Below are 144,179 nucleotides of genomic sequence, written 5' to 3'. Positions count from 1 at the left end.
TAAGTGATTTCTTGATTGCGAACAGGTGTGGCAGTAATCAGGCCTGGGTGTGGCTAGAGAAACTGAACTCAGGTATGATAAACCACAGTTATGTTTTAACTGGGGGGGGGGGGTTGTTTTCCCTTCATAAAAAAAAAGCCCTTCATTTAAAACTGCATGTAGTGTTTACTTGTGTTATCGTTGATTAACATTTAAATTTGTTTGATGATCTGAAACAATAAAGTCTGACAAACATGCAATAAAATAAAAAATCAGGAAGGGGGCCAACAATGTTTCACACCACTGTATAAGTAGAGAAAGGTCAATATGAAAATGACAATATAAGAATAGAGTGCAAAGTGCAAACTTATTCACATATGACCTCTCAATAAAAGTCTTTCAGTCAGCCAAAATCAATAATTACTGATTATTTCACAGACATAACTAAAGCACAAAGATGAACGTCCTTGATGACTTTGTTCACCATCTTTTTAAAAAGAGATTCAATGCATTGAAATAAAAACTTAAATCCAACAACTAGTACTTCCTCAGAAGCCATCAATGTAGACTGGTAATTTAAAACAATACTGAAAAACGTGGGCGCCCTGAATCCCAGAAGCATTGGAACATATGATTTTTGCCAGCTTGACAGCTCTTTTGTGATCTTGTAAACAGATTTACATTTGGGACTTCAACTAGTGCATAAATATTCATTATAATGCCAACATTTTTGTGTCAAATAAACCACTGAATGGTTGATTTAGATGTAGATGGGTTTGTCTCTTCATTGGAACAGATTTGGCCAAATTTAACATTCCATCACTTGCTCACAAATGGATCCTCTGCAGTGAATGTGTGCCATCACAATGAGAGTCCAAACAGCTGATAAAAACATCACAATGATACACAAATAATCCAGTCCATCAACTTGTGAAGTGAAAATCTGTGTCTTTGTAATAAACAAATCCATCAAGATTTAAGTACTTAACTTTAAACTGTTACTTCTGGCCAAAATATGAGCCCATAATCCATATTAACACTTCCTCCAGTGAAAAAATCCATCCTCTGTTGTCCTCGCACATCAAAATCCACCGACATATTAGATTAGAGCTGTTTTTACTTGTAAGCGGTGCTTGATCTGTGCATATTTCTCTCCTGATTCAAATGAATTAAACATATTTTATCCAGAAGCAATGACGGATTTGATTTTCACTTTACAAGACGTTAAAGGGGTCATATGATGCGATTTCAAGTTTTCCTTTCTCTTTGGAGTGTTACAAGCTGTTTGTGCATAGATAAGATCCCTGAAGTTGCAAAGACTAAAGTCTCAAAACCAAAGAGATATTCTTTATCAAAGTTAAGACTCTGCCACGCCAACCTAAAATGGCTCATTCAAACACGCCTCCACATCTTGACGTCAAGATGTGGAAATATTTGCATAATGCAGCCCAAATGTTCACGCAAAGAAAGAAGGCATGGTTTCTGTAACCGCAGTAGTGTATTGTGCCATGTCGGGGAGACGCTGTGTGTTTCTAGGTGAAAGCAAAAGCACTTTATTTGGCCTTCCGAAAGTAGATGCATTCAGGAATCATTAAGATTACTTACAACAGAACAGCAACGCATTTTATGGACGACTGTTTTGTGAACCTAGGAGAGGAGATAATTCTGACCTTGCTATGACAATCTGGCGCTTCTGAATCAGCGACTGTGTGTTTTGTTATTAGTTTATGGCCCGATTTCACAGACAGGGCTTAGACTAAGTCAGGATTAGGCCATAGTTCAATTAGGATATTTAAGTCATTTTTATAAACGTGCTTAGAAAAAAACATTACCGGGGTGCATCTTAAGGCAAAACAAAGGCACTGATATATTTTAACATCAGTCAGTGAAAGTTTCTTTCAGCTGAAACAGCTCAGACTTACATTTTAGTCTAGGACTAGGCTTAAGTCTTGTCTGTGTAACCGGGGGTTTGTTTGCTATTGACTGTTTAAATGTGGAATTTTGCGCGTTGTGTGTGAGAGAGAGAGTCACAGCGCAGCGTCGTTTGTGTGTGTGTGTGTGGGCTCCCGTGTGTGCGAGAGGGAGAAACGGTCACACAATCGCGGCTTGTGTGCAAACACATACAAGCTTCATCACTGTGTATATCACGCAACTCTTTTTCTCTCTCGGGCTTGAACTTATGGGAAAACTAAGGACATTATTTACTGTCTTTCTTTGCTATAATTTTGAAGCTCGCGATTATGGAAAGGGGCTTTACATTTCCGACGCGGCTTGTGGTGTTCGGCCAATCACAATGCACTGTGTCAGCTGCCCAATCAGAGCAGACTGTACTTGTCAGAAGGAGGGACTTTGTAGAAATCGAAAGCGTTTGACAGAGGCGGGGCATAGATGACCTCCAATAATGTACAGTATTTGAAAAATAATGTGTTTTTTGAACAATAAAACATGTCAACATATTCTGTTACACGAAATATACAAAATAAGGATCTTTAAAAAAGCATCATATGACCCCTTTAACTGATGTACTGGAGTTGTGTGGATTACTTGTGGATTATTGTGATGTTTTTAGCAGCTGTTTGGACTGTCATTCTGACGGCACCCATTCACTGCAGAGGATCCATTGGTGAGCAAGTGATGTAATGCTAAATTTCTCCAAACTTGTTGCGATGAAGAAACAAATTACCTACATCTTGGCCTGAGGGTGATACATTTTCAGTAAACTTTCACGTTTGGATATACCATTTCTTCAAATGATACAGAATTTTTTAACAGATTTAAAAAAAAAACTGAACTTGCTCTTACTTGCTTTTTGCAAATAAATTATTTAAAATCACTGCAATATTCACCATGTAGCATAATTTTATACATCCTAACCAAAATCAATCTAAATATATTGTGAATATTCAATAAATCACTCAGGCCTTGCAGTGCAATATGAACATTGTAAATCATTAAATAGTTTTGATTTAACTGTGACGAGTGTTTTTATACTAGATCTGCTCTCAGGACCAGTTTAGGTCCTGTAGCTTATTAAAGCTTAAAATCAAAGTTTGATTTACTCAAACACACCTCCAGCAAGGGCATAGGTGGAGTAATAATGGGGTCCAGGCGGCGGTCTGGTCCATAGCTGACGGAAGTCTTTTCTTCTTTGGTCATATTGAGTCGGGGTCCCTGGATCTCCAGATTCTGCTGTCCCCGAACACACATTAGATCCCCAGCCAGCGAGCCTGCAGCACAAAGATCACATCTACAGTTAGTCTTACATCAGATAAATAACTTCTAACTGTTGGTTTCAGTTTTCACAAAACATCAAAGAATGAGTGTTTGTGATACACCTTCACTGTCGTCCACTTCTCCAGTGCCCAGATTGTACACCACACCGAGAACATTCAACTCTCCAGTCTTATGAGGAAGCAACTTCAAACGGGCCTGAGAAAGCGAGACCAGAACAAACACAAGAACACAAAGCCAATTCAGGTAAAGCAGTGGGGAGAGAGAGAACGTAGAAGAGGAGAGATAAGAGGAAAACGGTGTACGAACCACTTTGGTCTCCTCTGGACTTATGGTGAACTCTGGAATGACTTGCGTCTCAATGATGTCATTGAGGGCCGTGGTCTGGAATAGATTCAAATGTAGAGGTTAATCAAACTGATGAGAAACTCAAAGCTGGACACCTCAGGCACGATGAACCGAGAGACGATTAACGGACTCACTTCTTTCAAAGATGCTGCCTCTTTCTCATTGGTGAAGGTTTCTCCGGCTGTGCTGCCCTGAGGGACAGAGAAGTCTTTCAGAGTAAACTTCCACAGCAGAGACAGAGCCGACAGAGCCAGAGGAATCTTCAGGGGGTTACGGAAAACCACCTCCACAATGATGGGCTCTGTGATGCAAAAACAAGTATTAACAGCAAACGATGAGAAACAGGAACAATACATGACTCAGATCTGAGGATGTACCAGTTGAGCTGCTACAGTAAAACTACAAAGGCTCAATAAATCCTGACGTATCGATACTGAAAAACTACAAGGTTACAACTTAGCATGCAGGCAGGCACCCTATAACTATGCACCATTAGAAAATTACTTGATCCCACACAAAAACTCTTGAATCATTTTGTTGAGCAACAGAAACATTTTATTTGATGTGCTATGCTGCTAAAATATTTGCTAAAAAGGAATAATTACAAGTAGGAACATGGCAGCAACACTAAAGGGTGTTTACAGGTTCTTCCTGTTCCTCTTTACTCTTCCCCCCTTGCTGTGAGGTGTTAACAGGTGAATGTTCGGCCATTATGATAACTAATTCATTTCTATGATCAATACTTGTCTTACTTGCAACACTATATACATCACTGATGAGGCAGGTCGAATACAGGTAAGGCCGTTATGCTTCACTAGTTCTCTCTTAGATTTCATAAAAAAAAAAAGAAAAAAAAAAAAAAAGAGGAAAGCAATTGGTGAATAATTCATCTCAGTCCAATTAAAAATACACTAACAAACCAAAAACGCAGCACCGCAAGACATCAAACGCAATAACGAAGACCCTAAAGTGCATCAAAACCTCCACAGAAACCAAGAGTTTGTGTCAATGAAGCAGTCGAGGCAATACAGATGTGTTCAAATCAAACATTAGAAGACCAGATATAAAGCACAAACAAAACGCTTAAAAACTAGGTGTTGTAGAAGGGAAAACGCACCCTCCACTACGGCGAGGGGGTATCTGAGGTTGTCCGTCTGACTGTTCAGACAGCATTGGGAGGGTTGGAAGGTGTTGGGCACCGTCCCTCTATTCGCCACAGCGACGGCCTGTTCCTCCAACTCCCTCCACAGCTGGGAAAGATCCCGGTCAAACTCCTGGTCCAAAGAGACATGCGTTGCGGCTTGTTTCTCGCCTGTGGAAAATCAAGTAAGAGTTTAGAAAAAGCAACTGGTACTGTACATACCAGTCAGTCAGATCAGCAATCACATACAGATGAGACAAAATAACATGTAAATCAAGGCAGAAGAAAGGGAATATTATGGAAATGAAGAATATATAAACTCAAGAGAGTTGGCTTATTTCCAAACAGCCAGTGTCTCAGAAGATATTTGGGATTCAGAGACTCGCATTGGAAGAGACAACAGGTTCATCCATTCATCACACACCACTAAAGCCTCCCTCCCTTTCAGTGTGAGATCCGGGCAAAGACTTTAATTAAAAAGGCTTTCACACCTCCTCAGGCCTGTTCTCTTCACTCCATCATTTACTCACCATTTTTTAACACACATCTGAGTTCTGTGATATTCCTGAAATGAGCCTTTTTTGTTTGCGTCTCTTTTAATTGAAGTGAAGTTCGTTGCAGATATCAAATGTGGTAGTCCATGTTCTTTCTCTTATTTTAAATGTAATTTATTCTGTGATGTGAGCAGCCCCTCAGCACTACTACTACTTTTAAACTCTCATTTGAAATTCTCGCTGGAAATTAAGTTTTTTATCTGAGTATATAAAAGGTGCTGTTCATTTCACTGTGGGCATGATGGGGAAAAGGCCATCGCAACTTAATGTGGATGTTAAAATATGTCAGCTGAATTTATCATCATCATTACGCCAGTCTTCAGTGTCACATGATCCTTCAGAAATCCTTCTAATATGCTGATTTGCTGCTCAAGAAGCTTTGTATTATTACCAGTGTTGAAAACCAGTTGTGCTGCTTAATATTTATGTGTAAACTGTTACACTTTTTTTTTTTTTTTCAGGATTCTTTGATGAAAAGAAAGTTCAAAATAACAGCATTTATTTGAAATAAATGAAAATAAAATGTCAAAATGTCTTTACTGCCACTTTGAATTAGTTTAATGTATCATTGCTGGAAAAAAAAATAATACTTTAAAAATGTATGGACTAGTTTTATGGCATTTTGTCATATTTTGGGGGGATTTTACCAACCCTAACCTCTGTTCACTTTCATTGTGTGCATGAGAGCAGCATGAATATTTAGCTAAATATCTCCTTATGTGTTCCACAGAAAACAGTTTGGAACAAAATGAGAATGACTAAACGACAGGCTTTTTCATCATGTTCGTGTGACCTATCACTTTCTTGTGTACATGAATGTGTGAGACAGACAGAGGGTGCTTACCTTCGGCGAGTCTGCGCTCATGGCCGAAGAACACGCGTGTTTGTGAGCTGTGCAGGCAGGGCAGAGGCAGCTGCGGGAGGGAGCTGTCACCGGTCACCTGACTCATGCTCTGAGGGCAAAAGGTCAAAGTGTCATAAACATCGCTTGAAGAAATGGCACTTCTTTTCACCTACAAGTTGTACTCAGGCATTCACTAAGACAACAAAGCTCATGTGATCACGCAGTGCTTCTGCACAGAAAAAAATATGACAATAAATGATTAGTGTTCTTGCTGACACCAAGAACTATGAGTATAAAGATAACTATAGCAATTTTTTAACAACGTTGAAATAAAATAAACTATACATATTACATTAAACAATTAAAACAGTAAAAAATTTGGCAAAAGCACAAAACAGCTCAAATTAAAATAATGAAAAAAAAAAGTTCAAAATGTAAATAAATACTACAACCGTATATAAATAGTGCCGTCAAATGATTAATCGCATCCAAAATAAGTTTGTGTTTACATAATAAATGTGTGTACTGTGTATATTTATTATGTATATATGTGACCCTGGAGCACAAAACCAGTCATAAGTCGCTGGGGTATATTTGTAGCAGTAGCCAAAAATACATTGTATGGGTCAAAATTATTGATTTTTCTTTTATGCCAAAAATCATTAGGATATTAAGTAAAGATCATGTTCCATGAAGATATTTTGAACATTGCTAAGAACTTCAGTTGAACAACTTTAAATGTCATTCAAAATTTGGGGGTAGGTAAGATTTTTAATGTGTTTTTGAAAGAAGTTTCCTATTCACACCAAGGCTGCATTTATTGAATCAAAAATAGTGTAAAACGCTAATATTGTGAAATATTATTACAATTTAAAATAACTTTTTTTGTTGTTGTTTTTTTCACTTGAATAAAATTAAAATGAAGAAACCATTTTTTCCCCCAGAAATCCTTAATGAATAGAAAGTTCAATATCGTACAAATATCATGAATTAATAATTCAGAAATATCAATGGTTGCACTAGGGGACTTTGATTTGCTAGACAAAATATTTACTATATTATTACAATAATACATATTTTAAAAAGCAAACGTTTATCAGATTAAAGTAAATTTTGATTTCATGTTTGTCTTCACACAAAGTAGATAATTATAATGTTTTAATAACCACTATAATTCTGTGAAAATAGGGAAGTTCACTCCACAGCTATAACGATAACGACACAAAAGTACAACAACATTATCCAGTTGATATCCAGCTGATGAACAATAATAACTGGCCGGAGCGCAAGCATTTAAAGTGGCAGATGGCATAACTGCAGCGCTCTCTTAAACGTTACGTTATCGTCTGTTAGTGTGGACACTAGTATAGTTATCGTTCTTGATGTGAATGAGCCTTAAGTTGAACACAATGTGATGCCCGTGTGTGTTTCTAACCTTGTACACATAGAGGTATTCCCTGAGGAAAGCAGCCTGCTGTACAGCCGACTGTTTGCTGTCGTTGATGAGAATGTGCCGGAAGGCGGCCACTGCGTTCTCTGGCTGCCGCAGAGTGAAGGACTGCCTACCGATGGTGAAGTTGATGTGATCTTCAGCCAGTGTCCAACCTTTACCTTTATACACCTGCAAAGCCTGGCAGTAGCACCTCAATGCATGTCTCTTCTGTAACAGAAGGAGAGAGAGTGTGAACTGACTGACACATTAAAAGAATGCGTCTGCGTCCATGAGAGCGCTTCATGTTACTGCAACATCAATAACTTTCACAGTTGTTAAAGCAGCGTCAGCTTCCAGGTGAAAATTGACAGCCTGACCTCATCTGACTCTGTAAACACAGCTTTTTCTTAAGAGCCAGTGCCTTTTCAGAAGTCTTGTAAGCTTTTGATTTATTCAGGGCAGTAAGCAGCAAACTTAGATGAGTCAATCAAGCTTTATCTGTTACAGCGAGATATCAGCATTATGAGGCCTGCCGTAATGATCACACGACAGAGCAAGAGTATGTGGGTGATATGATCAAAATCTCCTATATTGATATAAGTCATTTTATTTCACGGTAACACATACATACATATATATTATATAAAACGAGCGACCGCAAAAATAATGAGTGTTGTCGTCACGTGCGCTCTCGCCTCTCTGGCAGCACAGAAGAAACAGTCTAGCTGACAGCACGTGAATATAGCCAAATTAGTTCTCTTTCACTGCTGATTGCATTTTAATGGCTTAAAATAATTTATTTTTAAACAGCAATGCTTAAAAATGTGTGCAAACAATAAGTTTTCATGACGTTTAATGTATTGCATATCAACCTTTTTTTACATCAAGGCCCTGCACTGTCAAAGACAAAATCTGAAAACCCCTGAATACCTGTTTTATTACGTATTACTAATGCTGACAATGACAGATGTGTACATTTTAGGAAAGTGTTTCTTGTGTCTGCTGTCATACCTGTCCAGCTTTGCTGAAACGATGACCAGCGAGTATCATGTGGAAGGCAAACTTCCTCACCATGGGGCTGCGCATATTAATGAAGCAGTGAGCTGCCTGCTCCAATAGGAGTGCGCTCCGCAGGTCAGAGTCCTATCAGAGAGGGAAAGAGGAAGTGATGTGAATTGGCAATTGGCCTAGCCAAAAATAGGAGTTTAAAGTGGGAGCACCTGTTTGAAATGACATGCTTTAAAACATTTTGGCTGCATCCGAAAACTTTTTTTGCGTTTTTGCACGAAGGCACCTCATGAAACTGATTTCGGAAAGGCTTCTGAGGCAGCGTAACTGTTTTATTATCTACAACAAAATAGAACGAGTTTTGCTGATAACTAAACAAATATTTAGCTACTATAATACTAATTTCTCACTAGGAATAAGTGCAAAAAGTTAATCAGAAATATACATTTTTACACAAACTAAACACAAAACGCAACTTTCAAGGCCTTTCCACACGGAGCGCAATGCGAAAAGGTGAGGCGAATTCGTTTCGTTTTTTTGCGCTCAGTGTGGAAAGGCCTTCAGACACCATTTTTATTTTGTAGCTCAACCGTCATGAAATAGAACGCACAGGATTGTGGGAAACCAAAGGCAGTAAAGGATACATCTATGTTGCCTTCTAAAATCGATCAAATGAAGGCATCTCATGAGAGAGGAAGTGAAGCGTGTCTTGATGCCTTCCTACCTTGGAATGTGTCCTCCGAAGGCAGCATTTTTCAGTTTTCGGATGCAGCCTTGGTTTAGTTTTAGTAATTTAGATGCGATTCAGAAACGCTATCAGCTGGGACTTGAGCTCACCTCACTGGTCATCTTGATCAGAAGTGTGGCAGCATCTGAGTATTTGGTCTGACTCTTCAAAATCTCAGCACTTAAAAGACAACACCGCTCAGCCAATAGCATGTTTCTGTGACACAAACATAAAAAACAATGTCTTACACACATTATATGCATGCAGGTTTCTAACAAAATCTGAAAGGTCCTTCCATCAAAACCTTACGCATTTAAGCAACATAAACTGATGTCTGACCTAAAAGCAGAAGCAACGACTAAAATTCATTTTATTTAAAGAACTAATAAAATCAATACAGAATCTAATTTAAAGTAATTAAAGTCACAAAAAATGAAGCAATGCCTAAAAAAAAAAAATGAAGCAAGAATGAAAATGTTATGTTATTGAGTTAAATTATTAGTAAAAAAAAAAAAAATTTAAAACTAATTTCCATAAAATACTAATAAAAACTGTAAAGTACTAAACTTATTTTTGAAATTCAGTATGAAACACTGAAGCAAAAATTCTAAATAAATAATTTATTAATTTTAAAAGAATTAAGAATTAATAATTTCTTAATTTGAAAAGAATTACATTTACTTCATTTTGTTTTTAAACATTTTACATTTAAAATACTAAAAACATTATAATATTTGATCAAATAGCATATAAATGGGGGTGGGCGGAAAATAATTCCATATGAATCAACGAAGCAGTAACACGCTACAAAACCAAATGCAAGTGAATGCATGTTCTTACTTGCAAACGTCTCTGTAAGTCTGAATGGCCGTGTCCATGTAGTGTGCTGGGTATGGCCTGGGTGCCCCACTCTGCAGAAAGGCAGCGACAGCAGCCATCTCCTGTAGAGACAGAGACAGCAGGCAAGTTCAGACAGTATTACTCTGATAACCCATAGAAACAGAGCTAGAGTCCCTATCTGTGGAGCTAATTTCAAGCTGCAGCTGCGCTATGACTGTGGTGTGCGTCTCACCAGCGCTCCAGCAGCATACAGCATGGCCTGGTCAGAGAGGAAGTCCTTCTTGGCAGTGTGGTAGCAGTTGTAGGCCAACTCATAGTGCTGAACGAGGAAGCAGAGGTCGGCCATCTTCCTGATCTGAAGCTCTGGGGCCTCTGAGGGATAGCTGATATCACAGGGGACAAAAGTCAGATAAGAACAACAAAAACTATTTTATTTGTACTTCAAGTCACTTACAGCAGTCCTGCAGTGTTCTTTAGTTCAGCAATACTCTTCTCTGGGACTTTCCCTCCACCAAACAACTTCTTAGTGGCGGAAAAAAGAGATCGGCTCAGACCTTTTCTTGAGACAAGCTAGAATGAGAGATAAATAAAGATGAAGAAAATGACAGAAAAGAGAAATTCAAAAGCTGTGCAGAACAAGTCGGCCATCATCGCGCTTCTGATGTGAATGCTGAACACGCGCTGCTCACACTAACAACTCCACTAACGCCTGTTTCACATCATAAGCGTCTTAAAGACATCTGCAGTCATGCTGCTGCTGATCCAGAAAGAGCAACACAAACTGTCTTTTCAACCACACATCATTATTTCTGTGTTACAGACATTTAAATAACAGAACTAGGCCTACTGGGATAAAAGCTTATAGTTTGGTATAAACACTTATTGTCTACAGTAGCGATCAAAACAAAAGTATCTTAACACTTGTATTGTAATATTTATCTTCCGCAAGGAGGTGGCGACAACCCGTTTAAAAAATGTATTTGACACTGAATCATTCATTCAGGAGATTCCAACAGTGAAACCAGTTTTATTAACTGAGACACTGACTCCATTGAATTTTTATTTTATTTTGTTCAAATTAATGTATATTTTTAAAAGACTTAAGCAATGAACATTTTGTCAGAACCACTAGTAAATTACATTATTTTGTTTAGTTATCTAATATATATATTATTTTTTTCAGAATCACGATCTGCAATTTATTTTTAAAAATTGTGATTCTCAATTTATCCAGATTCTTGCAGCTCCAGTTTACATGTAGTTTATTACTGCATATAATTCATTAAAATAGAAGTTTAATTTCATAAAGTACAGGTTGATTTCAAAATGCACCTACATTTTTTTTGTATTTTGTGTTTTTCAGTTAAATAACAGACTATTTTTCCCTATATATTTCATCGTTGAGGATAAAAAAAAAAAAAAAAAAGTCTAAAAATCTTGTCTCGTCTTGTTCTCGTGAACCCAGTCTCCTGTCTCGTCTCGTGGGATACGCGTCTCATCACACCCCTAAATAAATAAATAAATAAATAAATAAATATATATATATATATATATATATATATATATATATATATATATATATATATATATATATATATATATATATATATATATATAAAATTAAATAAAAAATACATTAAATAAATTAAATTAAATGTATATTATCTGTTATATAAAAAATATTTTTTATATAACATAATATGCATTTAATTTATATTTTTATATATATATATATATATATATATATATATATATATATATATATATATATATATATATATATATGTTAATAATAATTCAATATATAAAGTACATAATATTCTTGAGATGTTGATACTTTTATTCAGCAAGTGTGCATTAAAACTGAAAAAAGTGACTGTAGGGATAATGTTAAAAAATAATGTTCTAGTTGTTCTGTTCTTTACATTTATCAAAGACCCTGGTAAAAAATGTTTTACAAAAAATATGAAGCAAATGTTTTTAACATTGATTAGAAGAAAGGTGACACTAAAGACTGGAGTAATGATGCTGAAAATGCAGCTTTGCATCACATGAATAAATAAAATTACATTTACAAAAATATATTAAAATGGAAAAAAGTGATTTTAAGTTGTAATATTTCAAAATATTACTGTTTTTTTATTAAATAAATGCAGCCTGGCTGAGAACACAAAACTTCTTTCAAAAATGTAACAAAAAATCAGCCCTCAAACTTGGCATTATCTCAAAATCCATAACAAATAAAATACACAACTACTAGGAAAAGCGAAGAAAGAGTCAATCAATGCAGAGACTTGAAGTGAATTCGATGAAATACATGGCTGGTTTGCGTTTATGTACCTGGTCGTTTAGCTGCCGTATGTTCTTCTCGATGTGCGGCAGTAATCCTCTGAAGGTGAACTCCTGGATAAACTGCCGGATGTGGTCGTGGTCGTTCAAGGTCAAGCAGGTTCCTCGAGGGGTCGGGGTGGTGTGAGAGGTAACGCTGGCCTGTTTTTGAGGCCTCATCGCATCCACATTGTTTACAGACTGACTGGCGTTGTTGCTAGGGTAACCGGCATCAGTGGGCTGGTCCAGCTGCAGAGGATGAGCCTCTGAGACGCCGTCTGTAAACACAAGAGGAACATCTAATTAACATTAGACAATCATTCAATCAATCTCATCAATATGAGGCTTATAACCAAAATCCCTGATAATGGGGTTCAACCGTGCTGGTCTAACCTCTATTGGATGGATCAAGACCATCTTCCTCAGCGCCGATGTTGTTTTCAACCGCATTACTCACTGCAGATTCTTCATATAGCTCCTATAAAACAACACCAGGGATGAGGAACATTTCATTTAGCTGACCCAATTCAATTTTCCAAATTCAGAGAAATCTAACAGTGGTACAACGGAGTAATTCCATAAGGCCAATACATGTTGAAAGAAACTGGCATAAGATAATGTAAGTCTCTAACTTCAATAATGTAAAAACAATTAACACAGCAATCAAAACTATTTTAGTTTTACAAATTCACATTCATTATAAAAAATTATGACCTGAAATTGTTACCTTAAAAAAGTTATTTTATACCTGATTTAACCTTTAGAATTTAGTTTTGTTGGTATACATTATGTTGATTCAGCGATATCAAATCTTTTTTTACTTGAGTAAAAATGTTACTATTTTTCCGTTAACAGTTTTCAGTGCTGTTTTGCGATAACAGTGAAAATAAAGACTGAAAAAACATGGAAATTTTTGCAAAAAAGGTATTAGAGCAGTTTTAGATTATCACCTTTGTGATTTGACAAAAATCTAATTATCATAAATTAAAATAAAAATAAGTTTAAAATAAAAACTGTTTACCTGCATTTCATGTGACCATTAAGCATTGTCAGACAGCCGTGAACAATCATATAATTAATTTGTTATATTATTGATACATTAGCATATTAACAACATTTAAATATTAAAATCTCAGGGGGCACTTCAAGGAAATATTTTAGATTAAATGGGTTCAGCTGACAAAAGTTTGAGAATAATATTTTATAAATTAACTCATTTTATTGACCACAGTGAAAGAACACTATAAAATGTATATTATAATGTGTAATATTATTTTAGAATTATAATAAAATAGTTGTGATTTCTTCCGCCATGGTCTACAAATTAAATTTATTAAAAATAAAATATTGCATTACACTTGTTGCATTACACACCCTGGATTTGCAAAGTTTACGTTATAAAAACTCAATTTTGGCCACAATAAGCTGCTATGTGGACCAGACCTTAGTTTATGAGTTGTATGTTTAGAGCCTGAAGTGAAGTTGTGGCACTCACAGGGTTGTGTATGCTGGTCTTATGCAAGTACTGACTCCAGGGGTCCGGCATCTGTTCGTCCGCGCCAGTGCTACCACTCCTGGAGTTTATCTTCAGCAGATAGCAGCCCTGAGTACCATACCGCTGTTTCATATCCTCGTACACAGATTCCGCTCTGAGAGACACAGAGACAGACATCAATACTTGTTCTATACCATCATAAATATATAGGACAGCCTAATCTTTCTCCCCACAGTCAGCTTATCTTTAATTCATCAGACCTTGAGGCTGCAGGCAGCACACGATTACCGGAACTGGCAACTTATCTAAATGCAGAGAACTCTCTGAGGAGGAAGTGGAAAGGAAAGCAAGCATTCCTGTCAGTCAGATGACGTCAGAAATTAATATTCATAAAAAAAATAAAACGCTTTGCAAATGCAGTTCATGTTGCTTTTAAGATTCATTTTTATTCTACTCATAATGCTTTCTCTAATTAAATGTACACAATTACAAGGGAGAAGCAGAAATGTTTTCTCCTGGCATCATCACTTAAATTTGAATCCCTGAGGCAGTGTTGGGTACATGTTTCCAGTGTTAATCAACTCTGCTCGTTTAATTGCAGAATCAGAACAAGCAGTAGGAATATCAAAAGCTTTGAACTGCATTCAAAGCATTTATGATTCACTAGGAGCTGGACATTTATTCCAGACATCAGCGACATTCTAAAAGCGGTTTAATTAATAATAATTTTCCAGTGAAACTAACGATGATGAATCGTGAGAGAACACATGCTCACGTACACGTAGCAGCTCATGCAAATGAACACAAAATCACAAAAGTAATTAAATAACAAAAAGTTATAAAAAGTTAAAGTCCATCCCCTGTTGTCCTCTCACATAAACATTTTATGGTTAAAGGACTCATAAAGCTAGAAGCAATGGTTTAAAAAGAAAAAAATGTGTTAATTATGGATTTGTTTCAAAGTTGTGTGAATTGTGGATTATGCTGTTGTTTTTATCAACTGTTTGGACTCTCATTCTGACGGCACCCATTCACAGCAGACCATCCATATTGGTGAGCAAGTGATGCAATGCTAAATTTCCAGAATTTTCTTAAGAAATAAAAAAGTTAATGATTTCCCAAGCGTTGCACTTCTTACAAACTTCTTAAACTTTATCTACTTTTCAGTGTTTAGTGTCTGTAGTGTTTAAGTTTTTAGTGACGCATCCACCCAAATTTGTTTTTCAAATGAACTCACTGGAGGGGAAGATTTTGGGTGAATAATGACTTCAAATTCAGACTCAGAATACAGTTCTATGGACTATTTTTATGGAACCAACCTTTCTAACTATAAACTGATGTTGCAGGTTTGGAATGACGTGAGGCTGATTAAATAATGACAGCATTCACATTTTTGGGTGAACTATTTATTCAACCCTTTTACCATCATGTGAGGCATGTGTGACTGTTGACTGTGTAAAAGTTTGATAAAGTTTGAAAACATAACCAAGGAAACAAGCAACACAGGTATAAGAGAACACTTAAGACACACACACCTCGTCTCGTCTCCTTCACTGATATCGTGGAGCAGGACGTAATATTTGAGCGTGTTGGGGATGAACCATTTGGGATGAGTGTATTCCCCACTGTGCTGGATTCGGTGCTGTTCCTGTGACAGCTTGAGAAACTGCTCTGTCGGCACCGTCTCATGAGACGACACCACCAACATACCTGCAGCCGAGTTCAGGAGATCTCACAGAATACAGATGAACAAAACTGAGACTGACAGAAAAGGGTGCTAAACTGTGCTGTACATCTTTTTTTAAAACCAATTAAATAAAAAATCTGGCCAGACTGGGTAAAAAAGTTTGGATTTTTCTTACTGTTACCAAGCGTGATAAACTACCCTTCTATAGTTTGGGGTAAGTAATCATATTAGAACGATGCGAAATGTAATAATGCTTCACGGTATTATTTTTATTGTAGTTTTGATCAAATAAATGCAGAGTTGGTCATCAATAGACAGTGCAGATTATAATTTATAATTGCTATTTTATTAAATCATTTACTACAAACTATACTTCATGACATTTTATAGCAGTCTTAGCTAAACGTTATATATGGTTCAAATTTCAATGCATCCCTCGTGGCAAAGAAAGAGGAAAAATACAAGCATAAAAAGAAATGAGGTAGTTATTAGCAAAGAATCTGGAAGGATACAGGCCAGGTAGTGGTTGAGGAACTCGTGCTCTGATGCTGGCATGGACTGCAGGAAGTTCTCCCGGTAAGTCTCAAACCATGGTGTTGTTGCTGTAAGATAAACACAAAGAAATATTGTCTTGTTCAGAAACAAGATTATTACAGGCCGCGTGACCAGCCCTCCAGGCGGAAGAGGAGAGAAGCACATTATGAAAGCCAAGACAGAAAAAACCACCCAGAAATGCGATATTCACTGGAAGAGATTATAACAGATCAAATTTTTACAGCAATATAACAGACACCAAATTAAAGAACGTTTAAATCCAACAATCTAATACTTTCCCAGTCATTTATTTAAATGTAAATACAGTTCTTCAAAAAAAAAAAAAAAAAAAAAAAAAAGTGGCACATAAAAGCTCTTCCTTATTCTGCAAATATAAAGCATAAAGATCAAGGTCACATGAGTGAAATATTGTGGCCAAAAAAGTGTATTGTCAATTGTTTACAGTGTAGTGATGTACCGCTCACAGCAGCTTCCTGTTGGTTTACGAAGCAACCTGAACCGGTTGCAAAATCTTTTGGAGAAATTCTTATTGAAATGACTTGATTTGTCCCACAGAAATTCACACCTTAAATCACTTTGAACACTTAATGACCTAATTAGCATTCAACCCCCTTTTTTTAAGAGAAACAGGATGTTCAAAACAAGTTGAAACATTAGTATTCATGATCAGTTTTCCCCTTTTAACTCGATCCAGCAATGAGAGGGAGATGAGGATGCACTGATGTTTATGCTCCAGCTTCATTAGCTGAGTTCCTTGACATTTCGTCTCAATGGATGGCTCCCTCAGAATCATTCATGACAATAAGCACACGGTATGATGCACTTCACTCTGGCAGCCACAGAGAGGGTAGAGCTTGTACACCGTATCTACACTACAAAACAACAAAACCATACCACTTTCATTCAAATCAATGAAGCGCACCACTTGCTTGCAGTGGCTCTGATGATTACAACTGCAACATTCCAGTGAGAAGTTATAGGCTGATTTATATACTTTTTCTTTTACTTTTATTTTCTTTAACTTTTATATGGTCCTAAAAAGGTCCAAAATCTGGCCTATGACGACAAGTGTACCATATTAATGCTTTATATAGACTTCATTCAGATACTTTGCAAAGATGATTTTATTTAAAACAAGCATAATTTTTCAGAAACTTGTACACTGCACTTAATATGTTTTATGTAAGAGGGACAAAGAAATATTTAGTTGAACTTTACCTGTTAATACTATTTTTGGATAATGAACACTGCAATTAGCATACCCCCTGCAGTAATGATGTTAAAGCTGCTAATTATTTTTAATCATAATTACAATTATTAATTTGAAGTAGCCTCTATAATTCACAAAATGATTAAGTATATCTAAAAAAAAGTGTCTGATTGATGCCTCAAGAACATAAACTTAAAACCAAATATTTACATATGAACAAAAAAGTAAAGAAAAAAATCTAAACATTTAAATATTCACCTATTTTTTTACTCAGAGCATTAATGTACCAATACAGAGTTAAAAAAAGAGTGTAAATGTAAAAAAGTGTAATGTTTTAATTGGTTATTTGGTTTAATACTGCATTATACATCACTTCACTCTAAAATACAGACACATTTCTGGTTTTTGGAAGTAAAAACTTTGAATTACCATAAACTTTATGTTGAAAACAGCAAAAGGTCATTACCAGAAGTCACTGGATGACAAAAAACATATGAATGTATTGTATTTTAATAATTTTGCTTATTTTTATTGTCATATTGTCCTCTTCTCGTTTGGCTCTGTTCGAAGGCGGTCGCATTTTTCTTCCCTCCCTCCCTATCCTGAACTTCCCTGCTTGCTCTCTAGTATTGTCCTGTCCTTCTTAAGAGACTCTCGCTGCACTATTTACAAAACCGAAATTATGGATCTGATCAACTGGTCTCTTAACGCAATTGACACCATCTTCTCGACTAGAAGAGCGGGATCTGGAGAACCGGAATGTCCCGCTGGGACGTTTGCTGCTGGCTACACGATGGACGCATGGGAGAGATGGCGGGTCGTGTGTCTGGCGGCTCTCTCCGTGGAGGACATTGAAGACATCTTCTTATTCGGAACAATGATAACTGGGTTTCTGCTATGTGGATTAGGCGTTGCCCTAAACTATCGGAAAATTAAGGAGACGGGACTGGCTATGCAAAACCTCTCAAGGCTGCCCGTCATGATTGAGGCTGTAGGCAGAGCGGTCGCCTCTGAAACAGAGACGATTAACCGCAATATGGATTCGATCACGGCTAAGCTCTCGGCTTTGGAAAGGAAAATTGATGGACAAGGAGATCAGAATGGACAATGAGAATAGCTGTGAAACTGGAAGACAGCTCTTCGCCCAAAGACAAAACAATCTTATCTCTTTCCGGCTTCCCACAACAGAACGGCTTGGCAAGGCCGCTCTGGTATCAACTCTCCTGTGAATACTGCAGGGAGACGCTCTTTCCTCCCTCCCCCATCAAACACCTTGTTATTGTCGGGCGCTTGTGCTCTGTCCAAGGTCGTTTCCATGGCAATTGCTATGTCGCATCACAACCTGCGAACTGAGTCGACTGGTTTGGAGTGCTGGCGAAACGGATTTCAAGGCATACGAACTCACACGAACTTACACATACACACACTCATACACCTCCCTACCCCCATCCCACGCCTTCGTCGCTTCATCTTGTCAGTTGATAACGGGTCTGTGTGTTCGCGCTGTAATGGCTGCTGGCCGGATGGCTGTTTCGTCTGAACTAGGATTACTATGCAAGTTATGTTCCTGTGTTGACTGTGCTCCATGCTGAGGTTTTTGTCTGTTCTCACACTACACTCTCGTTCAGGAGCGTAGTGTGAGGAAAATTTTTTTCTCCTCTCTTTCCTCATGTTATGCTGTATTTCTTCTTCTTTATTGCATTTCGTTGCCTTGTACCTACATGTGCAATGACAATAAATTGAATCCAATCCAATCAGTAATATGCATCAGGATGTTGTGTGTTATATTTTATGTTATTTAGTTAATGTTTATAGCATTATTTGTGTTTATGACCCTGTGCACATCTATGAGTACTGGCCTCGTACAGGCACAAATATGCCAACCATAATATTGGAAACATTGTTACAGTATTTTTCAGAATTTCTGGCTACCATAGTTGTCTTTAACTGTAAATTTAACAGAAAGAAACCAATATTTCACATTAAATCAAACTGATGAACTGTGTTAAAATATATTCTGCTTGAATTCAGAAAAAGTGCATGTAAAGTCAATCTCTACTTCACAGCAAAAGGAATGATGGATCTACAGAAGAAAAGAAACTAGACTATAAAGTGACACACACTCTGACTGAATGGGTAGAATGACTCATTGGACTAAAATCTCACAAATAAACTGAACCCAAACATTTCTGAAACTAAAAAATTACAGTCAAAACTGATTGTCAATTGGAAAACGAACTATTTGGATGTACAGTAACTGAAGAGACCGCCAATCCATGAGGAATCCAATCCTCCTTGACAAAGCTATGAACACGTCTATTGAGAGTTTCAGCACAATGAGTCTCAAACACACACAAAGCTAAAGAACCACCAACATCCTGAGAAAGAGGAGGAAGCTGGATTGGAAAGAGGAAAGGAGATTTAGTGACAGTTCTGCTACGGAGCGAGCCGGGCCGGGAAATGACGTGGAAAAGGCGTCTCACGCACTCCCAGCAGGGGAAGGAAGGGAATACCTGTGTAGTACTTGGACGAGCTCAGCTGGGTGAGTGTTTCTTTCCAGTCAGAGTACCAGGGAACGCTCGCTTTGACCGTGCGGTCTGAGAGGAGAAGAGACAGGCATTCTGGTTAAAGCTTACTGACAGGAATCACAGAAGCGTAACGCATCCAAAACCAAAACACAAACAGCAAAAGAGCATTGTTCTAAAATCCAGTGTCTCCCGCTTTGTGAAAAGGCTATCTACTAAATGTAGGATAATGAAATAGACTCAGAAATTACATATAAATATATATAATTTGTAACATACTTCGCCCTTGAGACATACATAAAACACAAACTACTGGTACCAGTTCTAGCAGTAATCAAAAAGTAGTAGTAATCTAAAATTAATCAGAGCCCTGAAAGAGAGTTTGCAGATTGTGGATGGGATGATAATTTTGTTTAAGGAATCAGGCTTTATTTAAGTCTCTACCTGCTGAGAACTGGAATAATAGCTTAGATATGGAGGCTAAAGGTCAAGTTCACTTTCAAAAGCATACATTGAAAAAGGTGTTCTCATATTCAGGTGCAATATGTTCATTCAGTTAAAAGAAGGATGCTGCTGGTGTAGAGAGGTGTGTTAGTGTTTAAATTTCGGGGCTTTGTTGTTAGGCCCACCCAAGTGAAAGGTGCAACAAAGGGACCACGTGGGGGACGGGCTCTACTGGGAGCCTACGTTCTGAGAAAGGACCAAACACTTCACGCCCATTATTCAAAGGGTTAACAGCACAGCATAGCACACGTGTGTGACCTGACACACACCAGAGGAAAACATGTGTATGAGGGTCAGAGCTCTTACCAAAAATTCATCCACAGGAGAAGTTGGAGAATGGGGGAGAAGAAAAATTTAATTATAAAAAAAAAAAAAAAAAAGATCAGAAATGATAAAACATAAATGTGTAATGCAAACCAAACCCTTTAATTTCATGGACAATTACAACATTTAATTCTCATTTTTCCCCTCAAGGGCTCTGCTGCCCACATCAGGTGCTGACATTAGAAACTACTATGAAATGAGTCTCATTCAAAAAAAAGAAAGAAAGAAAGGTTGATATTAATAATTTATTAAAAACTTTCAAAAAATGTTTACAAGCCCCCTGCAGAACCTATAATTGTCTTCTTTCTTTGACAGTGTGATCATAATATTTTCTGTCAAGAAGCAACACATTTTTTTTAATTTTCATATTCCTTTTCTAAAATGTTTACATACCCCCAGCAGAAACTATAACTATTATATTTTTTTAATAATAGATAAGTGTTTTGCATTTAAAAAAGAATAAAACACCAAAGTATGTATTATTTATTCATTCATTCAGCTGTTTAACTGCAGACCTTAAATCCTATAAAATTTGTATTAATAGTATAAAATCCAAATTTATCCCATTTTCTAGAGGTCTACCATTACTTTGGAAAATAGAACTATTATTTTTCTGTGCATTATATCAATTTCATATCAGTATACTATATTGTGATATATATTGCTACCATAATGAAGAATACTGTGGTTGCTTATATTGCCCACCCATTGGTAGCATACATCTAAATCCATAGACAAAACAGCTGACTAATGGCGCTTTTCCACTGCATAGTACGGCACGGTACAGTTCAGTACGGCAGTTTTGGGGGGTTTTCCACTGGGTACAGTACCTGGTACTTTTTTTAGTACCACCTCGGCCGAGGTTCCAAGCAAGCCGTACCGTTACCAAAACATGGCGTGTAAACTCTGCTGATCACTGATTGGCCGGAGAGTACCGTCTCTGCCTGCGTCATTGAACTTGCGGCACGAGACACAACAGACCCGCTAGATTTAAATCAGCACAGCCAGAGAAGGATCGAACTGTTTTGAATGGGAGCACCTTTTTTAACAACCAAAAATGGCTGTTTCGTTGGCTGTTGAGGAAGTACAGATGTTCCTCTCGTTGATAGCCGAGGAGCGGATCCAGCGAGAGCTTGATGGAGCGACGAGGAATTAAAAAGTTTTTCAGGAGTCACGTCAGTAGAGGCGGCGCAACTATAACGATGCGTGAATAATCCCGCCCACACTAAAAGCGGTACTAAACTGCAGTGGAAACACAAAACGAGCCGAACTGAGCCGTGCCATGCCGTTCTGAACCGAGCCGAGTCGTACCACGCAGTGGAAATGCGCCATAATAGTCACATACTTCATGAAAATGATCAACATTTCAGAGATTCTGCAAGGGCTACGTAAACATATGCTGCATAAGGAAACAACCTCTCAGTTCCCATTTTTGTTCACTTCAGGCCCATTTCCTACTTTAAAAATGTGGCAGTAATTTAATCTACGGATTTCCACTGGTGAAGTAAAAGTGAACAGAAAAGTCTTTGCAAGCATTTACCGCTAATGTTGAGGTCGTAGTCTCCAGCCGTGATGATGTTGGCGGGCGACCCTTCAGGAGGCTGGCAGACAGAGACCGCCTGGCTGAGGAGTCTCTGCATATCTGGGGTCTGTGGAGGCCGTGTGTTGATTCCAGTCACGCTGATCCGGAGGCCCTTCACCACAACCACCTGGTTATTTGGGTCACGCAGGTGACCTAAAGTACGGTAACAGGAACAAAAAGACGGTTGGTGTCAAATTAATAATGGTGCTGCTAATTCTTCTGAAGCTTTTTTCTAGGATCAGGTTCTAGATTTAAAGGGATAGTTCACTCAAAAATGAAAATTCTGTCATCATTTACTCGCCCTCAAGTAGTTCCAAACCTGTATGAATTTCTTTGCTCTGCCGAACACAAAGGAAGATATTTTGAAGAAAGTTTGTAACTAGGTTGTTTTGGGGCACCATTGACTTCCACAGTAGGAAAAAAAATACTATAGAAGTCAATAGTGCCCCAGAACTGCTCTGTTTCCCATATCAGGGCTCGCAAAATCGCTCGCCCGACGTCCCGGGGCTATTGTGCTTTCCAGTCGGGCTACCAAAATGAATCACTGCCCTGCCCGACGGGCTACCTTAAATACAGGGCATGGAATTTAAGGCCTTAAAAAGTTTTAAATACATTAAATGGTATAAGAAAAGTCTTAATTGTAATTTCAAGAGGTCTTACAGTTGGGGGTGGAAAGGCAAGAATCGCGATACGGCTGGAAACTTCAAAAGGCAATTATGTAATTGAATAAATATGAGCGCTGTACGTTTAAAGTCAAAACAAGGCACGGATGTCTTCGTGAATATATCTCTGAAGGGAACCGACTATCCTCAGAAACGTATCGTTGACATTTTAATTTAATCTTGCCTATAAAATGCCTGATGAAGCAGCGTTTATGAGCGCGGTGCTGCTTTATTTCAGCGGCCGCTCTTAAAGCGCCACCACATGGCAGAGAATGAACTTGCATTTCCAAAAAGCCTATATATATTTTTTTTTTAATTGAATGCATGAAAAAACCAATAACAATAGTCATCGTCAAATCACAACAACAGTCCAGGGTCAAAAAGCCTATCTTATGTTTAGATCGACCCATGTTTTTATGTAGCAAATACATAAGAGTTGTAAATGCGAAAGAAGTTAATGTCCCACATGAAAAAATACTATAGTAATTTATAGTAAATAAATACTATAGTGTTTTTGAACAATACTATAGTAAAGTACTTTAATTTGTTGTGGTAATTCTATAGATGCTGTGGTAATATAACAACTATAGTAATAAACAAATTAATTTACCCAAAACTGTACTACGTTTTCTACAACTATAGGGTATACTACAATACACTACTGTTTAGTGTAGTAAAAACTAAAGAATACTAAAGTATACTGTTTATATGTTCACTACAGTTAATACTACAGTATGCTGTACCATTCATTAAAGTGTTGTAAATACTATAATATATACAGTATAATACACTTTACTATAGCATGGTTCAAAAACACAATAGTATTTACTATAAATTACTACAGTATTTTTTCATGTGGGGTGCCTTCTAAAAATCCAAACAATTTAGACAGTAATATTTATGCTTTAAATTAATATAATAATTCATATGTTTGACTTATCCCTTTTCATAAAAATGATTTAAAGGCTGAAATACCTTTTTTGTTTGTTTTTTGTGAAAACCTGTATCTGAAGTGTAAATCATGTCATTTTAAGGCTTAATGTTACCACAGATATTGTCCAACACCACTCATACGGTGTTCATTTTACTTGTGCAGCTCAGTCATAAATTGCCTTAAATTGATTCTAAAAAAATTCTGCAGATACCCTGTAAATAGTAAAATAAAACTCTTTCCTTGATATTCATTGATTTGTGTATTGAAAATGTTTTTGATTGACATTTATGGTATTTTTTTAATTGGGCTAGTTAAATCCATTTTCGGGCTACCAAAATCTGAAGAGTACCTGCCCGAAGGGCTACCAGGGATTTTGAAATTTTGCGAGCCCTGAACATATCGTCCTTTGTGTTCAGCAGAACAAAGACATTCATACAGGTTTGGACAGTGCTTGAAGTGGGCCGGTACGCAGTATACTTGTATATTTTAGCCTTTAGAGTACCTGCACTTTTTTGTGCACTTCTGACATGTTGCCGGTACTCAGAGTAAAATCGTCAGGGTCTGGGTGATTAGGCTATATGATCCCATAAATGATTAGAAATTATATAGAAACTACGTAAATCACACTACCCAGGTGGGATCACCTCTCATCTCGACCAATCACGTGAATGAACGCAAGCAGAGTCGGTCTACTTCATTGTGTGGTGCGCGAGAGAATGTCAGGCGAGGCGCACGGAGTAGTAGAATAATAATTAATTATTGATTACTAATTTGAATCAGTACTTCATAACGAAAATCTTATCTTAAAATGAAAAGAAGCAGGCTTTTGCAATCAAAAGTAAACTCCTGGAAAGTTCAAGGATTCAGTGAATGAATTCAAACAGTAAGCTCAAAACAGCGCTAATGCAGAGAAAATAGTTACATCCAGATGTCAGTAAAATTACTCTTTTCAGCGTGCATTTAGCTTAAAAGCAAGGGTGTTTTATAATGAACGCTGATTATGTGGTGGTCAGAGATTTAGCGATTCTGAATGGATCCGTATATTAAAGGCAGGCGATTTAGTGATCTTTGGCGTCTCGCTGTGGTCCTGTTTGGTATTGCAGCTTGACTTGTGCTAATTTGAATTGGAAACTTCTATTTAATTTTTGATTGACTGATTGTGACGCTATACATACATTGTGAATTATTAAAAAGTATTAGTAAAAAAAAAAAAAAAAAAAAATGGGGTGGGGGTCGGGTGAGTACCAGCACTTCTTTTTTTTCCAGTGAATTTTAATTTTTGGGTAAACTATCCCTTTAAGTTCACAACTTCATATCAAGAAAGATAACTATATTAGCATTCACACCAGTGGACAATATCTTTATTCTAAACGCATGCTCGTCTGGCGCTTTAAATTTCGAGCTCATTATAGCAGTATGGATTCTGATTGGTTGTCAATGTTTGTATCGTTCATCAGCTGGAAAAAAATCGTTCTGAAAGTGATTCCAAGGATATAGTTTCTCTGTGCCTTTATTGTTATAGCTGTGGTGTGGACTCTGCTATTCTTTAACATTGAGAATGATTTTTAGAACCATATCTTTAGTTATCGTTCTTGGTGTGAACGGGGCTTTACACAGTCTAGAACCCAACGCCGGTTCAACCTGGACCACAAGTCCTTTATCATAAATGCATATTAAAATAATTTCTTTACACAAAGGAACTGAGCAAAAGTTTGAGGTCTGCAAGATTTTTACAAATGTTTTTGGATGGTCTCTTATGCTCATCAAGGCTGCATTTATTTGATAACAAAATACTGTAAAACAGTTACAATTTCAAGTACCTGTTCTATTGATATATTAATAACGTAATTTATTCCTGTGATGCAAAGCTGAATCCAGCCTTCAGTGTCACCTGATCTTTCAGAAGTCATTCTAATATGCTGATTTGGTGCTCAAGAATACCAGTTTTTATAACTTTTTTTTTTTTTTTTTACTTAATGTTTCAATTATTAATATTGGTAATATTTGTTAGGGTAAAATTCTGAAAAGGTACTATACTTTTCTTTAGAGGATTTTTTGTTTATTATATTTAATGAGATCAGCAAAATGCAAACACTTTTAATAAATTATTTACAATCTATTAGGACCGCCAACTTGAAAATCTGTCATGGTTGAGTAATAGCCAAACACAGCTGGGTTTCCACTAGTCTTATGACAGCTGACCACCTCTGGACCCCACCTGATCCCTCTTCACCCACCCTTCCCTTGCAACATGCAGGACAGGAACCCCCAGCTCAAATATGTTGCTACCCCTCTACCGAACATTCTCCAATAATGCACCTGTGTTTTTTCACTCCACTATTCACATGATAAGCACAACATTAAGATGAGACTTTGCTCCTCTGCTGCCAAGGCATTCCTGAATAAATCCAATCACATCACTGAGACACACACACACACACACATAAAGAGAGCAATGTGTTTATTTGGGTCAACCTAACTGTGTTATCAGCTTTTCTACGAATCCATAACACACTGCAACAAATGCAATGTAAGAAATGGGTTTTACTTAGCATCTGAAAGTTCTCTGACGAGAAGTGTATTAGTGTCGTCTATGACTGATATGAGAAGTCTGCGTCTATTGTGCTATACAAAATGTGTGCCATGTTTCCCACAACTGCATGATTCCTGAATGACAAATATTGTTGATAAATGGAGCGATTCTAAGATTTCAGTCAATGAATGTGATGTAGCTCAGACAGGGATTAAAAGCAGTTTAAGGAACAAAAACTGAAAACAAATTAAATGGGAAACAGTGCATAAAACCCATTTCAGCTTTTCCACAGTAAAATGGAACATGATTAGCTTGTTAAATGTTTAGAATTTGTTAAGTTATTTTGCTCAAATAATTTTTTTTGTAAAACCAACACATTTTTCCCACAATAGACTTTCAGAATTACATCACTTCCTATTTGCAAATCCTTTCATAGCACATGCTTTAACGAAGAAAAGAGTGCATTACATTTACATTTACCCAAAATGACATTGCATTTAAGGCACACACTTTATCACTTCTTTCTTTCCCAGGGAATCAAACCCTTGACCTTAGTGTTGCAAGTGCCACATTCTACAGATGAGCTACATGTGTCCAGTCTTGACTGTGGTGTCTGAAACAGATTCCGTTGCAAGAAAGTGATTCGGTTCATTTTTTTTCCCTCAGTGGTTAACATTTGGAAAGGAGGCCAAAGAACACACACAAAACAAATTCTAAGCCCTGGGCTAATAGGAACATTTCTTGTTGTAAGAGTGACTGACATTTTTAATGAACCAATTAAAATAGCATCTGTTGTCAAATTTAAAGTTTATGAATTAATACTTTCAGCAAAGATGCATTAAACTGATCAAAAGAGACAGGGAAAAAAAGTGGAAGAGTTTCCACAAGTCTGGGGTCCGAGGTGATTTTGGGGTCCTTGAGATGTTTTGACATGCCCTGATATTTGTGCTTCTTTCAGCTACTTATGACTGCTTTCAACATTGATAATAAATAAATGTTAGGTGCCAAATCAGCATATTAGAATGATTTCTGAAGGATCATGTGACACTGAAGACTGGAGTAATGATGCTGAAAATTCAGCTTTGTATCACAGGAAGAAATTACACATCAAAATATATTACAATAGAAAGCAGTTACTTTGAATTCACAATATTACTGTTTTTACTGTATTTGATCAAACAAATGCAGCCTTGATGAGCATTAGAGGCTTCTAAAATATTAATTAATAAAATAAAATTAAATAAAAACTTGAAGAAAATAAAGAAAACTATTAATAGTCAGCGCCAATAGCCTCGTGGGCAGTGCGTCAACATATGTGCTTCGGGTATCCCGGGTTCGAGTCCCGGCTTGCAGGCCTTTCCCGATCCGACTTCCTGTCAACATACTGTACATTTGTCTTAAAGACAAAAAAGCAAAAAATAAATCTTTATATTTATATATATATAAAACCCCTAACTTTTGAACGGTAGTGTATCTTGGTCGTTCACCGACTACTGTCACTGTAAACAATGGCAGTTTCATAAATTGAGCCAGTTGATCTGATTGCCTGCCTCTTTAGGATTATCCCATATCCTTTACTAGATATAGTTTGGTGATTAACAGCACAGGCCAAACACAGACCTCTCCAGCCAGTCCAGAGGTAATCTAACCCTCATCAACAGAGGCATCTGATCTGTGCTGTCTGTCTGTCTAAATGGTCAGGTGAGCAGAAATCAGATCAGATTTCACAAACAGAGAGATCAAATTCAGATGAATCCGATTTGAAATCTTTCCTATCATTTGACTAAGGATCAGAGCTGTATTATGGAATACAGCGTTATGTAAGTCACCAAAACTTACTGAGGAAGTACTCCTAGTGCATAAATCGCAATGAAACAGTTAGAGCTCCGGGCCCCTCTGTGCAGAGGACCCTTAGTTCCACAGAGAATTTGCTGACAATTAGAGCCCTGGGCTGACCTCTAAGGCCCCGGGCCCCTCAGGATGCAGTGCAAAAAAAGGGTACAGAAAATTATTAGCAACCAAAACATGACTGTCACTTTAAAAAAAAGGAGGTCTACACTACAGTCTACAAAGACGTCTGCCCAGGGGCCTCACTGGACAAAAAATAGGGCCTAAATATAAGGCAATATTAGGTGCATGACTAAAAATCCAGTTAGCTGTTTATAGAAACATTTTTTGGACATGTTTCTCAAAACCTAATTAGCTGCCTAGATAGGCATCATTTTGGGGTGTGTTTCTCCAAACCTAGTAAGCTGTCAACCTAGACAGATTTTTTTGGGCACGTCTCTTAAAACTTAGTGAGCTGCCTATTTAGCCAGCACTTTCGGGCGTGTAACCAAAAACTGTGTGTGAGCTGCCTACTTATACATCATTTTCAGTGTGTCTCAAACTCTAGTAAGCTGCCTAGCTAGAGAGCATTTTTGGGCATGTCTCTCAAAACCTATACTGAACTGCCAAGCTAGATTGTATTTTTCCCGTCTGTCGTAATGGCAACTGGACTGTTTTGGTCAATGTCTTAGCAGACAGCTCACTAGGTTTTGAGACGCAGCCCGTGTATGTGTAAGGAAGCTGTCTAACAACCGTCTTATCTAGTGATCATCAGTTGTGGTGGGTGATCCGCGGCTGTCTGACCAGCTGGCCTCTTACCCTCGGACGTCAGGCGGCAGAAAGGCCGCAGCAGCTCCGGGAAGCTCAGGCTGTTTTTGCGGGTCACTCTCTCCGCATCCTCGCTGCACAGGACGGCCACCATCGGCACGAACGAGTCCTGGATGAACTCCTGCACTGACTGCACGCACTGAGCCATGAGCGCACCTCGTCTGTTCTTCACCGAGCTCACGGGTCTGCTGCTGAGCTGAAAACAAACACCTCCTTTACTGACAGCCGACGGCAGACATGTTGAAATCCACTGCTGCCTGCTGATCGATTTTGCCCAAGAAGCTTAGCGACGGTCAGGTGACTTTACTTCCGCAGTGACATAAAAGCTCTGCGTCTGCCATAATAAAAGTCCTGGTGTCCCTAAATAACCTTTTTTACTTTCGGTACTAAAGATAGACATACTGACAAACAGATTAATATTGAGTGTTGAATCAACACAAAACCGGTGTCAAAAAGTGTAACATGGGTAGTGTGAACACATATAAAATGCAACGATGATGTTACATTTTATATAATAGATATTAACACTGACGATTTTGCAGTTTAGGTAACGTAAGTTGGTGAAACCATGTCTGTTGCTTTCATACCAAAATGTTAACTAAAGACAGATTCTGAATTGCCTAAAAACTCTAAGTAGCTATTATTTCTCACAGTCCCCGGGTCACATTACTAAAGATTTGTTTACAAAATTATTATTTTTAAGGTTAAACCTGTTCTGTATTTATCATCATGAAAAGAAAGCACCCCCTCTTTAGTACCATAAGGAAGTTGGACTGCATTTAAGCTGCACAACCTGAAAGTGAAGGTATCAGAAAAGATTTGACTGCCAGTAGACAGACAGCAGACGATTTGGACATGTCCGCTTCAGAAGAAGAGTGTCCTGTATGCAGGGAAACCATACAGAATCCTTCTCAACCGTCTCCATGCTGTGGAAAAGTGTAAGTTTGGTTTATATTTGATATAGATGGGATTTTGGTGACTTCATGTGGAGACTTTACAAACAGACAAACGTATAGGTTTGTGAGGCATTTAACATAATTTAACATTATAGTTTACAATTTTATACAGGAATGCATTGTATAAAAAGTGTAGTTGTAAAATATATTTGATAAGTGATTATAAATCAAACTCATCCAGTAAATAATTTTTTCTCCAAAATGTGCTTTTATGCTGGACATTTATTTTATAAGCTTTTTTTTTTTTTTTTTCATGTGCTATACATTTGCAGTCTCTCCTTATTCACAAGTACATATCATGTCTGATAAATAACCTGAGCATTTACTGGCAGCAAAAAGCGAAAGTATTTCTAAAGGGAAATTCCATCACATGATTGTTCAACAAAGATTACCAGCCTTGCCAGTCAATCTTTTATCTTCATGTTGATAGTAGTTGATTATTTTATGCTCTCTCACAAGTACTCTTTGACTCTTTTTGTACGTTCAGAATTTGCCAGCGATGCCTCAGTCAGTCTTTTCGGTTCAGGGCTCATTGTCCACACTGCAGAAGCTCAGTAGACAACCGTGATTGTGCAAATAATCCATTGCCGGTAAGTAAAAACCCTGCTAAAGTGAGTAATAAATATCAGTCTCTGTGAGTGGAGGTCATCAAAGTTTGCATGATTTGAATAATTTTTGTTTCAGGCTCCTAGTAGGAGGAGGCATCTGCACCAAATCCTGCCAGGGGATTTTCAAACACTGAATTCAAGAAGACCTGTTGGTGCAAACATACAGACGTAAGTCCCAGACCAATTTCATTATTTCGTGTATTTTCTGTCAAATGCTAAAGAATTCATAATTTCTTTTAAACCTACAGTCTCCTCGGCCAACTTCGAGATTCAATGGGACAACAGGCAGACACTGCCACTCAAGCCAGTCCACCCAATCAGGCTACAGTGCCACCCGCCCCACAGAATCAAGCTCCTTCCCCTTTAATTTCCTCTGCACGGCCCGTTCCTACGCCTCGGATCAGAGCTTCACTTGCGAATTTTATTGCTACCCCACAACCTGCACCTGTAACTGCTGCCCCGAGTGGTCTTATGCAAGTCCTCCCTCCACCTGCACCAGCTCCACTGCTGCTAAACCCCGCCCCGTCCCAGGATAATGTGCAGGCTGCAATGGATGAATGGTAAGCCCCATCAAGAGGATAATTATTTGATTGACACTACGGTTTGGATAACTAATTTCTGTTTCATTCACAGGCCATGGCAAACAGAGATCAGTCTAATGGAGATGAATGCACAATCTCAGGGGTGAGGACATCTGTTTATTCACTTCTGTTCACAAACACACGACATTGCGGAAAACCCCTTCTAATGAACATGTTTGGTTATTCCAGTAATTCAACAAATCCTAATCATAAGGCACACAATGACAGGGGATTTCAATCTTTTAGTTGCCACAGACCCCCAAATAGGATCATCCTTAAGACTAAAATTTAAAAGGCAGCTAAAATATCAGCTATATATTTTCATATATGTATATAGCAATCGTATATAATATATCCAATTTAAATACTTTCATACTTGTTTATATTAATAATTTTGATTTATTTATTTTATAATACATTTTATTTACTTTAATATATTTGCATTATTTTATTTCATTTATTCATTATTTATTTATTTAGTTATTTTAATCTTCTAGTATTATTTATTTATTTCAGTATTCGGTTATTAATTTAAATCTTTTTTTTCTCTCTCTAAAATGTACACGTATCCCCATGCGTTCCCCTGAAAACCCCTGTTCTAATGACTGTACCTGGACAACAGCTTGGAAAACCCCTTACTGTGCACAAAGTGAAAATGAAAGTGACATTATTTTACTACATCTCTTTCTAAATTGGTGCTTACAACACTTTCACCTGATTTTTCTTGTCCACAAACTGTTATCCAAAATATAGTGTACATTCCCATATAATGCACCATTTACAAAAAATGGGCTATTTCAAAACAGTATTTATTTATTTTGGTATATCTTTTTAGAAAGATAATCAATAAGATCACTATTAAAAAATAAAGGTACTTTATTGGCATCTACATGCAGAACCTTTAAAATTCCTTTGCACAAAAGGATCTTTATAGTGAAAAATGGTTCTTCGGATTATTTGTGGAACCCAAAATGATTCTAAGAATGATTTACCATTTTATAACCTTTATTTTTAGCAGACTTACGCATTTTACTAAAAACACTCAAAACTACAGTCTTTGACTTGTACTGACTTGTTCCTGATTTTTTTCTTTTCAGTTTAACTGTGAGGACTTTTGTGTGTCCGTACTGCCAGGAGAATGGACTGGATGAACTCGATCTACGTGATCACTGCAATGATCATCATGCCGATGACAGCAAAAGTGTGGTCAGTCACCATTCTGTATACTGTACATCATGTGGAGTGATTCTAACATGCAATCATGTGTTGAATTAAACTTACAGCACAATCCTTTGAAACAATAAGTAGTTGCTTTCAGTTATATTTAAATCTGAAGTGAGTAATTCTACCTTTAGCGTAACCAAACTGAATTTTCAAACTGTTTTGGCAATTTTGAAACTTGATTACAGAACACTCCCTCTATCTATTATTGGTTTGAAAAAACAAAAAACAAAAATAAAAACAGATTGTCCCACCACACTATTGATGGAACCAATGTTGCAAAGTTGGGCTAGAGTTTCAAAACTAGAGTTTCAGAAACAGAAAACCCATTTGTTTATGCGCGCTCTGGCGCCCTCTAGGTGTGTCCAGTGTGTGTCCGGGCGCCCCATGGTGATCCACAGTACTACAGCCGCAACTTCATTGGCCACCTCAACCTGCGCCACTGCTACTACCTGGAAGATATAACTGTAAGTCATGTACATGTATCAAAGAACTGTCCCCCAATAAATGTATTCATACACGTCAATGTTTAACTGTAATCCTTTATTTCTATGAACCACAGAATCTCAACCAGACTGATGAGATGAACATTCAGTGTGCAATTCTAGCATCATATAGGGAGAATCTTTAGACCTCATTTTCAGAAAGATGACAACACAGTTCTGAGGTATTTTTCTGGACAACATCTTAAAAAATGCTTGGGAAGAAGATTCTGAACCACAAAAAAATCAGTCAAAGAAATGGTATATCGAGGATGTGATATTGAAATAGGCCTATTTTACCAATGTTATGTAAAATATAATGTGGATATGTTGAATTTGTTTTTTGTTGTTGATTGAAATGGTTTTAATGAAACTGAAAATGCTTGATTTAAGAGATATTTTAAGAGGTAATGCATTTTCTTATGCTATCTGGCGCATCGCAGGTATTGATCGTGCCTTTAAAATTATTAGTAATGATTTATCTGCCAAAAACTTTTGCACAATTTAGCTCTTCTTGCACTTTCTTTTCAGATAAAAGATTTATTAAATGTACTGTAGTTATGTGTGTGATATTGTTTGTGGGATTTACTTTGTGGGGAAAATGTTTGAATGAATGGGTCAAGTGACATCAGGCTCTGTAAATCTATTTATGCTGCACCCTAATGTAAAAAAAAAGTGCAATAAAAGTTTTAATACAATAATCTACTGTGAAAAAATATTTTTATTTATTTTTTAATCAAAGATTGCAGAAAATGTGTGCAGTTAAAAAAATTGTTCACCCAACAATAAAAATGTATTAAGAACTGACTCACCCTCTGGCCATCCAAGATGTAGAAAAGTTTGTTTTCTTCATCTTCAACATCACTTACTCACCAATCGATCCTCTGCAGTGAATGGGTGCCGTCAGTCCAAACAGCTGATGAAAACATCACAATAACCCACAAGTAATCCACACAATTCCAGTCCATCAATCAACCTCTTGTGTGAAAAGTTGTATGTTTGTAAGAGACAAATCCATCAAGAAATGTTTAACTTCAAACCATTGCTTCTGGTTAAAATACATGTACTCTATCAATATCATTCCTTTCTCCAATGAAAAAGTGGTCTTGACTGAATCAGGAGAGAAATATCCATAGATCAAGCACCGTTTACAAGCAAATACAGTCCAAAACAGTTCTAAACAAATATTGTTTCATTTTTGTCAGCTGTTTGGACTCTCATTCTGATGGCACCCATTCACTGCAGAGGATCCATTGGTGAGCATGATTTAATGCTAAATTTCTCCAAATCTGTTGCAATGAAGGAACAGCCTCATCTACATCTTGGAGGACCCGAGTCTGAGTAGATTTTCTGCAGTCCGTGATGAAAAATTATCTTTTTCTTTTTGGACAGCTTGAGGGTGTTATGGAAATTTTAGTTTCTGTAGGTTTCTTTTGTTTAGTCTTTAGTTCTAATCTTGAAGCATTAACTGTATGTTAGACATTATAAAATATAATGCTTGAGCTATTGAGTATTGAATGGATACCATGGGTTTCTAATCTAGAACAAGGGACATTTAGTCTGGAAAAACTGAACAAAATGAAAGAAAAAGAGAAATCAGAAATGCAGCAAATAAAAAGGTAAATATAAAGGATTTAGGGATTTTCTTCAAATGCAAGAGAAATGTCTTAAGATGTGGTATGAGAGAGCTGAATGTAGAGAGAGGAAATAGACGCACATGCCTGAGGTGAAAGGGAATAAAAATGGAACAGATCCCTTTCCTCAGACATTTTCTTCGCCTCCTTTTCTTTATCCAGTAGCTGAGCTGCAGTGTCTCAAGGTACACTATGACTCCTGGCCCCCTTAAAGACCACAATCACCAAAATAACCACCACCACCATACAATAAGGAAGCATCGGCCCCCACTGACACCGCAGCAGAGGGAATCGCAACCGCCTGCAGCCTCCCACCAGGACATCCACGACCCAGCAGTGATCAGAGACTGGAGTAACACCAACAATGCTGATTAAAGAGGAGACATTACTGAACAGTATGATGCCTTGAAGGAAATCTTCCCACACAAAATCGGCACAGCTCTAATAGCTGCCTGCAAGAAAAAGGAAGATGAACCAGTGCAAGACTTTTTTTGCAAGATTGCACAAAGTGTTTTGCACCAATGGTGGACTTGATACCCCAGAAGACTTGTGGTCGAATATGGCTTTTTGGGAAGCTCATTTGAAGAACAGTTTCATTAATGGACTGAAACCAAACATTTACCAAGAATAACTTTGTGTATATCAGGGCAATCTTTCCTGGTTGATTCTGGCACAAGTTCAGTGATTAGAACATGTGAATTCACAACACCATCTAGAAGGAATGGCAACTATGCCTGTTCGATAGGACTATCCGGTCAAATGCAAAAAGCATGTTTTACGAGACCCTTAAGATGTGAAGACCAAATTGGTAGGGTAATAAAACACACTTTCTTAATATCTGAAACATGTCCAGTAAACTGAGTAGGAAGAGATTTGATGCGCAAGCTAGGAATCTTACTCATTTTCATGCCAGAGGGTATAAGAGTAGAAATTATGAAAACGTAGATGTTCACTCTGGTTTTAATCCATGCATATCAGTGGAAGCTGATTAATGTACAAGTAGCATGAAGCCAGAGCAAAGTGGCTTCATATGAGAGTGACACAATGAGCTGATTTTATGGCAGTTTCAGATTTACATTGAACCTTGAACGTCTCACACAAACTGGATACAGACTATACTGGATACAGTTTGCTACTGACACTAGTGAAACTATTGTTATGTATGTGTGCAATATTTGATTAATATGAGTGCAGTGCATGTCATGTGAAATGAACAGCAGGCATACAGGCTCTAAGCGATGTTCCCGAAATTTTATGGCCAAAACCAACTTGGTCTCATTCATTACTCTCGTTTATATGTAGGTATTAGTACGTAACATTTACAATCACAAAACATACATTTTTGAACGTACAACTTTTTATTGATGTTGAAATGTACAATTTGGACGTATTACAACGTTTAAAAAGAAAAAAAATTATATATGTATTCTTAGCTAAAAAAAGTAAAATATTTACAAATCTTATATCATTAAGCTATTTGTATCAATGCATTTTATGCAGGAAAATTACCATTTAAAGAACACCTCTCCACACAAACATTCACACCTCCAGAAACTCCCCTCTCCCCCACACCTACAATTCAGATAAGTGAAGGTGACGGTCTTCAGAAAGAACAAAGCACCAGGCCCAGATAGTGTGTCACCGGCCTGCCTAAAAATCTGTGCTGATCAGCTGGCCCCCATCTTCACACAGATCTTCAACAGATCACTGGAGCTGTGTGAAGTCCCCTCATGCTTCAAACGCTCCACCATAATCCCCGTCCCAAAGAAGCCCAAAATTACTGGACTTAATGACTACAGATCTGTGCCTCTAACGTCTGTGGCCATGAAATCATTTGAAAGACTGGTTTTGGCTTATCTGAAGGACATCACTGGACCCTTACTGGACCCCCTGCAGTTTGCCTACAGAGCAAACAGGTCTGGATGATGCAGTCAACATGGGACTGCACTTCATCCTGCAGCATCTGGACAGACCAGGGACTTATGTGAGGATCCTGTTTGTGGACTTCAGCTCCGCTTTTAACACAGCTCTCCGTCCCCACCTCTGTCTGTCAGTGGATCAACAGCTTCCTGACAGACAGACAGCAGTTAGTAAAGCTTGGTAAATTCACATCCAACACCTGCACCATCAGCACTGGAGCTCCTCATGGCTGCGTTCTCTCCCCACTTCTCTTCTCCCTCTACATGAATGACTGCACATCTAAAGACCCCTCTGTCAAGCTCCTGAAGTTTGCAGACGACACCACACTGATCGGCCTCATTCAGGATGGTGACAAGTCTGCTTACAGACAGGAGGTTAAGGAGCTGCCTGTATGGAGCAGTCTTAACAACCTGGAGCTCAACACGCTCAAAACTGTGGAGATGATCATGGACTTCAGGACAAACCCCCCTGCACTCCCCCCACTCACCATCATGAACAGCACTCTGTGACTGCAGTGGAGTCATTCAGATTCCTGGGCACCACCATCTCTCAGGACCTGAAGTGGGACAATCACATTGAGTCTATTGTCAAAAAGGCCCAGCAGAGGTTGTACTTTTTTTCGCCAGCTGAGGAAGTTCAACCTGCCACAGGAGCTGCTGAAACAGTTCTACTCTGCCATCATTGAATCCATCCTCTGCACTTCAATAACTGTCTGATTCAGCTCAGCTACCAAATCTGACCTCAGAAGACTACGGAGGGTAGTCTGGACTGCTGACCGAATCATTGGTACAACCCTCCCCATTCTCTAATAACTGTGCTTATCCAGAGTGAGCAAAAATGTTTTACCTCTGCATCCTAGCTCAAGCTACTGTCAAATGTGCATTTCTAAGAGACAAAAAAATCTATATTATTATTAATATTATCAGGCAACCCAAACCTGTTTCTTGATTTGAAACAATATCACTCATTGGAACATGCAGAAATTAAGAAATTAATTTTTCTATTTAAATATTTATTTTAAGGAAAATTAGCAAATGGAGCAAAATTCTAGCTTTAAACTTGAACGAAAGAAATATTTGACATTTATTGTGATAATTATCGATATTGACTGATATTAAAAAAATTATTGGGATCATTTTTTTGGCCATATCGCCCAGCCATATCATGTATTTATGGAATGTAGGAAGTATGAACAAGAAAAAGGAAAAATGATAGAAGAATTAAGGAAAAATGGAATTCAGGATCTAAATTTTAAGGTTTTAATAAAATGGTCAAGTGAAGTAAATAAAAAAGATTTCTATGATTTTATTAGAGAGATGGGATTGATAAATAGAATATAAAACTTTGTTCCACAATCCGGAGCAGAAGGTGGCGGTAATGCACCTATTTACATTGGTTCCCAGTAGGGCTGAACAATAATTCAATATCATTGTGTATCGCGATATAATTTTTTTCAATAATGGTGATATGATTTTTAAACATTTCCGATATTTCGATATACATTACCAGTGTTTCTCATGCATTGATTTATTTGTGGCGTTTGACTTTGTTGAATAAACATAAGCACTACACATTTCAAAATCAAACACGCATCGCGGATGTTTTATATGAATGTATCTCTGAAGGGAACTGACTGTCTTCAGAAAAGTTTCGATGACATTTGATCTGATAAAGTCGCGTTCATAAAGAGCGGAGCTGCTTAGATTACAGTCGTTACCGTGGAAACCGCTAGTTCTGCCGCTCTCACAGCGCCTCCTGCTGGCAGAGAATCTGATTTGTTTTTGGGTTTCTGCAGCAACTCGGAGCACTATTCATACTCTTTATCCTGGCTGAAGCACATTTTTTTCAATCTATAAGAACAATCAGCATACATTACCAGTCAACATTTTTTGAACAGTAAGGTTTTAAGGGTTTTTTTTTTTATATATAAAGAATTCTCATCTGTTCACCAAGCCTGCATTTATTTGATCCAAAGTACAGCAAAAACAGTAAAATGTTTAAATATTTGTACTATTTAAAATAACTGTTTTATTTTAATGCAAAAAATTCAGCTTTGAAATCACAGGAATAAATTACATTTTAAAATATTTTAAAATAGAAAACAGTTATTTTAAATAGCAAAAATATTTCAAAATATTACTGTTTTTGCTGTATTTTGGATCAAATAAATGCACGCTTTGTGAGCAGAAGAGACTTCTTTAAAAAACATAAAAAAATCATACTGTTAAAAAACTTTTGACCTGTAATGTATATTAGCCTATAGTTTGAAGTTAAAGATATTAATATTAATAAGGTGAGTCTTAGATGTTTATTTGACAGTGATTTCACATTTCTTGTTTGTATGAAGGCTAAATACAAAATAAAAGGTGAACATAATTTTTTTTTAATTTTTTTTTTATATATATAAAATATATCGTTTTATAGGAGGAGGTTTCTTTTGGCAAGTTAATTTTTCATAAGTTTGTAGGTACAGACATCTGTTGCGGTCATTCATGGCTGTTTTTATGAGGCTTTTTTAAAATAGAGTTCATATCAATATCGGAATTATATCGTATCAACCGAAATTAAGAAATATATCGTGATATAAATTTTGGCCATATCGTCCAGCCCTAGTTGCCAGCCGCCGTTAAAAACCAAGAAGAAGAAGGCTATTGCTGCCTGTCGCTGCTCAGGTTGGAGATGATCACTAAAGATCGCTAAATAAAGGCTTGAGTTTGGTTTTGTTCCTTTACAGTCGTATGGATTCTGAAGATTTGGATTACAGTGCGCAAATACAATTGATCCTTTTATAATTATGTTGCCTTTTTGTTGTATTTTATGGTTAAGTAACGGGTAAACAACTGCAGAAATGTTATTCATTTTAAGGGTTTAAAGTGTATTCTTGTTTTATATTATGTATTTTGGGCAGCAGAAATCACAGAACAAAATGTTATCATTTCCTCTTAAATAATTGAGTAAGATTCATTTAATAATGCAATTGAAAACATAAAGCTATTGATATGACAACTGAATATAATAAAAAGTTAATGTCACGATTTCAATATTCATAAGAATTCATTTGTAAGTCTGTAAAGTTGTTCATACGTAAATAATTTACATTTTAGGTGTTGTCAATACATCAGTATTGTACGTTAAAATACTGGAAATACGGCTTTATTAACAAACATTTTCAAAACAGGCAGAGTCGAACACCAGCAAACAGTATAATCTAAGGCAGAGGCAAATGAGTAATCCACAAACAGGCAATGGTTAGAGCAGGCAGCAAACAATCAAAAAACAAGGAAACAGTCCAAGGATCAAAAACACAGGTAAAGTAGAAAACACGAAAAGGAAAAGATGGAAACTAGGAACAAGAAATGGCAGTAGAGTGTGTATGTGTGCATCTTTTATACTAGACGAGGAGAACACGAAACTAAAACCAACCAATGAGAACAAGACATGCAACCAAGGTACCAATCAGAACATGACACACAGACTACGGTAGCACATGACAAGATCACCTGGGGGCAAGAAACACATGGGAAATAGAGTCCAGGGTGGAGTGCCCTCTAGTGGAGCTCATGGGCACTCCAGCTGGCGATCGTAACAATGTTTTAGTGCCTGTAAGTAAGTGTACGTTTTGTAGAACCACATTTTACGTGAAAAATACATACAAATTCTCATGAGATCACATTGACATAAGTATGACGTGGGTTTATTAAAAGGAGCTGAACTTGTGGTAATAACTATTGTCATTCTTGGGAATGTGTTCATATTTTTGCACATTCATCCCAAATTATGCAATCCTAGAAGCCCCTCTGAGCGCATTGACTCATGGGAAGGGTTTGCAGTCTCATGACAAAGTGAAATGGACTAAGGAGGCAGAAAATATCTTCGTAAGTTTGAAAATTCAATTACAAAGCGTGCCCTCTCCATTTGTGCAGACTGTGGATGAAAGAAATGGCTGTATGACATCTGTGCAGTTGCAGAACCACGGGTGCAGGTTGAGACCAGTAGCTTATTTTTTCTAGCAAATTAAATCCTGTGGCTGCCGGGTTGCTAAAATACTTAAAGGCAGTAGCAGCAGCAGAAAAAGCCAAGATGGCTTCCCAAGAAATCATTGGTTACGCTGATGTCACACTGTGGGTTTCACATGCTGTGTCAATGATTCTGCTTAAACAGAAATCTTTACCTCTGTCTACTGCTCACATCTGTGGTATCGGATAAGATACCACACGGTATTGCTTAAAAACCCAAACGTGGCAGTGAAACACTGCCCTGTGTTGAACCTTGCAACAGAGGGGGAGGAGGAAGAACTTTGCTGTGTAACTGTGCTTGAGGCTGTTTGCATGCCATGGCCAGACCTCAGAGAGACCCCCCTTGACAATGCTGACATGATGCTTTTTGTTGAGGGGTCAGCCTCTAGAGACCCTGAGACAGGCAAAAACAAGATCGGTTACGCTGTAACTACGGAACATAATGTGCTTTTGTCAGGGTCATTGATTGCAATCTCACTATTCAGCCCAAGTGGCTAAACTAGTGGCACGAACACAGGCTTGCAGATTACTGCCTAATGACTGAACTTACTGATTCTATTTTAGACGTGCAGACTTTTGCAACAATGGTGGAGAAGCTGCAATGGAGAATGGAGAAAATAATGTGTATACATCGCCAAATGATGATTTATACACAGGTGCCCAAAAATGATGATGATGATTTCCCAGATTTAGTCCCTATTCCACCATGTGTGATTAAGCCCCTGAGATTTAATCAATGATGTTATTGTTGAGATTCAAGTTCATCAGATAATAACAAAGAAACCATTGTCTAAGAATGATATGTGTAAAAGCTCCCCTCAGTTTGCTAGTGTAGAGATGTCTGTCTAGCGCATGACAAAAATGTAAATGCATTTTCCTTTTAGTTAATGATGGTATGTTTTGAATCCTGGTGAATTAACCAGAATGCTGAATGCTAGATGTTCTGATGGTTGTATATACTGAATGATTAAAGAATAATCAAAGGACGGTATGTTATGGAAATTTTATTTGTTGTATGTATAGTTTTGTATGTTTCTTTTGTTTGCTCTTTAGTTCTCATCTTGAAGCATTAACTGTATTTTTGACCATATAAGGTAAAGAATATAATGCTTGAGCTAAAAGTATCATGATGCTCATTTTGTCTGAAGTACCACAGGCATACTTGTAGCAATAGCCAAAATTACATTGTATGGGTCAAAATTATTGGGGTTTTTTTTTGACAAAAACCATTAGGATATTAAGTATATATCATGGTCCATGAAGATATTTTATAAATTTCAAATCCAATATATCAAAACTGAATTTTTGATTGGTAATACGCATTGCTAAGGACTTTAAAGGTGATTTTCTCAATACTTAGATTTTTTTGCACCCTCAGATTCAAGATTTTCAAATAGTTGTATCTTGGCCAAACATTGTCCCATCCTAACAAACCATACATTAATATTAAGCTTATTTATTCACCTTTCGGATGCTGTGTATACATCTCAATTGTGTTGATATCACATGCGAAATGGGTCGAGACAAGTGCAAAACGAGAAATGTTTTCTTTTACTCAGAGGCCCTACACCCTAACTTCGAGAAAGAAGCTTTGCATTAAATACTTATTCAACGCTAGTCTGAGCGTTGATAGACAGATACCCTAAAAGGAGACATATGTTGAGTATGCATTATGATTGGATGAGATACTGAAACATCCTGGTTTGATTGGGATATAAATGCTGAGTCGAAGTGTTCCTCTTTGTCACATACTCTGCAAATGCTTTGTATGATTGTCTGACCGTCTTGAAAGAATAAACCCTGTTTTTTTCCTTATTCTACAATACTCTCTGAGTTACTGTCTCACAGTAAGAGTTGGAAATATTTTTCCATAACAAGGGTGAGTAAATCTTCAGCAAATTATAACTGTTGCTTTAAACTCCTTAACTCTTAGCCAAATCATAAATTACTTTCACCATGTCTAATAATATCAAGTTGACCATTAGTGTAATAAATCATAAACTATCAGATACAAGCTTGTATCATTTTTGTTCTATAAATTGGTTAATACACAATGCACTGATGTTCTGAAGAGTCCGGCTCTGAGTGAAGTTCTCATGGCGTCTCTCCATACATTGCTGATTCTGTGCATATGTGCCACAGCCCTGAGTTTGGTGAGTGTAGAATTCAGTTGTTATAGAAACAACAATTTTGTGATCATGTGTTGATTAATATTGTGCTAAACAAAAGCAAACGATCATATGTTGTAGCAAAACTAACAAATCTGTTGTTATAGCAAATAATTTTCCCTTTTTCGAGACTAAATTAGTTTTATGATTAAATAGTTTGTGATTATTTCATGATAGGCTGTACGATATCATAGCTTGCACTGTAATAGTTTATTGATGTAAATGTGCACCTTTGACACTTATCATTCAAATGTTTTTTTTTTGTTCAAAGCCAACATCTTCATTCACAGGTGAGTCATAACAATCACATCATTGTAATAATGATTTATTCATATGTAATGATTTTATATACTATGCTCTGAATTTGATTTTTTTTCTTTTTTGATAGGCAATACAGAGATTGATGTGGATAATGGAGAAGAGCAGGATATATTTGATATAAATGAAGGTTTGTGGAAACATTAATATAATGTCTTAAATCTGTAGCATAATTTCAATCAGTTTTGCATTAACTGCTGTCTTGTTCAACAGCGGCAGGACTTGACCTGGTGGAAGGAGACATTCTGATGCATGAGGTCAGTGCTTTCTTTGAGCAAATTCTCATACCTCTTTCCTCAAACACTAAAATAAAATACTTTTTTAGGGCATTCTTAACCTTCAGAAAATGTCAACCGTAACATCAAACTAATATGTAAATACAGTTAAACACAGTAAATTTTCAAGTGCTAAACATCACAAACAACTAAATAATAAACTTTTGTTTTAGATGTTATAGAAACAACAATTTTGTGATCATGTGTTGATTAATATTGTGCTAAACAATAGCAAATTATCATATTTTAGAGTAAATCTAACAGTTGTTGTTAATAGTAAAATACAATGACCTTGTTCAAGACTGAAAGAGTTCTGTGATTGTTTATGGTTATTTCATACAATATCAAAGCTTGCACTATATTAGTTTGTTGATGTAAATGGTACCTTTGACACTTACTGTATCACTCAAATGTTTTCTTTCAAAGCCAACATCTTCACTCACAGGTGAGTCATAAGAATCACATCATTTTAATATAACAATGCACTCAATAACCACAAATGTTTTTTAAATTTATACACTATTGAATTCAACCTTTTTTATTCAATACAGAGCTTGATGTGGATAATGGAGAAGACCAGGATATATTTGATATAAATGAAGGTTTGTGGAAACATTAATATAATGTCTTAAATCTGTAGCATAATTTCTAACAGTTTTGCATTAACTGCTGTCTTGTTCAACAGCGGCAGGACTTGACCTCGTGGAAGGAGACATTCTGATGCATGAGGTCAGTACTTTCTTTGAGCAAATTCTCATACCACTTTCCACAAACAGGGTACAAAGTAGGGAATCTCTGGGCTTAAAAAATAATCAAATAATTTTTGGGGGCATTCTTGACCTTCAGAATATGTCAACAGTAACATCAAACTAATATGTAAATACTGTTAAACCTAGTACATTTACAACTAAATAATAAACTTTTGCTCAGATGTTACAGAAACAACAATTTTGTGATCATGTGTTGATTAATATTGTGCTAAACAAAAGCAAATTATCAAATGTTGTAGGAAAACTAACACAGCTGTTGTTATAGTACAATGTAATTGCCTTTTTCGAGACTGAATTAGTTTTATGATGAAATAGTTTGTGATTATTTCATGATAGCAGGTTATACAATATCATAGCTTGCACTGTAATAGTTTGTTTATGTAAATGTGCACCTTTGACACTTATCATTCAAATGTTTTTTTTTTCTTCAAAGCCAACATCTTCATTCACAGGTGAGCCATAACAATCACATCATTTTAATAGCAATGTATTCATATGATGTAATGATTTTATATACTATGCTCTGAATTTGCCTTTTTTTTTCTTTCTTTTTTTTGATAGGCAATACAGAGATTGATGTGGATAATGGAGAAGACCAGGATATATTTGATATAAATGAAGGTTTGTGGAAACATTAATATCGTGTCTTAAATCTGTAGCATAATTTCTAACAGTTTTGCATTAACTGCTGTCTTGTTCAACAGCGGCAGGACTTGACCTGGTGGAAGGAGACATAAACGCTTGAGTTTGGTTTTGTTCCTTTACAGTCGTATGGATTCTGAAGATTTGGATTACAGTGCACAAATACAATTGATCCTTTTATAATTATGTTGCCTTTTTGTTGTATTTTATGGTTAAGTAACGGGTAAACAACTGCAGAAATGTTATTCATTTTAAGGGTTTAAAGTGTATTCTTGTTTTACATTATGTATTTTGGCAGCAGAAATAATAGAACAAAATGTTATCATTTCCTCTTAAATAATTGAGTAAGATTCATTTAATAATGCAATTGAAAACATAAAGCTATTGATCTGACAACTGAATAATAAAGTTAATATCATGATTTCAATATTCATAAGAATTTATTTGTCTGTAAATTTGTTCATACGTAAATAATTTACATTTTAGGTGTTGTCAATACGTCAGTATTGTACGTTAAAATACTGGAAATATGGCAGTATTGTACGTTCAAATGCTGTAAATACGTCAGTGTTGTACATTTGTTTTGTATGTTCAAATGCTGTAAATACGTCAGTGTTGTACGTTTGTAGTGTGGGAGTCTTGACTATGGTGTTGGGGATCCAAATACAAGGCTTTATTAACAAACGTTCTCAAAACAGTCGAACACCAGCAAACAGTATAATCTAAGGCAGAGGCAAATGAGTAATCCACAAACAGGCAATGGTTAGGGCAGGCAGCAAACAATCAAAAAACAAGGAAACAGTCCAAGGATCAAAAACACAGGTAAAGTAGAAAACACGAAAAGGAAAAGATGGAAACTAGGAACAAGAAATGGCAGTAGAGTGTGTATGTGTGCATCTTTTATACTAGACAAGGAGAACACATGACAAAACCAACCAATGAGAACAAGGCATGCAACCAAGGAACCAATCAGAACATGACACACAGAGAAGGATAGCACATGACAAGATCACCTGGGGGCAAGAAACACATGGGAAATAGAGTCCAGGGTGGAGTGCCCTCTAGTGGAGCTCATGGGCACTCCAGCTGGCGATCGTAACAATGTTTTAGTGCCTGTAAGTAAGTGTACGTTTTGCAGAACCACATTTTACGTGAAAAATACATACACATTCTCATGAGATCACATTGACATAACATAAGTATGACGTGGGTTTAATAAAAGGAGCAGAACTTGTGGTAATAACAACTTTTGTCATTCTTGGGAATGTGTTCATATTTTTGCACATTCATCCCAAATCATCAGTGTCGGGCAAGCTACTTGGAAAATGTAGTGAGCTAAGCTAACAGTTACTCTTCATAAATTAAGCTTCACTACACTAAAGCTACAGCCCTGGGAAATGTAGCAAGCTAAGCTACAGCAACATGGCAAAAGCAGTTTACTACACTAAGCTATTTTTGAAAAATTCAGTTTTATATTGAACCGACATACCAAGTGAATGCTCTCTCAGTGATCAATAAAACTGTCAGTCAAGCAGATAGACAGGTATAATAGTTCAGGTTAATTGTTTATTCAACCACTGTTCCAAACTAATTTGGCAACAAAAATCAGTATCATGTACAGGGCTGGATTTACCTTATATTGTGACATAGGCAAAATAAATTTTTGCTGTCGGTATTGTGGCTTTATTGTATACGTCTAGCATACATTTACACAAAGGGTAAAACTTAACAAAAAGGTTCATTAGTTAACATTAGTTAACTAGTGTAGTTAACATGAACTAAGAATGAACAATACTTCTGCAGCATTTATTAATCTTAATTTCAACATTTACTAATGCATTATTAAAATCAAAAGTTGTTTTGTGAACATTAGTTAATGCACTGTGAACTAACGTGAACTTCCAATGAACCACTGTATTTTCATTAACTAACATTAACAAAGATTAATAAGAACTGTAATAAATGATTGTTCATTGTTCACTCATGCTAGTTAATACATTAATGAACCAGAAAATCAAAGTGGGCACACCACAGCTCCAGAAATAGAAAAATATTTATTTATGTTTTCACCACAGGTGACGTTTCGAGCTTAGACGCTCTTCATCAGACACACAACACACAATTAAATCTTATTGCCTTTGTGTTATATGATTGCCCTGATGTAGTTTTTTTTTTTTTTTTGTCATGTGGAAAATCATGTGATTTAATTTTGTGTTGTGTACGTATATAAGGGCGGAGTCATGTGAATGTTCATTGTCTGACGAAGAGCGTCTAAGCTCGAAACGTTACCTGTGGTGAGAACATAAATAATTATGTTATTATTATAATTATATAATTATAATAATTAAATAAATTATATTTGTCTATTTCTGGAGCTATGGTGTGCCCACTTTGATTTTCTGGTTCATATTCTTATGTGGTGGAGCACCTACATTGAGCTTTTTGCCTATTGGATATGCACTCTTGGACTGTTTTTTAGTTAATACATTAATTAAATTTTGTTGAATAGTGTTGTTACCATGTAACTGTATAGGCCTACAGATAGGCTACGTTTATTTGCATCGTTGCATGTGTCATTATATTATTAACATTTCACCAAAATCAAGTTTTTGACCAGCAAAAGTTTTTCCCCGTCATTACCGCCACATTAGAGGCAGTACGTGCAGCGCATTTATGTTTTCATGAACTTGCAGGTCATACAGTTTTCTGTCGCTATGAGGGTGCTCAGTTTTTTTTTTTTTTTGGCCAATATATCATATTATAAAAGATTCTGCGCTTCGCACAAGCTATTTCGCTGTGACTCGACAAAAAAAATGACACTCTTTTCTGCTCCTTAAAGGTGCCATAGAATGGAAAACTGTATTTACCTTGGCATAGTTGAATAATAAGAGTTCTGTACATGGAAATTACATACCGTGAGCCTCAAACACCATTGTATCCTCCTTATGTAAATCTTGTGACTAAAAAAGACCACTGAAAAATAGGCGAATCGGAACATAACACCAACTGTTTCGTAACAGTCGGGATCACTAATAGTTACGCCCCCAACATTTGCATATACCCACCCATGTTCTAGGCCAGCCGTGAAGAAACAAGCGAGGACAACAGTGAAAATGGCAGATCATGGAAATAAATGTTATGTTCCAGGCTGTGCAGGGGATGTGAACTGCAGGGATGGGTTGTTGTCTGTATTCAGAAAGGCACGGAAAGCAAATAACGCGAGCCACTAAAGGGACATGGTTAGATCCTTGCTAGCTGTAGCCTGTTACAGTACATACAATTTCACTTACCACATAAACAAAGTAAGGAGAGATGACGGAGGATAAAGGCGAATGATTTACAGATCCTGAGCACCATGACAAGCATCTGATCTTGTAAAATGTGTGGTAAGTACTGCTGCTCCATAGCATAAACAGAGTACATGTGATCGCGAATCTCGAAAGTGAAAGTAAAATGTGACCGTGCATTTGAAAAGTTTCAATGCCCAGCATATTAATAGCAGCTCCCTGATGCCCGCATTTTATTTACAGTATAATTACCCAACGATATAACTGCGCGAGAAAGTATTGAAATATATATTTTCACTGTTTCCTTCCTGTGAGCTACTGAAATTAGCCGCACTGTGAACCAGCCAATCAGAGCTGAGCTCAACATTGCCGCACTGTGAAACAGCCAATCAGAGCAGAGCTCAACATTAATATTCATGACCCTTCCACATAAGCCAATAACAGACCATTTCATTTTGGGAAGAAATCCTAGGGTTATAAATGGACATGTAAAACTGTTTCTGGAGAATTTTTGCCCTTACCTAAGCCACATACCTTCTATGTAGATATTAGAAAACTATTTAAAATATTGTATCAATGCTTTCTATGGTACCTTTAAAAAAAAATAATAATAAATATGAACCTTTATAAATATAGTGTTCCCTATCGAAAGGTAACTCCAGGTGCATCGTCATTTGACGACTGCTTATGGGGAAACTCCTGTTTACTCTGTTACTGAAGCCTGATTTGTTAACATTTGTGTAGCCCGAAGGGGCGGAGCCGACTGCTACAGGAGTCGGCCCAGCTTGCCATTTCATCAGAATCTTCTCCTTCAGCGACGAGACCATCTCTTCGCTGCCTCTGCAATTAAGAAGCCGAAGCAGAAGTACAGCCTGCAGCTCACCGCTGTAGAAAAAAGCCCCCGGCAGTGGAAGAAGTGAGAAGCCTTCCCCTGCGGCTATCCGGCTGGTAAGAGCAATTCCTGAGCAATTTCTCTGCTACATTTTTGCAAATGTCGCGAGTGTGGCTCGTGCAGGGAATCCTGCATGATGCAGAAGGGCAGTGAGTGCGTTACCTGTCTGGGCAGCCCCCATGCAGAGAATGTATGCTCATTGAGTCTCACAGAGAGCATGAGTCTCGCTCTACTCTGCTCGCGAATCACCTTCATAAATAAGGCAGCACCGCTCTCCCGTTTCTCCTCTCTCAGCGAGCTCGGAGAAAGGAATGGTACAGTCACGGAGCTGAGCAATCAGGTTTGAATGATCCCACGCCGGCAAGAGCCCGCGTGCTCATTCTCCCCCGACACCTTTATCTGCCGGTGTGTTTTACAAGTGAGTTTAGTGCCCCTCTTATATTGAGCGGCTCAATCTCTCTAGGCGGATCAGAGTAAGAATGCTGTCACCAATGATCAGATCGCTGATAGCTTCGCATTTGTGTGTGCGTCGCTGAGGCTGCGCTCACTGAGACAGGCCGCTTTCACAGACAAAAGCGCAAGTTTGTCCCTGCATCGCTCACAAATCCCCTTCTTCAATGAAGATGGCCCCGCTACTCTCACGTGTCTCCTCTCCCAGTTACCTTGGAGAAAAAAATTTTGTTTTAGTTTTGAGCGATAAGGCATGAGTGATTTATGTTGGCACAGTTCCCGCATGTTTCACTCTTACCGCAGCACTTTGATCTTTTCGGCAAGGCAGAGGTCGACCTCTTCGCCTCCAGAGACAACTGTCACTGCCCATCTTATTTTTCAAAGCAACGGGATTGTCACGAATCTGGTCCATGCTCTCCCGGTCAACCACCACTAGAGGTCACCCGTTCACCACAGTGACTATATTCACTCACAACACATTGGACTCCATTTCCCACAATCCATTGCACTGACGACATGCAAAGCTGTTCACTATCTCGCCCACACCTGATTATCATTTCACAATCACCACCACTCACTATTTAAGCCTGGGACTTGCTCTTGCTCACCGCCGAGTATTGTCTACCTTACTAAGCGTTTCCCTGTTTTCATAGTTAGTTTTCCCGTGTCTTGATTACTGCCCGTGTTCCTGGATTATTCTCTCTGCCTTGCCCTGTCTGGATACTGTACGCTGATCGTCGACCCACGCTTGCTCCACGGATTGCTTTGTCTTGCCTCTGCCATACCAGTCTGCTGTTATTTGACCCTGCCTGTCTTGACCATGTTTTACTAATAAAGCCTTGCGAATGGATCCGCACGTCTCACGTCTCGTCAGCCCCATAACAGAACACTCAGCCGCTGACGCATCGGGTCTTGGGTTCTACTCGTGTACAGCATAACTATCATAACCGTCTCTGTAAGAGCTGCTGCGATCGCCGTAACCAGAACTCCTGTCTCTGTTGTAGCCTCCGTCAAAGAGCCAAGTCGAGTCCCAGCCTCCGTCAAAGAGCCAAGTCGAGCTCCAACCTACGTTAAAGAACCAAGACAGGTCACAGCCGACGTCACCGCTGTCAAGCCAGAGTCTGCTCACGTCACCGCTGTCAAGCCAGAGTCTGCTCACGTCACCGCTGTCAAGCCAGAGTCACAGCACGTCTCAGTGCTCCAGCCAGAGTCACAGCACGTCTCAGTGCTCCAGCCAGAGTCTCTTCACGCCTCCGCCGAACTGCCAGAGGGTTCAAGGTCAGTCCTTCGAGTTCTGATATCCAGTGTGATGGACCCACCACTGATGTCGGTGCGAGTAGCTGGCATTCCCAGGGCCTCAACCCTGGCTGTTACAGAGACTGTTCCCCTGACCTCAGTGCTTCCCGTTATGGCGGTCGCCATTTTGAGTGTGTGGGCTGCACACTGTGCTCCTGAGGCGTCTCCTGTCCACGAGTCTGTTCCTGAGGTCTCTCCTGTTCACGAGTCTGCTCCAGTGCCTCCAGAGGTGGCGGCTTCGGCTGCAGAACCTCTCGAAGTGGTGGCACCTACACCCGTATCCCGAGAATCCAGTTCTCAAGTCACGGCCAGGAGTGCCGATCCCGTATCCCGAGAATCCAGTTCTCATGTCACGGCCAGGAGTGCCGATCCCGAATTCCGAGAATACAGTTCTCATGTCACGGCCAGGAGTGCCGATCCCGAATCCCGAGAATACAGTTCTCAAACTATGGCCAGGAGTGCCGATCCCGAATCCAGAGGATCCAGTTCTCCAGTCACGGCCGGAAGTGCCGATCCAGATCCCCGAGAATCCTGTTCTCCAGTCACGGCCAGGAGTGCCGTTCCCGATCCCCAAGTGTCCGCTCCTCCAGAGCGCCCCAAAGAGGCCGTCTGTGAACTGACGCCCTGTCCTGCCACAGCCATGGAGACCATTTACGAGCTCTCGACCTGCCCGGTCCCAGCTCCTGAGACCATGAAGACTCTCTCTGTGTTGTCTGTCTCTGTTCTCCCTGTGGTGTCTGTCTCTGCTCTCCCCAGATCCCTGATCCTGCCTTGGCTTCCTGACCAGTCCACTCTACCGTGGGGATTCTCTACCCAGTCTACGCCACACTGGTGGGCTCCGGCTTTGTCTGCTCAGCAGTGGTGGTCAGCTGTCTGGTTCTGGGGGTCTCCTGCTTCGCCCAGGTGCACTCTGGTCCCGTCCTGCCCTGCAACAAGGACTCTCTCAGTGTTGTCTGTCTCTGCTCTCTCAGTGCTGTCTGTCCTTGTTCTCCCCGATCCCAGTCTCTGTCATGGGTTCCTGCCCTGTCTGCCTCCCTGTGTTGGTCCTCTGCCCTGCCATGGTGGTCTTCTGCTCGGGTCTGGTGGTTGTCTGCCCCACCGTGGTGGTCTTATGCTCGGGTCTGGTGGTCATCTGCTCCGCCGTGGCGGTCCTCTGTTCCGGTCTGGTCATCTGCCCCGCCGTGGTGGTCTTCTGCTCCGCCCTGGTGGGCTCTGGTCTCGCCTGCTCCGCCCTGGTGGGCTCTGGTCTCGCCTGTTCCGCCCTGGTGGGCTCTGGTCCCGTCTGCTCCGCCCTGGTGGGCCTCTGCTCTGCCGGTTCTGCCTCAGTCCTCAGTCTTCCCACTTCCTCACGGACCGGGCCCTCCGTTCCCTCCCCCTGTTCCGCCTCCGCTCCACCGCCCTCCTGGACTATATAGGAGCGTCTGGAAGCCGCTCCTTGGGGGGGGGGGGGGCTATGTCACGAATCTGGTCCATGCTCTCCCGGTCAACCACCACTAGAGGTCACCCGTTCACCACAGTGACTATATTCACTCACAACACATTGGACTCCATTTCCCACAATCCATTGCACTGACGACATGCACAGCTGTTCACTATCTCGCCCACACCTGATCATCATTTCACAATCACCACCACTCACTATATAAGCCTGGGACTTGCTCTTGCTCACCGCCGAGTATTGTTAGCCCGTCTACCTTACTAAGCGTTTCCCTGTTTTCATAGTTAGTTTTCCCGTGTCTTGATTCCTGCCCGTGTTCCTGGATTATTCTCTCTGCCTTGCCCTGTCTGGATACTGTACGCTGATCGTCGACCCACGCTTGCTCCACGGATTGCTTTGTCTTGCCTCTACCATACCAGTCTGCTGTTATTTGACCCTGCCTGTCTTGACCATGTTTTACTAATAAAGCCTTGCGAATGGATCCGCACGTCTCACGTCTCGTCAGCCCCATAACAGGGATGCTCTGGCCCATGATTGGCCCAACACCCGTCTGTATGCCTTCCCTCCGATCGCCCTGCTAACCCAGGTTATCAGACGAATCAGGGAAACAAAACGCTCTCTCCTCTTCGTGGCCCCCCTCTGGAGGAACCAAGTCTGGTTCCCAAAGATGATCCAGCTGCTGTCTGCACTGAGGAGAGATCTTCTCTCGCAAGCGCAGAGCAAGAGTTACTAATACCAATGGTATTAGTTACTAATACCAATCTACACGACGGCTCTACGCCCTCAAGTGGTCAGTCTTCAGTGACTGGTGTTCAGCACATAACCAGGATCCGGTTTCATGTCATGTGTCCCACGTGCTAACCCTTCTGCAAGAGCTGCTGGATAAGGGGTGCACCCCCTCCACGCTCAAGGTCTAGGTTGGTCCAGTCTGGGCACTACGAGTGTACTTTGAGCGTTCTAAGTCTTTTAGACAAACAGAGCAGCTCTTTGTGTGCTTTGTAGGCCGCTCAACAGAGCAGCTCTTTGTGTGCTTTGTAGGCCGCTCTAAATGGCTGCCGGTCACAAAGCAAAGACTATCGCACTGGATAGTAGATGCTATCGCCCTTGCTTAGGCCTCAGTGGGTGTGCAATGCCCTATAGGTGTGAGGGCCCATTCCATCAGAGGAATGGCCTCCTCCTGGGCCTGGTCCAGTGGAATCTCTATTGGGGAGATTTGAGCGGCCACTGGCTGGTCGTTGCCGTCTTCATTTATTACATTCTACAGTTTGGACGTTCCTGCCTTGCAGGCACGGGTGTTATCTGTTTAATGTTTATTTTTCCCTCCTTCGGGCGGGAAGGGTTATGTCAAGCAGACCTCAGGTCGTCCTCGGGTCTCTTTGTAGCTCAGGCTTATGGCTGAGCTCGCGGAGCAGGCTTAGTTCTGAATCTACTTATAGCATGGCGTTACTGGATGCGTTCCCCATAAGCAGTCGTCAAATGACGATGCAACGGGAGTTACCTTTCGATAGGGAACACTCCGGTTACTCACATAACCTCGGTTCCCTGAGGTAAGGGAATGAGTGTTGCGTAACTGGCAGTGCTATAGCTGCACGCAAATCGATGGATGTCACTTCAGTCATTGATTCTGATGAAATGGCATGCTGGGTTGACTCCTGTAACAGTCGGCTCCGCCACTTCTGGTGGGCTCGAGCGCCATTGGTTTGTGCAGCAACACAAACATTAACAAATCAGGCTTCAGCGACAGAGAAAACAGGAGTTTCCCCATAAGCAGTCGTCAAATGACGACGTAACGCTCGTTCCCAGGGAACCGAGGTTAGGTTGTAACCTTGAAGTAATGAAAACACTGTACTTATTTCTTGAGTAATGAAAACACTGTACTTATTCAATCAACAGTTCTTTATTTACCTCAGACTGCAAACAAGCTGAGATGTTCCAAACTGCACGTCACACTTCATTCACGAGAAACGCGGGAGGAATAATGAGGTTTGACTGACAGTTTGAGGAGCCAATGGCGTTACAAGGTTTAGTGGCGGTGGCGTCATTTACTGATCCAGGATCAGTGATCCTTAGCAGTTATATTTCTGATTTGAGCTTGACTTGACTTGAAATGCTTTGGAAAATGTAACGTTAGCTTTTGCTGACGCTACCGTGCTACTTGATCAAAAATAGAGCTACTTGTACTTGTAGTGACGCTACTGCCCATCACTGCAAATTATGCAATCCTAGAAGCCCCTCTGAGCGCATTGACTCATGGGAAGGGTTTGCAGTCTCATGACCAAGTGAAATGGACTAAGGAGGCAGAAAATATCTTCGTAAGTTTGAAAATTCAATTACAGAGTGTGCCCTCTCCATTTGTGCAGACTGTGGATGAAAGAAATGGCTGTATGACATCTGTGCAGTTGCAGAACCATGGGTGCAGGTTGAGACCAGTAGCTTATTTTTTCTAGCAAATTAAATCCTGTGGCTGCCGGGTTGCCAAAATGCTTAAAGGCAGTAGCAGCGGCAGAAAATGCCATGATGGCTTCCCAAGAAATCATTGGTTACGCTGATGTCACACTGTGGGTTTTACATGCTGTGTCAATGATTCTGCTGAAACAGAAATCTTTACATCTGTCTACTGCTCGCTGGATAAGATACCACACTGTATTGCTTAAAAAGCCAAACGTGGCAGTGAAACACTGCTCTGTGTTGAACCTTGCAACAGAGGGGGAGGAGGAAGAACTTTGCTGTGTAACTGTGCTTGAGGCTGTTTGCATGCCATGGCCAGACCTCAGAGAGACCCTCCTTGACAATGCTGACATGATGCTTTTTGTTGAGGGGTCAGCCTCTAGAGACCCTGAGACAGGCAAAAACAAAATCGGTTACGCTGTAACTACGGAACATAATGTGCTTTTGTCAGGGTCATTGATTGCAATCTCACTATTCAGCCCAAGTGGCTAAACTAGTGGCACGAACACAGGCTTGCAGATTACTGCCTAATGACTGAACTTACTGATTCTATTTTAGACGTGCAGACCTTTGCAACAATGGTGGAGAAGCTGCAATGGAGAATGGAGAAAATAATGTGTACATCGCCAAATGATGATTTATACACAGGTGCCCAAAAATGATGATGATGATTTCCCAGATTTAGTCCCTATTCCACCATGTGTGATTAAGCCCCTGAGATTTAATCGATAATGTTAATGTCGAGATTCAAGTTCATCAGATAATAACAAAGAAACCATTGTCTAAGAATGATATGTGTAAAAGCTCCCCTCAGTTTGCTAGTGTAGAGATGTCTGTCTAGCACATGACAAAAATGTAAATGCATTTTCCTTTTAGTTAATGATGGTATGTTTTGAATCCTGGTCAATTAACCAGAATACTGAATGCTAGATGTTCTGATGGTTGTATATACTGAATGATTAAAGAATAATCAAAGGACGGTATGTTATGGAAATTTTAGTTGTTGTATGTATAGTTTTGTATGTTTCTTTTGTTTGCTCTTTAGTTCTCATCTTGAAGCATTAACTGTATATTTGACCATATAAGGTAAAGAATATAATGCTTGAGCTAAAAGTATCATGATGCTCATTTTGTCTAAAGTACCACAGGCATACTTAGCAATAGCCAAAAATACAAAATTATTGATTTTTTTAGGACAAAAATCATTAGGATATTAAGTAAAGATCATGTTCCATGAAAGATATTTTGTAAATGATCTACCGTAAATATATCAAAACTTAATTTTTGATTGGTAATACGCATTGCTAAAGACTTTAAAGGTGATTTTATCAATATTTCGATTTTTTTTGCACCCTCAGATTCCAGATTTTCAAATAGTTGTATCTCAGCCAAACATTGTCCCATCCTAACAAACCATAAATTAATGTAAAGCGAAGTGAAATGTGGCCATACTTGGGTGACCCATTCTCGGAATTTGTGCTCTGCATTTAACCCATCCAAGTGCACACACAAACAGCAGTGAACGAACACACACACACACACACACACCCAGAGCAGTGGGCAGCCAATGCTGCAGCACCCGGGGAGCAGTTGGTGGTTCGGTGCCTTGATCAAGGGTCTCACCTCAGTCGTGGTATTGAGGGTGGAGAGAGCCTCAATAACCCAATTCACTCACCCCACCGACAATCCCTGCTGGACCTGAGACTCGAACCCACAACCTTTGGGTTACAAGTCCGACTCTCTATCCATTAGGCAACGACTGTCCCTAGCTGATTTATTCATCTTTCAGATGCTGTATACATCTCAAAATTGACCCTCATGACTGCTTTTGTGGTCCAGGGTCACTATTATTGATGCTCGTGTTGATATCACATGCGAAATGGTTCGAGACAAGTGCCAAATGAGAAATGTTTTCTTTTACTCAGAGGCCCTACACCCTAACTTCGAGAAAGAAGCTTTGCATTAAATACTTAATCAACGCTAGTCTGAGCGTTGATAGACAGATACCCTAAAAGGAGACATATGTTGAGTATGCATTATGATTGGATGAGATACTGAAACATCCTGGTTTGATTGGGATATAAATGCTGAGTCGAAGTGTTCCTCTTTGTCACATACTCTGCAAATGCTTTGTATGCTCTGAGTGAAGTTCTCATGGCGTCTCTCCATACATTGCTGATTCTGTGCGTATGTGCCACAGCCCTGAGTTTGGTGAGTGTAGAATTCAGATGTTATAGAAACAACAATTTTGTGATCATGTGTCGATTAATATTGTGCTAAACAAAAGCAAATGATCATATGTTGTAGCAAAACTAACAAATCTGTTGTTATAGTAAAATGTAATTGCCTTTTTCGAGACTGAATTAGTTTTATGATTAAATAGTTTATGGTTATTTCATGATAGCAGGTTATACAATATCATAGCTTGCACTGTAATAGTTTATTGATGTAAATGTGCACCTTTGACACTCATCATTCCAATGTTTTTTTTTTTTTTTGAAAGCCAACATCTTCATTCACAGGTGAGTCATAACAATCACATCATTGTAATAATTATTTATTCATATGTAATGATTTTATATACTATGCTCTGAATTTGACTTTTTTTTCTTTTTTGATAGGCAATACAGAGATTGATGTGGATAATGGAGAAGAGCAGGATATATTTGATATAAATGAAGGTTTGTGGAAACATTAATATTGTGTCTTAAATCTGTAGCATAATTTCTAACAGTTTTGCATTAACTGCTGTCTTGTTCAACAGCGGCAGGACTTGACCTGGTGGAAGGAGACATTCTGATGCATGAGGTCAGTGCTTTCTTTGAGCAAATTCTCATACCTCATTCCTCAAACACTAAAATAAAATATATTTTTTAGGGCATTCTTAAGCTTCAGAAAATGTCAACCGTAACATCCAACTAATATGTAAATACAGTTAAACCCAGTAAATATTCAAGTGCTAAACATCACAAACTACTAAATAATAAACTTTTGTTTTAGATGTTATAGAAACAACAATTTTGTGATCATGTGTTGATTAATATTGTGCTAAACAATAGCAAATTATCATATTTTAGAGTAAATCTAACAGTTGTTGTTAATAGTAAAATACAATGACCTTGTTCAAGACTGAAAGAGTTCTGTGATTGTTTATGGTTATTTCATACAATATCAAAGCTTGCACTATATTAGTTTGTTGATGTAAATGGTACCTTTGACACTTACTGTATCACTCAAATGTTTTCTTTCAAAGCCAACATCTTCACTCACAGGTGAGTCATAAGAATCACATCATTTTAATATAACAATGCACTCAATAATCACAAATGTTTTTTAAATTTATACACTATTGAATTCAACCTTTTTTATGTAATGCAGAGCTTGATGTGGATAATGGAGAAGACCAGGATATATTTGATATAAATGAAGGTTTGTGGAAACATTAATATAATGTCTTAAATCTGTAGCATAATTTCTAACAGTTTTGCATTAACTGCTGTCTTGTTCAACAGCGGCAGGACTTGACCTGGTGGAAGGAGACATTCTGATGCATGAGGTCAGTGCTTTCTAATAATTCTCATGCCACTTTCCACAATGTAGGGCCTGAATCTCTGGGCTTAAAAAATAACAAAATTATTTTTTAGGACATTCTTAACCTTAACCTAGAAAATGTTAAGATTAACTTCAGGAGGTCAAACTAATTTGTAAATACAGTTAGATACACTAAATATCATAAACATCAATATAATAACATTTTCTTTAAATAAAATGAATCCATGTTTGGTTTATATTTAACAGGGAGAAGACAGAGACACTATTCTGGGAGAAAAGTATCGTTGGCCAACCACTGTGCCATATGTCCTAGACAGCAGCCTTGGTCTGTGAATATATAATAATTTATTCTTTTAAGTTGAATTTATACTTTGACCTGTATCTGACAATCTAACTTAATAAATGCTTCAAATTGCTCACTCACAGCCCATTCCTATGTTTTGTTTGTTTGTTTGTTTTTTTAGACATTAATGCCAAAGGTGTGATATTGAGAGCATTTGAGCAATTCAGACTCAAGACCTGTATTGACTTTAAACCCTGGGGTAAAGAGCCAAACTACATTTTCGTATATAAAGGCAGTGGGTAAGAAAACATTGAAATAGTACGCACATTCAAACTCATCTTCACACATTGTGTTATAATCAAAATTCTATTCACATTTATATAAATGGATGTCACTTTTTTTCAAACAAAGGTTTTTTTAGTATGAATGTCATCTATAAGCTATAGTGTGCTCCAAAACCGGCATATTTAGAAGATATAACCATTCAAAACTTACAGTCTCTAACTTCCATCAATACGGATCAATGATTTTTCAGCTTCTCATCAAAATATCTGTCCAATCAAATGCTCTCTAGAATCTGAAGCGCCCTGCACCCTACATTATAAATAGATGCTAAAATCCATCACTTGTTCACAGAGTTCAGTGTTGCATCAACTTTACAACCGAACAAGGTACATAATCACATTCCAAAATATAACCAATTTTGTTCAGCCTTGGTTGAGCATTACCAAAAATAAAACTAAAATTAAAACATCAAAATAAAATAAGCAAACCAGAAAAAACAAATAAATAAAGGCATCAAAAATAAATTGAAATACAATAAAAAAGGCTTTTTAAATTAATTCACACAAATCCAAGAGAGAAGTCAACTTAAGGGCTTTCTTGTTTTTAACTCATTTTAAAGATTTGTATATTAATTTGACCTCATTCCACAATTTGTTGGGTTTAGATTTCAAAAATCCGAAATAACAACAAGCAATTAATAACAAATTCAAACTCTTTGTTTTCAAGAAAAATACCAAACCATGACTAGCTTCACATTGAGGGGGGGGGGGGGGGGGGGGGGGTTAACATTCCTTAAACATAACCAGTTTTGCACCTTTCTCCAAAAAGCTTGCACCATACCACACAAAAAGAAAAACATGCTCCAAAGTTTCAATACTTGCTAAACAACAACATAAAAGCACAATTATTGACATCAAAATTAAATTTCAGTCTTAAACTAAATGAAAAAGTTTGAGAGACAAACTTTAAGTTGGCTTGAGAAAGCCGGACCAGAAAGTTTAAAAAGTTTAAAAAGTTTGATGGTTTGCAGTCTGAAATAATTTGAAGTTTAAAGTAGTTTTAAAAGCTTAAAGTTTGAATGTTTTAAAGGCAATACAGTCTGTCAGAAATGATGATTAGCAACTAGCATGTCGCTAGCATGTTTCTGATTGAGTCTAATGGGCTTCAGTGTGTTTAGATTTGAATTTTGCTAGGGTACCTAGGATGGTTGCTAGGGTGTTGCTATGTGGTTGCTAGGGTACTTGGGGTAGTTGCTAGGGTGTTGCTATGCGGTTGCTAGGGTAATCAGGGTGGTTGCTAGGGCGGTTGCTAGGGTAATAATAATCTAACTCTGTCTATCTATCTGTCTATCAGTCATCTTATAATGGGAGACTGATGAGGTGATGAGAGACAGGTGATTGCTGTTGATGATGTCTCCAGGCAAAGTAAAAGTTTAAAATCACAATGTAGAAAGAAATGTATTCCATCCACTTTATTAAAGATTGCACTGGGGACAATCTTTTAAAAAAAGAATGATTATTACGAGTGAATGATTTTCATACTTTTTAATCATGTGGGGTGTATATTTTTGTAAAAAAGTGAAATTCAGGGTAATAGAAAGGTGATGTTTTTATGTTTCATCAGATGTTTCTCAAAGGTGGGGAATCGACATATGGGGAAACAAGAGTTGTCAATTGGTGCAAACTGTGACCGATTAGCAACAGTGGAGCACGAGTTTCTGCATGCGCTGGGTTTCTGGCACGAGCAGTCCAGATCTGACAGAGACGATTATGTCACCATTGTGTGGAACCAGATTCAAGAGGGTAACTATTGAATTCTTAAATACATGCATCAATAATAACATCATTCTGTCTCACCAAACTCCTAAAAGCTATAAATATACTAATATTAAATGCAAACTAATTTGTTCATTAAGTGTTTCACGTTTGTTTCTTTCTTAGGTCATAAGCACAACTTTAATTTACATGATGAAAAGGTGTCAAGCTCTCTCGGTGTGCCCTATGATTACGGTTCAGTCATGCACTACAGTAAGACATCCTTCAGCAAAGGTAGTGCACCAACCATCGTTACCAAAACACCAGAATTCTTGGATGTGATTGGTCAACGCATGGAGTTTAGTGACAGTGACCTGCTCAAGCTGAACCGGCTATACAAATGTAGTAAGTTTATGATTAACCACTTCCTGTGGAAGACTCGACTGAATAATCCTCCATTTTTTTTTAATAAATATATTGACATGTGTTTGACTTATAAGATAAAGACTGCTTGCTTAACTAATACTTTGCTTCTCTCACTCACCTTGTCCTAAACTTTTTTCATAATTCCTCCAGCTACAGCCTCAACCTTTCTGGACTCTTGCCAGTTTGAGGAGCCGAATATCTGTGGTATGATCCAGGGTGATGGTGGAAATGCCAAGTGGGCTCGTGTAAAAAGAGTAAAGGGCGGTCCAAAGATGGACTACACCAACCTGGGTCAATGTCGAGGTATGAACACCCCTAACCACAAAAGCAGGATTTAACCCAACACAACCCAACTGAGTTTTGCAATCATTTATAATGAAAATTAACATTTTTGAGCCACAGGATCGCTAGCAATAAAACTTCATGCAAGCGAGTTAAGAGAATTTTGCAATTGTTTTTCCATTTATGCACCATCATGCCCCACCCATTGTGAAACATAATTTGTCCAATACCCATTTAAACACAAATTTCTTTGGTTATGATGCATCCAAAATCTAGACTCTTGTTAATGTAAGTCACATCAAGCAGGAGTGTTGTGTGGAAATTTGACCTTCTCACATACCAAATATAAATTTTGCTAAGTTTACACCAACTGTAAAAGGAAAAAAAAAATCTGATATTGCATTTCCATGACTTCACAAGGGGAATCAAAATATATAGAGAGAACTATAACTATATGAGAACTATAAAGAGAAATGTCAAACTTAGTCACTCTCTCAGCTGCTATATTAGAAACTCCTTCGGAAATCACAGACTTGACCATTACCTATTTGTATTTGTTTGCCAAGGTATAGTGTTATGAACATACATTATTATATGATTATTTCAGGTCTCATACCTAGCATCATATCTAGTTATGCCAAATATTGTCTCAAATGGGATGGTGTCACATTTTGTTTAATTTTTATTTATCCACTTTGTAAAAAGTTTAATAATTCGCAGTCCATAATCCTGCACTGATGCCTCTTTTATGATGGTGTCACTTTGGTCTTCATGATAAACACATTTTACTGATGCCATAAGGAAATATTCTTTGACAATTCTCCAGACATTTCTTGTCAAGGATTGCAATATGACATGCAAAATGATCTTTAAACTCCAATATTATATGGTCCAAAGAGAAAGTGAGAAGACTGGCTTAATGGTCTATTATCTAATAAAATGTATACTTCCACAGGGCTTGGGTTCTTCATGCATTTCAGAACTGATACAGGAAAACAGGGTGACAAGGCTTACCTGCAAAGTCGCCTCTTTTACCCCAAAAAACGCTCCCAATGCCTGCAGTTCTATCACTACAACAGTGGGGGTGTCGATGACCAGCTAAACATCTGGGTACGTGAATACACCACTAAAAACCCCAAAGGAGCCCTGAGACTCATTCAGAAGATCAACGGTAAAAAAAAATCTTAATGTTTAAAACACTGATAGATAAATCCTTTTAGACTATATGGGTAACTTATACTTGTATAACCTAGGTGGACGTCAAGGCTCCTGGGAACTATACCATGTTAAATTAAATGTCTCTGATAAATTCAGAGTAGTGTTTGAAGGAGTTAAAGGAAGAAAACCATCAAAGGGTGGTCTGTCTCTGGATGACATCAACCTCTCAGAGACCCAGTGTCCTCAATACACTTGGCGCATTCGTGATTTTACCAGGCTTCTCGCTACAACCCCTGCCGGTTCCAATACCTACAGCCCCCGCTTTCTGTCCCCAGATGGTTACTCATTTCAGATTAGTTTGCAAATTAATGGCTCGAAGGATAGTCCAAAAAAAATGTCAATCAACTTCCACTTGACCTCTGGACCCAAAGATAAAAATCTCAAATGGCCATGTCCGTGGCGTCAGGCATCCATGGAGCTGATGGACCAGAATCCAGACATCCAACATCGCATGAACAACATTAGAATGATCACTACAGATCCAACCAAGACCTTCACTGACTGTAAGATACAAAGTTATAGATATTAGTCATTTTTATGAGCCATTGATGCTGATGTGCTAAGTACAGATACTTTGTTACAGATTATTTATAAAAATAAAAAAAAGTCAATAAAAAATGCGACCTGTGCTGGCAAAATTAATTAGAACTCACTTTGCCAGGTCACAAATGTTTTATAAATAGTTTCTTCTCTCTTTGTGCAGCTATGGGTAAAGTTAAGTATTTCTGGGACAACCCACAAAAAGTAGGTAGTCTAGTCACTGACGCAGATGGCAGTAGATACTACCGGGGGCCGGGTCACGATACCAGAGATGTCATCACACATGATCGTCTGAAGAGTCGAAGCTTTATAAAAGGAAAGGATGTCATCTTCCTCCTCTCCCTTGAAGGTTTGCAGCTCTTATTCAATACCAGTGAAATTCTTATGAAATATTACAAGAGTTTTAAATTTCAACTTCATCGATAGATGTGACTGGACTGAAGACCAGGAGACCAAATGATCCCCATGTGATGCAGGATACATCATGAAGCCTCAATGGAGAGGGAGAGAAAAAAAATCTTTCCAGAATTTTCCAGATTCTGTCTTCCTTACTGAGCTGGAGCAACTGAATCATTACGTGCATTAAAAAAAAAAAAAAAAAAAAACCTGATAAGTACTATTCTCAAGAAACTTTATTACTAGATTATTAGCACTTCTCGTGTTCATTGCCTCCTTAAAATTAATTTCTTGTATTCCTCATTTGTAAGTTGCTTTGGATAAAAGCATCTACTAAATGAATAAATGTAAATGCAAAATAAAAAGCAAAAATAAATAAATAAATAAAAATGAAACTACTTGAAACTACAGTGACTTGCGAAAGTATTCATACTCCTTAATTTTTTCATGTTTTGTTTTGTTGTTGCCTCATGTTAAACTGCTTTAAATTACTTTTTTCCACATCAATCTACACTCCATACACCATAATGGTAAAGCAAAACACTGGTTTTTTTTAATTTTTGCAGATTTATTAAAATAAAACCTTAAAGCTGCAGTCCATAACTTTTTTGCATTCATAATTTCAAAAATAAGTGAGTACACCATGAATAAATTGTCCAAACCGTGTTTTTGGCTTGTCCTGAATCACTACAGTACACCTATAATAAGTGTTTATATTCGTCATAGACATAAACAGAGAAGTAGCTCCGGCTATAATGTTCTTCCGTAAGATGCAGGCAGCCATGTTTATTAAAGGAACACTCCACGATTTTGGAAATAGGCTCATTTTACAACTCCCCTAGAGTTAAACAGTTGTTTTACCGTTTTTGAATCCATTCAGCAGATCTCCGGGTCTGGCGGTAGCACTCTTAGCTTAGCTTAGCATAGCTCATTGAATCGGATAAGACCATTAGCATTTGGTCATCAAAAATGAGGTGCATTGTAAAATCTGTAAATTGTAAAGCTGTATCTTTATTTTATAAATATGATAAAACTAAAAACTTTTTGGAGATATGAAGGATGCAGTACTACTCTGTAGGTACTCAAGAGTAACATTAGATGAAACTGTGTGTTATGCCCCCTTTAATGAATCCTTGTAAACAAACAATTCTGAGTAAAATATACTTATGAATTTAAACTTTAATTTTTGCAAGCTTAAATTGAGTCCTAATATAGAATTTACAGTTTTTTAAATTCTCTGATTTCATTCATAATTAAAATTATTTAATGTAAAAATTTAATTTGAAGAGATCCAATGCAAAAGCCTCTAAAAGCCATCTTGGTCAAAAATGAGATAACGATACTGAGTGAATGCTCTCCACACATAGTATATGCTCATCAAGTACTTTCACTTCAAATGTACCAGTACTTACATAGAAACCTATACATAGTAGCCAGAAAGAAATGCTAATTTTAAAGGAAAACGTCAGACGTACTTTTGCATCCGAAATCTTCATTTGTTTTTCCGTAGTATTTAAAATAATTTATTTAATCACTTTTATCAGTGTAATGGCACTTAATATATTCAAAATATTAAAATTCAACATAGAGAAAAAGACTACTAAATTGTTAAAACTGACTTTAGTACAGCAACGGACAGAACCTGCATTTATTTAGCATAGCTCGCTGAGAAATCAAAGTGAATGAGTTGACCTACTGCTTTCATCTTCTGTGAAATCGTAAGGGTCAGAGACCTTTCACACTCACCTTATGTTTCTTTGACTCTCTGTATCTTGGCTCTGAGAGACGTCCATCTCAGAGTCCTCAGGTACCTTCCTCTTCTTATCCTTCTCCAGAATCTACAGAGTCATGCCAAATTACATTAGGCACAAAAAACACTGAATAACAGTATCAGTTCTGGATGCGAATGATTGCATGCCTTTTTGAAATAAGCAAACTGCATGAGTTCAAGTGCAGCTTCTGCATCTCCCAGATCAATGGTTTTACTCATGCGGGCCTTGGCGTGAGTTGTAGACAATCAAATCATGGTCTCCAGAGCTCGAGCGGTCACAGGCATCATCTGTGGGAATGGTTACAGTCAGTCTAAATCAAACCAAGCAATTCAAGAGTAACAATATCATGAAAAGCACCCAAGATTTTACATTTTAAATGGGCTCTACAGACCCTGGCAGAGTCACTGTTGACTTGGTCATGGCTCCGGAGTCTGGAATACTCCTCTGCTATGTAGTCTGATGCCTCCTGTGTCAGGACTGGTTTCACCAGCTTAGCGACATGGATGTACTTCCTGATGAACTCCAATGTTTGACAGAGGGGCAATCATTGAAACCGACTGAATCGTGGTAGGTTGGCTTTCAAAGAAACAAAGTAGATTTTAAATAAAAGTGAAGAAACACCTGTTCTTCCTGTGGCCATGCAGGACATTGTCTTTTTTCTCATAGATCTGTAGCTCCTGCTCGGCTGCTTCTGTGATGTTTGGGTCCTCAGTGGCAAACACATCTACTGTACTCCCCAGTGGCATTGCTATTGATACAGACATGACAGAATGAGAGCAACAGCTGACTAAAGCTTCTGAAGCTGAAAACTGAATAACATGGAAATGGTCTACATCAGCGGGTCTCAAACTGTGGTCTGAAGTTGTCCATAGGTTGGCAGACATAATTCATAAAATATTTCTTAGATATTATAAAACATTTGAAAAAAAATGTTTTGCTTCTTAATATTAAATGTGGAAACTGTGATATATATTTTTTCAGGATACAGGAACAGAAAGTTCAAAAGAACAGCATTTATTTAAATGAAAAACAATACGAATAGTTTTACCGTCACTTTTGATCAATTTGGTGTGTAAACTTTTAAATGGTGTGACATATAGGCTTCAGATCTCACCAGTGAAACATCACAAAATGAACAATGCATTTTCAAAGACCTGTGTTTTTGTGTAAAATGGAAGACAGTGCATATTTTCATAGTATTTTTTGACCATTTTCATATTAAGGCATTCTGATTGGATGTTGTTCAAGAAATTAATAATACATTGTGTTATAATGCAGTGGATTATACAGCTAGTGAACAGTCCACGAGTTTTGTTTCATTTTTACCTAAAACAAAGTTCTTCTACCACTGATCTACAGTTTGTGCTTTGACCATCAGATGTCAGCCTCACCTGCTCCCTCCGGCTCTCCCGGTGCTCTGTAGCGATGCATACGCAGCACATGCTCTGAGATCTCTCGATCGCTGTATGGATCCATCTGATCGAAAACTATAACAGCAGATCAAATCGGGAAAGCAAGGAATCCTGGAGCCCGATGTTCTCCATTGGGGTCTTATTCTGGTCATACTGGTCATACAAAATCAAAACATTGTCCATTCAACATTTGGGTAGAGTGGGGGAAAACGTGTTCAGAAAAGTTATGAGACTGAGAATGAGATTTATTTATTGGCCAAGTATGTTTACACAGAAGCTCCACAGTGCAACAGAAAGACAGCAACAGGACAGGACACAGATAATAAAAACAAAATAACAACAAATAGCCAATAACCAATGTACAAAGCAGCAAACAAAAACAAAAACAAAAAAACAATATATAATATAGACAACTATGTATGTACAGGTCAACTATGTGCAAATTAGAAATTAGAAATGAGAAAATTAAAAATAAAATAAGTGAGTGTGGTGAATGGATAATGTATTAGTTGTGTGTTCCACGTTTATTGTTGAGTGTTCATGAGATGTATTGACTGAGGGAAGAAACTGTTCCTGTGTCTGGTCGTTCTGGTGCACAGAGCTCTGTAGCGTCGACCAGACGGTAACAGTTCAAAGAGGGAGTGTGCTGGGTGTGAGGGGTCTAGAGTGATTTTACCAGCCCTTTTGCTCACTTTGGATGAGTACAGTTCTTGGAGAGTGGGGAGGGTTGTACCAATGATTCGCTCAGCAGTCCGGACTACCCTCCGTAGTCTTCCTAGGTCAGATTTGGTAGCTGAGCTGAACCAGACAGTTATTGAAGTGCAGAGGATGGATTCAATGATGGCGGAGTAAAACAGTTTCAGTAAGTCCTGTGGCAGGTTGAACTTCCTCAGCTGGCGAAGAAAGTACAACCTCTGCTGGGCCTTTTTCACAATGGAGTCAATGTGAATATCCCACTTCAGGTCCTGAGAGATGGTGGTGCCCAGGAATCTGAATCCACTGCAGTCACAGTGCTGTTCATGATGGTGAGTGGGGGGAGAGCAGGGGGGTTTCTCCTGAAGTCCATGATCATCTCCACAGTTTTTAGCGTGTTAAGCTCCAGGTTGTTGAGACTGCACCAGACAGCCAGCTCCTTAACCTCGACTGTCTGTAAACAGACTCGTCACCGTCCTGGATGAGGCCGATCAGTGTGGTGTCGTCTGCAAACTTCAGGAGCTTGACAGAGGGGTCTTTAGAGGTGCAGTCGTTGGTGTAGAGGGAGAAGAGCAGTGGGGAGAGAATGCAGCCCTGAGGAGCTCCAGGGCTGATGGTGCGGGTGCTGGATGTGAATTTACTGCTGCCTGTCTGTCAGGAAGCTGTTGATCCACTGGCAGATGGAGGTGGGGACGGAGAGCTGAGTTAGTTCATTTTGAAGGGTTTCTGTGATGGTGTTAAAATCGGAGCTGACGTCCCCAAACAGGATCCTCACATAGGTCCCTTGTCTGTCCAGATGCTGCAGGATGAAGTGCAGTCCCATGTTGACCGCATCATCCACAGACCTGTTTGCTCTGTAGGCAAACTGCAGGGGGTCCAGTAAGGGTCCAGTGATGTCCTTCAGATAAGCCAAAACCAGTCTTTCAAATTATTTAATGGCCACAGACGTTAGAGGCACAGATCTGTAGTCATTAAGTCCAGTAATTTGGGGTTTCTTTGGGACGGGGATGATGGTGGAGCGTTTGAAGCATGAGGGGACTTCACACATCTCCAGTGATCTGTTGAAGATCTGTGTGAAGATGGGGACCAGCTGATCAGCACAGATTTTTAGGCAGGCTGGTGACACACCGTCTGGACCTGGTGCTTTCCTTCTTTTGTTTTTCCTGAAGACCTGGCACACATCTTCTTCGTTGATTTGAATTGGGGGTTGCTGGAGGTGTTAATGGTTGTGTGAAGAGGTGTTCAGGACGGGTGTGGGGTCATCGTTCAAAACGACAAAAGAACTCGTTCAAGTCATCTGCCAGGTGTTGATTCTCCAGAGTGCTGGGGGATGGTGTCTTGTAGCTGGTGATATCCTTCATTCCTATCCACACTGAAGCAGGATCACTGGAAGATAATTTTTTCCTGAGCTTGTCAGAATAATTTCTCTTTGCCACTCTGATCTCCTTTTCCAGTGTGTATTTGGCCTTTATCCCCCTTTCTGTGAGCATCTTCTTTGGCCTGACGGAGCTGTCTGAGTTTGGCAGTGAACCATGGTTTGTCATTGTTGTAGAATAGATGAGTTCTGGTAGGAATGCACATGTCCTCACAGAAACTGATACAAGATGTTACAGTCTCTGTGAGCTCATCCAGATCATTTGCAGCAGCTTCAAATACAGTCCAATCAGTGAGGTCGAAACAGGCTTGTAGATCCCGCTCTGTTTCGTTAGTCCATCTTTTAACAGATCTTAATACAGGCTTTGCAGACTTACGTTTCTGCCTGTAGGACGGAATATGATGAACCAAACAGTGATCAGAGAGTCCTAAAGCTGCTCGTGGAACCGAGTGATATGCGTCCTTTATTGTTGTGTAACAGTGATCCAATATATTACTGTCTCTGATGGGACATGTGATGTGCTGTCTGTATTTTGGCAGTTCACGGGTGAGATTTGCTTTATTAAAGTCCCCGAGAATTATTAAAACAGGGTGTTGTTGCTCACTCTCTGTGATCAGCGAGTTTCTGTAAAGCTGTGCTCACGTGCGCTTGCAGTGGAATGTAAACACTCACGAGAATGAACGAGCAAAACCCCTGCGGCGAATAGAACGGCTTGCAGTTAATGAAGAGCGTTTCTAGATCTGAACAGCACATCTTCTTTAACACAGTTACATCTGTACACCACCTCTCATTGATGTAAAAGCACGTCCCGCCGCCGTGCGATTTCCCCGTTGATTCCGTGTCCCGATCTGCTCTGATCAGCTGATAATTAGGCAGATGTAGCACGCTGTCCGGTATGTCGCCATTCAGCCAGGTTTCCGTGAAACATAGAGCAGCAGAGTTAGAAAAATCCTTGTTTGTACGGGAGAGCAGAAGGAGTTCGTCCTTGGATGGCTTGAGAGCGAGTATATCTTCAGCAAATTTTCATTTTGGGTGAAGTATTCCTTTAAACTCCCTCTAAGTCTTAACCAAATCATTATCAGTAATTACTTTTATCATGTCTAATAAAGTCACGTTGACCATTAGTGTAATAAATCATACTATCAGGTACAGGTACTCTTATCATTGCAGACTAAGCTCTTTTGTTCTATAAATTGGTTAATACACAATGCACTGATGTTCTGAAGAGTCCGGCTCTGAGTGAAGTTCTCATGGCGTCTCTCCATACATTGCTGATTCTGTGCGTATGTGCCACAGCCCTGAGTTTGGTGAGTGTAGAATTCAGATGTTATTGAAACAACAATTTTGTGATCATGTGTTGATTAATATTGTGCTAAACAAAAGCAAATGATCATATGTTGTAGCAAAACTAACACAGCTGTTGTTATAGTACAATGTAATTGCCTTTTTCGAGACTGAATTAGTTTTATGATGAAATAGTTTGTGGTTATTTCATGATAGCAGGTTATACAATATCATAGCTTGCACTGTAATAGTTTGTTGATGTAAATGTGCACCTTTGACACTCATCATTCAAATGTTTTTTTTTTTTTTCAAAGCCAACATCTTCATTCACAGGTGAGTCATAACAATCACATCATTTTAATAACAATGTATTCATATGATGTAATGATTTTATATACTATGCTCTGAATTTTTTTTTTTTTTTTTTGATAGGCAATACAGAGATTGATGTGGATAATGGAGAAGAGCAGGATATATTTGATATAAATGAAGGTTTGTGGAAACATTAATATAATGTCTTAAATCTGTAGCATAATTTCTAACAGTTTTGCATTAACTGCTGTCTTGTTCAACAGCGGCAGGACTTGACCTGTTGGAAGGAGACATTCTGATGCATGAGGTCAGTGCTTTCTTTGAGAAAATTCTCATACCACTTTCCACAAACACTAAAATAAAATCATTTTTTTTAAGGGCATTCTTAACCTTCTGAAAATTTCAACAGTAACATCATACTAATATGTAAATACAGTTAAACCCAGTAAATATTCAAGTGCTAAACATCAGAAAGAACTAAAACTTTTATTCAAACAAAACAGTTGCAAGTTATAGGGTTGCAAATAAGCCAAATCAAAGTTTAGTTTATATTTAACAGGGAGAAGACAGAAACACTATTCTGGGTGAAGAGTATCGCTGGCCGACCACTGTGCCATATGTCCTAGACAGCAGCCTTGGTCTGTGAATATATAATAATCGATTTAGTTTAGTTGTTCAATTCACTTATTACAATTCTAACTTAATATCTCTCTCTCTCTCCCTCTCTTTAATAGAAATTAATGCCAAAGGTGTGATACTGAAATCATTTGAACAATACAGACTGAAAACCTGTATTGACTTTAAACCCAGGGATGAAGAGCCAAACTACATTTTTGTATTTAAAGGCAGTGGGTAAGAAAACTTCAAAAACATTATTTTAAACATTTCAATATTGCCATGCTCATGGATTTTTTGAAGTTATTGAAAATGTTATAATTTAAATTTATTTTAAATTAGACTAATAACAACATATTAGATCTTTTCAGACATGTGCAAACATTGGGCCTTTCTTGCATTGACTTCTGGATGTTTTTCTGTTTCATCAGATGTTTCTCAAAGGTTGGGAATCGAAAGATGGGGAAACAAGAGTTGTCAATTGGTGCAAACTGTGACCGTTTAGGAACAGTGGAGCACGAGTTTCTGCATGCGCTGGGTTTCTGGCACGAGCAGTCCAGATCTGACAGAGACGACTATGTCACCATCGTGTGGGACCAGATTAAAGAGGGTAACTATTGAATTCTTATGTACATGCATCAAAAATAACACCATTCTGTCCTGCCAAACTCCTAAAAGCTATATATTCTAATATTAAATACACACCCCTTTATTAACCTTTTTGCCGTTTGTTTCTCACTTAGGTAAAGAGCACAACTTTAATTCATATGATGAAACTGTCTCAAGCTCTCTCGGTGTGCCCTATGATTACGGTTCAGTCATGCACTACAGTAAGACATCCTTCAGCAAAGGTAGTGAGCCAACCATCGTTACCAAAATACCAGAATTCTTGGATGTGATTGGTCAACGCATGGAGTTTAGTGACAGTGACCTGCTCAAGCTGAACCGGCTATACAATTGTAGTAAGTTTATGATTAACCGCTTCCTGTGGAAGACTCGACTGAATAATCCTCCATTATTTTTGTATAAATATATTGATATTAGTTTGACTTATAAGATAAAGACTGCTTGCTTAACTAATACTTTTCTTCTCTCACTCACCCTCACTGAAACATTTTTCATAATTCGTCCAGCTACAGCCTCAACTTTTCTGGACTCTTGCCACTTCGAGGAGCCGAATATCTGTGGTATGATCCAGGGTGATGGTGGAAATGCCAAGTGGGCTCGTGTACAAATGGTAGAGGGTGGTCCACAGACTGACTACACCAACCTGGGTCAATGTCAAGGTAGGCCTACCTGTATAAACACCCCTAATCACAAAAGCAGGATTCATCCTCATTTTGCATTTATTTACAATGAAAACTGCAATTTTTGAGCCACATAATCGCTAGAAATAAAACTTCATGCAAATGAGATAATTGAAGTTTGCAATCGTATTTCCATTTATGCAATTTCATGCTGGGTGGCCCGGTCTCTTGTGAAATCTCATTGGCCCAAAATCCACATTACTGCAAATATATTTGGTTGTGATGCATCCAAAAATCGCACACCGTTTAGTATGCAAAACATTTGACTGGAAACTGTTAAGAAATTTTCTTATTTTTCTCTGTATGAATATGGGTAGTATATTAGGAATACAAAGTCGGCAACACCAAAGCTCCAAAAAATATCAAAAGATGTTTATTATTAAAAAACTATCACATAGCGTGTGACGTTTCGAGCACGCAGGCTCTTCATCAGACAAATGAACAATACTGATATGCCACTTTTTATACCTCCATACAGGTGATCAAAGGTCACATGACCTGACACAATACTATCATAATAATATAAATATCTGAGATCCATTTGAGATCGATGTGCGTGCTGTTGCTTGCTTTTTGAATATGGGTAGTATAAATGAAATCTGAAGATACATCCACTCCCTTACCACCGTCGCTTCACAGCCATTCACAAATCTTCTCCTGTGGCCCCATGGGATAGTAAAGTTTCATCAAACTTTTACTGTGCATTCAGACACACTAATTTTTTCACATATTGTTTTTCATCTATTATATAGTAGGTAAGTTGAGACAGAAGGATCGAGCCACACCAAGCAGGAGTGTCGTGTGCAATATTGAACTTTTTCACACAGCAAATATTTTAGCAAAATTTGCAACTGCAAAAGAAAAAAAGAAAAAATCTGCTATTGCATTTCCATTACTTTACAATGAGGAAACAAAATACAGAGACATAATATACAGAGAAATGTCAAATTTAGTCACTTTCTCAGCACTGTATTAGAAACTCCCTCACAAATCGCAGAGTTGACTATTATTTGTATGCCAAGGTAATTTAACTCAAAATATAGTGTTATGATACCCTTCCATGTTTACACACAACACCGGGAGACGCTCATTTCTGTTTAACGTCGTCACAATTTACCGGTAATTTGAAACCGGTGTGAATGGTGCATTACTGGTAAAAACAAGGAATATCGTTGCCCAGGCAATGCCCATACATCATGGTACTCTCGTGAACGTGCATTGAGGACTGACACGAAAGAGAAGAAATTGTTAAAAAAGTAATTGCTTTTTATGCACAAACAAAAAAAATTATCTTGTATCTTCCTAAAATTAAAGGTGAACCACTGATGTCACATGGACTATTTTAACGATGTCCATACTACCTTTCCGAGACTTGAACGTGACTGTTGCTTAGCTGTCTACGGAGGGTCAGAAAGCTTTTGGATTTCATCAAAAATCTCTTTAATTTGTGTTCTGCCGATGAACGAAGGACTTACAGGTTTGGAACGACATGAGGGTGAATATTAATGACGGAGTTTTAGTTTTTGTGTGAACTTTTTTTTTTTTTAAATAGGGTGGTGTCACATGGGAGACCATTTGTTTAATATTGTCTGCTCATTGTTATATTACCTCTGTGTAAAAAGTTGAATAATTCATAGTCCATAATCCTGCATTGATAACCGTTTTATGATATTATGGTGGTACTTTGGTCTTCATGATAAACACGTTTTACTGATACCATAAGGAAATATTTTTTGACTTGTCAAGGATTGTTATGACATGCAAAATGATCTTTAAACTCCATAAGATCCAAAGAGAATGCGAGAAGACTGGCTTAATACCAATCATCTAATAAAGTTTATACTTCCACAGGGCTTGGGTTCTTCATGCATTACAGCACAGCCACAGGAACCCAGGGTGACACAGCTTACCTGGAAAGTCGCCTCTTTTACCCAAAAAGACGCTCTCAATGCCTGCAGTTCTATCACTACAACAGTGGGGGTGTCGATGACCAGCTAAACATCTGGGTGCGTGAATACACCACTAAAAACCCCAAAGGAGCCCTGAGAATCATTCAGAAGATCAGTGGTAATAATTATTTTTTAAAACACCAATAGATAAATCATTTTAGCCTATGGGTAACTTATACTTGTACAACCTAGGTGGACTTCAAGGCTCCTGGGAACTATACCATGTTATGCTAGATGTCTCTGATAAATTCAGAGTAGTGTTTGAAGGAGTTAAAGGAAGAGACACATCAAAGGGTGGTCTGTCTCTGGACGACATCAACCTCTCAGAGACCCAGTGTCCTCAATATACTTGGCGCATTCGTGATTTTACCAGGCTTCTCGCTACAACTCCTGCCGGTACCAAAACCTACAGTCCCCGCTTCCTATCCCCAGATGGTTACTCATTTCAGATTGGTTTGTACATTAATGGCTTGAAGGATAGTCCAGATAAAATGGCAATCTACCTCCACTTGACCTCTGGACCCAACGATGACAATCTCCAATGGCCATGTCCATGGCGTCAGGCATCCATGGAGCTGATGGACCAGAATCCAGACATCCAACGTCGCATGAACAACATTAGGATGATCACTACAGATCCAACAAAGACCTCCACTGACTGTAAGACACAAACAAAGAGTTGGGGAGGCATTTTTTTTTCCTCTACGTAATCTGTAACCAGGTATCTGTGCTTAGCATATCAGTATTAAAGTCAATAAAATGTGTTTTATAAAGAGCTTCTTCTCTCTTTGTGCAGCCATGGGTAATGTTGAGTATTTCTGGGACGACCCACGAAAAGTAGGCAGTCTAATCACTGACACAGATGGCAGTGAATTCTACCGGGGGCCAGGTTACGGTACCAGCAGTTACATCACGCATGATCGTCTGAGGAGTCGAAGCTTCATTAAAGGAGATGATGTCATCTTCCTCCTCTCCCTTGAAGGTTTGCCATTTTTAGTCCATGCCAGTGAAATTCTTATGAAATATGACCAGTGTTTTAACTTTTAACATCAATAATAGATGTGACTGGACTTTTGGAGACTCGCACCAGGAGACCAGAAATCCGAGACCTGCGATTAGAGATTGATGACAGCATTGGAAGCTCTACAGCAACAGTGGCAATAAGTGTCTTTGTGGCGGCTGCCATGTTCCTGGGTCTTGCTGTGGGTGCAATGTTCTACATGCAGAGGAGGAGGAGACGGATGGAAAGAGATGGCGAGATTGAGCCAGAGAGGACAGATGGTTGTATGTATCCATATACCAGTTCTCCTCCCACACTTGATAATGGTTATGAAACAATACAGTAACTCCCATTAAACTGAATTTTGTCTTACAGAACCCCAAATGTCCATTTAAAAGGACAATGGACTAGAAGAGCCCCATGACATCATGCATCACGAAGCCTCAATGGAAAAAATAAATAAATAAATAGTTCAAGAATGTGTCAGATTGGGTCTTCGTTACCAAGCTGGAGCTACTGAATCATAACTTGCCTTTCAAACAAGATATAGCTGGTAAAACTACAGTACTATTCTCGAGAAACTACTATTTCTAGCACTTCTCGTGTTGTGAAGTGCTACAAATAGTAGCACTTGTATACTATATAATTGCACTGTCCTTGGAGCGGACCTAACTTACATTTCACTGCTGGTTATACTCTGTATAATTGTGTATGTGACGAATAAAAATCTTGAATCTTCTTTGCTTTAAGATGAATTTCTTTTTTGCATTCCTCAGTAAGTGGCTTTGGATAGAAGCTTCTACTAAATGTAAAAAAACACTTGATCAAAATAAGTACTCGACCATTATTGCTCACACAGTTTATTAGTGGTTTGTTATAGTCTCTAACAAAGTGCTATATTAGAAATAATTGCAATGTAATTTACATTCCTGAATTTTCAAGAAATACAGCGGTCCATTGGCACTGCTCAAGATGAGAAACACCACATTCTCTGAGACCATGACCTGGTTGTCATCCTGCATGCGCTCCAGTAGAAGGTTAATCTCGTTGTGGTCAAACTCCTCGTCCTGGCCTTTGTTAATGCGAGTTAGAAGATCACACACCGCCACAGACTGAGACCGGGTCACCTTAAAGGCCTTCAGTAGAGCTGCCTTGAAGACTTTCAATCTAAACATGTCAAGTCAAAAGTCACACTGTTTTTTTTATTTATATACATATATACACATATATACACACACACACACCTAAAGGATTATTAGGAACACCATACTAATACTGTGTTTGACCCCCTTTCGCCTTCAGAACTGCCTTAATTCTACGTGGCATTGATTCAACAATGTGCTGAAGCATTCTTTAGAAATGTTGGCCCATATTGATAGGATAGCATCTTGCAGTTGATGGAGATTTGTGGGATGCACATCCAGGGCACGAAGCTCCCGTTCCACCACATCCCAAAGATGCTCTATTGGGTTGAGATCTGGTGACTGTGGGGGCCATTTTAGTACAGTGAACTCATTGTCATGTTCAAGAAACAAATTTGAAATGATTCGAGCTTTGTGACATGGTGCATTATCCTGCTGGAAGTAGCCATCAGAGGATGGGTACATGGTGGTCATAAAGGGATGGACATGGTCAGAAACAATGCTCAGGTAGGCCGTGGCATTTAAACGATGCCCAATTGGCACTAAGGGGCCTAAAGTGTGCCAAGAAAACATCCCCCACACCATTACACCACCACCACCAGCCTGCACAGTGGTAACAAGGCATGATGGATCCATGTTCTCATTCCGTTTACGCCAAATTCTGACTCTACCATCTGAATGTCTCAACAGAAATCGAGACTCATCAGACCAGGCAACATTTTTCCAGTCTTCAACCGTCCAATTTTGGTGAGCTCGTGCAAATTGTAGCCTCTTTTTCCTATTTGTAGTGGAGATGAGTGGTACCCGGTGGGGTCTTCTGCTGTTGTAGCCCATCCACCTCAAGGTTGTGCGTGTTGTGGCTTCACAAATGCTTTGCTGCATACCTCGGTTGTAACGAGTGGTTATTTCAGTCAAAGTTGCTCTTCTATCAGCTTGAATCAGTCGGCCCATTCTCCTCTGACCTCTATGGAATTATTTTTGTGTCTTTATTATTCAAACAAAAATTCTGTATTTGAGAGCAAAACTAATTATATTGTAATTAAAAAACAAGTTTGCAAAAAAAAAAGTCTTCTTAAGGTTCAAAATTAAAGTAATTGAAAACAAAATAATTTGCAGTGCATGTAAATCTTTAAAAAATATATATTTTTCTTTGTGCACTTCAAAAACTTTATCACTAATCCACAAATGTTGCTCTCTTTCCTGCCTTTTTTTGCGGGTCTAAAACCTTTGTTTGCGAGTGAAGCTGTGTGTCAGTGGGCGGTCTCTACGCACCAGGATGAAAGGCCCTTTTCTATTGGCCACTCTCGATTGAAGTGACAGGTTGACCACGCCCACTACGCTGTCACACCACTGACGCCAGTCTGACAGAAGAGCGAGCTTCTAGCAGCAATGGCCAGCAACCGCTCCTTTACTGGGTAAGTTAACTAATTTAACATCTTAAATTCAGTGACTAGTGAACTGAATTATTCTCTCTTCTCATGCTCCCCCACCTAAATACATAACGTTAGCTAAGCCTGTCTGTAGTTGGTGATGGCCAATAGAAAAGGGCCTTTCATCCTGGTGCGTAGAGACCGCCCACTGACACACAGCTTCACTCGCAAGCAAAACTTTAACTCGCAAAAAAAGGCAGGAAAGAGAGCAACATTTGTGGATTAGTGATGAAAATTTTTTGAAGTGCACAAAGAAAAAAAAATATATTTTTTAAAGATTTACACGCACTGCAAATTATTTTGTTTTCAATTACTTTAATTTTGAACCTTAAGAAGACTTTTTGTGCAAACTTTTATTTTTTGATTACAAAATAATTAGTTTTGCTCTCAAATACAGAATTTTTGTTTGAATAATAAACACACAAAAATAATTCCATAGACCTCTAGCATCAACAAGGCATTTTCGCCCACGGGACTGCCGCATACTGGATGTTTTTCCCTTTTCACACCATTCTTTGTAAACCCTAGAAATGGTTGTGCGTGAAAATCCCAGTAACTGAGCAGATTGTGAAATACTCAGAGCGGCCCGTCTGGCACCAACAACCATACCACGCTCAAAATAGCTTAAATCACCTTTCTTTCCCATTCTGACATTCAGTTAGGAGTTCAGGAGATTGTCTTGACCAGGACCACACCCCTAAATGCACTGAAGCAACTGCCATGTGATTGGTTGATTAGATAATTGCATTAATGAGAAATTGAACAGGTGTTCCTAATAATCCTTTAGGTGAGTGTATATAAAAAAAGTCTCCATATCTAATGTGTGGTTAAGATTGTGGAATGGACTCAAAGAAACATGCCAGAAAAAAAAATCCAGAACAGTCCATCATTGCAGCATAACATCTAAGCAAGTATTGGAGGAATAATGCAGGAAAAGTCGCAGTATTGGCATAGGCCACAATCTATTATCTGATAAAGAAGAGGACTCTGTTGTACCTGTCATGACTAATGTCAGCCTTCTTCCTTTGACTGCCTGCCACACCTGCCACTTCAAACACTTGATTTAACTGTAGGGTTAACCTCCCTTACACACTCACCTTAGGTTTCTTTGACTCGCTGTATCTTGGCTCTGCAGAGACGTCCATCTCAGAGTCCTCAGGTACCTTCCTCTTCTTATCCTTCTACAGAGTCATGCCAAATTACATTAGACACAAAAGACACTGAATAACAGTATCAGTTCTGGATGTGAATGATTGCATGCCTTTTTGAAATAAGCAAACTGCATGAGTTCAAGTGCAGCTTCTGCATCTCCCAGATCAATGGTTTTATTCATGCGGGCCTTGGCGTGAGTTGTAGACAATCAAATCATGGTCTCCAGAGCTCGAGCGGTCACAGGCATCGTCTGTGGGAATGGTTACAGTCAGTCTAAATCAAACCAAGCAATTCAAGAGTAACGACATGAAAAGCACCCAAGATTTTACTCTTTAAATGGGCTCTACAGACCCTGGCAGAGTCACTGTTGACTTGGTCATGGCTCCGGAGTCTGGAATACTCCTCTGCTATGTAGTCTGATGCCTCCTGTGTCAGGACTGGTTTCACCAGCTTAGCGACGTGGATATACTTCCTGATGAACTCCATGGTAACAACCTTCTCCCTTTAAAATGTTTTTCAAAAGGATAAAATCACAGAAGCCCAATGAATTATGGTGGACTGGCTGTGTCTTCTATAAGGAAACAAAGTAGATTTTAAATCAAAAGTGAAGAAACACCTTTTCTTCCTGTGGCCATGCAGGACATTGTCTTTTTTCTCATAGATCTGTAGCTCCTGCTCGGCTGCTTCTGTGATGTTTGGGTCCTCAGTGGCAAACACATCTACTGTACTCCCCAGTGGCATTGCTATTGATACAGACATGACAGAATGAGAGCAACAGCTGACTAAAGCTTCTGAAGCTGAAAACTGAATAACATGGAAATGGTCTACATCAGCGGGTCTCAAACTGTGGTCTGAAGCATTCCAAGTTGTCCACAGGTTGGCAGATTTAATAAAATCTCTTATATTTTATCACCTTTATTATATTTTATTGAAAAAAAAAGTTTTGCTTAGTAAATATTAGATGCGGAAAAAAGGTGGCAATTTTTTTTTCAGGATACTTTGAACAGAAAATTCAAAAGACCAGAATTTATTTTAAATCTTTTGTAACAAATGGTTTTATTGATCAGTTAAGTGTATACTTGTTGAATAAAAGTGTTCATTTCTTTTAAATGTTAGTGTCAAAAAAGCAGCAGTAAAAACTGTTTAACAGTCAGGAGATGTCAAGCAAAAAAAAACATATCAATGATTCCTGAAGGATCATGTGTCACAGAAGCCTGGAGTAATGATGCTTAAAATTCAACTTTGCATCACAGAAAAGCAGCTTTTGCATTCATCAACCACTCTACTGCACAAACAATTTGTGCTTTGACCAGTAAATGTCAGCCTGACCTGCTCCCTCCGGCTCTCCCGGTGCTCTGTAGCGATGCATACGCAGCACATGCTCCGAGATCTCCCGATCGCTGTCTGGATCCATCTGATCCAGAACTATGAACAGCAGATCAAATCGGGAAAGCAAGGAATCCTGGAGCCCGATGTTCTCCATTGGGGTCTTATACTGGTCATACTGGGTTTAGCATACACTAGGGTTAGTGAAACAAAAAAAAAAACCAAGCAAGCAAATTATCCCGAAATTTTACCAGTGAAGCCAATAACCAATACTTACCCTTCCATACACTGGATTGGCAGCAGCTAACACACTGCAGTGAGCGTTAAGCCGTGCCTGTATCCCAGCTTTGGAAATGGTGACCCTACCCTGCTCCATCACCTTATGGATGGCTGTTCGGTCTATGTCAGACATCTTATCAAATTCATCAATGCATACCACACCTCTGTCAGCGAGCACCATGGCTCCTGCCTCCAAACGACGCTCACCTGGATTAGCCAGAGGATAGAATATACTAACAATTTATGCTAAATAACCTCTTAAGATCTGAGAAAAAAAGTTTTAGGAAAAAATTAGTTTTTTTTTTCCATGTCTTTAAATTGTTTAGAGCATTTAGAATGGCGTAAAAAGAAAAAAAAAATATTTCATTCATAAATTATGCTGTGTCCTCGTTAGAGGACATCGGGACTCAATTTCTTTGAAAAACTAAAAAGACATGAATGAACATGCATGGGCAAAAACAATTGATTAAAAAAAAAAAAAAAAAAAAAAGGAAATTTTTAGTTTAATTTTTTTTTTTAACCAAACTTTGTATGAAGATGATTCTCAACCATGTTATAACAGAATGATTCAATATACCTTTTTTCTTTCTACAAAATGGGTGTAAAATGGCCATAAACAGGTTCTCTCATATACAATGCATCTATAAACTAAATCTAATTTGCATATTAATGTGTTTTTGGGGCAACATGTAATGGGGAGAAAAAAAAAAAAAGTGTAATGATGGGAGTAATAATTGACCAGATTTTCATAATATATAATATTTCATAGAATACTGAAATAATTTCTTTCCCTATTCATTTGTTATGTCTCCCAAAATGCGTAACAAACATGCTGGCGCCCTCATATGAGGACATGTGTGAAATCAACGTCCTGTTTCGTAACAGAAGGTCATATTTTGATTTGAAACCCCATAACATTTCCCTGAGATGTTGATTTATGACACAATTTAAAAATTAGACAGATTTGAATGATAATTACAAAATATCATATTTCCATAAGTGTCACTAAATTAATTTTAGACATTTTTAAAGACCAAGGAGAGGGAGTGGTCATGGTGAAACATCCAATCATTTGGCATCTATGAAAAGCCCTGAATGTGCTCTGTACAAGACATCCAGACTTAAAACTGTGGCATGTATAGTCTCAGAGAAATTCACTAAAATATAATGTCCTCATATGAGGCCGCAGGGTCTTAAGAGGTTAAGATAACGTTGTCAGATTATTATTTTTTTGACATTATATATAAAAAAAAAATCCTGAAAAATACGATAAAAAAAATAGGGTTGCATAAGTTGAATATTTGTACGAATATAAAATAACTGCCCAGGGGCATTTCCAGCATACTGAGACACTGAGTGAAGTGACTTGTTATAAACAGACTGTGGTTATAAATGTCTGCATTTTTGGCTGTATACTTGTCATCACATGTTAAAAGGGTTACCCGTCTCCTGATCAGTCGTGACTGCAGCTGTCAGCACAACCCCAGATGAGCCTCGTCCAGTGGTGGGAATTGCTCTTGGTGCCGTGAACAAAACATACCGCAGCAACTGAGACTTCGCTACTGAAGGATCACCTGAAATCAGTCAAATGTGCAGTGTTTCCATAGGTCCAAAACTTACAAATGTAATCTTTTTACAAGCAAGAAATTTTTTTTTAATTTATATTAAAAATGTATATAAAGTATAAATTATACTGTAAAAAAAAAAATTCTGTAGTTTTCACAAAATAATGTTGAGTGACTCTGCCTATTGCTCTTGTTGAATAATTAGCAAGTATTTATTTTCATTATATGGAGAAAAAAAAAACTGGACAAACATGCACTTATTTTCAGTGTATTTTTCCGTAACTCTTTTGTAACGTCTTTTATTTTAACACGCATGTATGTTATCAGAACCCTTCAAATAAGAATAAAGATAATGTTGAACTGAGATTTTACATCGTTTGCAGCATTGTGACATGTTTAACTCAGCCAATACTATACATGATGTATTTCAATCAAACATGCAAGCACTGATCTGATACAGGACCGATCTTAATTTAGGGGTGGTCTGTCATTATTGCACTAATTTGACGTTTTTATGTGTTGTCAAGAATGAACAAGAAACAGTCAGCCTAGGTTTGTTAGACCAGAATCAGGACGACACACAGTGACAGGTGAGAAGAGTGGCTTTTAACACCTGGCTGTTTTTATATTGAATAAAATCTATTAATACACAAGCGTTTGTAGGATTATATATGGACCAATCATAAAAAACACATAATTAGCGAAATATAGAAAAATAAAAAATAACATTAGTATGATTATGAACAACTTCTCAGCTATCATTTTTAACTACAGTAGGTAATTATTAGCTTGCATATTGGTTGTTTGTTAGTACTTAAGCACATATTAATTCTGTATTCTTCATGACCATATTCTGCATCCCATAATCCTAAACTTAACAACTACAGTGACTACCTTACAAGCTATTAATAAGCAGTAAATGAAGAGTTTATTGAAGTAAAAGTCATAGTTAATAGTGAATATGTGTTTATCATTCTAAAGTGTTAAAGATAATTTAGGATACAAATGATTGGTTATTGTCCAGCAGTGTACTTAATGTGTTATTTTCTTCTGTATGTCACTATTCCCTGTATGTACATGTTTCAAACACTGCTTTATTTGCTATAGACAGAGGCTGAAGTAAATACACAGTTGAGAGTGAATCAGGCAAAAAGTTTCAGTGAGGCTTCAGAGGTAAAGATTATTTACAGCATTGTCTATGATAAGATATGTCTTTTAACATAGACTAATCAGACTAATGTATAACAGAACAGAACAGAATAAAGGAGTATGTGAATGTGCAAGTATCCATTACTGTGTGCCATGTACTGTACATACAACACACACAAAATACAATCTGAAATATGTAAACAATAGTACCCTTATAAGGACATCTTTGTAACTTATACTCAAAAAGGTGCACATTAGTACATTAGAATACCAATATGTACCGTAATGTACAACTATGAAACTTTTTGGGGTAAATAAGGTACAAAGATGTGCTTTTAAGGGTACTGTCCCATTGACAAGCTGTTGTATTTCTTTCTTTCTTTTTCTTTTTTCTCTCTTTCTTTCCTTCTATTTTATAATCATATATAATAATATAATCATAAAGCATATTAAGCAAAAAGGTATGATTAAAAATAAAACCTGTCAATTAGACAAGGGTTAACTAAAAAAAACAACAACAAAAAAACAGGTATAACACTAGACATTCTGTCCCCCCCACTTTTGAAATGATGGCTACGCCCCTGGGAGCCTGTGATGATCAGTTATACAACCACAGGGACCTGCATGCAACCGTTGAAAATAAAGATGCATTTAATATAAATGTCTTCTCTTCCTGGACACAATAACTAAAAGCTATACATCCCCTTAAAATGAACTGCTTTCTTGAACAAAAAGGACAATGAAAGAGAGGAATGTGATATGTGATCCTTGTAAAATGCATCTTTTTCTAATGAAACAATCTCACAGTATTCATTTATTCTGACAAAAGAGACATCTGAGACATTTACATGCTATCATAATATGAACCCATAAATAAAGATGTTACAGTGTCTCCGTCAGACAATAGCTTATTCGGTGAACTATAGAGTATATTTCGTGCTGCGGGATATTTACAGTTGACAGTGTCACATAGTTGCATAATCCGCATATAAATGATCTAATTTTCTTTTATTACCACATTCCAGGAGGTAGGAGCCTCGGGCGACAGACCATTTCTAGTGCTTCGTATGTAAGCGATTAAACCAGCGTTTTGAACAAATAAATCTTCCAAGAGCAAGAGCAAATAGCATTAAAGTGCGAGCTGTGAAGACATTGGTAAATATCATGTAAATATATCTTGGGATGCCGTTCGTTGTTTGTATTATTGTTGGCATTATGGAGAAACGTTTATGATGGCTAAACTAGTATCAGACGCTTTAGAAACACTGCATCGAAACATTGTTCGAATCAGTTATTCGGAGCTTGCATTCAAATCACACGATTCACTTCAAAATCCCGATGCTTCGCTGCTAGATTTTGCTTTGCTGTGAGCATTTACGCATTTTTTGGATCAGTTCCGTCAGCCTAGGTGTCTCGAGCGTTTGGTTCATTTTATTCAGAGTTTCGAAAAGGTCCCGTTCTCCCATCACTTCTCTCTCAGTACTTTTTAAACTTGTTTCAGTTGACTGTGTTTATAAAGAATCGTTTGTGTCAATGATACAATAAAAGACACCCATCGCCATCTACTGGCGCAATGAAGTACTCAGCGATTCACAGAACAAATCAGTGAATGAATCTTTTTAGTGAACTGATTCAAAAGAAGCGAGTCGCTGAAATGAATCAAACACTGTGTCCTCTCCTCACTGACGTAAGTTTAGAGCCACTTCTGTTGCGGACACTAGTCTGTGATCTTAGACGGCAATCTGCCGTGACCCTTGCTCCCGTTATAGGATCGTCTAGTACAGCGAATAAGCGACCAAATAACGCGGTTTGACTGCATTTGGTTGCCGTGTCTGTCACCTGCTTATCACAGGTCCTCAGCTCCACCCTTTCTGTAGGTAATGATCGCGAGATTTCACTGACGGGGTTCGGTCAAAAACTTATTCTATAAACACTTAATACACCAAAGCATATTTCCCTCATGAAGCAATGAGCCAGCCATCCAGAAACCATCGTCCACAGAGAGAGAGAAATGGGGGGCACTCTAGTGAGAGGCGAGACCGAGAGCCCCGCAGCCATCGAGACGATCCTAGTGAGAGGTGAGATGACATTCTGCCTGTTCAAATAAACAACAACATACACATTTAAACCGGGATTTGTTTTTCATCTTTTATAATTGAATCTGACCCAGGTCGTCTAGCCAGCTGCCGTACTACCCCAGAGGTTCTCAGAGGCATGTGAGGAGCGCTCCTGGAGAGCACCGAGAGTCAAAGTGCTCGTACATCTGTTCCAGGAGAGGTAGGCATTCACAGACGGACATAACTATGGATGGGAGATGAATGTTGTTAGACTGAAAGACAAACGCTGCTGTATTTATTTTGGAATTATGTATCCAAACAACTACGTCAAAATGTCTGAAACCAGTTTCAGGTAATTCTCTGAATTTGGGTGTTTACATGCCCTCACACAGGTCTGGTTTCAGTCTAGCTCAAGTCACACCTTCTGACACGACACAATATTTTTCCCCCCTTCCTCCTTTCTCCTGGTCTAACAGGTTTAGCTTTTTTAAGCTTGTTGATACCAATCTTTCATTTACAAACCCTGAGAGATATGTAAAATGTTTCTCATTCTTGGAACACATGGACCAGGCGTAACATGCAGCGTATTACTGTTTATGTGTATTACCGTATAGTCAAATTTAATTTTAATATATTAAAAATGTGTTTCACGTGCTGTTATGTTAGCGGGTGACCAGTATTTGCATGCTTGTATAAACAAAAGTTCATAAAATGGTGCACGGTTTGTTTTTCTTTCACACTTAAAAACATGCTCAGTTCCACACGATACAATTGTAATTTAAGGGCAGATACAGATATATTGATTGTCTTTGTAGGAGTAAGGGGGTTTTATATAGTGGTTCTTATTCCTTTTGACTTAATGTCCAACCATTTTCCAACAGAATTTTTGAAGGCCCCCACATTTCCTCTTGTATTTCTGCTTCTTGTTTTCAAACTGTTTTATTAACAGAATCTGGGGTTTGGTTTGTAAATTAAATTAATTAAAGATTAATTATGTGATTCTGTGAGGTTTAAAATTCTGATTCTGTATGTATTTTATTCGAGAGAAAAAACTAATTTATTGAGGAATAAAAATGTTAATTTTACATTTAAAAAAAATATAAATTTGAAGTAATCCATTTTTAAGTCAAATAGAGATTGTATAGAGCGTAAATAGAGAGTTTTTTTTAGAGTAAAATAAATTTTTGCAACATCAACAAAAATTATCCTTCCTTGCAACTTTTATATGATATAACAGTTTTACTTGTTGAATTTTATTCATAATCAGATTCACCTTTAGCTTGCTTAAAAATGTGGAATGTTTTTCTGTTTTTGAGTAATGTTTATTTTGACAACAGTTACCCCCCCCCCCCCCCCCCCCCCCCCCCCAAAAAATAATAAATAATAATAATATTTTACATCATAATATTGGATGGAAACCCTACCCTTACAGCTTAATACAGAGTAAATATTTAAAATGGTTTTTTGATAACTTATAAATTTAACGATGGCCATTCTTCATACAACTGATCATCATATTTGGAAGATTTAGGCATTAAAGAGTCAAGAAACCTCCTGCTCTAAACAAGTTTGCAGTTTCTTAGTTGCATGTGTTTCTGTGTTTGTTTCAGGTATTGTGATCATATGCGCCGTCCTGACCAATGTGTTGGTGCTCATCTGCGTGGTGTGCGCTCACATGTCGCAGCTGGGCATGTCTGCAATGGGTATGGGCGGAACGAGCTTCATTGATGCCATCATTCCTTTTGAGGGGGTGGAGCTGCAGCAGGTGCGTGAGCTTGACATGCAGTACGGACAGCTGAGAGCACCAGGAGTCTATGGTGGTGTGGCCTTCAGCCTCACCTTTGGTGCACTTTCACTCCTATTCGTAGTGTCCAGCAGCAAACCCTCCCATATGCTTCCACGGAAGCTCCTAATTGGACAGTTTGCTTTCCAGATCATTGGTGCAGTGGCTTATGTGGTTGCGGTAGGTTTGTATCTGCACTTTGTGATCATGGTGAACTCAACCGAGGTCTGCGTTCGACGTGAACGACTGTATGCTCGTAATGGATATAGCTGGATGAACTGTAATGTGAACGGGGGGGATGCAGCTGTTGCACTGTTTGGAATTATAACCGCAATTCTGTATGCTGTTGGGACCTTTTTAACGGGACAAACGATCCAGGATGTCAATCGTTACTTTAAGGAGCGTGACCGCTATGAAGCTGAAAGTAGAGAACAACCCATAGGTCTTCTGAAAACATCTCTAGATCCTGACACTTATGTCTGAGTTGTGCAGGAAAAATATGGACTCTGGAATGGATGTACATAAACTGGTTTTGAAAAAACAAATTGACTGAGAAACCTGCTTTTAGAATTTTTTATGCATATTTTTTTAATGGTTTTCAGTTCAGTATAGTTCTGATGAAGTTTTTCAATTAATAAACACTGAATAATTCCTGTATATAATAAATTGAAACTGTGGTATTTAGCCTCATGAATAAAAGAATGGAATGCAAAAATATATTCACCGTTTTAATGAAGAAATTGTAATAGAGTACTGCAGCTGTGACATCAAAACCCAGACTTCCCTTATGATTTTGAATTTTTAAAATGGGGTTTTCAGTTCATGAGTAAAATAAGGTCTGTGGTAAACATCACTTGGCATACTTGGACCTTTTTGCTCTACTACATATATTACATACACACCGAAAAAAAGTTCTAATGTGGTTACTTAAGCAGGGTTTCTCTTTTTATTAAAAGTCTTACTATTCCCTTCCACAATTTAAGGCCTTACAGGACTTAAATTGGTGCAGAGAGACTTCAGTTCATAAAGTCATGGCATTAAATGTTGCATGCACTGCAAAAATTGAACCACTTTGTCAGTATTTTGTTTTCCAATTCAAATATCTAAACATCCTTAATAGAAGATAAATTTACTTGAGATGCAATAAGATATGTGTGTTCAAGATACATTAAGACAGATAAAAAGTGTTTATTAAAAAAAATTGAGTTTATTAAAACAAGCACACATATCTATCAATGGGGTGTGAAAACTTGTTTTCCCTTCGGATTAAGTTGAGTCTATTGGCAGATATTGTGCAGTTAGGTGGAGATGCCTTTTTTTAATGTACAAATGTTATACATTCACTTCATTTAGATGAATTTTCCAGAAAACAGTACTTTTTATCATATCATTTTTGGATTTTGATTTAAGAATTTTTAGACATTTGATTCTAGTCAAGCAGTTTATTTAGTAAAATTAATTAAAAGTAATGGAGATTGGTTTGGAAGTTGTGCTGAAAATGCGACTCGTGTTCTCCTTAAACATTTACATTTAGAGAACATTTAATGTGCTGTGTTCCTCTTTAATGTATCTTTAAATGATATTTGAAAGTCTTAAATTTACCTTCATAAACTTGCATAAACCCTGCTATTACAAACATACATTTAAAAAAAATTAACGTAACCGATTTAAAATTTGCGTTCTAGTATGGGAGTGTGTCATTTACTTTATAGATCAATATGTCAAAGTATCATTAATTTATATTTACCACAGACCTTGTTTTACTCATAAATTGAAATACCCCATTATAAAAACCATTAGGAAAATCTTGATGGGTCCCAATAAGTCTTCAGGTTTTGACGTCACAGAATTTGAAAATTTAGTTCACACAAGATAAATATAAATATTTTCATCTACTCACCATTAAACCCAACTTTCTTCTTTGGAACATAACATTTTGAGAATTGTTTGTCCATAAAATGGTCACTAAATTGATTTGGTTCCCAAAAGTATTTCAAGTAACTCCTTCAATTCAACTCCTTCAATCATGCAGGTTTGGCATGACATGAGAGTGAGTAAACAATGGCAGATTTTTTTTTTCTGTGACTGATTGTCCAGCAGGGGGCAGCAGATACACATGCATTTTTGGCCCCTCAGTCTGAGCTCACATTTACTACGATGCATGACCTTAAATAACCTTACTGCTGAATGTGACTTTAGCATTCATTATACAGTTTTTTTAATGCAATTTTTTTCTTAGACATTATTAAAAATGATTTTAAAGATTCCTTATGGATACAGCGTTGTTTGGAATTTACTAGCAGGTGCATTAAATAGCACTAACTGGACGTACCTCACATTTTTTGACAACTAAAAATAACACTGTGTTTTCTTGGCACTAAAAATAAATGTATGTTTCCGCTGTTTGGTGAAGCTTCAGCTGTCACACTCCTTCAGAGATGTTTTTCAGTTTGAGATGGACAGGCATAATCTCGCAATACTAGATACAGCAGGAATCTCCAAAGCACATGCTGGTAATATTTAACCAATATGACCCAGTTACAGACTATGGATGGAAAAAAACGTACGTGAGCTCACATAGTTTCGTTAATTATTTAGAAATCAATGGATTACTATGATAATTGTGTGTATTCTAATGATACAATCCATTCTATATCAGGTCTGGCCTTTCTAATACGCAAAGAAAAAATCCAGACATTACTACATCATATGTCCTTTGTGTGACTCAGGGCTTTTTCTTTTGTGATAGGGAGGTGTGTTCCCCTGGTACTGTTTCTTTACTCATGCTTACCACACAACAAGTGCTGACAACGGGTGAACGCACGCACATACACCACAACGGCCAAAGTACATGTGAGCTCAAAGCATTTATTTTCTCTTTTCGTGTTCGCAGGCGTTCAGAAGACTATTGAGAGGAGATTTCTGCCGGACGGAAGGGTGAGTTCTTTCAGCTGTTTCTATATTGTTCGGTGAAGACAGCACTCAGGTGAGCCATCGGTACGTAATTTGTGTCTTTCTTAATTTTAATGGATCTAGTTGGAGGTTGAAGATTAATGACAGGTTAAGGATTAAACATACTGTAGATAAGTGAGCAGACACACATACACTGACACATGAAGCACATGGGGTAGGTGTGCAATGCTGAAAGTGAAGGTGGGTGAATCTGATCTGGTGTGAAATGGGGTGAGCAGATCGCTTGTGTTTAACCGCACCTCTAGTATAAGGTTATATTTATTTTGCAATAAATGGACAATAAAGCTTTGCTTGAAGTGGAGAGTTGCTAGGTTCGGAAGCAGGTATTTATACTGAGACGTAAGTAGAAACGAGAAGCTAAGTCCTCTCTGTCTCTTTATGTGTTGTCAACAGGTGTGTCCACTTATTTCAGGTCAGATCACAAAAGAAACCGTCTGATTGGTCTCATATTTAGTCTTACTTCAGTTCAATGGATCTGTTTTGCCCTTTCACAATCACATGGCAAGGGTCAGACAATGTCACTTAAGAGCCCCATAGGCTGTCATGTGTTTATGTATTGGAAGCTGTGTGGTCTTGCGTTTGTTTGTGGGTCAAAAAAAAGAAACTGTAATTTGATTGTAATTTGTAAAGCATTATTTTTGACTCTGGTTACATGTATTGTAATTTGCACAGTAGTATTATTATGAACTGTTTTTAAATTCTCAGAGGAAAAGACATACTGAATAAAAAGTATAGAGGAAGTGTCCTTGGTGTGAAAGAGAATGTGTCAGAGCAAAAGCAGATTTATATCTTGTGACTCTTGAGTCCTTGATGAAGGAACTGTTGTTGCTTAATCAGGCTGTGGTTTCTGTTTCCTTTATGCATGGATTTTTAAATGCGGCTAATAATGTTTGGTTTCTTTATGAGACCTTGTTTGTGTTCTTTCTGATTCCCTGAAGTCACATTTTAAAGTATCTTATTTTTTTATTTCATTTTTTTCTACTTTTCAAATGTTCGTTATACTCTCCCGGTTGAAAAGTTTGGGGTCAACGTTTTTAATAAAAAAAAACTTTTTTCAGCAAGGATGCATTAAATTAATTAAAAAGGGACAGATGTTCAGATAAAAAAGTACATTTATGTTGTTAGACATAATTGTATTTCTTTTAATAAAAGAATAATAAAATATTAAGTAGCACTACTTTTTTCACACTGATAATAATAAATCAGCATATTAGACTAATGTTTGAAGGATCATGTGACACTGAAGACTGGAGTAATGATGCTGGAAATTCAGCTTTGCATCACAGGAATAAATTATATTTTAAAATGTATTTAAATAGAAAACAGATATTTTAAATTGCAATAATATTTCTCAATTTTACTTAATGTATTTTTGAATTGATTCTGCCTTTTTGAGCATAATAATTTTTTATCAAAAACTTTTTAATGGTAGTTTATAGATTGTATTGTTTTACCCTGTAAACGTCATCATCATAAATATTAGCAATAACATAAAAAAAATTATGAACTAATAATAAGTTCATAAGTTATTATTTATCTAAGTTGCTGAGATATTTATTTTATGATCATGATTTACATATTTGTGTTGTTGTGGCATGCTTGATATTGAATATGAGACTTAGGGCCTGTTTCATAAAACAAGTTTACCAAATAAGCCAGGCATATTTCAGTTAGTCTGACTTAATTTGAACCAGATCAAATGGCAATACGTCAGACTAAAATAAACCTGGCTTATTTGGTAAACTTGTTTTATGAAACAGGCCCTTGATTGAAGAAAAATCAAGTTAACAATGATTTAGGTTTTGTAGCTAGTCATTTCCAGTCAAGCTGTAATTTTGTCAAATTATACAAAAAAAGTTGACCTCTTAACAAAGAAGTTGACCATTTTGTTACAGACGTTATACAAATATTATTTCCACCATCAGCTTTTCCACTATAGAACATTACTACACACATGGCTTTCATAAAATGACTGAAGTGTCAGATTTGTCTTGTAATGTATTTATGTTCACTGCATGCATGTGCAGTGTTACTATAATACTTTACATGCATTAAATGTGTGTATTAAGACTATATTCAAATGTATATTCAACACTAATACATTTGATATAAATGATGCCTTAGAGAACCTACAGATTATTTCATATATTAAAGTCACATTTTAACTTTAAGATTTATAGGCAAATTAAATGATGCAAACAGTTCTGCATATCTAATTGTAAGTTTCCAAGTGATAGACAAAGCCCTACTCTTACTGTCTTTTGGCTGTCATTTCAACCAGTGGTGATTTTTTATGAATCCTTGCAGATTTGCTAATCTCTACAAGCCAAAACAAATGCTTTCAAAGAGCCTGCACATTACTGAACTGAAGCCAGTCTCATCCTCCCATGAGGGAACACTATCGTGATGGCGGAGGGATCTGAATTCGACCTGGACTACATTACGGAGCGTATCATTGGCATCGCCTTCCCCCAGTCCTGCACAGAGCAGACGTACCAGCACAACCTGCGCAGCATCACGCAGATGCTGCAGTCCAAACATGCGGATCGATACATGGTGAGCAGACAAGAAAAACAAACACATCAGCTGGCATTGTGTGTGTTTGTTGACTGTTGCTATTGGAGTCACATGGAACAAAACCTTTATTTTCCTGCATGCAGGTCATTAACTTATCCGAGCACAGTGATGATCTCAGCAGGATGAATCACAGGGTAAAGTTAAACTGTGTGTCATGTGACTGTTAAAGATGTGTAATGGTATGCATACTTCCACTCAAAAGTTTGGGGTTGGTAAGATTTTTATTGTTTTTGAAATAAGTCACTTATGTTCACCAATTCTGCATTCATTTGACAAAATAGTAATATTGAGAAATATAATTATTTAAATATTATTATAACATTGAATATTATAGTATTTTAAAATAATGTTAAATATAATAATAATAATAATAATAGTATATTTTAAAATGTAATGTATTCCAGTGATGGAAAAGCGGATGATTTGCTGCACAAGAAAAATTTCTTATTATGAATCTTGAAAACTGCTTAATATTATTTTGTGGCAATCATGTTACATTTTTTCAGGATCCTTTCACGAATATAGGTTTAAAAGAACAGCATTTATTTGAAATAGAATTATTTTGTACAATTATAAATGGCTTTACTGACATATTTAATGCAATCTTGCTGAATAAAATTATTAATGTCTTTAAAAAAAAACTGAGCTCAAAATTTTGAATGGAAGTATATGTTTAACTGTTACCGCACATTTCTGACTGTTAGGTGGAGGATTTGGGGTGGCCGGAACAACAAGCTCCATCGCTCCATCTGCTGTGTGCGGTGTGTAAAAACATGGACAACTGGCTCAGGGCACACTCTGAAAACGTGCTGTTGCTACACTGCAAAGTGAGATTTAACGATATTTGCTTTTCATTCTCGGGTCTAAAGTCCATTATTTGTCTCTGGGACTTTGACTCCGTCTTGTAGGAATGTCACGGTTGGTTAACTTCTTCCTGTGTCTTTCATAGGGCAGCAAAGACAGAGTGGGTGTGGTAATATCCTCTTACATCCAGCTATCTAATGTTTCCACCAGGTACTACTCAATTCATATCCATTGTTAACAAGTCAAAAAAATCTTTTAAAAGACAATTGCCATCTCAGACAAGCTGATTGAGTTCATCTCAAAATGATCATTTTGGTACTATTTACTCACCCTCATGCCATTATAAACCTGTGTGAGCTTCTGTGTGATTACAATAAATGGCCACTGGCGCTTTCAAGCTTCTAAATACACCATAAAAAATAGTCCTTTTGATTATGCACAATATTTAAAGTGTTCAGAATTCATATGTTAGCTATATGTTAGGAACAGATTCAAATTCAAGTCATGAATTTCTGAAAATATAATCATAAACAATGTCCAGGTTTTGAACAAATCATTTGTTGATTTGGATCTTTTCAGTCAATTGATTGAACTAGTTCACAAATCCAGTCTGAATGATTTGTTCAGTGATCCGGTTGTCAAGTTAAAAACTCACTGGACCATATTATAAGAGCAATTGTTTGTCGTTATTACTGGTTTGGAGGAAAGAAAGTCATGCATTTGGGACAACATGACAGAACATTGATTTTTGGGTGAACTGTTCCTTTAAGACTTTAAAAGGATTGCTCACTCAAAAATGAGCAATTTTTCATCATTTACTCACCCTCATGTTGTTCCAAACCTGCAAGTTTCTGCTGGAACATGATAATGTCTGATATTAATCTTAATAGCTTCATCTGGCATAATTTTAAAAATCTGTATTTAAATAAATAAAAACATTGTGAATTGATAATGCGGATGTAATAGCTGCATGTTGTGGCATGTACTGTATGCTAAATGAATGATTGCATAATTGACCAAACAAAAAGATTTGTTTATACTTTCATTTGTGTCCTGTGTGTCTTTCAGTGAGGAACATGCATTAGATCTGTACTCCATGAAGAAGTTCTGCAGTGATAAAATGGTTAACCTTATGACTCCATCTCAGAAAAGGCAAGGCTCATTTGTTTATTCATTAACTTTCTTTTTCCCCTTGTTCCTGTTGCTTTTCACCTTGATGCATACTGAAGTGTTGGTGCTGTTATTGCTGTCGGTCACTCAGCAGTCTGTCATGAGTGAAGGTTACACACAGGGACACACGTGAGAGGAAATCCCCCTATGCAGTCTTGACGTCCTGATATTATTCCAACTTCCTTTTTCTGTGAAATATCTTCATTTTACACTTTGGTGTCTTCTTTTTTTATGTCAAACTGAAAGACACCGCCTGTCACCCCTCATGCACGTGCAAACTGAGCAAGAGTTTTTATTTTTTCCCCTGATGTTTAGTGTACTATTCATTTTCTTCCTTTATGTTCTCCCATCTCTATTGACTCTAGAAACACTTTTTGGAAGATGAGTTATTGTAAAGCTTTGAAAATGGCAACATAAATATTCTGCTCTGATCTGTTGCTGGAAAAACACAAAGAAGCTGATTTTGGCAATACTATAAAGAAGCTACTTATTCTCTTTGATAGTGAGGCGCACCCAGAATAGCACTAAATCAATGGAGAAATGTCAAAAAATGTGAGTTTGTTTTCCAGCTTTTAGAATCTGTAGCACGTTTCTTTGGGAGCTTGTTTTCACAACAGACTTTTTTTCCCTCGCAGTTCTAAGTTTACAGTATATCGTGCAAATTTAATTTATATCTAGCAATTCTTTTTTTCAGATATAAATGTAGAATTGCAAGATGAAGTCAGAATTGTGAGATGTTAACTTTGTCCCAATTGACCCTTCGCAAAGTCCCGCCTCCTTAGTTACTATTGTTACGTCCAACATGCCATGGCACCACACGAAGATCCATCTATTCGCATCGTGTTCACACAGTGAAAAAGACTCTGCGTTATGATTGGTCAGATTGCCATTTGTCATTCAAACTCCTGGCGAAGGGTTAAAGGGTTACTCCACCCCAAAATGAAAATTTTGTCATTAATCACTTACCCCCATGTTGTTCCAAACCCGTAAAAGCTTTGTTTGTCTTCAGAACACATTTTAAGATATTTTGGATGAAGACCGGGAGATTTGTGACTGTCCCATTGACTGCCAAGTATACCACTGTCAAGGCCCAGAAAAGAATGAAAGACATCGTCAAAATAGTCCATCTGCCATCAGTGGTTCAGTCTGAATTTAATGAAGCGACAAGAACAAGAAAACAAAAACAACGACTTTATTCAACAGTTCGTCTCCTCTGGTTCAGCATAGCACCATTTTGGAGAGTATCCACTGGACGCAAACTGTGTACGCTGTTCTGTGTCAGCCGCATACCGGATACGCTGTTTTCGTTCAAATCAAAGCGTAAACAAACGTAGAAGACGTATCCGTGCGGTGCGGATGACACAGAACAGCATTCGCTGCTTGTGTCCGCAGACAAATTTCTCCAAAATGGCACTACGCTGAAGCAGAGGAGACGAATTGTTGAATAAAGTCGTAGGTTTTGTTTTCTTTGCGCAGAAAAAGTGTTTTCGATGCTTCATTCAATTCAGACTGAACCACTGATGGCAGATGGACTATTCTGACAATGTTTTTCATACTTTTCTGGGCCTTGACAGTGGTATACTTGGCAGTCAATGGGACAGTCACAAACCTCCCGGTTTTCATCCAAAATATCTTAAATTGTGTTCTGAAGATGAGCAAAGCTTTTATGGGTTAGGAACGACATGGGGGTAAGTGATTAATGACAACATTTTCATTTTGGGGTTAGAGTATCCCTTTAATTGCTTGTAAACTCTCAAGTCTGAAAAGAACTGTAAGAAAAAAAATCTGAATTATAAGATAAAGAGTCAGACTTACCTTTTTTCTTCTGTGGTGGAAACAAAAAACAGAATTGCAAAATGTAAACTTGGGGGATATAAACTCTAAATTATTAGAATTGTGAAATGTTAACTCGTAATTATGAGTCTATAAAGTTGATAAAAAGTCAGAAAAAAGTCAGTTGCAAGAAAAAAGTAAGACTTTTTAAAAGTAAGAGTTTATATTTCGCAGTTCTGAGAATTTTGAGAAACCAAGACAGAATTTTGGGATAAAAAGTTGGAATTGCATTTTTAATTTATTTATTTTTAATCTTGCGGTGGAAACAGGCTTCCATACTTTTCACACCTTTGGCTAGTTTATTTGGAAAAATGAATGCATTCTTTCTTCCCCTAAATCCTTTTGTTTTAAAATGCTGATAATTTGCCAAATAAAACCAGGTTGATGCATCTTTATGCTATTTTATTATCGACATCATCTGAAGTTGTGCTGGTGTTATGAGGCCTGATTTATTATTTCTTGTGTCAGTATGAGTGACTGAGGTGTTTGTGGATGTTTTAGGTATGTGCAGGTGTTTGGCAGACTCCTTACTTATCAGATCCGCATGAACTCTTCCCCGCTCTTCATCCATGGCATTAATATCCATCCCATTCCTGACTTCCACCCTACAGGTTATGAAAGCACCCATATGTCCTACATCCAGTCTTTAAAAAAAAATGAAATAGTGTTTTTAGTTTCCAAATAATTTTAGAGTTTGTCATCCCATATAATATCTCAATTATTTCTCTTGTACATTAATAGAGAACAGATCTTTCTCAGAATCTCTCAGTTTCTCCTGAGAAAAATACTTCAGTAATCTTACTTAAAAAACTTAGTTCACCCAAAAATTAAAGTTCTGTCATCTAACTCTCATTTCTTTCTTCTGTGGAACACAAATGAAGGTTCTCAGCTATGACCTCCATGTTAAATTTACAGTTCTCAATTTACAACACACCATCTGTATTTAGTTTAATTATTTTCTACTATTATTTCTACAAACCTTTTTTCAACTCCTGCAAGTTGAAAAGAAACATCTGAGACAAAGTTGATACATAAAGAAACTTTACTGAGATCTCTTATTATGTGAACTATAAAAAAGGTAATACAATTTTCCACTGGGTTTGTTTGTTTTCAGTGTGTCAGCTGTTTATCAGAGTGTATCAAGACACACAGACAGTTTACTCATCAGGAGTGCAGTAAGTCGCCAGATATTATATGAATAGAATATAAAAGTGCTTTTGTAAAATGCTGGATATATGTTATGTGTATCATGTTTATCCATGCATTTATTATAATATGTGTATATTTAGTGCTTGTATAACTCTCAGTCAGGTTGCCGTAGGTCAGACAGACAGAGTGTGTTTTGTTCTGGAACCCCCACAGATGCTCAAAGGTGATTTCATGGTGAGACGTCTCTCTGTCTCTTACACACACACCACACAGACTGCACTAATCTAACAAAAACTGCACACTGTATCATCTTCTTTTCTTATTTCTCTGCAGATTGTGTGTTATCATAAAAGTGATTCCATGAGGACCCACGAGACAGTCTTTGGTGTGCAGTTCCACACCGGCACTCTGTGTGGAGACCAACTTTCTTTGCAGAAAGAAGACCTTGATCACGCAAACAAAGGTACACACAGTGTTTTTTGTCAAATCTTTGCACTCCCAAAGGTTTTTTAAGAACTTTGAAGAATGAAGAATCTAAGAAGGTATTTCCATTTGCAAAATAATAAACCAAATCATGTTTATTTTGTATCTTGCACAAACTCTTTTATCTTTTCAGATAAATCAATATTGTTGGAAATGTTGGCTTAAAGTATTTGAACCGTAAATCTGGTGGACAAATGTTATTGGAAAAGGTTCATAGTTAATGTGAGGAACTATGCCTGTGATTTATTCTGCTAGGACACTGGTGTGAACCTGAGAAACTGACTTGATTTTCTTTAAATATGGAGCAAATGGACCAGGGTTATTATAGCTAATTGAAACTAAAGCTAAAAACATTTTAAAAAATTATAATAAATAAAAAAATTTTTTTACTGAAATAAAACAAAATTTAAAACTTTAATTTCAGCTAGTTGCCAAGGTGGAATTTCTCATTTTCATAAATAAATAAATAAATATTTATTCATAATAAATAGGAATAATAAAACCAGAAATGACAAAAACATAGCAATTACTGAAACGTTTAACTAAAATTAAAATAAAAAACAAAGTTTAAAAATATTAATAAAAAGAGTAATAGTATCTTAGTGATACTAAAGTAACACTGAAATGGAATGAATACGATCAGACTTTTTGAACTGTAAATAGTCTGTAAGGTAATTATTTTAATAGTTATATAACTGCACATGTTATATTGTATATAGTTAACTAATGGGGAAAAGAAATAATTTTGTTTCCTGGAATGATGGCAGCTATATGTGAACAATTTTGTATCCATATTAATGTTTTTGTTTTATTGTAGAAATAATACCTGTCTTTGTCATTATATGTGTTTTCCTTCTTTTATGGAAAGAAAGTGACTTTATACAGCCACTAAAAAGCAGTTGTTTTCAGAAGCTGTTTGATATTTTGTATGTAATATGAAATTCATTTTTGGGGGCCAACATTCTTCATTATTTTTAGTACAGGTTTGTTTTTCCTAGTGTATGAGTGTGTGCGTGACTGAGCATGTGAGCAAGTGTCGAGTGCTTTTGTTAAATAATGACAGACAAAACACATGGTGACCCAATCAGATTTGAGAAGGAGACAGACAACTTAACTCTTTACACAAACACTTCATTCTGCTTCTTACGCAATGGGAAGCCTAACTCAACTGGAATGTTGGACAGAAGAGAAAACAGTCACATTGCTGTGGCGAATGTGCTTACAAGTCACAGATACATCAGCTGTCATTGAACTTGTATGTGTTGATGTTCCCACATTGCTGTGCAGCATAGTTTTTTCCATGCCTTTCATCCCTTTCAGTCATCATTTGCTCTTGTCTCCATTCAAGACCCAAGATTCCCAGAGGACGGTATGGTGGAGCTGTTCTTTTCACAAATTGCCAACAGAGACCCATCCCTTGCTTCAGGTATCCTCACATTTCTCTGGAAAGAAAGGTGTTTTATGGATCTTTGTGATTGTGGATTATTCAATATGGCTGGTTCAGGTAGAAATTAATTTAGTAATAAATTAACCCTGTGTTTTTCCATTTAAAGATTGTGGCCACTGGAGGAGCACTTCAGCAGTTGTCATTGAAAATGACCCTCTGGATTCACTACAGGCTCAGTGGGACTTCAGGGAAAATCTTACAGCAGCAGGTAAGACTGGACATTTTAAAATATAAAAATAGAAGACAGTTCTTTTTAATTGTAATAAAATTCCATAATAATACTGCATATTTGATCAAATAAAAACAGGCTTAAAAGATTTATTTGAAAAACATTAAAGAGTTTTACTGATTCCAAACTTTTTAATGATATTGTAATTCAACACAAATTATTGAAATATGTAATGATTTATCAAGTTTGTCATGGCCAATTATGAAGAACAAAACAATATACGAAACTGCAAAAATGAAAAACATACAGTACAAAAGGATCAAATTATTGTTGTAGCCAACAGAACTTTTAAAACGTGACAATCATCACTTAATAAATCACTTTGTGATTTATTATTTTGTTTTACTGTGAAAATGTGTACAAGTGTTATGATTTTAGATTGAAGTACAGAATTCGGTCCCACTTTATATTAAGTGGCCTTAACTACTATGTACTTACATTTAAATTAATAATTTAGTACAATGCACTTATTGTGTACATACATGTTTTTACATTGTACTTATATTTTATAAATACCTGCATGTAATTACATTTGTAATTAATTTCTGTAATTACATTTTTAATTACATTGTTGACCCATCCCTTACACCTTAACCCACCCTTAAACCTACCCATACCACCAAACCCATCCCTAACCTTACCCGTATCCCACCTCAATAGCAGCAAAAGTGTTTTGCAATACAATATGAGCTCAGTAAGTACATTGTACTTATTTTTTGATATAAGTACATAGTCGTTAAGGCCACTTAATATGAAGTGGGACCCAGAATTCACTCAAAATTTTTCTAATTTTAAGAAGTCTTTGACGTTTTAAACAATAAAGCATTTATGCAATAAGACCATTAACTATTTAGCCCCTGTGATAATGTCCCATGACGCAATTAACCTCAGTCTAACAAATATAACCAATGAGATGTGAGCTAAATTGCTGAAATGAATTAATTTTCACAATATTTACCTAAAATTAAGTGTTGGTCCATTTTAGAATATTACTAGGGAAAAGTTCTGCTGATTACCAATGTGATTATAAATATTAGTCAATACAGATTTTTTTTTAAAAGTGTTATTATTACTAGATTATTGCTAGTCAACAATAAATATATATTTTTTTTAATTCACCACATAATTTATATAGAAACGTTCCTCTTTTTTGCTTTCTCATCATTTCCTTAATGCATCACATTTAGTTTTATCTTGCATACACTTTACTATATCTTTATTAACATACAGCAAACACACTAAATCTGGCATTGCATTCACTAATGTGGGGCATGTTTTTATAGTACTTCATAGGCCTCTTTTGGGACTTGAGTGGTGAAACCATGGGATTGTGGGATTTATTTTAGGATAGAAAGCAAAAGCATGAATGCATATGTAAGCAGTGTTTACTTCAGGATGCAAAGAATAGTTTTCTGAGACACGAAGGCTTGTAATGGTCTAGTAATTGTCAAGTTATGGTCTGCTACAGGAAACACGCTTTACCTCTACTACTGTTATTAAGTCTGGGCACTGTTTGCTGAGGTTAATTGGAACATATGAGACTGCGCGGGACTGTTCAGAATGAATGGAAAACTTAACCTCCTATAATAATGGTCAACTTCTTGTATTTGAAACTAATCTAATCTTGTTTGGCCTTAGGCCTCCAGATCATAATGAGCTCCAAACCAGGCCTGCCAGTTACCATAGTATCGCCACAGTACTCAGTGCGGTTGCGTTGGCTGTTTTCCTTGAGGGTTTGTAATTACTGTAAATGTTAAGGTTGCCACACTAAATGAACTGTAGTAAGACAGAGCTGCTCAAACTACATGATGTTTTGTTGAGGAGAGCGAGTCAGGATATAAAAGGAGAGCGGTGGAGCTCAGACATAACAGACCCAAATGACTCATTTGTAATTCAAAGCCAGACTAACGGGTGTACTAACATTTAGTGGCAGTTTGAGTTGTCTTCTAGGCAAGGAGAAGTAAGAGGTGAAAAAAAGTGCTGAATGGTGATGGCAACCATAATAGTATTTTTGTATTTGGATTGTTTGTAATGTATTCATTTTCCAGTCTAATAAGGTTATATGTAAAGCAATCTTCATTAAGATATAATTATGCCTTCTGAAAAGTAACATATTTAACAGTAACAGGGTTGACCGTTGTACAATTCAGTTTGATTTTACAAGTCTTGTGCCCAAGATTTTGAAACTACAGTGTGCTTTCAATGATGATATCTTTACAAATATACATTTTTCAGTCATCAGATATTTACTATTTTAAATCAAGGTAGCAGAGTTTAGTCAAGTCAAGTCTGCTTTATTGTCAATTCTTCCACATGTACAGCACATACATACAGAGAATTGAAATTGCGTTACCCTCAGACCCTTGGTGTAAACAGTTAACATTAAACACGTTCAAATACAGATAATACAGTTTAAACATATGTACATACAACTCTATAGCTATACAAGTAAGGACATTGTAGAAAAAAAAATAAAGAAATAGATAAAGTGGCATAAGGCGCATGGCAGATAGTGCAAACCAGTTAAATAAAAACAAAACTGTGCAGATATATTTGTAGTGCAAAAAGAGCTTATCAATCTGAGAACATTGTAGAAAAATAAAAAAGATAGATAAAGTGACATAAGGCACATGGCAGAATAGATGGAGTGCAAACCAGTTAAATAAACCAAAACTGTGCAGATATATGTGTAGTGCAAAAAGAGCTTGTCAGTCTGTTAAATTGACAGGAGAACAGTCTTTTTGTGAGACTATCCGAGGAGGTAGTTTGCAGTCAATGCTGGATGAGGTAGTGATCAGTACAATGCTGCACAAGTGAGAGGTGCTGGTCACAGTTTGTAAGCAGGTGGGGGTGGGTGGGATCACCTGCAATGCGGAGGGCTTTGCGGGTGAGACGGGTGCTGTAAATGTCCTGGAGGGAGGGGAGAGAGACACCAATGATCTTCTCAGCTGCTCTCACTATTCGCTGAAGTGACTTGCGGCAGGATGCGTTGCAAGCGCCATACCACACAGTGATGCAGCTGGTTAGGATGCTCTCGATGGTGCCTCTGTAGAAGGTGCACATGATGGGGGTCGGAGCTCTGGCTCTTCTGAGTTTGCGGAGGAAGTAGAGACGCTGCTGTGCTTTCTTGGCCAGTGCTACAGTGTTGTTAGTCCAGGAGAGGTCCTCTGTGATGTGCACACCCAGGAACTTGGTGCTGCTCACTCTCTCCACAGTTGCACCGTTGATGGTCAGAGGGGCATGCTGAGTGTGTACTCTCCTGAAGTCAACAACAATGTCCTTCGTCTTCTCCATATTCAGAGAGAGATTGTTGTCACTGCACCACCCGGCCAGGCGGCTCACCTCGCTCCTGTAGTTTGTCTCATCTCTGTTGCTAATGAGACCCACCACAGTTGTGTCATCCGCAAACTTAATGATCAGGTTAGAGTTGTTTGAAGGTGTGCAGTCGTGGGTCAGCAGCGTGAAGAGGAGGGGGCTCAGCACACATCCTTGGGGGGCCCCAGTGTTCAGTGTGATGGTGCTGGATGTGTTACTGCCAACCCGTACTGCTTGAGGTCTCCCGGTCAGGAAGTCCAACAGCCAGTTGCACAGAGAGGTGTTGAGCCCCAGCTGGACCAGTTTGTGTGTGAGCTGTTGAGGGATGATTGTGTTGAATGCTGAACTGAAGTCTATGAACAGCATCCTGACATATGAGTCTTTTTTGTCCAGATGTGTGAGGGGTGGGTGGAGGGCAGTGGCGATGGCATCATCGGTCGAGCGGTTGGACCTACATGCAAACTGGAAGGGGTTTACATTTTAAGATTGTATTGCAAAAAAAATCAATGTCTTGTATGGATGATTTTAGTGACAATTTAATTTTATGCCATTATAACAAAGTTGTGGCTATTTTGGCAGTAGTTTGTCATTTGAAAGCGGGGGTGGGGTTGATGATAACAAGGTTGACACAATTGTAAGTAAGCATTTATTTCAGTATAAACCATTTACATTGCAAGCCACCAGTGTCTTTGATATTTATTTCTGAAGTAGGTAGAGTTGATAAAAATATAAACGCAATTTTAGCAGTCATGTAAAATAAATTTTCTACATGAATTAAATTAAAATAAAAAAAACTTTAATATAAAAGAATTAAAAATGCATTTAGAATGTTTTTTTTTTATTATTAAAATATATGCATATGGTAAACTATTTTTTGAAAGTTAGGGGACTCTAAAATATTTTAATGTTTTTTTTATTTTGTTTTGTTTTGTTTAAATGTATCTAATGCTAACCAAGGCTGCATTTATTTGATCAAAAGTATAAAAAGTTGTTATGTGAAATATTATTGATTTAATTGTTCTACTTTTCTAATTATTCTCAATTTGAATGTCGTTGAAAAGGTCTTTTATTCCTGTGATGGCAAACATGAATTTTCAGCAGCCATTTCTCCAGTCTTCAGTGTCACATGATCCTTCAGAAATCATGGTTGTGAAAAAATGCTGTACTGCTTAATATTTTTGTTGAAACTGTGATACATTTTTTTTCCTCAGTATTCTTTTATGAATTAAATTTTTTTTTTTAAAGCATTTAGTTTGAAATATTTTGCAGCATTATACTATAAATGTATTTACTATCATTCTTTCTTAAAAGAAAATCTTACTGACCCCAAACTTTTGAACAGTGGGCTATTTTGATAACAAAATTCAGGGTGGCACAACTTACCCACTGGCATATCTTACCCCACCTTCACCTATATACAAAATTATGCAGAAGTAAATTGCTTCAAGGACTGGAACATGATGAGTGTTTAACTCCACGAAACTGAACTTTGTTCTCTTTGTCCAGTTACAGTTCAGTGATCAGGGAGGAACTAAGTTGCACTTGTTTTGTTTACCCTTCACTTCTGCTAAGTTTAGTGTTTTAGGGCAATGCACAAGAATTGGAAATTCCATGTCCGGATATTTAAAGGTTGGGAGTTTCTTTGCACAACTGCAAAAAATCAATCCCAACAGCTTAATGTGTGTGTGTGTGTGTGTGTGTGTGTGTGTGTGTGTGTGTGTGTGTGTGTGTGTGTGCGTGTGTGTTTCATATGGGACTGAGGCTTGATGCACATCTGGTTGTGTGATTCCGTCTCGAGCAGCCATGTAATTTAGAGATACCTCATGGTTGGAGCACAAACAGCCTTTACAATTTACAATACATAAACTCAAATATAGAATTACACACGCTCACCAACACACACTGTATGTCTGTAATTATTGCCAGTCGTAGCGACAAACAGTCTGAAAGAATTCTACTGCCAAATGACTAAAAGTTGCATGCTTTTATTCTCTCACTCTCGTTATCTTTCTTTTGCTTTCTTTCAGTCTCTTTCATCATTGTGTTTCTTTTTACCTCTTGTTTGCTTCTCTTGTTCTTTACTATACCAATACCTCCCTTATCTCTCTCTGTCTCTTTTGCGCTCCGTCTCTCCACCCACACATAACTCCGCCTTTGTGTTTACATTCCCCGCTCCATATTTGGAGGGCTCAAGGTCCTCCGAGCGTCCGTTCGCACTCTACAACAAGCATATGTGTGTGTGTACAGCTTTTGGTTGGCTCGAGCGGAATAATGCTTCCCAAGCCAGGATTTTCCCGTACACCCAGGAGGGGCACCTGAAAGGGGTTACCTGTGTGTGGAGGTGGAGAGAGAGAGAGAGAGAGGGAGAGCGAGCAGTACTGTAAGAAGAAAAGGAGGAGGGAAAACAGGGGAAAGGGAGGAAAGAGATTGACTGAGAGAAAGAAAAAGAAGAAGAGGAAAGAAAAAGAGACCCAGGGGAGCTGTTATCACCTTATGGGAAAGAATGCAAGCTGCCTGTCTGTTTAAAACTACATGAGGAGAGAAGGAGAGAAAGAGAGAGCAGGACAAAATGGGCACAGACGCCTGCAGGATAAACACGGTCAGGACCGCTTGCCTCTTTCCTTCCTTTTTTCACCTCTTTCTTTATTCATTCAAGAAAAGTTGTTTGTTTTTCTTTTTTTCTGTATTGTAGAGGCTCTCTTTCTCACTTGTGACTCTGTCAGATGTCTTTTTGCCCTTCGTCATAGTTTCCATGGTCAAAGTCATCTCAGATACCTTTGGGGTCTGATTCGAGAGGATGTTTCTGGAAAGCATTAGGTTTGTGACGCTACGTGCATTTTTGAAGCGGTGCAGGGTGGTGGGATATACTTTCAGCAGCAACACGGTTGATTTATATTGTGAGTTGTTGAAAGCTCTTGTGATAAACGAATGCAGTTGTGCTTCATTTATCAAGAACAATTGCAGCATAGGTCATTTTAAAGTACTTTTGTGGGTAGCAAGAAGTTTCAGGTTTTATGCAGTCTTAAGGCACTTGGCTAAAACATATTTGGGCAGAATATGAAGAAATATTAGTATGTTGCTCTTTTACTAATTTATAATGTGGACTTTTTGCTAGTTGCAAAGTCAAGTTTGTTGTCAGTGCTGAATGATGCATTGAACTAGTTGGTTTTGATCAAGTGGTCTATTAAATATTTATTTTTAGATTATGATAAAGTTCGTTTGACAGTATGATGACTGTAGAATCTCAGTTGCTGGGTGTGTGTTTATATGCCTGTGTTTGTGAGTGTGTGAGAGAGTTGCCAGATGTGGCGTTTTATCATGCATGCCTGGTATTTGGATTTCAGCCTCTTGAGACTAGGGAAGCTTTACTGGTTTAGTTAAAAAAGTCTGTGTTTTTCACCAGTTGAAATACTAACCAGTTTTGCCTTTGCGATCAATCCCATGCAGTTTATATTAGGTGTCTTTACTTACCATGTACTTGCATCAAAAAATATATACAATGTACTTAATGTGTTCATATTGTATTGTATAACACATTTGTTGCTATTGAGGTGACACGGTTAAGGCTAGCGACAGGTTTTGTGGTGTGGTTAGTGCTAAGGGTGGTTGAAGGGGTAGGATAAACAGTGTAGTTACAGAAATTAATTACAGATGTAATTACATCAGGGTTTTTTTAAATATAAAAAGCATGTATGTATACAGTTGTATCAAGTTATTAATTTAAATGTTAGTACATAGTAGTTAAAGATAGTATAAAGTGAGTATGTGGGATTGTTTCTGGTTGACAAAATATCATTTTTACATAACATATATCTTGTCTATAGAGACTATAGAGTGCTGCAGAGATGACGTATTTTCACCTTGGTTTTCTTAACAAAAACCCAATAGGATTTTTCCATTGGATTTTTGATTATTGCAGAAAATAAACTCTGTGACCAACAAAAGTTTATGATTCATATACGTTTTGTTCATCATGTTAATCTTCACAAATAAACACAACTTGAATGAATTTTGAAGCCTAAATACCAGAAGGTAAAAGCTAAACATAGGTTAGAACTAAACTCTTTCAGTGTTTTAAAAAAATATATTTTTCCTGAACGTTTGAGTTCGAATGGTTTGTAAGAGCATGATTAACACAAGATGTAGGATGGATGTTGTGTTATGTGAAAATATCTTGAGATTGTGTTAACCAAAACCTTTATTTCAATATCCATTGAGAAAAACTAGAAGTGCTAAAATGCCTACTCGGTTTTGGGGTTTTACCTAAATAAAACACATCATCCCTGCTGGACTCTATTGCTGAAATGATCATAGAATGTGGCGTGATGTTAAATATCAGTGTTTGCATGTGTTTGTACAAGCCTGCATGTGTGATGCTGCCATCTGGCTTCATGCTGAACAGTAGATATGTGTTATCAGTCATGATCATTGCTGTGAGTCTCTGAGTTTGTCATGACACATGACACTATCTGCTGCGATCTGTGTTCAGCTGCTGCCGGCTGACTGATGTGTCTTCGCTAGAACACACACAACGGCCACACAAAGACATATCTAGGTCTGTGTACCTGTGTGTTTGTGTGATGACTAAGGTGTCTGCAACTCGTTAGAGACGTGTTAACATTTCCACTGGACCCCAGACTATGACACACACAACTGAATGTAGGAGGAGTGGGTGAAGATAAGGGGCCACAGGTGTGACTTTGTTTTCAACACCTGTGTGTTACCATGGTAACTTTTTACACTTTAAAATTGTTATACATAAAGAAATGAGTAGTAATATTGACAAACTTGTTTGAAATGAAGTACTTTCACATATCAGAGGTCATGGATGCCAAAATCGACGGGGAAAATCTTTAAAATCTGCACTTTGCTTTTGCGTGATTCTTCATCCACACCAATAGGTGTCAGGATGTCAGCACAATGTCATAAAAACAGTAAAAGTTAGGGGCGTGTCAGTGAAAAAACATGGTGGACACCGTAAATTCAGGATCTGTTTTGAATTTTAATTTTATAAATTTGATGAAATGTATGAAATGACTATTTTATTTACTATAAAATGGAACAAAAACTGGCATGATTAGGCCTATACAATAGTAGAAAAACTTTGCTAGATATTCTTGCTTCATTTTGCTCCTTTCAAAGTGATTTGAACACAGCAGGCAGAATAATTCCAGCTTCATTTGAGCTTTTGAATACATTTTGAACTTTTTAAGAGCACTGGAACTCATAAGTCCTAAATGAGTTCCAAATGGCAGAGGTCAACTAATTCTCTACTGATTGTACTAACTTTTCATTCTTTCTTCCACAGCCAAACAAAAAGAAGGCGCACACTCTCTGAGCAGTGACTCGGGACTCTCCAGCTCCTCCCAGTGGACTGGAGGACAAACCTCTGGGTTCCCAATCAGTTACGGCTCTGAGGAGCATCCCCAGCTTCCCAGAGTGATCCCTGGGCTCAGAATGGAGGAGGAACAACCTTCTCCAGGCAACCCGAGACGTGACCCTAAAGCCAATCAAGCTACATTTGATCATTCCAGTCATTTAAATGGTGAAACAATGTTCATAGAACGAGAGACGGATATTATAGATGATGAGGATGACATCATCACTCCGAATGCTGCTGTTTCAGACTCTAAAGACACACTGTCTTCAAAGCAAATGTCTTCATTTGAATGTCAGAAATCATCTGCCAAATCAGATGATTGTCAAAGGGAAGCTCCTCCTGCCATATTTAGAGACGTGAATTCGTCAAACACACTTTCACACACTTCAGTACCTTCTGGATATCAGACACATATATGGGTAAAACAGCAACAGTCCACGTCTTACATGCACACTCCATCAGACAGACTGGAACACAGAGAGGAGATGGAGCTCCAAAAAGGTGCAAGCAAACCTTCATTACCAGACAATGGCTTTCCGGAGACTCAGTCTGAGCCAGACAAGGATGATGAGTTTGCGACACTGGCTTTGGATGTTGATCAGTCAATTGAACAGCTCAATCAGCTGATCCTGGACCTTGACCCTGACTTTGAACCAATCCCCACACAGGCAAGGAGTCACATGACCCGCTCGGCCTCCCTTCAGACCAATGGAAAGACGCATTCGGTTGGACCGGCCAAATCCCTCCAGTCAGGTAAGAGCAAATCCTGATACATTCATCAGTCCTGAATCAATTTATTGATTCCAACTGGCCAGCAATCCACCAGAAATATTCTAGTTATGTTTTTGGACGAAATACTATGATATTCTTTGAAATACCCTGGTGTATCATATAAATGCCACAGTATATGAATATAGCAAGCATTGTGTAACATATATAAAAAGTATCATGGTATTACTATCTGAGACCATCAAAATACCATGGTATTGTCAACGTACATTTTGTAAGCCTTCACAAACTTGATAGAAACACAAGTTCTGCACATGCCCAACAAATTAACCTTTTTATTAAGAGGAAATATTTTTACCTTTTTTGATTTTGTAACTTATATTTTGTATATTTGTTTTTCTAAACATAAAATGCACAGGATGCTGTTATACCAAATACTTTTGGAAATTCAAATTGGAATAAATGCTCATCGTTCTATTATTATCACTGTAAAATCAAATGTATGTCAAATACAAAGGTAACTGTAAAGATATCATAAGGCAACCAACATTTTGTTTATTTTTTTATAAATTCTACAGTTCAAAATTTTGCATCAATACATTTTTTCATTAAATTGATCAAAATTTACTTGTAAAGATTTATACTCTTACAAATATTTTTATTTTAAACAAATGTTGTTATTTTAAACATTCTATAAATCAAATAATCATGATAAATTCTTTTAAAAATTAAAAAGTAATCTTACAAAACCAAAATCTTAGAATGGTGATGTGTGTATGTATAGATACAGTGCCCTCCATACGTATTGGAACAGTAAAGACAAAATTGCTCTGTTGTCTGTGGAGTCAATACATTTACAAATATGATTAAAAGATGAATATGAAACAAAACTACAGAATGTCACATTTTATTATTAACCGTTTCAACACATACATGTTTTACCAAATAAAAAGAACAGCACTTTTAGAGTTCATCCCACTCACTGATGTGAGCATAAGTATTGGGACGGTTGAACATAAGGCAGACATAAAAGATTAAAAGCTATTATTTAGTTACAGATCCCTTGCGCACAATCACAGCAGTGAGTCTGTGACCCATAGACATCACCAGACTCTTGGTCTCATCCTTTGAAATACTTTTCCCAGCCTTTAATGCAGCCAATTCCAATTATTGCTTGTTTTGGGGAGTTTCTGCCTTTACTCTCCTCTCCAGCTGGTGAAATTCATGTTTAATCGGATTTAAATCTGGAGATTGACTTGGGCAATCTAAGACTTTCCATTTCTTTGCCCTTATAAATTCCTTGACTGAACTGGCAGGGTGTTTTGGGTCATTGTCCTGATGCAATATGAAGCACTGCCCAATGAATCTGGTGGTATTTTCTTGAATATTGGTAGGCAAGATGGTTTTGTACCCTTCCAAATTCATTCTGCTACTGTCATCATACATTAAGTCATCAGTAAAGTTGAGAGGGACTGTTCCAGAGGTAGTCATGCATGCCCATGCCATGACACCACCTCCACCATGCTTTACAGATGAGGCTGTATGTTTGTGATCATTGCAGTTCCCTTTTTTATCTCCACATTTTTTGCTTTCCTGTCACTTAGATAAAAGTTCATCTTTGTCTCATCGGTCCATAAACACAGTTCTAAAACTCTTCTGGCTCACCTTTGTGCTTTTTTGCAAACTCTAATCTTGCCTTTCTATTTTTGGTGCTGGTTGGTGGTTTGTATCTTGCTGTGTAGCATCTGTAATTCTGTGTCAAAGTCTCCTGAGGACAGTAGATTGTCAGAGTATCACCCCAGCTTTCTGGAAGTTGTTGGTGATTTTACAGACATGTCTTTTAGGGTTCATTTTCACAGCTTTTATGATTTTTCTGTCATCAACTACTGTTGTTTTCTCAGCCGATCAGGTAGTTGTTGGTTGCTGGTGGTTTCCAAACTCTTGATTTCTCCGTGCCCTTTGTTTTTGCTACAGCTCTAACTGACTTCCACTTTTCTTTTAGCCTCCAAATTGCTTGCTTTTCTCTCAAAGTCAGCTCCCTCATCCTGGTTGTTGTGTGTCATCATCGAATGCAAGATTCAGAATACAGAAGTAATGGATATAACTGATACAACACATTCCCTGCTTTTAATATCTGAAGAATTAATGCAACAGGACACAGCTGATCACTTAGAAAGACCTGTGAGGCAACTGTTCCAATACTTATGCTCACATCAGATAGAGGGATGAAACTCTAAAAGTGCTGAACTTCTTAGCTGGTAAAACATCTATGTGTTGAATCACCCAATAATCAAATGTGACATTCTGTAGTTTTGTCTCATGTTCATCTTTTAATCATATTCATAAATGTCTTGACTCCACAGCCAACAGAGCAATTTTGTATTTACCGTTCCAATACTTTTGGAGGGCACTGTACATATTACATTCATATTTCAAATACATGTGGCATTTTTTCCTTGTTCATGGGTTAATGTCTAGTGAATTTTTAAATGAATGTTTGAGGTTTCTATTGGCAGGGGCCAAATTTATGTTAATAAATGCACACAAGTAACATACAATGGTACTCTATGTGCTGCTCCTGACAGGTTTGCTAAAGAAAATAAAGTCCTGCCTTTCATTTCTCTCTCTCTCTCTCTCTCTCTCTCTCTCTCTCTCTCTCTCTCTCTCTCTCTCTCTCTCTCTCTCTCTCTCTCTCTCTCTCTCTCGCTCGCTCGCTCGCTCGCTCGCTCGCTCTCTCTCTCTCTGTGTGTGTGTGCTTGAATATGTAAACATCCAGGTCTAGTATGGAGTGCTTGCAAAGTGTAAATATGACCTCTAAGCTGCATGTACTTTAGTTTAAAAATTGACAATCATATTTCTAGCAGTGTAATAACAATGCTCTTGACAACCATTTAGTTACTCCTTAATAATGCTATATTGACCGCTGCTTTACCAAACACATCTGTGATGCGGTCTGCATGAACTCATTACTCTCTCTCCTTTGACCTCGGCATACTGAGTGGGTCTTTTTGCTTTTGAAGTGTGTCCCCTGCCTTGCATATGTCCCCTGTTTATTCTGTTATAAGATCTTCTGATCCTTTCTTACTGGATGAGCCCGTGTCAGAGCAATTCTGACACCTGGAATGAAGTCTTTGAGTAGAGCAGGGAATTCATCCTGCTGAACAGAAATCTATGCAGAGTGTTATTATTACTGTAGTATGTCACCAGATATATGCCCTGTGGTGTGTGTGTTTGAATACACATGGTGTAAGGGCTGAGGAATGCCTTTGAAGTGAGCGTCTACTGACACACAAAGCATGTTGCCTTTCCCCATCGTCGAGTCTACAGGATTTTGTTTGTCTGTACAGTGATAGTTAACAGAGTTTGTACTGGTGCCATTTATTACCATGTTTTTATACTCGTTATGAAAAATTGGGATTCAAAATTCTGAGACCACGCTGATAATATGGGATATTTTAAAATTTAAACCCAGAAATAATCAAATAAATCAAATAAAGAAATGTAAAATTAAGATTTATTTTTTCAGAATTACATGTACTTACAGAATTACACTTATTTAGGTCTCTAATCAAATAAGAAAATTTGTGTCATTGATCATGTGATTTATTGTATAGCGGGTCAGATGTTTTTGAAGCTCATTGATGCTCAAAATTATCTTTGGAGAATCATGCTGGAGAATATGTTTTCATGTATCTTGAGTGGTGCTGTCATTTAAGCAAAATACAGAAACTAAATAAGATATTTTGAAATTAAACATTTTAATCAAACTGTTATAATATAATTTGTAATGGATAAAATTGTTTAAAATAGAAATATGCGAAGCAGAAGGCCTCAGAAAATGTGACCCAATTTATCAAAATTCTCAATATCAAACATCTTGTGAATGTATTTATTTATTTAATTTATAAAAATGTATTTATAAAGTGTTTTACAGTTATTTATTTATATTTATATAATTTAAATATTATTTTATTTTACTACTACTTTTAATATTATTTTTAATATTATTGTTTATCCTTGTTGTTGTTGATATTTATTTTAATGTTTTTATGGAATGTAATCTAACACAGCCCCGTCAATGGCTCTTGTTCATAAATATAAGCTTCCCCTCATGGATCTCATCTAAACAAGTGTTGTTTGAGAGCATGCTATTTTAGTTCCTGTTGTTTGTTTGATGTTGTTAGAAAATTCTAAATAAGAGTGAGATCCTATTTCAAAACTGAATGACCAGTCACAGTTAAATGTGATCTGTCATACAATGAATTCAATGTCTCTGTCTGTACAGGTTGCAGGCAGAAGCAGCTCAGTGATGTCTCTGAATACTCTGTGCTGCGGAAGGTGGGTGGCGATCGAATGCAGAACAACCAGAGATTCGTCTTTGGAACACCATCGGTACAAATTCACAAATTGCCTCATAACTGTATAGCCTCAAAACTTAAACATTAAATACTTAACTGGAGACTAGTGCGATAAAATCGCTTCCTAACCCTGTGCAAATTTTTGCCCAATGTAAAATACAAGTTTAACTTGTATTGAACCCAGAACATTGCTACAACAATGCCTTGCATGTTTTTGTCTGTTTCAGCGAGGTCTATATCACACTGACGCTGTTGACATTGGTGACCTTCCTACAGAGGTTGACAGTCCACTGTGGGTGGGTCTAAATCAAGTTCCACCCACACCGGCATTTCCTGTGACACCCCCCACTCCATATGGTAAGACTGACACTGTACTTGATGTTTGTTATGTGAGTAAGCCTTTCACTGTCTTACTAAGCTCTGTTACTATAATAGTGCCCTTGTGTGGTCATATATGAAAATACAGTGGTGGCCAAAAGTATTAGAACACTAGTATTTTCACCAGCTAAAAAAACGCTTTTAATTTTGTTATTTCTATCTTTTGCTGTAGTGTGTCAGTAGGAAATATCAGTTTACATGTAATAATCCAGTGAGATTTTTGTTTGCAGTTTGTTCGGTTTCTTCATGTCATTCCAGACAGACTGGATGATGATGAGATCAGATCTCTGTGTGGAGCACTGGCTTTTGTCAGACTCCTTGTGCAAACAAAAATCTCACTGGATTATTACAATGGCAAAATGAATGTTTGGAAATATAAACTGATATTTCCTATTATTGACACACTACAGCAAAAGATAGAAGTAACTGACTTAAAACCATTTTTTAGCTGGTGAAAATACTAGTGTTCTAATCATTTTTTCAATAGCACATTTACAAAATACATGCATTGCCCAAAGTGCTTTTCAGCAGATAATCTAAACAGTATGACCATTTACATAATCATAGACACATTAAAACCTGGTAATGTTTAATTTAAAAATATCTTCATTCTTAAATTAAACACATCCACTGTCAGAATAGTTTTTTTTTTTAATAGTTAGGAAGTAGAAAACACAGAAGGCCCTAATATTTTGTGATCTTAAAGAATCTTAAACTGAATCCTAAAATAAAAAGGCAACTAATGTAAAGACGCTAAAACTGGAGTAATACTATTGCGCTTCATTGTATGGGGCAAAACAACAAAAAACAACACGCTGTGCCTTATTACTGATAAGATTCAGAAATGTACTGGCCCATGAGGCTTTAACCTTGCCTAAGCAATTTACTAGTGAACAAAACAATTAAGACCCACTTGGAGTGCAATATATTCAATAGTTTTGTAACATCAGCATATAAATGATAAAAAAAAATTGTATTTATGAAAAATTTAGTCTAATGGACACATAAAATTTAAATAAAAATGGTCCAAGAATAGAACCCTGTGGCACACCACTGCTTAATGTATTTAATTGTCTCTTTCTCCTCATAGTGAAGAGTGGACATGACATCATCCCTCCAAGACCTGGTTCTCAACCCAGTAGACACTACATGAGCTCTCCAATGTGGCAAGGTAATCAACTGCCACAGTGGCTACATCCTTATGCTACTTCCTTTTATACTATATCTACAGTAGCAAAATCATGTTTATCTACATGAGAGGACATGAATGTTTGTGGATATCAATTTGTGTGTGTCTTTGGTTGATCTAGTCAGGAAAATATCCAACCGTATCTCACACAAATGTGACCTTTAAAAACGGTCCCCTGTAGCAAAGTCTGTCTTGCTGCTGTCGCAAATTCTGTGCTGCTCAAAATAACTCTGCTACAGGATGTGGCCCTCTGGGTCAGGATGCATATTTCCTGTAACCTGGCCAATCAGTGCTTTGGGAACTAGAGCTGTGCTTAGAATTAAGCCCAAAGTGTACTTCAGTTTTGACACAAACCCTTACTGTATGTGTACAGCTGAACACATAGCTTTCCAAAGTGTGCACTACAAAGAGCACACATGTGCATTAGAAAGTTTCATCCTTATCCAGCTATTTCTCTCTAGAAGTTATGAGCAAAAAAATGTCTTTGTACTTGTTTAAATTAGAGTTGTATGCATTTCTTAACCCCCTCACACAAGTCCTTGTCAATGCTAGCATCTGTTGTTATTGCAGACTTGTCACTTTACAAATGCTATTCTGTCAGTCATTTCTTGATTTAGTAGTCAAATTCATATTTGTTAAAGCTATGCAAACAAAAAAAACGATCAAAATCGTTATAGTCAAAGTCATCAGCACATTTGCAAAAACCCAACGATTTATTTTGCACTCATAAAAAAATAATTCCATCGGGCAGTTATGTAACTTTTATGGGGAAACACTATTGCCTGATTACATCTTAATGAGGAGGCACAGGAAAACATGGGCATAATAATAGATTGGAAGAGCAAGGTAGACCATGTTATATCATTATATTACAGCACAATTCACAGATCCAAAAGATATTTTACTGAATAAATACGTTGATAGATATAAAAACATTCTCAAACAACTACAAACTGCAGTCATAGCATAAAAAGTCTTATAGTCCAATTTCCAGCATTACATGATTTTAAATAGAAAACAATAAACAAAGTGATAATGAAAAAGATTAGTTTCATTATACAATGTTTAGCACGTCCGGCCTCCAGCAAGTTTGGCTCAGAGGAGGGGAGGATGTCTTGTATATTTTAATTTCCTGATGTGAGAAGATTGGGAGGTTATGTAACATCAGTCCATCTGTGTTTTGGTGTCTAAATGAACAGGAGAAAATAAAAGGTCTCACAGCCAAACTCTTACTGACAGACAAATGCAAATATTTAAACAGACATTTGAGGGGGAGGAAGGGTAAAGCACGACCCCTTTAAATGAATTTATGTGCTACAGTGGCTGAGGTCATGTCAGGGACATTACAGTCTAAAATATTTTTTCATAACAATCTTTACATGTATATTTTTTTTTTTTTTTTTGTAATTGAACTTAGTTAGAGAGTTAAAATGAGTTGTGAAGTTTGTCCATTATTTATTTATTTATCAACTAATTTATTTATTTTTATATAAGTAAGCTTTTTAAATGTTTTTGAAAAAAGTGTCTTATTCTTACCAAAGCTGCATTTATTTGATCAAAATGACAGTAATGTTGTAAAATATTATTACAATTTAAAGATTTCTATTTTAATTCAACTTAAAATGTAATTTATTTATGGCAAGACTAAATGCTGGAAACAGCTGTGTTGCTTAATAGTTTTGTGGAAACCATGATACATTTTTCAGGATTCTGTGATGAATAGAAAGTTTAAAAGAACAGCATTTATTTAAAATTTTAGAGTTTCGATTTTTTAAAGATTTAGAATTTTTTTGTAACAGTGTATAAATCTTTATGGTGACTTTTGATCAATTTAATGCCTCCTTGCTAAAATCTTATTGACCCCGAATGTTTGAACACTCTTGTAAATACAATTGTGAACTTCTTTTAAACAAGATAAATAAAAGTCTAGGACCACCAGTATATATATATATTTAATCTATTTATTTTATTTTATTATTTTGATTAGTTAGTTAGTTAGCTTTTTTTTTTTTTTCCATGTTGAATTACAGGTTTTCTCTGAGTCTCAAAAGTTTTTTTTTTTTTTTTCCCAAGCTGATTACGTTCATTTCTTTTAATAAAAAAAAAAAAATCATAAAATTACATAAGTATTTAAGTGAAATAATAAAGTCAAATATCAAAATCAACTAAGTCAAAATACACATATTTAAGATACTTTCTCTGAAAATAAGTATCTTGTGAATGTTGCTTCTCAGGCTAAGAGAATGATGACCAAACTACTTAAGAAATACTGCTTAAGAAAATGACATTTGCATAGAAGCAGATGTTTTGAGCAGGAGCACATGGTGGAGAGCATAATGGTGTCCATAAAAGGGCATCCTCACCCCTGACCCCGATGCTGCCGTTTGGTTAGGTGAAACAGACTGTGAGAGTCTGCGGAGAACAATGCTTGAATGGCCTATCAAAGGCAGAAGAGCACTCATGAACTCATATGGTAATGAAGCCATGGGGGTCTTTCACTGCCTTTCTGCCTCATGCCAGTTGGGGGCAGTCGTCCTCCCTCCCTCTTCCTTTTCCTTCAGCCCTCCCCCTTCCCTCCCTCTCTCCCTCCTCAAAGCTGGAGTCAGTCAACCAGTGGCACAGTCCTGCTGGAAGAATTAAGTAGTTTTCCATCTGGGGTTTAACAGAATCCCAAAAACTCAATGACTTCATTCAGGCCAGGCACAAATGAGTAAAGAGAGAGAGAGGAAAGGACAGAGTTGGACAGAACAGCAACTGTGTGAGGTGCCGCTCGTGGTCAGTGTTTGTGCCGGGAAGCCGACAGCACAATAGAGAATGAGAGAGGGAGAAAATGTGAGGTGGAATAAGTGACAAAATAGACGTTACAGACTGGGGCCGTGAAAGACTGACACTGGGAGACAAAGCGTGCAGGAGCGTCAGAACACAGCAGTGGCCGGCAAGTCCAGCTTATCTTCTGTGGATGAGTCTCTGTTGAGGAATACTTCAGCATGACTGCTTCTCTAGGTATGCGGGGAAAGATTTTGTGTCATTTTGACCCAACTTTTTGAATTGTGCTTGTGTTTTTGCATGTGTGTGAGCATTTGCCTGTGTGTTTGTATGCTAATACATCAGCCATTTGCTCTAGCCGTCTCTGGCAGACTTGAATTGTCTTCTTGTCAGCATGAAGTCTGTGTGAACACCCCCCTCACCATGGACAAGACTTTCTCTACTCTACTCTATTCTACTCTACTGTAGACTGCAAATCATTAATCATCAGTCTTGTTTTCCAGTAAAAACATGTAAACATCTTCCATACCTAAATGGACAATTTCTTATGACATAAAGACTTATTTTCGAGAAAGCATCCTTAATATGGATTTCTCTTGTTTTAAGCATATATTCAATTTAATTACATTTATGCTTAACATAAATAAAATAAAACTGCCAATACCCAACACCAGGGTAAAAATAATAAAAATGTTCATATCCCAGATTCTTTTTTTTTTTTTTTTTTTTTTGGAGTGTAGGTCATTCTTTTGGTGTATTTCTGCCACATAATAATAATTAAAAAAAGTATCTCGTTTTTTTCCTCACAATTGTGTTTATATCTCACAGTTTAGACTTTTTCTCAGATTGCAAGTTTATATATTGCAATTTTGAGTTTCTTTGAGTTTTTTCTCCACATTTTGAATTAACATCTCACATGTTTTATTTTTCTTTCCTCAGAATTTAATATATGCATGCAGTCATTATCAAAACAAAGCAAAATTAAAAAACAAAAAAAACAACTTTGAGACAAAGAATTCCATGTAAACTCACATTTTTTTCAGAAAAAAAGTATTGAAAATAAGCTTACATTTTAATGTACGAAGTATATTGCTATTTTGACAAATTTTATATTTTATTTTATTATTTTGTTTTATTTATACATTCTATACGCATTTATTACATTGTTTGAAATTAAATCGTATACAACTTCTTATACAATTGTGTAAGTTATTTTTAAAAATTAACTTTATCTTGTTTTGAGGATGTTTAGATATTTTTATTGGGTAACAAGACATAAATACTGATTACAAATATTTTTTATAGTGTAATGTGTTCACAAGTACATGCTTGATCTGCTGAGATGGCAAAAAGTCCAGGGTCTGTGGTTTGGAGAGGACATTTATGTATATATGTGATGTGTGTATGCGGTAGGCTCTTTTGGTTTGTTTATATGTGAATGTTTCCTGTTGCAGCTGAGTCTTAGTCTTGGGCACTTTGTCTGAAGATCTGAATGAGTTATTTGCATTACCAGAACTTCACTGATAAAGACAAACACATTTAAAAGCCCCCTTGTTTGTGCTTAAACTGCTCTATATTTTGTTGGTTCTGTCAGTGTTTTGCATTCCTCATGTTCTTTCTCACACACTCAGCAGATCACTACTTCACCAGTGGGGTGTTTTGTGGAAAACATCTTACTTTCATTCTTTTCTAAAGCTCATTTACACTTGATTTGTCCGTAATTCACCTCAGATTGGTGATTTAGGCTTTGTCACTTTCTCATCCAGGAAGATTTATCAAGCAACCATGGGAGGTACTAAAACAAAAAGAGATGGATGTGGTGATCTTGTTGTGAGTGGATGTGTGAGCTCTCTTACGGAGTGGAGAATCTGATGGAGGTGGAGTGGAGACAGTGGACGCTATTCTTCTCTCTGTCTCTGGACAAAAGACAGTTTTGTTTGGGCCTGTGTCCAAATGAATGTGGATGGGGAAAGAATGTGTTATGTAATCGTAGTATGAATCTCGGGTCAGTTTGAGCTGAAATTCCATCTGATTTGAGCTTAAGATTGAACAACACGCATCCAAATTATCCAAAACAAACAATTTGGTTTGTTTATTACTGCTCTTTTGCCAGGGTAGGACTCACTTTGACGAAGAACAAGGGCTTACAATAGCAACGTTGAATGGAGCAACAAAACACTGAATAAACTGCAGCATAATCAGTAAATAGTGCTTATATTACAAAAATATAAATGTGTACAAATATAAAATAACTTCTGCTCTACATCCACAGAAAATACTGCCATTGGCTTTGTAAGCAAAACTTAATAAGAGCCACTTCGGTTATAAATGAGAAGTCAAAATATGTATACATAATAATACATATACTATTTGTTAATTCTGTAATTTGTTTATATATATATACTTTTTTCACATTGTATAACTATTTAATAAACTGCTAATAATAATAATAGTAATAAAAAATAGTGATTAGTGAAAATTTTTGGCCAGTTATAGCATCTAAATTTTAAAACATTCACTACATAATTGAATTTTAAAAAGTCCAGCATCTAAAATGTAATATTTGCCCTTAAATAATTACATTATAAAAATAACATTTTAACATATTAAACATCTAATATTAAATATGGTTTTCACTTAAATAATTGCATTATAAAATTATAAATGGATATTATTAAAAATATTACAAATAATACAGTGTCTAATATTAAATACTTATTATTAAATCCAAATATTTATATTAAAAAAGCCAATAAAAATAAACTAAAAAATAAACATCTAAAGATAAATATGTTTTTGCCAAAATAATTCGATTATAAAGATAATCTTAAAAAAATTTAAAGTAATATAGTTTACTATATTAAATCACTTCCCTTAAATAATTTAATTATAAAATTAAGCAAATTATTTTATAAACAACTGAATAATTGAAATTTAAAACAATGCGTCATATAATATTAAACTTTCTTTTGATTATATGTATATTATAAACAGTTATATTATATACATATATATATATATATATATATATATATACATATATATATATATATATATATACATATATATATATATATATATATATATATATATATATATATATATATATATATATATATATACATATATATATATATATATATACATATAATTTTTTTTTTTTTATTCTAACAAATAAGTTGTTGTTAAAAACTAACCAAAAGTAAAAAAATATTTGCTTATAATTTACACACAGGAGACACTTGGTGTTCTTTCCGACCAAAAGAAAATGTATCGGCATCGGCTATAAGCTAAAAATTAGTTGAAAATTATCGGCATATCGGATATTAGAGATGTTCCGATACCCTTTTTCCCTTCCCGATTCCGATACCTAGGCTCAGGGTATCGGCCGATACAGAGTACTGATCCAATACCTGGGTGTGCATCTGGTTATACAGCTGTATGTACTACTAGCCCTGTATGAATTGATATAATTATTTTATGGTGTGCTTCACCATATATATATATATATATATTTTTTTTAAGATAGATAGATAGATAGATAGATAGATAGATAGATAGATAGATAGATAGATAGATAGATAGATAGATAGATAGATAGATAGATAGATAGATAGATAGATAGATAGATAGATAGCTGAAATCAAAACAGGGACGATCATAGGTGAGCGCCAGCCAATAGAGAATGAGAATGTGACGTAACGCCGCGTTGAAGAAGACGCCGAATAGTAAACCTACTGCCTCTCACTCAATAACAGAATCACATTTCTGTGTGTTTTTTGAAAGATTTGATTTTGTTGGTTTAATTATTAACGTTACCTTCTTTTCTTTGCTAGTATGTCTCTCACTAGGCTTGTGAATTAGCAGATCTTGAACAGGGGACTTTGGTGACAGTGATAAAGACAAAATTGTAAAGCATACTATGTGTACGCAGCTCAAAATATGAATGCAACGTGTTTATTTACGTTAAGCATTTTCCTCTCATAAGAACGCGCTTAATGAGCCAGTGACAGTAAGCTACGCTAAAAGTGCTACCGCCAGACCTGGAGATCAGCTGAATGGATTCAAAAACAGTAACACTTGAGGAGTTGGAAAATTTCCAAAAAAAGTGGAGTGTTCCTTTAATATGACGGCTGAAGCAGCAGCGAGCGTCCAGCGGGTGACACTGTTTTCACGTCGATCAGATCAACACAGTAACGTTAAATGAAGTTCTACAAAACCTGAGAGAAAAAAAAAAATCTAATTATCATGCACTGCCATAAATTTTATTCTCTTCTCTGCAAACGATACAATGAAGAATGAATAATTGTTTAACTTAAAGGCAAAAACTAAACAAAACGGACAGCGTATCCTGCTAATATGGCGGTGCCATATTCTCTATGAGATTGTCGTTTGTGCATTACAGGCCTCGCAAAATTTCAAAATCCCTGGTAGCCCTTCGGGGCAGGTACTCTTCAGATTTTGGTAGCCCGAAAATTTATTTAATTAGCCCAAATAAAATAAAGACCATAAATGTCAATCAGAAACATTTTCAATACACAACTATCAATGAATATCAAGGAAAGAGTTTAATTTGACTATTTACAAGGTATTTGCAGAATTCTTATAAATCTATTTAAGGCAATTTGAAAAATTATTTCTTATACCATTTAACATTTTAAAACTGACTAAGGCCTTAAAAACTCTTCAATTTAGCTGTATCAAATTTAAGGACCCGTGGGAGCAATGTTCCCTCTAATTTTTTTCTTGCTGAGCAAAACTGTTCTCTATTGGGCGGACATTTCGGCACCTGAGCAAAAGCATTCTTTATATACCAGACCTGTACAGCATGCACACAAAAAAGTGTGTAACTTTTAACTTTAATGTGCTATTTATATTTGATTTGACCCTTGATGTAACTAAATGATGTACATTTTAGGTTACCTGAGAAAACATTTTTACTGTACAATACACTGCAGTTCAAAAGTCTGGATCAATACATTTTTTAAAGAAGTTTCTTTTGCTCATCAACTATTTTAAAGTATAGGTATTAAAATAGGAAACCAATATTAGAAATTGCAATAATATTTCACTGTATAACAGTTTTTTCTATATTTTTTAAATGAATACAGCCTTGATAAGCAAGAGACTCAAAGTCAAAGACTCAAAAACAAGGTCAATTATTTATCAGGTTTATAATATAACCCTAACATAATATATCATCAAATCAAACTATTTAAACTGATATAATATAATATAATAGAATAGAATAGAATTCAAACTGAAGCAAAACTTAAGCTGAGATCTGTAATTTAAATATAAAAACCGTCAACATATGAATTCTTCTATAGATGTCTAAACATCGATATGAAGTACAGTTTGTACAATACTCTTGTGTGTGACTGTACATGTTTCAGAGTTTTGTTACCGTTCTTTGCCCATCCTCCGCTATTTCCAGCACTTAATCAAGCCGCTCTTCTTTAATGCATGAAGATGTTTTATTTCACATGTCATTGCGTTTGCGTTGTCTCTCATGTTGAGCGCACCGCAACCATTGAAGTATTCGGTTTCTACAGCGACTCATTTGGTGCATATCGTTCTCTTTCTATGAAACCTGTAAACCGCATTCACCGGTTCAAACTCTCTCATGACATCAGCTCTATAGCGGTTTGCCCGAACATTGCTATTCTTTCCCTTTTACTGCGGCATTCAATCAAATGGCTTCCCAACACATTTTTGTGTGCGCGAGGCACATTATTTCTTCTGCGCGGCCGCGGTGGAAGAAGAGCACGTTCTGTTCCCGCTCAGCTTAGAGGGAACATTGTGTGGGAGCCCTGTATTTAAGGTAGCCCGTCGGGCAGGGCAGTGATACATTTTGGTAGCACGACTGGTAAACACAATAGCCCCGGGACGTCGGGCTAGCGATTTTGCAAGCCCTGCATTAGCTCCGCCTACTACCAGAGAGCAACAACTAGTATGTACATTGATGCGCTACATGTAAGACTCTCTCGCTCCCCCCCCCCCCCCCCCCCTCTGCGTGTGAGGAAAAAAGCAAAGCGACGGGTGAAGATTTACATATGCGAGTGATTTACTGACAATGTGCTAGCACGTTTGTATTTCTTCGCTGCTCTAAATAGTGGTTGCTTGTGGCAACACAGCACAACTTCCTGTGTTTTGTTTTCCGATTTGCAGCGTTAAGCAAAGCTAGTGCGCATAACTATATAGGTCTTGTTTAATAAAATGGTATCGAATCGCTACATGTGTTCAAGTACTCGCCGATACCGATGCCAGAATTTTTTGTGGTATCGGTGGAATTCCCGATACTAGTATCGGAATCGGAACAACCCTATCGGATATCGGCAAAATCCAATATCGTGCATCCCTAATTATTATAATATAATTAATAAAATAATTTCATGCCCGAAGCATATTATTGTCAAATATTATTAAGATTATGGTATGTTCACTTTTTGCCACATTTATTTTTGTTCCTTTAAATCACAAATGAATGGCTGGTTTATTAGTTCAGTCCATTAGCTGTTTGACTCATTAAATGTGTTGCGTGTGTATATTGCCTTACAAAGACCAAAAACAGGTTCCATAGCTATTTTAGTGTGCTGAATGCCTACGCAATGAAAGAGTGTTATTTTTGTTATGTGTGTTTTGTCGCTAAAAGAAGTGGACGGGTTGTGTAGAATCTCTAGTGGACAGGTCTTTAATACAGAAAAGAAGCTGTGTGTATTTGGTCATGAATGAAGCGGATGTCTGAGAGGAAGCCCAGGTGTTAGACAAATAACTCAAACTAGAGCTAAATCTTACTGCAGACATATTTTAGACCATGTATCATAGCATTGGAGTAATGCCTTTGACTGGAAAGTATTTAATTCTCTGTTGGAATCTCTCTTTTTATTTTCCCCTCCACACATTCTCTATGCTGCTCAGCTTTGCAGCTTTGATCACAACAGCTGGACATTTTTCAACTTGGCTCACTGCGTGTGTGTGTGTGTGTGTGCGTGCATTCCTCCTTTGAATGGCGAGTTTGTTAAGTCCGTAAAACTGAAGTCGTCCTTTGTCTCGCTGGCATGCGGGAGATTTAATCCTGAAAGACCTGGTCTGAGCAGACATGCACACAAACACGCTTACACACACTTTTATCCTTCTCTTTCATTTGCCAGCCAAATTCCAAACTCTGTAAGATGTTGATATGTAAATAAGCTCAAAAGCTACACATCATGTTGAGATCCAGAGAAATTCAGGAACAAATGAGAAAGAAAGTAATTGACATCTATCAGTCTGGAAAAGGTTATAAAGCCATTTCTAAAGCTTTGGGACTCCAGCGAACCACAGTGAGAGCCATTATCCACAAATGGCGAAAACATGGAACAGTGGTGAACCTTCCCATGAGTAGCCGGCCGACCAAAATTACCCCAAGAGCGCAGCGACGACTCATCCAAGAGGTCACAAAAGACCCCACAACAACATCTAAAGAACTGCAGGCCTCACTTGCCTCAGTTAAGGTCAGTGTTCATGACTCCACCATAAGAAAGAGAATGGGCAAAAATGGCCTGCATGGCAGAGTTCCAAGACAAAAACCGCTGCTGAGCAAAAAGAACATAAAGGCTCGTCTCAGTTTTGCCAGAAAACATCTTGATGATCCCCAAGACTTTTGGGAAAATACTCTGTGGACTGACGAGACAAAAGTTGAACTTTTTGGAAGGTGTGTGTCCCATTACATCTGGCGTAAAAGTAACAGCATTTCAGAAAAAGAACATCATACCAGCAGTAAAATATGGTGGTGGTAGTGTGATGGTCTGGGGCTGTTTTGCTGCTTCAGGACCTGGAAGACTTGCTGTGATAACAGCACAATAAACCCTCTTGCCTGAATGATTATCGCCCAGTTGCCCTCACATCTATAGTCATGAAGGTTTTTGAGAGACTTGTAAAGAGCCACATTTGCTCCTCCATACCTGATACTCTGGACCCTCTTCAGTTTGCCTATCGCCCAAACAGATCCACGGATGATGCCATTTCTCAGGTTCTCCACTCTTCCCTCACACACATGGACAGCAACAATGGGAATTATGTAAGGCTGCTATTCATTGACTATAGCTCAGCTTTCAACACTATAGTCCCCATCAAGCTGGCATCTAAACTCACAGACCTCGGCCTAAACTCCTCACTCTGTGACTGGATTCAAGACTTCCTCACCGGCAGACCTCAAGTGGTGAAAGTTGGCCAGTTCACCTCAAACTCCATCACTCTGAACATAGGAGCCCCACAGGGCTGTGTCCTGAGTCCCCTGCTCTACTCTCTCTACAAGCATGACTGCGTGTCCTCTCACAGCTCCACATCTATTGTCAAATTCGCTGATGATACTGTGGTTCTGGGCCTCATCTCCAACAACGATGAGACCGCATACTTGGATGAGGTAGAGAGTCTCACATCATGGTGCCAGGACAACTGTCTCTCTCTGAATGTGAGCAAAACTAAAGAGCTGATCATGGACTTTAGGAAGAGACAGCAGCAGCCCTACACTCCTCTTATGATCAGTGGGACCCCTGTGGAGAGGGTGAGTAGCTTCAAGTACCTCGGTGTAAACATCTCAGAGAACCTGACTTGGACTACACACATCCAAACACAGGTTAAGAAAGCTAGGCAAAGACTGTACCATCTGCGTCAGCTGAGGAAATTCAGGGTCTCACCAGCAATCCTGAAAACTTTCTATTCAGGGACCATAGAAAGTGTATTGACTCGGTGCATCTCAGTGTGGTACGGAAACAGCTCCAATCAGGAATGCAAAGCACTACAGAGAGTTGTGCGCTTAGCTGAGCGCATCTCAGGGTCTGCTCTCCCCTCTCTGCAGGACATCTACCTCAAACGCTGCAAAAATAGAGCTGTTAAAATCTTCAAGGACTCAAATCACCCTGGTAACCGACTATTCACTTTGCTTCCATCTGGTAAGCGCTTCCGTAGCCTGATGGCAAAAACTGAGAGACTTAGGAGGAGCTTCTTCCCCCAGGCCATCAGGCTCCTAAACTCTAACTCTGTGTCATAACATCACTTGACTCCATGTAAATATCACCATATCAATAAGCTATTCATAATTTTTCTCCATGTAAATATCATATATCAATAAGCTATTCATAATTTTTCTCTACCTCATATTGCTGCTATTTAAATACCCTGTACAACTTTTTTGCACATTATTTTTGCACATTCCTCTTATTACTATTTAAGTCAACAACATACTGACCTGCACATTTATATTTATATTTTTTATCTTATCTTTTATTTTATTCTTTTATTTTTTCTACTTTTCTTCTTCTTAATATTTGTATACTTTATAATTGCACTGTCCTTGGAGCGGACCTGACCTACATTTCACTGCTGGTTATACTCTGTATAATTGTGTATGTGACAAATAAAAACTCTTGAATCTTGAATCTTGAATCTTGATAAATGGAACCATGAATTCAGCTGTCTACCAAAAAATCCTGAAGGACAATGTCTGGCCATCTGTTCGTGACCTCAAGCTGAAGCGAACTTGGGTTCTGCAGCAGGACAATGATCCAAAACACACCAGCAAATCCACCTCTGAATGGCTGAAGAAAAACAAAATGAAGACTTTGGAGTGGCCTAGTCAAAGTCCTGACCTGAATCCTATTGAGATGCTGTGGCATGACCTTAAAAAGGCGGTTCATGCTCAAAACCCTCCAATGTGGCTGAATTACAACAATTCTGCCAAGATGAGTTTGCCAAAATTCCTCCACAGCGCTGTAACAGACTCATTGCAAGTTATCGCAAACGCTTGATTGCAGTTGTTGCTGCTAAGGGTGGCCCAACCAGTTATTAGATTTAGGGGGCAAGCACTTTTTCACACAGGGCCATGTGGGTTTGGATTTTGTTTTCCCTTCATAATAAAAATCTTCATTCAAAAACTGCATGTTGTGTTTACTTGTGTTATCTTTATATTTAAATTTGTTTGATGATCTGAACCATTAAAGTGTGACAAACATGCAAAAAAAAAAAAAAAAAAAAACAGGAAGGGGGCCAACACTTTTTCACACCACTGTATATATATGTGATTAAAGTAAACTTTTGTTATGGTTTTAGTTAATGATGATAACCCTGGTATGTTTTTAAAATCAATTTAAGTGAGCTGCAGTTATTGAGTTTAAAATTGTAATTGCAAAATTCACTTTTCAAGTTGTTTGAACATAAATGTGTGTTGGAAGTGTGTGTACACATCCATCCTATAATTATAAAAATCCACCCAGTGTTTTTTTTTTTTAATCCCTATTTTAAAATCCCATTTCTGAAATCAGGCTGTTCTGAGATTCCTGTCAGAATGACGTTGTTCTGTACAGACTGATTTTGACAGGGTAAAAAAGGTGTTTTTTACACTACCATTGAGAAATTTTAACCAAAGTATGTAATAGACTTTTCATTAAGACCCTAAAGAATCATATCAACTTGTGCAAAATGGGCATCCGATGAGCCCTTTAAAAAATAATACAGCATATTATATTAAATTTCTTTCTTTGAGTGAGAGACATGCGAGGTCATTTGTAAGTTGCTGTTTAAAACACTGTTTTGTGACATATTGTATCTTATCTGTTTCATCACAGAATTGGTCTCCAGCTTGGGTGCTGCTTCATTTTTGGCATGTGATCAATTTCTTGTTAGACCCTCAGACCTCTTTCTTCTGTCTTGAAGGGTCATCCAGATCTTCTTTTCTCTTTGAAGGGCCAGTATAGTTCAACAGTTCATTGACCTCTTGACTGCAATCCTCATGTGACCCTGACATCTGTTGATGCCGTTGGTTTCAGGAGAATTATGTTTGGATGCCTTTCTGCTTCATTTGAATCCATTTATTGACTTAAATGAACTTCCGTGCAAGTTCAGGCTGGTTTATGCTGTTTTTTTCTGATTTAGCTGGTGGATCAGTGAAGCTGTTTTTTTCGGTAGCAGTGTGGGGCTGGTGGGCCAGTATGGGTCTTTCAGCAGAAACTGATTGAAAAAGGAAGCCTTGCTGGTTAAGCTAGTTAAGAAGCCTGGTGGGACACCAGCAAACCAGCATCCCATGCTGACCACCTGCATCCAGATCACACCATGTGCTGGTGAGCAGCTGTGTTGCTGTTTTGATCAGAGGGAAGCAGACCAGATGAATCTCTGGGAAGCTGTTTTGGGATTCCTGTGTATTGAGAATAAGTTTTGGGTTTTTTGGGTGGGTCGCAAGATCTATTTTTGGGAACGCTTTAAACTCGTCTGCCTCCAGATGTTGTCTGTGTGTTTGTTTTTATGTATTACATTTTCAAAGGCAACATCTCCTTGTCAACCTCTCACATGATGTGGTGAGGGGTGAGGTCATGGCTGAAGAAGAAGCTACTATCATGCTATGGTATATGTTTGATTAGTAAATGTCTTCTGAAGGAAAACATTTATGGGGAATCCAGCATTAAGGTCTGTTGCTAATTGCAATTATGGAATGGATGGTTACTTGGGACTGTTGTTTAAATTCGCAATACTCAAACATCAGCCTTGTTTCTCTCTTGGAGTTATATGACTTAAAATGACAAACATGTGAGTCTCTTTCATCTTGAGGGACAAATTTGCCTCAAGGGCCAAGATGTTGTTTTTATTTTTGTCCCTACAGACACATTGGACAAACAATTTTCATCTCATGAACTGCTCATCTAATCGATCTACTATTTTTAGATAGCTTTATGAGTTTACAAAAATTTATCTTTTTAATTTGATTATTACATTTATTTTATTTTATTGCATGAATGCAGATTTTTTTTTTTTTTGTCTAAATGCCCAGTTTACAGAATTTATTGGCCCATGCACACATAAAAAGTTTATTTATGATAAATAATAAGTGGTAGGTTTTTAATTTTCAAAAGAGTACAAAATTATACTGCTACATTGTAATTACATGATAGCTGAAAAATCATAAATATATTTTTACTGGAAAAATATTTTTGAATATTATATTTGGAGATAATTTTAATATATTTTTTAATTAATCTAAGAATGTAAATGCAAGACCAGACAGTAAATAATAACTTGTTATAGTAAATAGCAAACTTGTTTGTTTATTTATTTATTTTGCCAGTGTATATCATTAATTGTTTTCTGCAACAACAACAAAAAAAGATTATTATTATTTTTATTTTTTGGTTTAAAAAAAAATACATTAAAAGATAATGAGAAGTGTAATGTAATTCCATGATAGCTGAAAATATACACGTTTGCTGAAAAAAGGATCCAGGGAATTGTTCATAAATTTCTAATTGATTTTATAAGACTATCAATTTCACTAAAATAGTTATTATTATACAAAAATGAGTGTGTTGTGGTTTAGGATTATGAACATATATGTTCAGAATATAGAAATTGTTCTGGGAGCAAAGGATAAGAAATATGAATGGACAGGTATTAGTGGCAATATTTGACAGTCAACTACTAGATATTTCAACTTCTTTTTTACAGTCGCTTCATTATGCTTCAGCTAAATGCTGATTAAAGCTATAGATTTTTGTTCTCACATTTAATTGCAAGCAAGTTTTCAAAGGTCATAGAGGATAGACCACAAAATTAATTTGATTATATCCAGCCAGTTTCCAGACAGGGAAGGGAGGGAGTGGGAGACATTCCTCCAGGGTCCCTCCCCTGTGGTTTGTTATGTGCACAATCTGAAGAATGCACGTGTATGGGCTCCTTCCAAACCCACAACCCAACTCTCTTACAATGGTCTATCCAATAATACCACTTGATTTATTACCTGGATTTGGCAACTAGTAGCAGGTTGCACAGCGCAGGTCTTTTTGTGGGCGTGTAATAAGACATTGCTCATACTGAATGGAATCTTGCAGACAGGGCTCTAGACTCATTCTTCCCACGAGTCGCACTTGTGCGGCTAACTTTCTCAGTTATATACACAGCGAGTATAAACCAGGCTCTACCCACGAAGAGCTCGCATTGAAAGCGCCTCTCTTCCCGTGATCAGTGAATTCTGACTCCTGCTACAATGTGCCGTGGCTTTGCAGCTCAGGCTGTATGAAGCAGACGCTCTGGAGCAGCGCAGACCATGCACTCGCACAAGTGCGACCACGTCAAATTTTTACTCGCACACTCTCAAAAAATGGTTGCAGTATAGAGCCCTGCCAGAGAAATTAGTTGATGGTGTGTGTGTGTTTCCTTTCAGAGTCACGAGGATACGTGGACAGCATGACGCACACATCTATGTCATCCGACGGAGAGCTCTTCCACTCTGATGTCACAGGAAGTCCCGCCTCCTGTCAGAGGCTGTTTGGATCTATACACTCTATGTCCAACCCCAGCCCATTGGTCAACGCAGACAGGTACTGCCTGTCATTCAACCACATCAATCAATAGGGATGCACAATATATCCGTACCATATCAGTTATCAGGCAATATTGGGTATTTAATTGTGCGTTAATTTTTCCCAATTTCATATTTAGATTAGATTTGCTGTCATGTAACACTCATTAAATCTTTAAAAATGCTTATTAAATATATATGAAGAGTTTATTTGCAAAAACTCTGTAATTTCGTCTTTCGGATGAGACGTTAAACCGAGGTCCTGACTCTCTGTGGTCATTAAAAATCCCAGGATGTCTTTCGAAAAGAGTAAAGGTGTGACCTCGGCATCCTGGCCAAATTTCCCCATTGGTCTCTGACCATCATGGCCTCCTAATCATCCCCTTACACTGATTGGCTTCATCACTCTGTCTCCTCTCCACCAGTAAGCTGGTGTGTGGTGGGCGTTCTGGCGCACTATGGCTGCCGTCGCATCATCCAGGTGGATGCTGCACACTGGTGGTGGACGAGGAGACACCACCCCTCACAATGTAGAGCGCTTTGAGTGCTTAGAAAAAAGCAGAAAAGCGCTATAGAAATGTAATGAATTATTATTATTATTATAATTTTCAAAAATCATGTTTTTTTATGTTATCATGTTTTTATTGTGTTTTATTGTTAGTTAGCTGAATTTTTTTTGTTATTTTGTAACCTAATCAAAATAACCCAACTGCAGTTTGATTGAGATTAATTGGAATGCACAATGAAAAAACATGATTTTTGAAAAATTTTATATATATATATATATATATATATATATATATATATATATATATATAAAATATCTTATAAACTATATATAATTACATATAATAAATAATAATATTTTTTGAGTAATTCTTATTAAAGTCAATTCTGTCTTTTTCAGGCTACTTGTGTGGTCTATTGTGTATCTGGTCTATATTTAACACTGTTTAAACACATGGTGGGGTGTGTTTGTCTATGCGCAGGATATGTAGGATAACTCTGTGCTGTTTTCTCTTCTCCGTGCAGTCCCACCCCAGCTCATTCCTGGTTAGAGGGTGGATCCAGCACCCCCTTGAGTCACTACACCCCTCAGCCCTCTCCACCCCTCACCCTCTCGGCCCCCAATTCCCACAGCTCCCCTCGTGGAGCCCCCCGCAGCCTGTCCTCCTCTCTGGATGTCGGGGGACTGGAGAGCAGCCTGCTGGAGGCAGTGGAGGGTCTTGAGGCTCTGGGTCTGGATGTGGCTCAGCCTCCCCTTCTGCCCCTGAAGAGACGAGGGACTGAAGGCTCAGAGACCATGTTCCCACTCAGCAGGAGTGCAGTCAGCACGTCCTATGCCAGCCACAACACCTCACCTACCAGATCTACACCAAGTCCAGGTTTGTAGCGTGTCTGTCTGTAAGCACACACACAGGCATATTAATACCTCACATATAATGTGATATGATTCTTCTTTACAGATTTTATGGTCACTAAACCAGAAAATGTGAAGTTCGTTCAAGATACGTCAAAGTTTTGGTACAAGCCAGACATCTCGAGAGAGCAAGGTAACAATATTAGATCCTCAATAGGCCAAAACTAAAGGAATAGTTCACCCAAAAATGAAAATGTTGTCATTTCCTCACCCTCAAGTTGTTCCAAACCTGTATAAGTTTCTTTCTTATGTTGAAGACAAAAGAAGATATTTTGAAGAATTTTGAAGAACCAAATAGTCCAATAGGTCCCCATTGACTTCCATAGTAGAGAAAGAAATACTATGGATTATTTAAGTAAATGGGGAGCATCAACTGTTTGATTACCAACATTTTTTTAAATATCTTTTTTATATATTCAACATGAGAAAGAGACCCATACAGGTTTGGAATGACATGAGGGTGAGAAAATTATGACAAAATTTGATTTTTGGGTGAACTATACCATTAAATATGTCTATGGCTGTGAGGGATATACATTATCGCTCAAAAGTTTGGGTTCGGTAATTTTTTTTAGTTTATGTTTTTGATAAGAGTCTGCATCTTTTTAACTAAAATAAGTAAAACATTAATATTGTGAAAAAATGTAAGAATTGAAAATTAATTTCTGTATATATATTTTTATGTCATTTATTCATGTGCTGGCAAAGCTGAATTTTCAGCAGCCATTACTCCAGTCTTCAGTGTCATGTGATCCTTCAGAAATCATTCTAATATGCTGATTTGCTGCTCAGCAAATATTTATTATGATTATCAATGTTAAAAACAGTTTTGCTGATTAATATTTTTGTGGAAAATTCCACAGAAAATTCCAAGCATTTGAAATAGCAATATTTTGTCACATTATAAAAGTCTATGCTGTCACTTTTGATCAATTTAATGAGTTTTTGTTGAATTAATGAATTCATTTCTTTAAAAAAAAAGTTACTTCTATCCTTTACAGCCATGTTTTTTCACTCACTACTTTTTTTAAAGCAGACTGAACGAAGCTCAGCTGTTTTCAATCATTTTAAGCCATGGAAATTCTTTTTAAACTTCTTTTACTGAATCATTTTGTTCAGATTTATATTAAGCAGTTAAACATTCACCAGTTTATTTGCCTCCTTGTCAGCATCTGTGCCAATGCTGCATTTTACATCTTTTTGTAGCAGCATTCAAAATAATATTGATTTTGTACAAAAATCAATAAACGAAAATATTATTCTTGTTATCACTGTGGCTTCTGTGAAAGAAATAGTGTTTTCTGTTTAATGGTGGTTGATTATGTAAAGTAAGTATTACAAAGTATTGTTCTCAAAGTAGCTTCCGTTACTCCATCGTTGTCTGTCTCGGCTAAGGTTTATAAGCGTTACTTCCCCTTTGCATCTTTAATTAGGATGACAGCAGAATGCATCAGTATCTATTTTCTATTTTTTCTTTTATTTGTTGTAGCTATTGCCATTCTCAAGGATAAAGAGCCGGGTTTCTTCATCATCAGAGACAGTCACTCATTCAGAGGAGCTTATGGATTGGCTATGAAGGTGGCCACGCCCCCACCCTCTGTTCTACAGCAAAGCAGAAAAAGTAAGAGACCGTTACATATACATGACTTTTGATAACAACTCTCGCATTTCCACTCACTCGAGCTGAACAATGACACAATGCCTATAAACTGTGCAAGTTTTTAGAACATATTTCATGTGTTTTGAAAAGTGCTTTGTGTGGTAAATATCCAACCACGGTTCCCGATTTAAGACCAGCAGTTTGTAATGGCCAGCACTTTGTCTGCGGTAAAAGGGGCAAATATGAAGTGTCAATAGAGTCTGAATATACAGGATAATTCCTTGAATGAACTCCGGTGAAATATTTGATGGACTTTAAGACCCTGGAGAACAGGACGTCCCAACACTATTGTGTGAGAAACAGCTGAATGAGTGTGAACACAGCTGGAGCGTTCATATCCAGAGCCCCTCCGTAAACACAGTGTGTCTCTCAGTCAGAGGAAGGAAGGGAGACACACACACACACACACACTGTCCATCTCCTTCTGATTCACAACTCTAAGTGGCTCCTTAAGTGGGGGTTCACATAGTATTAAGCTGTTTTTTTTCTGTACCATTGGAAATTAAATTTAGCTTTATCTTTAGAGATAAGAGTTCATTGTATGAAAACATAATATGAGTCTATTTTCAACATCAGATAGCCTGGTGTTCAGAAACTTGGCCTGCACCGTCTGGGTGAGGTATTAAGGAGGAAGTAGGATGCATACTGTTGTTCCTAAATGCCAGATGAACTAATGATTAGAGTAAAATGCAGGAAAGTTCTGAAGGATCTCAAAGTTAGAAACAGTCAGTTGAAATGCTGTTTATAACAACATCCCTGATCATTTCTGAGCTACTTTTATAGTTTGCATGGCACATTTCAGTGCAGATTGTTTTTGTTCTCCTTCCCATGAGGTTGTTATTGAAGCCGTTAACTATCTAATGTACTTACTAAACCCATGTGACAGTGCTGTTTCTTATTTCACTTATGAAGAGAGCATTTAAGGATACAACAACAACAAAAAATCAGTCGGATTCATTCTAAGGGTCAGTGAGAGGATGGAAAATGCTTATAAAAATGCTAAATTATGAATGTATTACTAAAAAAAATCCAGACCTTACAACTGAGCTTTACATAATTCAATATATACAAATAATAAGGTAGAATTCTTGAGGAGAAATAACAATATGAACAAATAAGAGACAACCATGGTGTTGAACTATAAAGTTGCTTTGTGCAGACCATTGAAGTCTCTAACTTTTGCTTGCAGACGTTGATATCTTAGGAAATCCAAGCACAGTTGGAGACAATGTTGAGATCTCTTCTGAAACCATAGGAGACACAAGTGAGGTTACCGAATTTCTCAGGAGAAAAATGAGCTGAGCTTTTGCTCTTAATCATAATTCCGTTCAGGAAAAACAATCAAGCTTGATTTTGTTCATGATTTTTTTTGCTTCCTTTGGATTCTATCTTCAATGTATATGTGGGTCTTTTCAAATTTGGTCAACACCTCTGCATCCATTTCCTCTAGCTACTACATATTTTATCATTGCTTCTTTGATAATTAAAAATTATTTTACAAATGAAGTCCTTTCCTATCTCTGTGCACAGTGGGCGATCTGTCCAATGAGCTTGTGCGGCATTTCCTGATTGAGTGCACACCGAAAGGAGTGCGGTTAAAAGGCTGCCCCAACGAACCCTATTTTGGTAAGTATCTATTAATATCTGTGTGAATGTTAATGAAAGACACAAGTGCTGGTTAGAGCTTCAACATTGCATGGTCAGGATCTCCCTCTAGTGGCTGTAGTCAGGAGCATCGTGCAACTGTTTGTTTCCCTTTTCTTTTCACTCCCTCAAAAGTTTGGGGTCAGTAACTTTTTGTAATGCTTTTATTCAACAAGGATGCATTAAATCAATCAAAAGTGACATTTATATTGTTGGAAAAGATCATTGTTGGAAAATGATTCATCAAAGAATCTTTAAAAAGAACTATCACTTGTACAAAATAAATAAATATTAATAAGCAGCACAACTGAGTGTATGTATATATATGTATATATATTTCTTGAGCACTAAATCGGTATATTATAAGGATCATGTGACTCTGAAGACTGGAGTAATAGTTGCTGAAAATTCTGCTTTTTTGTTGTCAAAAATGAATTGTATTATAAAATCTATTAAAATAGAAATAAGTTATTATAAATTCTAATAATATTTCATGATTTCAGTATTTTAATCAAATAAATGCATTTATGGTGAACACATCTTTTAATGGTATTGCCGACTCCAGAATTCTGAACAGTAATGTATATATTTTTTAATAAGCAAAATTGCTACAACCATGCATTTTTATTGTTTGGAAAATATGGTAAAACATTCTAAAACATTCAGCTTAAAAATATTGTGTTTCATGTACATCCAGGAAGTCTCACAGCTTTGGTGTGTCAGCATTCAATCACACCCTTGGCTTTACCGTGCAGACTCATTATCCCAAACAGAGGTATGTTATGATACTAGTGTGTGTCTGCATGAGTTTTATGTATTTAGTGTGCTAGTATGCTAACTGAAGACTACTTTTAGATCCTCTAGAGGAGTTAAATGAATCTTCATCACAAACATCTACAAACTCTGCAGCAGAGCTACTCAAACAGGGAGCAGGTAAAGAAATATCTGAGCAATATCAGTAATTATTTGATCTCATCCATGTTTTAATGTGTTAATGTGTGTGTGTTGTTGCTCAGCGTGTAACGTGTGGTTCCTGGGCAGTGTGGATCTGGAGTCTCTGACAGGAGTTCAGGGGGTTCAGAAGACCACCACTGTGATTTTCAGTATGGATCCACCGCCCATATCCACCGTCGTTCACTTTAAAGTGTCTGCACAGGGAATCACCCTCACGGACAACCAGAGGAAGTGAGTCTCTCACTTTTTATATTTCATATAGAGTTATATTTAGATGGGTTTAGGGGGAGTTAGTGATAATGTATTGCTGTCAGTGAAATGGTACATTTATGTTAGCAATCTTTTCTGAATAATGTTGTAGTGGATATGTTTCTATTTTGAAAGCTAAAAGGTTAAGTTGTGTAATGTTTTGTCCCACATCTCAATAATCACCTGTTGTTTTTATGTATTATAATTCAAATGTTTGGGGTAGGGATGTAACGATTACCGGTTTGACGATAAATCATGATAAAATTCCCCACGGTTAGTATTACCGTTTCATATTTTAATTATCATTAAAACCGTATTCGATTACCACGATTTGAACAACTCACGATAAATAAATACTGTCCAGCATAAAGCAGCGTGTAACAGTGTCACGAGCGCACGGCAGCAGAGTTTCATTCTGAGTGAAAACAGGGCGGACAAGCTGGAAGGTTTTAAGAGTGCTGAGGGAATTATACAAATGAATATATCAGTGAATTAATTATATGAATGTACCTCTGAAGGATCTGACTGTCTTCTGAAACGATTCGATGGCATTTTGTTTTCATCTTCGCTCCATGTAATACCTAAAGGAAGTGTTCTTAAACACAATACTGCTTTGTTCGCGGACTTCACGTGTATCAGCTGTAATTCAGCTTTTCCATATAAAGCGCCACCTGCTGTCAGAGACTGGATTTACAGACACTTATTTACATTCAGCCTGTGTGCAGTTTCTGTCTGGCCAAAAAACGGACTAAATTTGCATGCCCTGCTGTAAATTTTAACCGGTTGATGAAAAACAAGCTTATGTGGATTCTACACATTTAAACAATTCAGTTTACCTTTATATGAAACTTTTTCAAAGCTTTATTTGAACATTTACATTATTTATTTGAACATGCTATTAAACTGGTGTCAGTCAAGTTGTCATTTAAAATCCAGACCTCATTGGTAATGTTATTGTTTTAGTGATTATGCAAACAAAAAGTCATTTTATTTGCTGTTTGTTGATTTTTAAGTATAAAATTTGGTGAAGTGATTTATGTATCGGTACTTTTTGAACATCTCCAGCACATTTTAACAATACCGTGATAATACTGATAACCGTGATAATTTTGGTCACTATAATCGTGATTAGAAATTTTCATACCGTTACATCCCTAGTTTGGGGTCTGTAGGATTTTTTCATTTTTAAAAGTGTCTTAGGCTCACCAAGGCTACATTTATTTGATTTACTTTTATATAACTTAAAATGTAATTCATTCATGTGAGGCAAAGCCACATTTTCAGCATCATTACTCCAGCCTTTAGTGTCATGCGATCCTTCAGAAATCATAGTGATTTGCTGCTCAAGAAGCATTTCTTATTATTATCATTGTTGAATACAGTTGTGCTGCGTAAAATATTTTTGTGGAAAACATGATACTTTATTCCAGGATTCTTTGACGCATAGAAAGTTCAAAAATTATTTTTAAACATTTTAAATGTCTTTACTGTTACTTTTGATCAATTTAATGTGTCCTTGCGTAATAAAGTAATAAAAAATAAATAATAATATTTAAAAACAAAACTGTCCCAAACTTATGAACTGTAGTGTAAATTTAAAACAATAAATATGCATATACATATAATGTTGTCCTGAATTTTTATATTACTGTGTGTTTCCAGATTATTCTTCAGGAGACACTATGCTGTCAACACAGTGATATTCTGTGCCCTGGATCCTCAGGACAGGAAGTATGAAACACACACACACACACACACACACACACACATGTACACAGCGCACCCTTGGTTGGACATTTATTTGCCTGCTCTTCATTCACGGTCTTAGTCCAATTAATACAGTCTTAATAAAGCAGTCTGATTTTTTTACATTTGTAAAGAAAAGTTTAACCATAAATGAATTTTTTTTGGTGTATGTGGATTTTTGTTGGATGCTCTAACTTCTTCCCTGCACTGTTCACAGGTGGACACGGGATGGCTGCACAGCTGCAAAGTAAGTCTTCCTCCATCGCCTTCTGTTTTAATCAGGTTATCTCAGTTCTGAAGTACTGCTAGTTATGTATTTGTTTTTGTACATGTATTCATAGTTGTGTATGCATGTGTGTGTGACAGGATCTTCGGCTTCATTGCGAGGAAAAGCGGGAGCAGCACAGAGAATGTGTGTCACCTGTTTGCCGAACACGACCCCGAGCAGCCCGCCAGCGCTATTGTCAACTTTGTCTCTAAGGTGATGATCGGCTCTCATCATAAGCAGAGATAATCATAAGCAGAGATTCCTGCTGAACTGTGAGGGGGCAGACTCTAAATCCTTAATTTCAAATGTTGAAGAGAAAACCGTATTTACAGTTTCGCTACTGTTATGTGACCGCTTTTACCTGCTGATTGTGTAGAGACAGTGAAACGTCAGAATTGAAATGGATGAAACGCTTTCTTATGTTGGATTCTCCGTTTTTTGGACAAGATATACAGGGATGTTGCTAAAGTTAATGGGGACCAGGAACAAATTTTATAGGTGGACTGCCCTTTTCACAAGGCCAGGGATAACATTCCCTGATGACGGCCCTAAAAAAACACATTCCACAGGAAGTCTTTGAAATCTATGCAGCACTGTTGCATCACAGGACACATCCAGAAGGGGGCGCCACACTTCTTCTGCTCATTCTCGCACTGCCATAAACACACAGTCTGCTCAAAACAAACTTAAAAAGCCTGAGGAAAAACAACTTGGGGTTGTTTGCAGTATTTCTGAGGTCCTCGGTTTCATTTGGAAATAAAAATGATTGAGGTATAAATGTAGATTCATTTCCATGTTGTTTCTGGGCACATCCACAAGATGCAGACCAAATAGCATTTTGCATATCAATTTACAAAATTTGAATGTTTTTGATTTTATATGTGTATACATTATCAAATACTACTTTTAACATTTTTATCTCAAAATGTTCAATTGTTGTTTATCTCTGTATTTGTTTATAAGTGCCGAGCTAACATTTTCAGCCAATGCCAAGTGGTTTCCTTAAAAAGCATATTGGCTTTGACTTTGTTTATATATTTGGAAATATTTATCATATAACTCATATTCTGTGTATACTCATCTCTTACTCATCTACGCGGCATGAGAGTTAAACCATCTCATTTTGATTGATGACCTCATTTGAGGTAAACAACTTCTTACGTTTTTATTTTTTTACTTTTTACCGAACAAGTGTGTAAATGCTTGATCAAAGAGGATTTTGCAATAAATGTTTAACTTGGAATTCTCCTGAATCAGACAAATGTGCCTGTGCCATTACTTTGCTTATACTTTAAGAAGCAAGGACCATGTTTTCATCACAAAAGCAATTCTGTACTTTCCTTGTACTGTCTAACGCTTTGGTTTATTTGTAAATTAATGATTTATGGACTGTATACATGCACAGAATACAATATTAAAGAAATTGTATGGTACTAAAATTAGGCAGTGTTTGTCATGTACTGTGCTAAAAGGATATATGTCATATGTCATCCGTTTTTGAAAATATCATGTTTGCGTGATACTATAGGGAGATGAGAGGGTCTGTATTACTTACTATTGGAGAAAGCATAACAGCTGACCTAACACATAATTGCATGAAATAGACTTTAGCCTGGTTAGATACCATATTGAAATGAATGCTAATGAAAACATGGCTGTGAGGAATTTACAGTCTTTACAATGCCAACCACAACTTTAAAAACTTTATGTAGTTTTTGCCTACTGAAATTTTTTCTGAACAATCAGTATGTTGTTAAACAACAGTACAGTCCATTGAACGCACTACACTTCTGTCTCTCACAGCCTTGTTTTCAATCCTGTCAGAAATTAAATATGGCTACGGTCAATAGGCTTGTGTGTTGTCTTGTCTGCTGCAGGAAGTTCTAATATGGCATGATCAGTCACATGACATTTAGAACTGAGATGATTGGCTCAAAAAATCCTAATGAAGCAAAGATGGCAGCATTCAGGTTGTGTACTCCAAGGACTGCATGCTTCAGCTGAGCAACTGCCATTGAGATGAATGGGAATGTTAACGGCTAGCCATATCTAGTTGTGCTATTTGGATAAACGGGTTGAAACAAAGATTTATTTTTCAGGTAGTAGGGACATTGTATGTGTTGTATGACAAGAAAAGGATACTGTACTGTCGTTGCTGTAGTTAAACCATGGTTTTACTGTAAATGCTGTACAAAAACAAGTATTGTTGTTACTATAGTTTTACTAACTGTTCAACTATGGTTAGAACCATGGTTAATTTTGTAGTTACTATGGTTATACTGCAAATGTTGTAGTAAAACCATGTTTGTTTACTATGATTTTACTGCAAATGTTGTAGTAAAATTATTTTTAGTTACTATAGTTTTACTACAAACAAAACAAATAATTGTTAAACCATGGTTACTGTAGTAAAACCTGTAAATGCTGTATTAAAACCATAAGTATGTACTTACTACAGTTTTACTATAAAACACTTAAAGGGATATTTCACCCAAAAATGAAAATTCTTTCATTAATTACTCATCTTCATGTCGTTCCAAACCCGTAAGCCCTTCTGTCATCTTCGGAAACAAAAATTAAGATATTTTTGATGAATTCCGAGAGCTCTCTGACCCTCCCATAGACAGCAAGGATCCAAAAACGGTTCTGAAACGTAGCAAGGACATTGTTAAAATTATCCATGTGACATTTACGAAGCTATGAGAATACATTTTGTGTGCAACGAAAACAAAAATAACAATTTATTCAATAATTGTTCTCCCCCATGTCACCTTGGTGCCATTTTCGTGTATCGTGTGCTTTGAGTAATTAATGACTGAATTTTCATTTTTGGGTGAAATATTTTAACCCTAAACTATGATAACTAGTAAAACCATGGTTTATTTTGTAGTTACTATAGTTTTACTGTGAATGCTGTATTAAAACCAACTATCGTTACTGTAATTAAACAATGCTTAATTTTTAAGTTACTACAAAAGCACAGTTTAACCATGGTTACTAGTAAAAAAAGCATGGTTAATTTTTGTAAGGGATAACAGTTTGACAATCTCAAAAACATTGATTCAGCATAATGTGGTAGACTGCAGGTGGCATGAGCTCACCATATTCTCTGGAGAGAGAGGGGTAGTATAATGGTTTGCTTATTCAGAGGTTTGGTCAGATAAAAAGATAGTGTCTCACCTGTTCAGACAGATGTGATTACAGATTAAACAAACTGCCCCTTTATACGGGCTCAGGGCAAGGGGGTGGAGATGGAAATTAAACAAGAAAGAACGAGACACAAAGAAACTCAGAAAGAGAGTGAATTTTCTGAGTCAGCTAAGATGGATTTCTCCAGCGCAGCGCCCCCTACTGGCCCACCCTCCCAAATACAACAAGCTCTGTGAGTGTTTCTTACTTTTCTGTTTCTTTAACCTTCTCACTATGGGCTTCAGTCTGATTGAGAGGAATGCCAGTCATGCAACTCTCCACACACACACACACAATTCATCTAAACACCCCGCAGGTCTCCACATGTTTGCATAAACACACACATTGGAAAAGAGTCACATTCGGGAGAGTTTGATTGAGCGCTGTGAGTGCATTACATATATATAAAACAAAGACCTATGTGTGTGTACGTCTGGAGAGCTGTTTATCAGGCATTCCTCTTTGTCAGACTCATGGTCACGACTGGGAGCGCTGTGTTTTTTTGCGAATGCTTAGTTTTGCAAGTTTACTTGCCGTCGAGTTCCAGCATCACAAGGTTAGTTCATGTTGTGAAATGTCATATGGTAACATTATGAAACTTTATGAAAAGAGTAATATTTATGAATTAATCATTTATGGTATTTGAAAAGAAATGTTTTACTTTGAAAAAAATATTTAAGATTAAGATTTGTACATTCATATGTGTTTATGGTGTAAGAAAAAAAGTTGCTTTAAACTTGATGGTTACACCGCATGATATATTTAGAGTTATTACTTTGAAACTTTGCTTGTAATAATATAAAAGTTTTTCAAATTCATATGAAGCCACAATGAATACAGAAGGGTGCATTGCATGCACTTACACATTTTTTTTTTCTTTTATCATGGACGTTTACAAAATTTCTTACTAAACCCACACTTGACCTTCATCGCAATCCTATATTGTATATGTGCACAAACAAGCGAAAAGCCAAGACCTTGTTGTATACCTCCTTCTTCAATCTATGCACGCGCTGATTTGTGACTGCGTGTTTTGAGTTTGAGCTCCATCAAATTGATTCTTTATCATCTATTTTCTATCTTAAAAACTATTTTATACACTATAATTTTCATTTCTATAATGTGTGAATATGTCCCCTATAGCATTCTAAAACAAAACCAATCAGAGTGCCTTGTTATCACTAGTTTTATTTTGATTTCTCGAGTCTGCTATCAGCTTATCTGTTAGCATCGGCAGCGTGGCTGCCGCTAATCTCGATTACATTGCTAATACTCTATTCACACACATTGCCATTGTTTCACTTGCTTAAATTGCGGATTTGTGTCTACTTTTGAGTGCAGGTGAGGACACAGTCGAGCTGCATTCAGTGCAGCTGGAGCTGGAGGCCGTGGAGAAGCAGATCCGCGACCTGGTGGAGAAGCAGGCCCAGTTGAGAGAGCGGAGAGCCATGCTGGAAACATCCCGGGCCCACTCATCGTTTTAATCATACGATAGATTTAATTATATCGCATGGAATTGATCTTACCGATGTAGATATCGTACCTCAAAGTGATGATGTTACTGATCATTTCCTTGTATCGTGCATGCTGCGTATTACTGATATTAATTATATGGCTCCGCGTTATCGTCCGGACAGAGCTATTGTTCCAGCCACCAAAGACAGATTCACAAATAACCTGCCTGATTTATCTCAACTGCTCTGTGTACCCATAAATACACATGAACTAGACGAAATGACTAGCAACATGGGCACTATCTTCTCTAATACATTAGAAGCTTTTGCCCCCCTCAAATTGAAAAAGGTTAGAGAAAAACGTACTGCGCCATGGCACAACAGTTATACCCATTCTCTCAAGAAAGAAACTCGTAATCTTGAGCGCAAATGGAGAAAAACTAACTTGGAAGTTTTTAGAATTGCGTGGAAAAACAGTATGTCCAGCTATAGACAGGCTCTAAAAGCTGCCAGGGCAGAGCATATCCTCAAACTCATAGATAATAACCAAAACAATCCAAGGTCTTTATTTAGCACAGTTGCTAGATTAACAAATAAACAGACGCCACCCAATCTAAATATTCCCTCACAGTTTAATAGTAATGACTTTA

The 144,179-nt window shown here is 37.4% G+C and overlaps 6 protein-coding genes and 1 pseudogene across 12 annotated transcripts in view; 5 read left to right on the top strand and 2 right to left on the bottom strand.

The window, feature by feature from the left end:
* LOC306844003 (trafficking protein particle complex subunit 8-like) overlaps positions 1-29,368 on the bottom strand; it is a 54,998-nt gene extending 25,630 nt beyond the window's left edge. Inside the window, exons 1-20 of one of the 2 annotated variants that reach the window (XM_079375794.1) lie at positions 29,090-29,368; positions 22,273-22,467; positions 19,893-19,976; positions 16,127-16,216; positions 15,463-15,637; positions 13,928-14,081; positions 12,826-12,910; positions 12,445-12,710; positions 10,559-10,674; positions 10,337-10,487; positions 10,105-10,205; positions 9,375-9,480; positions 8,541-8,672; positions 7,533-7,757; positions 6,098-6,206; positions 4,676-4,870; positions 3,693-3,859; positions 3,520-3,594; positions 3,315-3,408; positions 3,049-3,206 (exon numbers count right to left, since the gene is read on the bottom strand). In XM_079375794.1, the coding sequence (XP_079231920.1) occupies positions 3,049-3,206; positions 3,315-3,408; positions 3,520-3,594; positions 3,693-3,859; positions 4,676-4,870; positions 6,098-6,206; positions 7,533-7,757; positions 8,541-8,672; positions 9,375-9,480; positions 10,105-10,205; positions 10,337-10,487; positions 10,559-10,674; positions 12,445-12,710; positions 12,826-12,910; positions 13,928-14,081; positions 15,463-15,637; positions 16,127-16,216; positions 19,893-19,976; positions 22,273-22,467; positions 29,090-29,246 (2,835 nt within the window). In that variant the 5' untranslated portion in view covers positions 29,247-29,368. The remainder of the gene's footprint in view (positions 1-3,048; positions 3,207-3,314; positions 3,409-3,519; positions 3,595-3,692; positions 3,860-4,675; positions 4,871-6,097; positions 6,207-7,532; positions 7,758-8,540; positions 8,673-9,374; positions 9,481-10,104; positions 10,206-10,336; positions 10,488-10,558; positions 10,675-12,444; positions 12,711-12,825; positions 12,911-13,927; positions 14,082-15,462; positions 15,638-16,126; positions 16,217-19,892; positions 19,977-22,272; positions 22,468-29,089) is intronic. The other variant, XM_079375795.1, reaches the window with a different exon arrangement.
* A 433-nt stretch (positions 29,369-29,801) lies between these two features.
* On the top strand, positions 29,802-33,642 carry rnf125 (ring finger protein 125, E3 ubiquitin protein ligase). Its single transcript, XM_079376494.1, has 8 exons — positions 29,802-30,036; positions 30,542-30,644; positions 30,739-30,830; positions 30,911-31,222; positions 31,296-31,346; positions 32,341-32,449; positions 32,824-32,931; positions 33,027-33,642. Exons 1-8 carry the CDS (start codon positions 29,954-29,956, stop codon positions 33,093-33,095), a joined length of 927 nt encoding a protein of 308 aa, XP_079232620.1. The 5' UTR covers positions 29,802-29,953; the 3' UTR covers positions 33,096-33,642.
* A 22,973-nt stretch (positions 33,643-56,615) lies between these two features.
* LOC306844014 (meprin A subunit beta-like) lies at positions 56,616-63,902 on the top strand. Its single transcript, XM_079375828.1, has 15 exons — positions 56,616-56,711; positions 57,004-57,022; positions 57,122-57,181; positions 57,265-57,312; positions 57,879-57,929; positions 58,013-58,056; positions 58,299-58,377; positions 58,517-58,634; positions 60,244-60,422; positions 60,561-60,779; positions 60,951-61,103; positions 62,038-62,253; positions 62,336-62,803; positions 63,004-63,189; positions 63,267-63,902. The coding sequence occupies exons 1-15, from the start codon at positions 56,655-56,657 to the stop codon at positions 63,326-63,328; spliced, it is 1,959 nt and encodes a 652-aa protein (XP_079231954.1). The 5' UTR covers positions 56,616-56,654; the 3' UTR covers positions 63,329-63,902.
* Positions 63,903-69,738: 5,836 nt separating this feature from the next.
* Positions 69,739-75,301, top strand: LOC306844203 (meprin A subunit beta-like; the record flags this gene model as incomplete). The annotated part of the gene is made up of 13 exons (XM_079376163.1): positions 69,739-69,795; positions 70,087-70,105; positions 70,205-70,264; positions 70,348-70,391; positions 70,644-70,722; positions 70,819-70,936; positions 71,131-71,309; positions 71,443-71,661; positions 71,833-71,985; positions 73,858-74,073; positions 74,148-74,615; positions 74,752-74,937; positions 75,015-75,301. 13 exons carry the CDS (start codon positions 69,739-69,741, stop codon positions 75,299-75,301), a joined length of 2,085 nt encoding a protein of 694 aa, XP_079232289.1.
* A 61-nt stretch (positions 75,302-75,362) lies between these two features.
* LOC306844202 (maternal DNA replication licensing factor mcm3-like) lies at positions 75,363-83,977 on the bottom strand (annotated as a pseudogene). The gene is made up of 10 exons: positions 83,953-83,977; positions 81,727-81,858; positions 80,283-80,491; positions 80,009-80,183; positions 79,296-79,422; positions 79,031-79,181; positions 78,789-78,929; positions 78,625-78,708; positions 75,881-76,106; positions 75,363-75,397 (listed from the first exon to the last, which is right to left on the bottom strand). The product of its transcript is annotated as a maternal DNA replication licensing factor mcm3-like (transcript).
* On the top strand, positions 83,943-90,847 carry LOC306843916 (MARVEL domain-containing protein 3-like). The gene is made up of 3 exons (XM_079375635.1): positions 83,943-85,076; positions 85,169-85,275; positions 86,666-90,847. Exons 1-3 carry the CDS (start codon positions 84,967-84,969, stop codon positions 87,319-87,321), a joined length of 873 nt encoding a protein of 290 aa, XP_079231761.1. The 5' UTR covers positions 83,943-84,966; the 3' UTR covers positions 87,322-90,847.
* Positions 89,633-140,322, top strand: LOC306843915 (tensin-3-like). Of its 5 annotated transcripts, XM_079375631.1 has the most exons (29): positions 89,633-89,652; positions 89,732-89,775; positions 92,119-92,367; positions 92,472-92,522; positions 93,093-93,215; positions 93,338-93,402; positions 94,261-94,344; positions 96,697-96,806; positions 97,310-97,370; positions 97,503-97,578; positions 97,678-97,807; positions 99,176-99,253; positions 99,381-99,482; positions 108,127-108,951; positions 113,213-113,265; positions 113,513-113,642; positions 114,754-114,834; positions 130,808-130,964; positions 131,978-132,330; positions 132,412-132,498; positions 133,855-133,986; positions 135,215-135,289; positions 135,556-135,651; positions 136,367-136,444; positions 136,525-136,602; positions 136,686-136,854; positions 138,535-138,603; positions 138,836-138,865; positions 138,985-140,321. In XM_079375631.1, exons 3-29 carry the CDS (start codon positions 92,218-92,220, stop codon positions 139,130-139,132), a joined length of 3,591 nt encoding a protein of 1,196 aa, XP_079231757.1. In that variant the 5' UTR covers positions 89,633-89,652; positions 89,732-89,775; positions 92,119-92,217; the 3' UTR covers positions 139,133-140,321. The 5 variants fall into 5 exon arrangements, with proteins under 5 accessions (XP_079231757.1, XP_079231756.1, XP_079231759.1 ...); XM_079375630.1 differs by having other exon boundaries at positions 89,638-89,775; positions 113,213-113,319; XM_079375633.1 differs by lacking the exons at positions 89,633-89,652; positions 135,215-135,289 and having other exon boundaries at positions 89,683-89,775; positions 138,985-140,322.
* The last annotated feature ends 3,857 nt before the right edge of the window (positions 140,323-144,179 follow it).

This window comes from Barbus barbus (genome assembly GCF_936440315.1).
Source record: "Barbus barbus genome assembly, chromosome: 24".
Taxonomy (NCBI): Eukaryota; Metazoa; Chordata; class Actinopteri; order Cypriniformes; family Cyprinidae; genus Barbus; species Barbus barbus.
Note: the sequence above shows the minus strand (reverse complement) of the source record. Positions and strands in the feature narration are given on the sequence as shown.

What these genes read in the sequence shown, in the direction of transcription:
- rnf125 (XM_079376494.1), top strand. Translation starts at nt 29,954, where the DNA reads ATGTCCGCTTCAGAAGAAGAGTGTCCTGTATGCAGGGAAACCATACAG. An exon ending in TCTCCATGCTGTGGAAAAGT is followed by an intron (nt 30,037 to 30,541) that starts GTAAGTTTGGTT and finishes TTGTACGTTCAG; the next exon opens with AATTTGCCAGCGATGCCTCA. An exon ending in ATGAATGCACAATCTCAGGG is followed by an intron (nt 31,347 to 32,340) that starts GTGAGGACATCT and finishes TTTTCTTTTCAG; the next exon opens with TTTAACTGTGAGGACTTTTG.
- LOC306844014 (XM_079375828.1), top strand. Translation starts at nt 56,655, where the DNA reads ATGGCGTCTCTCCATACATTGCTGATTCTGTGCGTATGTGCCACAGCC. An exon ending in TATATTTGATATAAATGAAG is followed by an intron (nt 57,182 to 57,264) that starts GTTTGTGGAAAC and finishes CTTGTTCAACAG; the next exon opens with CGGCAGGACTTGACCTGGTG. An exon ending in CAACCTGGGTCAATGTCGAG is followed by an intron (nt 61,104 to 62,037) that starts GTATGAACACCC and finishes ATACTTCCACAG; the next exon opens with GGCTTGGGTTCTTCATGCAT.
- LOC306843916 (XM_079375635.1), top strand. Translation starts at nt 84,967, where the DNA reads ATGAGCCAGCCATCCAGAAACCATCGTCCACAGAGAGAGAGAAATGGG. An exon ending in CGAGACGATCCTAGTGAGAG is followed by an intron (nt 85,077 to 85,168) that starts GTGAGATGACAT and finishes AATCTGACCCAG; the next exon opens with GTCGTCTAGCCAGCTGCCGT. An exon ending in GTACATCTGTTCCAGGAGAG is followed by an intron (nt 85,276 to 86,665) that starts GTAGGCATTCAC and finishes TGTTTGTTTCAG; the next exon opens with GTATTGTGATCATATGCGCC.
- LOC306843915 (XM_079375630.1), top strand. Translation starts at nt 92,218, where the DNA reads ATGGCGGAGGGATCTGAATTCGACCTGGACTACATTACGGAGCGTATC. An exon ending in AGACCCATCCCTTGCTTCAG is followed by an intron (nt 99,254 to 99,380) that starts GTATCCTCACAT and finishes TTCCATTTAAAG; the next exon opens with ATTGTGGCCACTGGAGGAGC. An exon ending in CTGGATCCTCAGGACAGGAA is followed by an intron (nt 138,604 to 138,835) that starts GTATGAAACACA and finishes CACTGTTCACAG; the next exon opens with GTGGACACGGGATGGCTGCA.